The 140,650-nt window shown below is 45.1% G+C and overlaps 6 protein-coding genes and 1 long non-coding RNA gene across 13 annotated transcripts; 6 read left to right on the forward strand and 1 right to left on the reverse strand.

Moving 5' to 3' along the window:
• The first annotated feature begins 9,057 nt into the window (after positions 1-9,057).
• On the forward strand, positions 9,058-59,022 carry SYS1 (SYS1 golgi trafficking protein). 2 transcript variants are annotated; one of them, XM_010384234.2, is made up of 4 exons: positions 9,058-9,339; positions 9,553-9,717; positions 11,325-11,392; positions 12,577-13,170. In XM_010384234.2, exons 2-4 carry the CDS (start codon positions 9,556-9,558, stop codon positions 12,815-12,817), a joined length of 471 nt encoding a protein of 156 aa, XP_010382536.1. In that variant the 5' UTR covers positions 9,058-9,339; positions 9,553-9,555; the 3' UTR covers positions 12,818-13,170. The 2 variants fall into 2 exon arrangements, with proteins under 2 accessions (XP_010382536.1, XP_030771687.1); XM_030915827.1 differs by lacking the exon at positions 12,577-13,170 and adding an exon at positions 58,892-59,022 and having other exon boundaries at positions 9,083-9,339.
• On the reverse strand, positions 19,556-23,427 carry TP53TG5 (TP53 target 5). The gene is made up of 4 exons (XM_030915828.1): positions 23,193-23,427; positions 22,866-22,996; positions 20,690-21,203; positions 19,556-19,660 (listed from the first exon to the last, which is right to left on the reverse strand). The coding sequence occupies exons 1-4, from the start codon at positions 23,265-23,267 to the stop codon at positions 19,556-19,558; spliced, it is 825 nt and encodes a 274-aa protein (XP_030771688.1). The 5' UTR covers positions 23,268-23,427.
• LOC104678845 (dysbindin domain-containing protein 2) lies at positions 56,451-61,072 on the forward strand. Of its 3 annotated transcripts, none has more exons than XM_010384232.2 (4): positions 56,451-56,643; positions 58,892-59,038; positions 59,233-59,370; positions 60,358-61,072. In XM_010384232.2, the coding sequence occupies exons 2-4, from the start codon at positions 58,900-58,902 to the stop codon at positions 60,561-60,563; spliced, it is 483 nt and encodes a 160-aa protein (XP_010382534.1). In that variant the 5' UTR covers positions 56,451-56,643; positions 58,892-58,899; the 3' UTR covers positions 60,564-61,072. The 3 variants fall into 3 exon arrangements, with proteins under 3 accessions (XP_010382534.1, XP_010382532.1, XP_010382533.1); XM_010384230.2 differs by lacking the exon at positions 56,451-56,643 and adding an exon at positions 57,028-57,165; XM_010384231.2 differs by lacking the exon at positions 56,451-56,643 and adding an exon at positions 57,502-58,216.
• Positions 56,713-57,868, forward strand: LOC115892729. Its single transcript, XM_030914445.1, has 3 exons — positions 56,713-57,165; positions 57,386-57,507; positions 57,681-57,868. Exons 1-3 carry the CDS (start codon positions 56,738-56,740, stop codon positions 57,866-57,868), a joined length of 738 nt encoding a protein of 245 aa, XP_030770305.1. The 5' UTR covers positions 56,713-56,737.
• A 5,725-nt stretch (positions 61,073-66,797) lies between the features above and the next one.
• On the forward strand, positions 66,798-76,939 carry PIGT (phosphatidylinositol glycan anchor biosynthesis class T). Of its 4 annotated transcripts, XM_010384229.2 has the most exons (12): positions 66,798-67,067; positions 67,237-67,414; positions 69,577-69,704; positions 70,020-70,120; positions 70,224-70,310; positions 70,861-70,948; positions 71,057-71,154; positions 71,253-71,418; positions 72,110-72,310; positions 74,927-75,092; positions 75,207-75,290; positions 76,272-76,939. In XM_010384229.2, exons 1-12 carry the CDS (start codon positions 66,881-66,883, stop codon positions 76,522-76,524), a joined length of 1,737 nt encoding a protein of 578 aa, XP_010382531.1. In that variant the 5' UTR covers positions 66,798-66,880; the 3' UTR covers positions 76,525-76,939. The 4 variants fall into 4 exon arrangements, with proteins under 4 accessions (XP_010382531.1, XP_030771689.1, XP_030771690.1 ...); XM_030915829.1 differs by lacking the exon at positions 69,577-69,704 and having other exon boundaries at positions 66,806-67,067; positions 67,237-67,374; XM_030915830.1 differs by lacking the exons at positions 69,577-69,704; positions 70,020-70,120 and having other exon boundaries at positions 66,806-67,067; positions 67,237-67,374; positions 70,228-70,310.
• A 1,177-nt stretch (positions 76,940-78,116) lies between these two features.
• On the forward strand, positions 78,117-99,677 carry LOC115892945. The gene is made up of 4 exons (XR_004052901.1): positions 78,117-78,237; positions 80,128-80,353; positions 98,698-98,918; positions 99,340-99,677. It is a non-coding gene; the product is annotated as an uncharacterized LOC115892945 (long non-coding RNA).
• A 26,373-nt stretch (positions 99,678-126,050) lies between these two features.
• On the forward strand, positions 126,051-137,707 carry WFDC2 (WAP four-disulfide core domain 2). Its single transcript, XM_010384227.2, has 4 exons — positions 126,051-126,182; positions 126,714-126,857; positions 136,136-136,288; positions 137,546-137,707. The coding sequence occupies exons 1-3, from the start codon at positions 126,107-126,109 to the stop codon at positions 136,285-136,287; spliced, it is 372 nt and encodes a 123-aa protein (XP_010382529.1). The 5' UTR covers positions 126,051-126,106; the 3' UTR covers position 136,288; positions 137,546-137,707.
• The last annotated feature ends 2,943 nt before the right edge of the window (positions 137,708-140,650 follow it).

The raw sequence follows: 140,650 nt of genomic DNA on the forward strand, positions 1-140,650 counted from the left end.
TGACTGGCTGGTATGCAGCAAGACACTTTTCCTTTCTGTGCCTCAGTTTTCTCATGTGTCCCCCCATGTAATTTGAGGGTTATTATGCTTCTTAACATCATAAGAATGTTAAGACTACAGTACTTAGCACAATATGGAGCATCAAAGTGTTATCTATTTTTATAATCAAGGGGGCCTCCCCATAAGAGTCTTGATTTATTCCCCTCCCCAGCAGCTCCTCACACATGGTAAATAACAGGTAATCACATTACTGTTTTCAGAACAGAAAAGGGATTGGGCCGTAGGGCTCTCTCCTGGAACGGTGCCAACCCTTTCTGGTCTTCCTCACTTTATGTAAATCTCTCTCCAGCTACAGATAATGACAGCCTGGAGTTTCCAGGGGCTATGGAATGTCCAGGCACTGCCTTGCATAACCACAGAAATTGAGAACACTAGGCCCAGAAGGGTCCTCTCAAATCATTCAGTCCAACAGTACCCGCATTGTAAGATAGGCAAACTGAGGCCCACTCGGTGAGTCAGCATCCACCACAGGCATTTTGAAGAATTCTAAAAATAACATCTCCAATTACTCTTTCCACTTGTTTTGCTTTTTGTCATAACATTTCCCTTACCTGCCATCAGGCACTTATTCTTTTACTTGTTTATTTTCTGTTTCCTCTGCTAGGTGTAAGTTTCATGAGGGCAAGAATATTGTCGTGTTCACAAATGCATCCCTTTTGCCTTGTCCAAGGTCTGGCACAGTTTACATTCAGTAAATACTTGTCGCATGGATAACTGGAAGAATGCCATTTGGACATTTTCCCTTAGAGGCTCAGATGTAGCAATTCACTCACTTGGTCATTTATCCAAAAATCATCTGATGAATATCTTGTATGTGAGAAGTTTTTCAATGAATCCTGGTGAACAAGATCTGTCCGTGTTCTTAAGCAGCTCTCTGATTAGTGGACAATAGCTGCCAGCTATGCAGTAGACTGAGGATCTACTATATGCCAAGTTGTGGGCTGGTAACTTATATGCATCTTCTCAGTCTTAGCTCAATTCTTGCAATTGCAAGGAAACATGCCTCACTCAGGACTCCTTAAGAAAAGGCTTAGGAGTTATTAGGAGGACCAGGAGGGCTAAAGGCTAAAACTGAAAGGGAAATACCAAGGACTGAGATGATGCCACAGGCTGCTTGGTCTTTCTTTAAGAGTGTCTCTTCTTTTTCCTAGATGTGTGCTTCTCTCTCTTTTACTGACTTACTGGTTCTTTCTTCTAGTCTAAATTTTGGGAGGGGACCACAAGACTCATTGGCTTGGCCAATGGCCTTCCTTATTCCTTAAGTGAGCACCTATAGCCCAGACCACTTTTTGGATTACTATTCGGCCTAGAGGGTGAACATTTAGCTTCTCAGCTACCCTGAGCAGAGGGTATGTTTAATCAGAAGGGAGTGTTGAGCATCATCTTCACTTGGATGCTGTGAAGTAAGTAGTTTTATCTCTATTTTACAGATGAGAAAACAGGCTGAGCAAGGAGAAATGACAACAAAACTAACTGTAACAAAGCTGCCCTAACCCACCTGTAAACTTATGATTGAAAAATCCAATGCTGTTGCCCCTGAGATTTGTGGGGTATTTGTTATGTAGCAAAAGCTGACTGATACAAGATTCAAATGCAGGTTTCTTTGATTCTGTCTGTGTCACCATGCTGTCTCACTGAGCTTACAGCCCTGATTCCTGTTCCTGATTCCCAAGTGTCCTGTCCTAAATGGAGCAGAGATAAATATTGTATTCATCCATTTTCTGATGTTATAACAGAATCTCGCACTGTTGGTGTTCTGAGTACACTGACATTCCTTGATGCTAGATTTTATATTGTTGATTGACTTGTTTATCATCTCTCTCCTCTATGAGATCAAAATTTTCTCTTTATTCACTATATTCATTTATATCCATACCACCTGGATCAGTTTCTGGCACATAATAAATGCTCAATGAATATTTATCAAGTCGATGACTGAATGAATAAATGATGATAAAAAGGAAGGTGGAAAAAAACAACTTTTCATCTTAAAACAAAGCCCTGAGTCCTTTAAGGTCAGAATAAAGAATCATTTCTAGGAAGGGACAGAAAGTTTAGTACATGATGGGGTCAAGAATCAAGGTAAGAAAACTTGAAGGTGTGAGGCTGGACAAAGTGTCTCATGCCTGTAACCCCAGCCTTCTGGGAGGCCACGGTGTGAGGATCACTTGAGCCCAGAAGTTTGAGACCAGCCTGGGCAACATAGTGAGACCCCTTCTCTACATAAAATAAAATAAAAATAGACAGGCCTGATGGTGTGCACCTGTAATCCCAGCTACTCAGGAGGTTGAGGTGGGAGGATTGCTTCAACCCAGGAGTACGAGGCTGCAGTGAGCTATGATAACGCCAGTGCGCTCCAGCCTGGGTGACAGAGCAAGGAGCTGTCTCTAAAATAACAACAAAGGCCAACACGGTGGCTTACACCTGTAATCCCAACACTTTAGGAGGCTGAGGTGAGCAGATCACCTGAGGTCAGGAGTTTGAGACCAGCCTGACCAACATGGTGAAACCCCTGTCTCTACTAAAATTACAAAATTAGTCGGGCGTGGTGGCACATGCCTGTAAATCCCAGCTAGTCAGGAGGCTGAAGCAGGAGAATCGCTTGAATCCAGGAGGCGGAGGTTGCAGTGAGCCAAGATCATGCCATTGCACGCTAGACTGAGCAACAAGAGTGAAACTCTGTCTTAAAAATAAAATAAAACAATAACAATAAAACAACAATACAACAATGAAAATAATACAAATAAAAATTAAAATATAGCATCACAACTATTTACATTGTATTAGATGTTTAGAGATGACTTAAAGAATGTGGGAGGACTGCATAGACTATACGCAAATACTATACCATTTTATATAAGGGATTTGAGCTTCTCTGGGTTTTCATATCTGCCAGAAGTCCTGGAACCAACTCGCCATGGATGCTGAGGGATGGCTATACTCAGAGGTCCTTCCACCCACTGTCATGCCTGGCATCATCCACCCTGCATAGAGAGATGTTTGCAGAAAACCCCTGATCATTAGACACAGAACACAGAAAACCAGTTTCCTGACTCCCTCTGGTGTGAAGGAAAGAACAGGGAGGTTGGGGTGGAAAGTTAGATTGGAAAGACAGACACTCCAGATGTTTCTTAACTTTTGATTATTCCAGCTGACAAGACATGCCACACCTCAGTGTGTACTGAGTGTGAGTCGCTTCCTTCTCCAAGCCTCAGTTTCCTTATCTGTAACATCGGGACAATGTTTATACCTACATCCCTGGGGCTGTTGTGACAATAAGATGAGGTCAGGTAGATGAAAGCTGTATGTGACTGTAATGTCCAGTTTCCTTTTTTTTTTTTTTTTTTTTTTTTTTGAGACGGAGTCTCGCGCTGTCACCCAGGCTGGAGTGCTGTGGCCGGATCTCAGCTCACTGCAAGCTCCGCCCGGGTTCACGCCATTCTCCTGCCTCAGCCTCCCGAGTAGCTGGGACTACAGGCGCCGCCACCTCGCCCGGCTAGTTTTTTGTAGTTTTTAGTAGAGACGGGGTTTCACTGTGTTAGCCAGGATGGTCTCGATCTCCTGACCTCGCAATCCGCCCGTCTCGGCCTCCCAAAGTGCTAGGATTACAGGCTTGAGCCACCGCGCCCGGTCTTTTTTTTTTTTTTGAGACAGAGTCTTACTCTCTCAACCAGGCTGGAGTGCAGTGGTGCCATCTCAGCTCACTGCAACGTCTGCGTCCCAGGTTCAAGCCATTCTCCTGCCTCAGCCTCCCAAGCAGCTGGGATTACAAGCATGCACCACCACTCCTGGCTAATTTTTGTATTTTTAGTACAGACAGTGTTTCTCCATGTTGGCCAGGCTGGCCGAGAACTCCTGATTACAGGTGGATCCACCCACCTCAGCCTCCCAAAGTGTTGAACAGGCATGAACCACCTCGCCCAGCCTCCAGTGCACTTTTTGTTACACACTGAAAAGGAATAGTGTGTGGAGTCAAACTGACCTGGGTTGGAGTTCAGCTCTACCACTCACTGGCAGCATGGCTTTGGGTAAATGCCCCTTCTCTGAGCCTCAGAATCTGCATGTGTTCAGTGGGGCTATTAATAGTTCTCAACTCACAGGCTTGTTTTAGAAATTAAATAAGGATTAAATTATAAAAGTGCCTGTCGTACAGTAGATGCTCAGCAAACGTTCCTCCCCAAACACAGACACAAACAGCACTTAAAGCAACCTGGGTAACAAAGGGGTTTTCAGTCTGGAGGAGAAAACAGGCAGCTAATGAGCTCTCTCTCCAGTTTCCCTTCTAAGAGAGGAACTCACTGGCCAGAGTCCAGGATGGTCACCGATGCAGAGGACAAGCAGCCAACTCCAAGCCTCCCACGTGGGATTTCCAAAAAACTGTGAGCACAGAGTTGCATAACCTGTCCCTGAGACACGTGTTTCTACTGAAGTGTCTTCATCAAATATTCCCAGAAAGGAAATATGGGAGCAGGGCAGTAGGGCAGCCTAGCCGGGGAGGAAGGGAGAGAGGGAGGGATCTAGAGAACACGAGAGTAGGGGTGACAGGAGGAAGAGAACGTACCACATTTAATGTGATCCTACTATGGGCCAGCCACCAGGCTTGTTTTGTCTGATACATTGTTAGATCCTTGCCATAAATCTGAGATCAGGCATTTCCGTTCCCACATTCCAAAGGAAGAAATAATAACAATCATATTATCATTGCCGATGTTAACATATCACTGACTACACATCAGGTGGTGGACTAGGCACACGTTTGACCCTCAGGACAGCCCATAACATGGGTACTATTCTGAACTCCACTTTATAGAAGAGGAAACCAACTAAGACTCAGAGACATGAAGTAACTTTCCCAAGGTCACCCAGCAGGACATCAAGACGGCTGGAGAGCCAGGATTCGAATCTGAGCAGGGCTCTCAAGCCTATGGACCTATGGGAGAACATTTCCCAAGGGATTTATGGGGGTGGATTCAGAAGGTGACCTTAGCGATTGTCCTTACATGCACGCAGTGGGGCCCCAGTGTGAGAGTGACGGAAGAGACCAAGTGACCAGAGGCACTCCCCTCCCCTCCACCCAGAGGACAATTTGTCCCAGCTTGTGGCTGTTCGTCACTCTGCCTCTGACCTAAAGTTTAACATTTCATTCATAAGTTTGGAACCACAGACTTGGCAGCGTAGGAAGAACCCTTGGAGACCGGCTATTCAAATCCAAACCCCTCATATTACAGATGGAAAAAAACCCTGAAGCCGGAATGTGACTCGCCAAGGTCACAGAGCAGTCTTCTGTTGGATGAAGGAGCTGGTTTAGGGTCAACTACAGACCATCTTGTGCTGTAGTTACCAAATGTGGGTGCACCTCTGGATCACTTGGGGAACTCTTTAAATACGCAGATCTCCACAGTTCTGCTTTGGGAGATTTGGACTTAGGTTTGCAAACAAGGACTGGAAATTTGAATATCCAATATGTTCTTCAGGTGATTCAGATGGCACAGCTCCACGACAGCATCTGCAAGCTGGAGTCCCTCTTCTTTCATTTGATAGTTTGGGATACTGGGACCCACCGGGGACTCGCCCAAGGTAACATAGCAAGCCAGTGGGGCTCTCGTTCAGACTCTGTGGCCTGAAGCAGACTGCTTGTGTTCAAATTTCAAGATGGGCCACTGAAGCTAAGCAAGGGGGTTGCCATGATTTTCCCCAGCTCTTGGTTTCCTTCTTGGATCCAAATTAAGACAGAGGATGGTATGCATTTCTGAAGCTTGGCAAGGCGGGAATCCAAGAACTGAATTCCTGAAGGGAAAAGGAAAGGGTGGGAGGTTAGCTTGCACGCCCAGTGGGGTTTTCCCAGAGGTGAGCTCCGGACTCCAGGGATGACATCAGACATTCCAACCAGCCCTAATGTCGAAAGCTACCTGTGTTTTCTAGTTCAGCAGAATGGGTAGGGAGGGCCTTCCCTATTGGGAGGAGATGGGGTGGAGTGGGCCCAGCTGTGACATGAAGGGGGCAGAGTCCAGGAAGAGCCACGCATTCCAGCACCTGCAAGGAAGACAGCAGCCCTGGCTATTGTACCCTTTTCCTAAGCCTTTCCTCCCATTTCTCCCTAATCCCTCACCCCAGGGTTAACTGAGCAGAGAGATTCACTGCCCCTTTTCCACTTCCTGCTACTCCACCACCTGACTATTTTACTATCTCCCTTCCTTCATTTCCCTCTTCCTCCCTCCCTTCCTCCCTTCTTTCCTCTTCTTTTATTCTAAAATGGCATCTCAGCTGGACACAGCGGCTTATGCTTGTAATTCTAACACTTTGGGAGGCCAAGGTGGGAGGATTGCTTGAGCCCAGGGTTCAGGACCAGCCTGGACAACATAGGGATACCCTGTCTCTACAAAAAAATAAAATAAAATAGACTGAAAAATTTAAAAAGTCAAGTGTGGGCCGGGCGTGGTGATTCATGCCTATAATCCCAGCACTTTGGGAGGCTGAGAGGGGCAAATCACTTGAGGTCAGGAGTCCAGACCAGCCTGGCCAACACGGCGAAATCCCATCTCTACTAAAAATACAAAAATTAGCTGGGCATGATGGCACATGCCTGTAATCCCAGCTACTCAGGAGGCTGAGGCATGAGAATTGCTTGAACCTGGGAGGCAGAGGTTACAGTGAGCCAAGATCATGTCACTGCACCCCAGCCTGAGCGACAGAGCAAGAGTCCATTTCAAAAAAAGCCAGGTGTGGTGGCACATGCCTGTGGTCTCAGCTATTTGGGAGGCTGAGGCTTGGGCCTGAGAGTCTGAGGGCACAGTGAGCCGTGATTGCACCACTGCACACCAGCATGGGTGACAGAGTGAGACCCTGTTTCAAAGAACCAAACTAAACCAAACCAAAACTAAACTAAAAGGCATCTTGATGTTTGGAGTCAGTTGTCCCGAATTTGAATCTCAGCTCTGCTCCCTGTAAGCTCTCTGACCTAGAGAGTCATACCACCTCCCCCATAGCCTAGTTTCCTCCCCTATAAAAAGGGGATAATAGCTATATATTCTGATTGTGAGGATTAAACAAGATCATGTAAACACTTAAGAAACAGATGTTTTCTCAGAAACACTAGATTATGTGCATCATCAGTGAACTAGAGGAATTTGAATACATATTTGTTGAACTGAATTGAGGTGCCTTAAAGAATGGTTGAGCTGGAAAGCACCTAAGAGATCTTTGGGCCTTAGTAACTCCCTAACTGGCATCCAAGTCAACTGTTCAGGGTATTTCCAAATGATAAGGACAATCGCATACTCTCAATAAAGTCTCAGGTTTCTTTACTTTTGTCTGGAATTGTATCAGCTCAAGGTGATAACATGGCTAACACAAGCCGTTCAGAAATTCTGATTGGCAGTTACATGGCTTTTTGATAAGTTTTTTTTTTTTTTTTTTTTTTTTTTTTTTTTTTTTTTTTTTTTTTTTGAGATGGAGTCTCACTCTTTCCCCCAGGCTGGAGTGCAGTGGCCGATCTTGGCTCCCTGCAAGCTCTGCCTCCCAGGTTCACGCCATTCTCCTGCCTCAGCCTCCCGAGTAGCTGGGACTACAGGCACCCACCACCACGCCCGGCTAATTTTCTGTATTTTTAATAAAGATTGGGTTTCACCGTGTTAGCCAGGATGGTCTCAATCTCCTGACCTCGTGATCTGCCCACCTCAGCCTCCCAAAGTGCTGGGATTACAGGCGTGAGACCACGCCGGGCCTAAGTTTTTTTTTAATAAGAAAATAATTACTGGAAGGTAGATTAAATGGTGGAAAACATTAATCATGTCCAACTCCTCATTTCATAAACAGGGAAGCTGAGGTTTAAAGAAGGAAGTGGCTTCCTGGTCACACTGGGTGGCATAGCTGGCCCTAAAACCCAAATTCTTTTCCTGGAACCAGTTACTTCCCTTCTTTCCACTCCAGAGAGGGGGAACCTAGGATCTATGAAGTTGATGGGTTTTCTTCTGCTGGAATAGGAATAAGTGAGTCATTGACTTGCTGTTGCTTTCTCTGTTCTTGACTCATTCAGCAAATATTTACTGACTGTCCACCATTCGGATTTGGAAGATAGATAAAATAGTCATGGCAGCAGAAAGGGTCAGGATTTACTCCTAGGTGCGACTTCAGAACCTGTGCTTTTTCCCATTTGACACCCACATTTTAAAACACCCACTACTCTGCCTTCTAATATAGTTCAACTGTCTGCCTTCTAATATAGTTCAACTGTGTCTCAGGGCAGGGACTGTCTTATATGTACATGTTCTAGCCTTCCTGCCACCCAGTGGGTGCGAAATCAATGTTGTAGTGTTGAGGAAACACTTGAATTTAATTTTATTTATTTATTTTGAGATGGAGTTTTGCTCTTGTTGCCCAGGCTGGAGTGCAATGGCACGATCTCGGTTCACCGCAACCTCTGCCTCCCGGGTTCAAGCAATTCTCCTGCCTCAGCCTCCCAAGTAGCTAGGATTACAGGCATGCGCCACCACGCCTGGCTAATTTTGTATTTTTAGTAGAGACTGGGTTTCTCCATGTTGGTCAGACTGGTTTCGAACTCCCGATCTCAGGTAATCCGCCCACCTCAGCCTCCCAAAGTGCTGGGATTACAGGCGTGAGCCACCGCACCCGGCCAACGCTTGAATTTTAATCCTTACTTTGCTACTGTGTCGCTGAAACGGTATGTTGCTTTCCTTCTTTGGCCATTAGCTTAACTATCCGTATAGCGGTAACAGTGGCAATCTGCTAACTGGAGGAGCTTGCAGGTCCATTTCAAGTTATCAGACTCTAACTAGGAGAAAACACTGAGAATTTAGGCTGAAAATAGCGACACAGTTTATCACCTCGTTAATTCCCAAACATCATTACCGCGTCCTAATCCACCCCACCTCCCTCTCGCCTAGCCGCCTTCCTTTAAAAAAAAATTTCCCTCTAGAGGGCGCGCAAGCTCTGCGGCCTTCGTTCCTCACTTCCGTTTGCCTTCACTCTTCCTTCTGCGCATGTGCTCAGTTCGCTATCCGGCTGCTAGTACCTGGTTCAGGCGGTTCAGGCAAAGGTTGCACCCACTACGCCTGCGCAACCTCAGCCCCGCCCCTCCGCTGCTTTCCCCGGAAACGCTTCTTTCCTACGCAGTTGCTCCCGCCGCTGCGGTCGCTGGAGCTTTGCCTCTCTAGGCCGGCAGCGCCTCTCCTCCATGGTCATGTCTATCAGCGCTGTTTTGGGAGCCCGCGGGTGAGGCCGGGCCACGCTCGAACACTTCGATCGTCGAGTCTGTCACTGGTGAGTAGACCCCAGAGGAACTCGTGTACGGGCGGGGGCCGCGCAGCCGGAATGGGCTGGATTTCCCCTCACTCTGAGAATGGGTCTGTCCGCCCCGCCTTCCCCCTAACTCTTGGAATGGGCTCACCCCTTGGTTCCAGTCCCTCCTCCCGGGCGGGGCGGCGTTGCCATGGCGACGGGCCGCTGGCTGAGGCCCGGCTGGTGTCCCTGCAGGGCATGGCGGGTCAGTTCCGCAGCTACGTGTGGGACCCGCTGCTGATCCTGTCGCAGATCGTCCTCATGCAGACCGTGTATTACGGCTCGCTGGGCCTGTGGCTGGCGCTGGTGGACGGGCTAGTGCGAAGCAGCCCCTCGCTGGACCAGATGTTCGACGCCGAGGTAGGGTCCCCGGGCTGGCGCGGGTGGGGTCTCGGCCTCCCCGAGTAGGCTTTGTGATCCAGCACTACTGTGCTGTAGACCTGGCTGGGTCACCTTCTTGCTTTGTAGCCCTGAGAAAGGGATTTCACCTTTCTGAGCCTCAGTTGCCTCATCCATAAAATGGAATGACAGCAGAGGCTGATTAGTACAAAGGAAAGGGCCTGGATGTTAATACAATAAACACGTCTGTGTTCCAGGCAACTGTGATACATTTCCTTTCTGATACTCTGGGAAAGTGACTTAACTTCTCTTAGCTAGGTTCTCAGGTGCCACACCGGAGAGAGGAGTAGATAAAAGAGCATTCATGCGAGTACAGTGGAAACTGCCTGGACTTTGGGGTCAGGACAGGCCTCCGTTTAAGATCCACTTACTAGCTGTGTGACCTGGGGCAAATGTCACCTCTGTGAACTTGTTTTCCTGTCTTCAAAACCATGAGACTAGTTGCAAAGAGGTCGTGGACTGCAATATAAAGAGCATGTGCGTTGGATTCAGAAAAGCAAGTGTTCAATCTAGGCCTAACCGTATAATACTAGCTGTGGGACCTTGGGCAAGTTGCTTCCCCTTTCTGAGCCTTTTCTGAAAAGTGGGCAGAATACTCCTGTCATGTCACCCTCAACAAAATGTTACAAGGCACAGAGGGGTTTAGGAATAAGAAAGTACTTCGTAAAGTGTAAAGGAAGCCTGTAAATTGTTACATCTAAGGGGCAGCTGTGGCCTGTGGTGGTGAGCACAGTTCTTAAAGGCAGGAGACCTGGGATGGAGTCCTTGCTCCTGCTGCTTGTTCTCTGTGTAGCCTGTGGGCAAGTTATTGTCCAAAAAGTATAAGAATCAAAAGAAGAAGAATGGCTTTGTGAGGTTTTTTTAGGGATAATACAAGATTATGTATGTCAAAGACCTTTCTTTGTCACCTGAAAGTGTGGTGCAGATGTTTGGCATTTGATAGTATTATGTTAGATAGTGGAGGCTGCACACCCACCATGTGCCTAGTTGTAGTCTCGTAGGAGCTTCTATCCTGGGAAGAGCCGTGGGAATGCTGGGCTTCGTTGAAGAGCCATCTGATGCACACCACCTGGGTTCTAGACTAGGGATCAGCAAACCTTTCCTTTAAGGGTGAAGTAGTAAGGATTTTAGGTCACAATTACTCAGCTCTGCTATTGTAGCACAGAAGCTGCTATAGACAAATACATAAGTGAATAGGTGTGGCTGTGTTTCAATAAAACTTTATGTACAGGAGCAGATGCCTGTCCTATGGAGCCATAGTCAGCTGAACGCTGTTCTAGACTTTACTCTTGGTGTTTATTACTTTGGGCAACTTAACTTGTCTGAGCTTTTACGTCCTCCTTTGTAAAATGAAAATAATCCCTTTCCACCTGCTGTGAGAAACAAATGAAATCCCATAATGGATGTCTGTGAAAGCACCTAGTTGGAAATAGGCTGCCGTACAAATGAAGGGAGGTATTATCTTCTGTGCTCCGGGAAGAATGCTTGTTCCTTAGGAGGCTTGCTGAGATCCTGGGGCTCTGCCATGTCACTTCTCCAGCATATTTCCATTTGTGATTCCCCCTCAGATCCTGGGCTTTTCCACCCCTCCAGGCCGGCTCTCCATGATGTCCTTCATCCTCAACGCCCTCACCTGGTGAGTATCACCAGTTTGGCTATCCAGCTTTTGGGCTCTTAGCTCTGGGACTAACTTCCTAAGTTCGAACATGAGACAGGCTGGCACTTGTTTCTGGGGAGTGGTGGAGTAAGGTGGGTGACAGAGGCCAGTTCTGGGACTGGCTGTATCATGGGCCTCCTTCCATTGTTATTTTGACTTACCTGGAAAGCTATTATGTCACTATGTTTGTGCTGCCTGCAAGACAACTTCCATCTCAGATAACTTCCCTGATGTGGAGTGAGCTGAGGAAAGGATTCGACCGAGAGGCAGGAGAACTGAGTTCTGTTCTTGGTTTGTGTGCCATTGGCCAAGTTACCTGCCATGGGCCTCAGGCTCCTCTTTTGTCCATGAGGGGTTGGACTCGGTGATGTCTAAGGTCACACAAAATCATTGCCTATCTCTTAAGAGGCAGTTTAGCATAGTGATCAAGGTCTCAGGCTCTGGAGGCAGACTTATTTGGCTTTGAACCTCAACTTTAAGTCTAGTGACTTTGGACAAGTTAATCAACCATAGTTGCCTCATCAGTAAAATGGGGCTAATAATATTACCTACCTCATAGTTGTAAGGATTAAATAAGTTAATTCACAAGAAGGACTTAGAACAATGCCTTGCACGCTATTATTATTCTTGTCCTTACACTGGAGGTTGAAAACTGGTGGGCTGACTTTGACCTAAATTTGTCTTCTAGATAGGTTCTATTTGGCTTACATAGATGTCAGCCCACACATGGTGTTTAAAACATTTTTTTCACTTAGTTGAAAATCAGGCTATTTTATATAAAAATCCAGATTTCTGGCTTCTCTTGAATAATGGAATGACTGATTGATTCCAGGCCAACCTTCTAGCATGGTAAGATTTGCCTAGATGCAAGTAACTACTGCCCCCACTTTAGCTAGAACATATGTGCTTCAGGGTGTCATAATCCCCACCAATTCTAGTATCCCCTAGTGACAGTTGCCATCAATCATCAAGCTCATACTCAGTCAACTTTACTCTTGACATTACCCGCCAGGTTCTTCCAGGCACCTAATATCAGAACCCTTGCTTCACACTGACCTTGCCACTTCTGACCACTATGCTGCCATCCTAATTGTCCCTACCCTCCCAAATAACCTAAGACCAGGACAACCCAGTGACAACTCACTGCTGTCCTCTCCCCACAGTGCCCTGGGCTTGCTGTACTTCATCCGGCGAGGAAAGCAGTGTCTGGATTTCACTGTCACTGTCCATTTCTTTCACCTCCTGGGCTGCTGGTTCTACAGCTCCCGTTTCCCCTCGGCGCTGACCTGGTGGCTGGTCCAAGCCGTGTGCATTGCACTCATGGCTGTCATCGGGGAGTACCTGTGCATGCGGACGGAGCTCAAGGAGATACCCCTCAACTCAGCCCCTAAATCCAATGTCTAGAATCGGGCCCTTTGGACATCCTGCTGACACTTGGGCCCCTTAACACCTTGGGCTGCCCAGACCCTACAGATGAGGTCCAGCCCAGATCTGAGAGGAACCCTGGAAATGTGAAGTGTCTGTTGGTGTGGGAGAGACAGTGAGGGCCTGTCAAAGAAGGCAGGTAGCAGTCAGCATGACAGCTGCAAGAATGGCCTCTGTCTGCTGAAGCCTTGGTATCTGAGAGGTCAGGAAGGGGACCTCTTTGAGAGTAATAACAGAATTGGAACCATGCCACTTTTGAGCCACAATACCTGTCACCAGCCTGTTGTTTTAAGAGAGAAAAAACATCAAGGATATCTGATTGGAGCAAACCACTTCTTTAGTCATCTGTCTTACCTCCCTGGGACAGCTGTTACCTTTGCATTGTTGCCAAATCACAGCAGTTATGTTGGAGAAACGCTTGGTTTCCAGATCCAGAGCCACAGAAAGAAATATAGGCGTAAAGTATTAGGCTGCTGTCAGGGAGAGGATGGCAGATGGATGCATCAAGCACAAGGAAAATGCACAACCTGTGCCCTGTTATACGCACGTTTGTGTGCACCCAAGAACCTATGACTTTCTTCCAGTTCCTTCTGCCAGGTCCCCATCCTGCTGCCAGCTCTGAACATAGCAGGCCATAGGACCCAGAGAAGAATCCCAGCGTTGCTCAAAGTCTAACCATCATAAAGACACTGCCTGTCTTCTAGGAATGACCAGGCACCCAACTCCCACTGGACTCCAGTTCTTTTTCCTGCCTTATTTAGAATTCTGTGGCGGGAAGGGTATGATGGGTTCCCAGAGACAAGAAGCCCAACCTTCTGGCCTGGGCTGTGCCGATAGCGCTGAGGGAGATAGGAATTTGCTGCTAAGATTTTTCTTTGGGGTTTCCTCTGTGAGGGGCTTGCAGCTGTCCTTCCTGTGTATATAAATACAGTATTTTCCACGGTTCTGCCTGTACTTACTTTGTAATGCCACGGTTGAGATTGAGAGAGATCAGCGCAGCCAGGCAAGGGAACTCTAAAGAATTATTAGGCCACCTTCTCCCTTTCCTGGACCCCAGAGTCATTCCTCCATTTGGTTAAAATACTCAGTGCAGGGAACTCTTACATCCTATCTCCTTCCCTTGCAATGTCCCCTGCTATGCCTCAGGTGAACCACGTGATTCTTGAGTTTCCTTTCCTACTTGCTAGTGATTTCTGAACGTGTTCAGTGGAGTGGCACACAGTCTAGACCCACTTCTGCATTGAAACCTTCACTGTTCCTCTTTGGTTTCTTGTGAGCTTTCCCAAGAGAGCTGTCAGTTTTCAGCTGTCAGTATTATGGTAACACAAATGAATTTTGCTATCTCCCTGAGAAGCCCGTCCGACCTCCTGGCTGTCAGCCCTACAGAGTAGGGAGTTGATACTGACAGGATGAAGGTTTAGGAGTAAATGTGCCTGGGAAGAGACTGGGAGGGTTCTAGGGTGAGGCACCTCAGTAACTCATGGTGCCTTGGCCAAGTTGGAAGGAAGCAGTTTGTTAATGGGGCACGGTAATCCTGGCTGCAGGGTCTAGGAGGTAAGACCAGCTGGGATGACCTTCCCTGGGTTGATCAGTTTCCCTCTAAGCAACACAAACTGTACAGGCATGTGACTGACTTTGAAAGAACACCCATCATGTGGCTGCTGTCACCCTTGACCAGCTGTGGTGGTGGTTACTCCATCTATGGTTGGAGCACCTCTTTGGGATTCACTTCAAGGTCTTGTGCCTATTTTTCTGCATATCTTCTGTGATGACAAATCTCTGTCCCCTGCGTGTTAATTTGATTTTTAGAAATGGCCAAAAGTCACGTGATCCAAACTTTTTTTCAGTTCTATGGAGACTGAGCTGCATGATAGTTGGGGATCAAAAATATGTGACCTTAATGAGATTTTTATGACTTCTAAAATAACAATAAAAGCAGTTTTTAGAGTTGAGTTCCAGAGAGGGCAGGGCAATAGCAGTGACATGTTTGTCATTTTAATAATAAATAACATCTATTGAGTATTTAAGAGGTGTCCAGCAGCGTGGGGTGAGTGCTTTATGTCTCTTTTCAACATCTTCACAAGAACCCTCTGAAGTAAGAAGTAATGTCATCTGTTTCTTACAGATGAGAGAACTGTAAGGAACTTACTCAAGGTGACTTTTTAGGAGCTGGCAGAGCCAGGATTTGGGCTTTGATAGTGATATTAATAAGCTCATTTTGAAGAGGTCAGTAGTTAGGGATGTATAAGTTCTGACTGGTTAAACAGTCTGGTTAAATAGTCTATCACCTTATCACATCATGTTATCCTGTCATATTTTTTTAAAATACCAAGGATGAATAGTACCTTATAAACATTAGTAGCTTTCTAAGAAAAGCTGATATGCAGTACATTAAATATAGCCAGACATTTCCTTTTTTTTTTTTTTTTTTTTTTTTTGAGGCCAGGGTCTCACTCTGTCACCCAGGCTAGAGTGCAGTGGTGTGATCTTGGCTCACTGTAGCCTCAACCTCCCAGGCTCAATGATCTTCCTGCCTCAGCACCCCCAGTAGCTGGGACTACAGGCACATGCCACCATGCCTGGCTAATTTTTGTATTTTTGTATTTATTTATTTTTTTTTTTAGAGACAGGGCTTTGTCACTTTGCCCAGGCTGGTCTCGAACTCCTGGGCTCAAGAGATCCACCTGCCTTGTCCTCCCAAAGTGCTGGGATTTTACAGGTGTGAGCCACCAAGCCCAGCTGGCCTTTTTTTTTTTTTTTTTTTTGAGGCAGAGTTTCACTCCACCTTCATTACCCAGGCTGGAGTGCAGTGGCCTGATCTCAGCTCACTGCAACCTCTGCCTCCCAGGTTCAAGCGATTCTCGTACTTCAGCCTCCCAAGTAGCTGGAATTACAGGTGTGCACCACCATGCTTGGCTAATTTTTTTATTTTTCGTAGAGACAGGGTTTCATCGTGTTGGCCAGGCTGGTCTCAAACTCTTGGCCTCTCAAGTGATCACCCACCTCAGCCTCCCAAAGTGCTGGGATTACAGGCCTGAGCCACTGTGCCCAGCATTGGCCAGAGATTTTCAAGTGATCTTAGGAATGTGGGAAATCTATTTCCAAAGGATAAAGGATGGTACCTAGATAAGATAGTACTAGCCCACTACTGAGTTGGCATATCTCTTAACTCTCCAGGTGTCTGAAGTTGCCCTCCCTTTTTCCCACCCACCACGTGAACTCGGGCCATTCAGAGAGAAAACTGGAAACTCCTACATAGCTGATGCTCAGAATAGTTTATAACCCTTAAAGGAGAACAGGAAAGGAAAAAGGGATGTCTGGCTCAGAGGGTACTTCTAACCCCTCGCTCTAGGCAGCCCTGTCCATATCAGTGCCAAATGAGAGCCAGGATGGCAGCCAGCAGACATCGGGGGTACAATCTGAAGCTCCAGGACTCCCAACATCCTGGAGGGTACACAGTTCAAACAGGCTCCCCTGGACAGGAATCCCCTTGGACTCCTTCCTCAGTGACTCCCAGGTCAGAGTAGCTTCCTTCTGCCAGCCCCAGAAGGCAGTCAGTGCATAGGTGTGGAACACCTTGTACTGGCAGCCCGGGGACCACGGAATCTCAGAAGCAGGGCCCTGGGGACCTAGGGCAGGAGGAATAGGGATGGAATCAATGTACAAGAGAACTCTTCTGTGCAGAGATTAAAAACCACCGTCTTAAGGTTTTCTGTTGGAAAGTAGTAAAGGGTGGTAGAAATAGCATTGAGGCAGGAGGGAGTAGAGGGAGCTGAGGGTTTTAATCCCTGCCCTGCCACTACCTGGGCAAGTCACAGTCATAGGGGCCCAATTCTGAAAGGCTTTAGAGAGCTGCAGTGGAGTACAAAGTCCTGGAGTCCCATTACTACCTGTGAGATCTTGGGTAAACTATGTTATCTCCCTTACCTAGATTTCCTCATATGTAAAATGAGCGTAATAATGGTACTTATTTCCCTGGGTTTTGTTTTGCCTTTTTTCTGGTAGGTCAACACTTAATTCTATAAAATGGAAAAAGTGTTCCCTCCCTGGTTTTATCGTGAAGATGCAATGAGATGTCATGTGTAAAGCGTTTAGCCCAGCACCCGACATGTAGGAAGTGATCCATAATTCTAGGCAATTATTAGGCTACCACCTCCCTCTCCATTTTACAGAAGAGGAAACATTTTTCTTCTGAGCCTGTGTTTTCAAATGTTGGGGGATAGGCTTGCCAGTCCTCTAGGTACCACTACCAAGTATTGAGCTCCTATGTGGCATGTACTGCAAAGTGATTTATGTGTATTCTTACTCAGTCCAATAAGGTAAGCACCACTATTTCCCCCATTTTGCAGACAAACTGAGGATTGGGAGTAAACAACTTTTTTCCCATTACAAAGTTGATAAGAAGCTAGCCCTGTCTGCCTCATCCTCTTTTCACATTCCAGTTATGTTTATGTGTGATCCAGACAATTGTGAGACAGACAGACTTAGGGATCTAGATGCCGTATGCCGTATTAGCAAAAGGTTGTGAATGTAAACATACATTTGGCTTGTTAACAAGTAGATAGCTCCCTAAAGGTGGGTAGTTAGGTAGCTGCTCATAAGTGAGAAATGGAGCCAGGACTGACTGGCCACAGGGCTTTATGATGATGACCCTGGTGTGGCGTGGGAAAAGGCCAAACATTTGTTCAGTGCCCCACAAACTGGCTTCTCCTGCATCAAGCTTGATTTGCTTAAAAACCCCTGAAAAAGACATTAGTATCACTATTTTATAAACATGAAATAGGCTCAGAGAGGTCAGGTGACTTCTAAAAAGTCACTCAATATAAAATCAGATTCACACACTTCAATTTTTTCCCAGTTAACTGTTAAGCAGCCATTTCTGGGGTGGCTTCCTCCCCAAATCAGTGTTACTGGGCCCAGAGGAGGAGCTTTAGGTTGAAATGGTTAAACAAAGGGAGGTTGGTCGTGGGGAGACCCCGGTTGTGGAATTGTGGGAGGCAGGTGGCCAGAGGCCTAAGTGCCTGGGCAGGTGGGATGAGGTGGAAGGAGCCTACTGCTGGGATTCCTTCACTCCCAGGCCTGTCCCTTGCTGCCCTGGCCATGCTGGGTCCCCGCCTTCACACACAGCCCTCCCCTATACTCGGTGGCGTTCCCAGTGGGCAACTGGGGCCCAGCTCCAGCTCTCTGGAGCAAAGTGAAGTTGCCAGTCTCACTCAGGCCCACCCCAATCCAGCCTCCACTTGGGGCTCCCTGGGCAGGCCCCCCTGAAGGCTAGTGCAAGGGGGCTCCCCAGAAAGGGTCGGGTTTTTTAGCTGGGAGGGCGCTGTCTTGACTGTCCGCTGACAGCGCGCTCAGGACAGAAGTTCATGCAAAGGTTGATGGAATGGAAGAGTGAGTAGAGATTATTTTCGAAAGTTGATGGAATTGAAAATACCCAGCAAGGGAACCGCCATGGAGACTGTCCAGGAAATGGGCTGGAGTGCAAGCTGGGTGGGAAGACCGCTGGAAGTGGAGGTTACTGGGGTGGAGGTGGCGCGGGAAGTGGCAGGGTGGTGGGGGCGGAGGTAGGCACCGTAGGGGAGCTCCAGGAAGATTGCGCTGAGAGGTGAGCTCTGGAGCGCGCAGCAGCCACTATGTGTGCTAAGCAGTGCCCGTGCCGTGGCTCCGCCCAGGCTGGTCCGCGCGGCTGCTGATGCCCAGTCTTGGTGCCCAGTAATAGTGGGGAGGAGTGTGAGTGGGCGGGGTGGGGGGCGAAGTCCATCCAATCGTTCTCCCTCTCTCCCAAACTGGAGATCTATCTTCATCGCTGCCCTGACCCCCACCCCCAGAGAGCTGTGTGCCCCTCAATGGCTCCACTGCTCTCCCGAGGGCGCCCACTCCAGGCAGCCTGCCTCTGGGGAATATGGAGGCCTTTGTCCGGAGAAAACTCGGGCTCCCTTGGCTTTCCTCTCCGCAACGTCTAAGTTAGGGCCCTGTGACTCCTACCGACAGAGGGTGACCCCGGCCAGATGGGGTCGACCAGGGCTTGGGGTTGAGGTCTTTGGATTGAGGGTGAACCTGCCATGTCATGCTGGAGCAGTAGAGATGCAGTACCAGCTCCTCCGCCTGATGCGGTGCCTTCTATGATCTGTGACCAAGGCAGGACACATTTGGAAGCCCAGCTGACATCCACTTTTTGACACCAGCCGCAATGCAATCAGTTTTTGACAATCAGTTTTTGACAATCAGGTCGCAATGCACGCACATGACCCACAGGGTGCTGGGGCTATTCCGTCTGCCTCGTGACTTCTGAGCAGGCTCTCATTTCACCTTTTCCCTTTCTTGGGAAAAAGGAATGGGGAGCAACCAGGAGCCCTTGCTCCTGCCACTTTCTAGCTGAATGAGCCTGGACAAGTTACTTTTCTGCCTCCGTGCCGCGGTTTCCTCTTGTGGGCTCACGGGGCGATTGTGAGGCACCTTGCATCCAGGAAGCACACGAGCGCCCTGACTTCATAGAGCGCACCACTCAGGAGACCAGCTCGTGGAGGTGGGGGAGGGATGCAGCTCGCTGGCTTATTTGGTTCTAGACTGACCTTCGGGGCCTGGGGCTGGAGGTGGGGGAAGCCTGAAGTCGTGACACAGGCTCCCTCTGCCGAAGGCCTCTTTCCTTCATCCTTCCCAGCCCCAGACAAACAGGCAGAGTAAGCAGTATTCATCTTAGATGCCATATGGAAGATTTTATTTCCAGACTCGTGAATTTCGCCACCCATCCCTCCCCTTAAGCTGACTGCGCGATCTCCACCCTCTGCTCGCACCTCTGGCTCCCGTCCAGGTCACATCAACCTGCCAGCAGAAACCTCGGTGTTAGATGCTAAGACTGTCCCCAGGGGGCGCTGGTCGTTTGGGGAGCGGGCGCAGGGACAAGGGTGTTGTGGTGTCTGTGGTAGGTTGGAAATGGCTTTGCTAAAAAGGAAAAGCCTCCCTTTAAGCTGGACCCGGTGGGCACTCACCCCCTTCCTTTCATGGGACTTTAATCTCCCAGGAAAGGGCTAGAGTATTGTCTTCTTTTTTTGCTAAGGAACTTTCTGTTCAGAGTAAATCTCTTTTTTTCCTTTCTTTTTTTTTTAAGACAGGGTCTTGCTCTCTTGCCCAGACTGGAGTGCAGTGACAAAGTCACAGCTCACTGCAGCCTCGACCTCCTGGGCTCAAGCGATCCTCCAACCTCAGCCTCCTGAGTAGCTGACACTACAAGTGCAAGCCACCACATCTGGCTAATTTTTAAATTTTTTTGTAGAGACAGTGTCTCATTATCTTGCCCAGGCTGCTCTTGAACTCCTGGCCTCAAGCAGTCTTCCTGCCCTGACCTCCCAAGGTGTTGGGATTACAGGCATGAGCCACCATGCCTAGTCTGTTCAGAGTAAATCTTATTTGAGGCATGAATAAATCAAACATAAATGGAGAGTTGAATTGATCTAAGAGGGAATGGGATGCAGCAAACCCTACTTGACCATCTTCCCCTCCCACATTTGGAAATCCTTAAACCCACTTATGTAGGTCTCTGACTGTGAGATTCAGAGCCACAGCAGTTTCCACCTCTGCTAAGGCCTTCAGGCAATGAAGGCTCACTTCAGTGCCCCTCCTTCCCCAGGTCTCCTAGCTGTATCCTGAGAGACCTCAACCTAGTCATTACCCTGCTGTATGACGTTGGTCTAAGGCTTCCCCATCTCTGGACATGAAGGCGGAGCCTCCCAGCACTGCCATCCACACACCACTCAAGACTCCAGATCCTGAGCCCTGACTCTGGGCCCCAGATCTGGGCCTGGCTTGGGGCTTGCATCTCACCTAGCCTGGCAGTGTTGTTATCACACCCACCCTGTATGGATGCCACATAGGCATTTCAAGGGATGCGGAGCAGAAGCGGGTGCAGCGGCGCTTGACCCAACGCAGGGTGGAGGATCTGCACATCACCCGGGGTGCCGGGAGGTGGATTCGTGTGGGCAGCCCCTCAAACCAGATCCACTGGTCGGCTACATTAAGCTGCTTCATGTGCCCCATGGAAGTTCTATTGTGGTAGGGCTTAATGAAGATGACTCGGGGGCCTTCAGTGAGTAGTTGCCTCCCCTGGGCTCCAAGGTTCAAGCCATGATCCCTTGATGTCTTTGGAACCTCAGGCTCTACGTGCTTTTCTTTCCATGGCATTGCTGCCAATGACGTTTTTGCCGTGTTACTCATCCTTGACTGCATCTGGGGCTTCCACTCCTGGTACTCTTTTTTCTTAGGGTCCCCTGTGGACTCTAATTTCTTGGACTTGAGTTCCTTCTTGGAGCACCCGATCTCCTGGAACTCTTCATTATTTTGTTTTGCTTTATTGCAGGGACTGTTTTCCCTGGCAGGGAGAGGAAAGGCAGTCAGCAGAGTAGGACCAAGGCCCTGGTTGCCTAGCCTTGCCCCGAGACAGTTGATATGTAGTCAGCTCAGGGGAGCCTGTTAATAAAGCTAGAGGGGCATGCAAAGAAACTTCTCTGTTGCCCAGAGGCCTTGTGCTGGTGTGAGGGGGTGTGATGAGCACTGGCAGAAGGGATGTGAGAGATTGGGAAGGTGAGAGCCATGACTAGTAGTTAAGGCCCCTAGGAATGGATATTGTCTATATCATCTGCCACTAGATTAGAATTCTGTCTCTCTGAACTTCAGGTGGGAGGGTGAACGGTCCAGTAGTTTTTCTAAATTGTGCTCCAAGAAACCTTAGGGTTCTGAGGAGGTGTCTCAGTGTCACCTCCCCTGACCCACTGGAGGCAGGATACCTCCTCCCAGCCCATAACAACACAATTGGGGCTTGGGAATAGATAGATATTTGAACAGAGGTTTCACTGCTTTAATAAAGTTGGAAAACTGTTCAAGACCAGCATGGGCAACATGGTGAGACTCTGTCTCCATACAAAAAAAAAAAAATTAAGTTGGAAAATGATGGGGCTAGATGATCCTGATCCTTCTAGCTCTGTGTTTCCTAATTGCCTGCAACTAGAGGCCAAATCAGAAAGAGGAGCCCAGAAAGATGGCCTTGAGAGAAATATTAAATGCTGAGACTTTCCCAAAGGGTGTCTGTAACAGACTAGGCCCCCTGCAAACCCCCAGTGGCAACACCATCCTAGCCAAGGGTGTGGAGAGAGATGAGCCCTTGGGCTGCAGATAATGGCAATACTGTGATGGTAATAATGGCTCCCGCTGATTGAGTCCCCGCTCTATGCCAGACTTGGGATCCTTACTACTTCTGTAAAGTAGAAGGCAGTGAAGCAGAGTAGCTTACAGAGCACAGGTGTTGTTGGGTTCAAACAAACGGGCTCAGATTCTGCTTCTGCCTCTTACCCCCTGTGTGATTTGGGCAAGATATTTAACCTCTCAGAGCCTTAGCTTCCTTATCTGTAAAACTAGGATAATTCTGTCTACCTAACAGGATTGTTGTGAAGAATAAACTAAATGGGAAAATTCTTAAGTGCTTAGCACTGTAGATGGCACTTAGCAGGCACCAGTCAATGTTAGCTTTCTTAGTACTCTCATGTGGCTTACGAGGAAACAGTTTGAACTTGTCTTGGAGGCATGGTAAAATAAAAAATAAAAATAAAAATATATTAATAAAGAAACTGAGCCTCAGCAAGGTTAATCCTCAGATTTGAGGGGTCAGTCTGCAGGTGATGGACTGGGTTATATTGAATTGCAAGGGGAGGAGGAGGAGGAGTGACCTGTCTCAGTGCCCCAGGGTGGAGTGAGCACCACAACTGGATGACTACAACCATTGTTACGGCCACAGCTCTGATATCAGACAGTAATGGCTTCAAATCCTAGCTCTGCCACTTATCAGCTGAGTTAACTGAGTAAGACAAATCACTTCACCTCTTGAGCCTCAGCTCTCCAAGAGTAAAATAGAGTTAATAAATACCTCTCTCACAGAGGCTTTGTGAAAATTAGACTTGTTCTCTAAATTCCTTAGCACAATGCCTGTTCCCAGTAAGACGGCATTTGGGTCCATTACGGGGGCCAAGCCCCAGCTTACCCAGAGGAGATTCGGAGAATCTTTGGAACACTGAGCAGTGAATGCCAACACCTTTTGGCCAGCTTATGCAGTTCTTGGATCCGGCGGTTCGAGCTCTTGAGTAGCTTCAAGAGCGACAAGTTTTTTAACACCTGCCGGGGTCAAGAAACCAGATAAATAGAAGCTTCAGCTTTCCTGGACAGCCTCCCTCTCCCCTGCCTGCCTCTAGCTCCGCTCAGCCAAGGACTGGCCTGCTGGCTCCCCTGGGCCACTCAGCCTAGCAACCAGGGGCAGCACTGCATAAGTATATGAGCTTCCCCAAGCTGGGACCAAAACAGGGCATCTCACCGTTCTCAGACGGTTCCGCTCAATTACTTTGCTCACAGGCTGCTCTGTCTCGTCCTGCGGTTTCTCATCTTGCATCTGAGGGACAGAGGATAAGAGAGAGACATAAACCCAGAGGAATCAGCCAGGCATGGTGCCTCATGTCTGTAATCCCAGTACTTTGGGAGGCCGAGGTGGGTGGCTCATTTGAGGTCAGGAGTTTGAGATGCCTGGCCAACATGGTGAAACCCTGACTTTACTGAAAAAAAAATACAAAAATTAGCCAGGTGTGGTAGCACGTGCCTGTAGTCCCAGCTACTCAAGAGGGTAAGACAGGAGAATCACTTGAACCCAGGAGGTGAAGGCTGCAGTCAACTGAGATCTCGCCACTGCACTCCAGCCTGGGCGACAGAGTAAGACACTGGAGGAATCCTCCTGTACTCCTCCATGTGCCTCTCCATTTGGCCGAGCATGGTTTGACCAATCCTAGGCTGGGAGTTTTGTCATCTTGGTCCGGGGACAGAACTGGGAGACCATTTTAACTTTCCTGACCTCCCTTCACCCTTCACCTTTCCCTTTTCTCCCATGCTGGAAAGTCTTGTCCTTGTCATGTTGATTCTTTGTTAAGGTCCCCTCTAGGGACTCACCCCCAGGGTCTAGTCCCAAGTCTGACCTTGGAAACCCTGCTATTCTTGGGCCTCTTCTTTGCTGATGGACTCATGCTGGGGCTGTGAGACCTCAGAGACGAATGGAGCAACACCAGTGCCAGGCACCCACTCTGCTCCTCTCAGTTCAGCCAGCACTCAGGCTGGGCATCAGATGGTGGTGCTGGCTCTGTACCACCTGCAGCTGTGACATCACTGAAATGTGACAGTAGCAGGGCTGGGTCTCCAAGGCGTGTATGTGGCAGAGGTGAGGGGTAGAGGGTGAGAAAGAAATACAGACAATAGGTGACAGACAGCTGTGTACATTGTCACTACCTCCCTGTGAGGTAAGAGGATTATCCCCTCTTTAAATGAGGAAGCCAAGGTTCAAAGAGGTTGAATAATGTACTCAAGGCCACACTAGATCTAACCCAGGTAGATTATAGTCAGCTGGAAACCTAACAAGGTCTGATAGTCAACCCATGAAACCAGGGATTCCCAAACCATGCTCATCCCTTCAGTCATGTCGCCTGCTACATGCTAGGTGCTTTTTCTTTTTTCTTTTTCTTTTTCTTTTCTTTTTTTTTTTTTGAGACAGAGTCTTGCTCTGTCGCCAGGCTGGAGTGCAGTGGTGAGATCTCTGCTCACTGCAACCTCCGCCTTCTGGGTTCAAGTGATTCTCCTGCCTCAGCCTCCTGAGTAGCTGGGACTACAGGCACTGCCACCAAGCCCAGCTAATTTTTGTATTTTTAGTAGAGATGGGATTTCACCATGTTAGCCAGGATGGTTTGCATCTCTTGACGTCGTGATCCGTCCACCTCCGCCTCCCACAATGCTGGGATTACAGGCATGAGCCACCACGCTTGGCCTCGCCAGGTGCTTTTTCTAAGTGCTAGAATAACAGAAAAATTCTTGCCCTCAAGCTTTCATTCTAGTGGAGGGGAAACTGTGTATGTGCTTGTAAATGTTTAATAATTGGCTCTCTGAAGCAAAATGTATATGTGTTTGTATTATAAATTTTACTGATAAAAACCAACAAATAATAAAGTCCTATAATACTCTTTATTGTAACTTCTATTAGTGAGTTGCTTCTTACAGTCTGCTTTTCTTAGATTTTGCCTAACTCTACTATTTGTAGCCAACCTATGGTTGTAGTGCATAAACAAGTATAATACCAACATTAATGTTGGTATTATACACTAAATAGTAAGAAGAAGGTGAAAAAGTGAAACAACAGAGATATTGAAATTTAACTCATTTATCAATTACTTCATTGACCTATTTGCTGAATTGGACCATAGTTTTTGAATACTGGAAGTATTTTTTCAGATTCTTTTTGTTATTTACAATTGAACAGCTATGGACAGGACACTTGCTTACATTTTCTCTTTTTTGTTGTTTTTGGGGGGTCTTTTTTCAGATCTATATAAGATTTATATATATTTCTACTGTACAGATATACAGATATAAAGAATTCTAAGAACATAGATAATAGTAAAAGGTAGTAAAAAATAGAGTGACAAGTTTAAGCATGTTTCACCTTTGTTTTTAATGTCACGTATTTAATTGGAAGTTGCTATAAATTACATTTTTTTTTTTTTTTTTTTTTAGTAGAGATGGGGTTTCACCATGTTAGCCAGGATGGTCTTGATCTCCTGACCTTGTGATCCGCCCGTCTCGGCCTCCCAAAGTGCTGGGATTACAGGCTTGAGCCACCGCGCCCGGCCATAAATTACATTTTAATGATGGCCATGCCTAACATCCAGCCTGCAAAATTCCTAGAAATGTAACAGTAGACTTTTGTGAGCCCTTATGAGTCAGCTTCAGTACGCCAATGCTACGTCAGATGGAAATAAGTGCCTGGAGAACAGCAAACAGGGTAAGGGGAATAGGGAGGGCAGAGGTAGAGGGTTTGGTATATTTAAAAGGTGGTCTAGGAAAGATTCATCAACAGGATGAGATTTGAGCAGACACCTGAGAGGGAGAGGGAAGAGGAGAATGAATGGTGGTAGGAGAAGATGAGGCAGAGAGGGAGTTGTGGTGGGTTAGGCAGATCACAACAGGCTTTAAAGGGCGCTGGTTGCCCTGAATCCCTGGTGCCCAGCTGGCTGCATCAGAATAGTATGAAGAGCTTGTGAAAAACATTTTTGTGGGCACCACCCCATTCAGTAGGCCAATCAGATAACCAATCAAATGTGGGACCCACTCCACACCCTTCCACTTCTAGTGGGGAGAGATGTACATGCACAGGGGGTGCTTAGCTCTGAATGGAGGGGTGAGGGGCCAACCCTAGGCTGTGGGACAGCTTCTCACATATAAATATCCTTTCTTATTAGAGTGAAGGTTAGGTAGTGGGTTAAACTGTTGCTGTGGCCTAGGGAAGAAAGCAATGTGATGATTTGGCAAGGAAGACACAGAGGGTACACCCTCTCTCTCTCCCGTCTACCCCCATACTCCTTGGCTGCTCTGCCTGCTCGGACATTCCCTTCCCTGCACACAATTTCAGCTCTGATCAACTGGACTTCACTGAACAATGCTGCTCTGAGGCCCTGGTGCCTGGCGGGCTGTATCAGAATCACCTATACTCGCTACTCATCTCCTGAGCTTCGAGGGCTGGGGAATCACTGTGTGCTAGGCACTGAGGGACAGCAACATTATAGGCAGAGCATGCCTCTGAGTTCACAGACCAAGGGGATAGGTATCCCTAGAATCTAGACTCCTCAAGGGCAGGTATTTGTGTCTGTTTTATTCATTGATTAGCCACCAGATCCTAGAACAGTGCCTGGCGGAAAGTGGCTGCCCAAAAAGTATTTTTTGAAAAATCAAATAAATAGCATTGTCTATGATACGGCTAATACTGAGGGTTGTGAGAGCACAGAGGTGGAGCCTCCCAACCCAGCCTGAGGACGTCAGGGACTCTTCCTAGAGAAGGTGAGGAGGAATGAAGGATGAGTAGATGTTGGCCAAGCATAGGGGTATGGGGCAGGTCGGGGGAGGTGGGCAGAGCTTTTTCAAAAGAGGGAATTTAAAGAATGTGAGTGTGGAATGGAATTATGTCGTATGTTGGATGTTGCTGGAATAGAAAGTAGGGGCCAAGAGTGGCGGGTGCAAAAACTGGAGAAGTGGGTAAAGAGACCTACCCAATGACACACAGCTGGTAAGCCTTGGGGACTAAATCCAGGGCTGTTGAGTGAAAACCTCCACTCTTTTTTTAAAAAAAAATATGGTGTAATAAGATATGGATAACATGAAATTTACCTTCTAACCATTTTTGTTTTTGTTTTCGAGACATAGTTTCACTCTGTCGCCCAGGCTGGAGTGCAGTGGTGCAATCTTGGCTCACCACACCCTTCACCTCCTGAGTTCAAGTGATTCTCGTGCCTCAGCCTCCCCAGTAGCTGGGACTACAGGCCCACATCACCATACCCAGCTAATTTTTGTATTATTAGTAGAGACTGGGTTTCACCATGTTGGCCAGGCTGGTTTCGAACTCCTGACCTCAAGTGATCTACCTACCTCAGCCTCCCAAAGTGCTGGGATTACAGGCATGAGCCATCGCACTCAGCCCTAACCATTTAAAAAAGTAGTTAAGTGACATTAAGTACCTTCTCTTTGTACAACCATCATGCATATCCATCTTTAAACTTTTTTATTCTATGGAATTGGATCTCTGTATCCATTAAATAATAACTGCCCATTTTACCTCCCCCAGCCCGTGGTAACCACCGTTCTACTTCCTGTCCCTATGAATTTGACTACTCTAGGAACCTCATATAAGTAGAATAATACAATATTTGTCTTTTTTTGTGACTACGTTATTTCACTTAACATGTCTTCCATGTTGTAGCATGTGTCAGAATTTCCTTCTCTTGGCCAGGCACAGTGGCTCAAGCCTGTAATCCTAGCACTTTGGGGAGGCCAAGACAGGTGGATCACCTGAGGTCAGGAGTTCGAGACCAGCCTGGCCAACATGGTGAAGCCCTGTCTCTACTAAAAGTACCAAAAATAGCTAGGTGTAGTGGTGGGCACCTATAATCCCAGCTACTTGGGAGGCTGAGGCAGGAGAATCACTTGAACTTGGCAGGTGGAGGTTGCAGTGAGCCGAGATTGTGTCACTGCACTCCAGCCTGGGCAAAAAATGAAACTCCGTCTCAAAAAAAACAAAAACAAAAAAATTCCTTCTCTTTTTTCTTTCTTTTTTTTTTTTTTTTTTTTTTTTTTTGAGATGGAGTCTCGCTCTGTCGCCCAGACTGGAGTGCAGTGGTACGATCTCGGCTCACTGCAACCTCCGCCTCCCGGGTTCATGCCATTCTCCTGCCTCAGCCTCCCGAGTAGCTGGGACTACAGGCACCCCCCACCATGCCTGGCTACTTTTTTGTATTTTTAGTAGAGATGGGGTTTCACCGTGTTAGCCAGTATGGTCTCGATCTCCTGACCTTGTGATCTGCCCGCCCCAGCCTCCTAAAGTGCTGGGATTACAGACGTGAGCCACTGTGCCCAACCAATTCCTTCTCTTTTTAAGGCTGAATAATATTCCATTGTAAGTATAGGCCACATTTTCTTTCTCTGTTCATTCATTGGTGGACATTTGAGTTTCTTCTGCCTGTTAGCTATTGTGAATAATGCTACTGTGAACAAGGATATACAAACATCTCTTCAAGGCCTTGCTTTCAGCTTTTGTGTAATACCTAGAAGTGGAACTGTGGAAGTGCTGAATCATACGGTAATTCTCTTTTTAATGTTTTGAGGAACCACCATATTGGTTTTCGCAGTGGCTATACCATTTTACATCTCCACCAACCATGTACAAGGATTCCAGTTTCTCTATATCGTTGCCAACACTTGGTATTTTCTGTTTCTTTGATAGTAGCCATCTTAATGGGTGGGAGGGGGAGGTTCCACTCTTTTGTTTCCTCTCATACTTTGTTCTTTAATTTCTTTAGTTAGGTTTACTGGGGTATATTTTATATATAGTAAAATTTACCTTTTTTAGTATACAGTTCTTTAAGTTTTGATAAATGCGTTGTAGCGTAGAATACCACAGTCAATATATAGAATGGCTTCATAACCCCCCTAAGTTCCCTCAAGCCACCTCTTTGTAGTTAACTCCTCTTCCGACTCCCAGCTTTGGCAACAAACTGATGTGTGTTTTCAGTCTCCATAGCTTTGCCTTTTCCAAAACACCATATAGGTGGAATCATATGGTATGCAGCCCTTTGAATCTGGATTTCTTTCACTTAAGATTTGCACATGTTGGGTGTGTCAATAATTTGGAGTTTTTTTCGTTGTTAAATAGTATTTCATTCTATAAATATGCTACAGTTTGTATATGTAATCATTAAAGGACATCTGGGCTAGTTTCTGGTTTTCAGTGATTATGAATAAAGTTACTAAATACATTTGTGTACAGGTTTTTGTGGGAATACAAGTTTTTATTTGACTTGGATACATACTTAGGAGTGCAATTACTGGATCATATGGTAATTATATGTTTAACTTTAGAAGATATTGCCAGAATTTTCCAAAGTGGCTTTACCATTTTATATTTCCACCAGCAATATATTCGAGGTCTAGTTGACTCACATTCTTGGCAGTATTTGGTACTGCTGGATTTTTATTTGTTTGTTTTGTTTTTAGCCACTCTAGTAGGTATGTCATCATATCTTATAGTAGTGTTAGTTTGCATTTCCCCAATGACTAATAATGTTGAACATATTTTCATGTATTTATTTGCCATCTGTCTTTTTTGATGAAGTTTTTGTTCAAGTCTTTTGCCCATTTTTAAGTTACTTATTTTAAATATAACTGTGTTGAGAGTTCTTCACTAATTCTGGATCTCTTTATCAGATATATGACTTGCCAGTATTTTCCACTAGCCTGTGGTTTATCTTTTCATTTTCTTAACTATCTATTTAAGAACAGATTCTTAATTTTGATGAAGTCCAAATCACTTTTTTAAATGGGCTGTGCTTTTGGTGTCATATCTAAGAAATATTTGCCTAACCTGAAGTCACAGAGGCTTACGCCTATATTTTCTTCTATGCATTTTATAGTTTTAGTTTTTAAAATTTAGATATTTGACCTATATTTTGTTTAACTTTTGCGTATAGTCTAAGGTATGGATTAAGGTTCTTCTTTTGCTTATAGACATCCAATTATTTCAACAGGATTTTGTTTTGTTTTGTTTTTGCTCTGAGACAGTCTCTCTCTGTTGCCCAGGCTAGAGTGCAGTGTTACACTCTTAGCTCACTGCAACTTCTGCCTCCCGGGTTCAAGTGATTCTCCTGCCTCGGCCTCCCAAGTAGCTCGTATTACAGATGCGTGCCGACACAGCTGGCTAGTTTTTATATTTTTAGTAGAGATAGAGTTTCACCATGTTACCAAGCTGGTCTCGAACTCCTGACCTCAAGTGATCCACCTGCCTCAGTCTTCCATGGTGTGAGCCACCATGCCCAGCCCCAACATGATTTTTTGAAAAGACTACCTCTCTCCTTTGAATTTTAAAATCAACGTACTGATTTCTACATAAAATCCTACTAGGATTTTGATTCCCTTTGGATTCATCGTTCTGAGTCATTCCTTCCTTTTTCTGTGCATTTGCCATTGAGTTGTTTTCTCAATTTGCTTCCTGCCAGTAGAATTTTGGGATGCAAAGGCCTCTTTTCACTTTTTAAGATTTTTAAAAAATTTGAAATGATTATTGATTGTTGCAAAAATAGAAAGGTCCTGTGTACCTTTCACCCAGTTTCCTCCAGAGGTAACACCAGACAAAACTAGTACAATATCAAAAGCAGAAAATGGGCAGTAGTACAATATACAAACCACGTGGAGATTGAACCAGTTTTACATGCACTAATTTGTGTGTTTCATCACCAAAAAGAGCTCTCTTGTGCCATCTATACCTCTCCCCTCCATCCAGTACATAATCCCTGGAAACCACTAATTTGTTTTTTGGATTTTGTTTGTTTCTTTGTTTTTTGAGACAGAGTCTCTCTCTGTTGCCCAGGCTGGAGTGCAGCAGCATGATCTCGGCTCACTGCAACCTCCACCTCCTGGGTTCAAGTGATTGTCCTGCCTCAGCCCCCCGAGTAGCGGGGACCACAGGCATGTGCCACCATGCCTGGCTAATCTCTTGTATTTATAGTAGTGACAGGGTTTCACCATGTTAGCCAGGATGGTCTCGATCTCCCAACCTCAGGTAATCCACCCGCTTTGGCCTTCCAAAGTGCTGGGATTACAGGCGTGAGCCACCGTGCCCAGCCTGAAACCACTAATTTGTTATCCACTCTATAATTGTTGTCATTTCAATAATAGTATATGAATAAAAGCAAGTGAAGGTATTAAAAATGTTATATGAGTGGAATCATACAGTATGTGACCTTTTGAAGTTGGCTTTTTTCACTCAGCATAATGCTCTTGAGATCCAAGTTATCGCATGTATCAATAGTACTTTAAAAATCACAGAAAGTTTAAAAAAAGATACATAGAGGTTTTGTGGACCCTTCGATCATTTTCCTCCAATGGGTGGGAAAATCTTACATACCTTTGGCATAATATCAGAACCATGTATAAATTCATGTAGCCACCATCACAATCAAGTATAGAACTGTTCTGTTATCCCAAGGCTTCCTCATGCTATTCATAGACACAGTCACCCCTCCTTCCTCTCAACCCAATCACTAAAAATTCCACTTCATCGCTATAATGTTGTCATTTTGAAAATGTTATATATATGGAATTATAGTATGTAACCTTTCAAGATTGGCTTTTGTACTGGCTTTTCCATATAATGCCCTTTATATCCACTCAAGTTGTATTAGTAGTTTGTCCCTTTTTTGCTGAGTGCAATTACATATAACACAGTTTGGCCATTCACCCATTGAAGAATGTTTGTTTCCAATTTAGGGCTAGTATGCAGGTTTTTGTCTCCACACATAATTTTCATTTCTCTGGAATAAACTTCAAGGCATATGACTGCTGCCAGACAATTTTCCAGAACATCAGCAATGTTCATACATTGATACAGCTTCTCTGCATTTTGACTTACTTTTAGAATGGTCACTATTTTATTTTAGCTGTTTTAATAGGTGTGTAATGATATCTTACCATAGTTTTAATTTGCATTTCCCTGATGGCTATTGATGTTTAATACATTTTAGGCTGGGCGCGGTGGTTCATGCCTATAATCCCAGCACTTTGGGAGGCTGAGGCGGGTGGATCACTTGAGGTCAGGAGTTCGAGACCAGCCTGGTCAACATGGTGAAACCCTGTCTCTACTAAAAATACAAAAATTAGCTGGGTGTGTGGCAGGTCCCTGTAATCCCAGCTACTTGGGAAGCTGAAGGAGGAGAATCGCTTGAACCCAGGAGGTGGAGGTTGCAGGGAGCCAAGATCGCACCACTGCACTCCAGCCTGGATGACAGAGCAAGACTCAAAACAAAAAAAAAAAAAACAAAAACAAACAATTTTAATGTGCTTATCTACCATCTCTATATCCTCTTTGGTGAAATATCTGTTCACCTCTTTTGCCCATTTTCTAATTAGACTGGTTGTTTGTTCTGGAAAAAGAGTCTTGCTCTGTTGCCCAGGTTAGAGTGCAGTGGCATGATCATAGCTCACTGAAGCCTTGAAATCCTGGACCCAAGTGATCCTACCAAGTAGCTAGGACTACCAGCGCTCACCACCATGCCCAGCTAATTTTTTTTTCTTTTGAGACAGGGTCTTGCTGTGTTGCCCAGAATGGTTTTGAATTCTCTTGGCCCAAGCCATCTTCCCACCTCGGCCTCCAAAGCACTGAAATTACAGGTGTGAGCCACTGTGCCCAGCCTGTTTGTTTGTATTTTTACTTTTGAGTTTTGAAAGTTCTTTATATATTCTGGATATGAGTCCTGTGTAAGATTTGTGATTTGCAAATATTTTCTTTCTAAATTTGTATGTCTTTTATTTCCTTTTCTTCTCTTATTGTACGAAGACTTCCAGCACTACATTGAATAAAAGTGGTGGGAGCAAACGTTCTTGCCTTATTTTTTATCTTGAGGGGAAAGCATTCAATCTTTCCCCATAAAGTATGATGTTAGACATACTTTTTTGTAGGTGCCTTTATCAAGTTTAGAGTTATCTTCCATTCCTAGTTTGTTGAGAGGTTTTATCCTGAATGGATATTGAATTTTCTCTAATGATTTTTCTTTATCAATTGATATGATCATGTGGTTTTTGTCCCCTTGGTTCATTAGTATGGTAGATTATGTTAATTTAATTTGAATATTGGACCAGACTAGCACCCCTGAATAACCCCACTTCATTTTGGTGTATAATTTGTTTTATATATCAGTGAATTCAATTGAATATGGGTCAATGTTTTATGGTATCTGCACTGCCTTTGAAGTGGTATAGTGTTATTTGAAAGTGGACTTAATTTAGTTATAAATGTGTATTACAGACTTTAGGGGAACCACTTAAAAAGTTTTTAAAAGTATAATTATAGGCTAAGAGAAAAGAGAAAATGGAATCATATAAAAAGCTCAATTGAAACCAGAAAGGTGGGGAAAAAAGGGAAGAAAGAAAAAGAGACAAAGAACAAGCACAACAAATTTTAAAAAATGATAAACATGATAAATATAAAACCAGTTGTATCAATAATCACTTAAAATGTGAATGGCCTACATATACCAATTAAAAGACTGAGCTTGTCAAAGTGTGTAAAAAAATACAAGACCCAAATATATGTTGCCTTTAAAAAACCACACTTTTTTTTTTTTTTTTTTTATTATACTTTAAGTTCTAGGGTACATGTGCATAACGTGCAGGTTTGTTACATATGTATACTAATGCCATGTTGGTGTCCTGCACCCATCAACTCGTCAGCACCCATCAATTCATCATTTATATCATGTATAACTCCCCAAGGCAATCCCTCCCTCCTCCCCCCTCCCCATGATAGGCCCCAGTGTGTGATGTTCCCCTTCCCGAGTCCAAGTGATCTCATTGTTCAGTTCCCACCTATGAGTGAGAACATGCGGTGTTTGGTTTTCTCTTCTTGTGATAGTTTGCTAAGAATGATGGTTTCCAGCTGCATCCATGTCCCTACAAAGGACGCAAACTCATCCTTTTTTATGGCTGCATAGTATTCCATGGTGTATATGTGCCACATTTTCTTAATCCAGTCTGTCACAGATGGACCTTTGGGTTGATTCCAAGTCTTTGCTATTGTGAATAGTGCCGCAATAAACATACGTGTTCATGTGTCTTTGTAGTAGAATAATTTATAATCATTTGGGTATATACCCAGTAGTGGGATGGCTGGGTCATATGGTACATCTAGTTAGAGATCCTTGAGGAATTGCCATAGAGACAGATAATCTAGAAATAAAGGGATGGAAAACAGTATATCATGCTAACACTAATCATAAGAAAGCTGGAGTAGCTGTGTTAATTTCAGGCAAAGCAGACTTCAGAACAAGGTACTCTATCAGGGATAAAGAGAGGCATTAAATAATAATAAAGGGTCCATTCTCCAAGGAAACATACAACCTATAATGTGTATGTCACTAACAATGGAGTACCAAAATATATGATGCAAAAACTGGTAGAACTCCAAGGAGAAATAGACAAATCCCATTATAGTTGAAAACTTCAACAACCCTCTTTCAATAATTGATAAATCAAGTAGGCAGAAAAATCAGTAAGTATATATTTGATCTGAATACCACCATCAATCAACTTGATCTACTGGCATTTATAGAGCACTCCGTCCAACAATAATAGAATACACATTCATATCTAGCTTACATGAAACATTCAAGAGATAGTACATTCTGGGCCACAAAATACAGTTGAACAAATGTAAAATAATAGAATCATACAAAATATGTTCTCAAACCATAGTGGAATTAAACTAGAAACCAATAACAGAGAGCTGGAAAATCCCCAAGGGATTTATAGAATAAACAACACACTAGTAGGTAACACGTGGATCAAAGAAAAGTCTCAAGAGAAATTTTAAAATATTTTTAACTAAATTAAAATGAAAAATATAGTTTACCAAATTTGTGGGATGCAGCAAAAGCCATACTTACAGGAAAATTTATAGCATTAAATGCATATATTAGAGAAGAAAGAGCTAAAATCAATCTAAGCTTCAGAAAGAAGAAACTAGAGAAAGAGCAATTTAAGCTTAAAGTAAGTAGAAGGAAAGAATAAAAATCAAAGCAGAAATCAATGAAATTGAAAACCGGAAGATGATAGAGAAAATCAGTGAAACCAAAAGCTGGCTCTTTGAATTATGAATAAAATTAACAGATCTCTAGCTAGGTTAACCATTTTTAAAAAAAATATAAAGAAGATACAAATTACCAGTATTAGAAATTTGTTTGTTTGTTTGTTTGTTTGTTTGTTTTTGAGATGGAGTCTCACTCTGTTGCCCAGGCTGGAGTGCAGTGGCGTGATCTTGGATCACTGCAACCTCCGCCTTCTGGGTTCAAGTGATTCTCCTGCCTTAGCCTCTGGAGTAGCTGGGATTACAGGCGCATGCTACCACACCTGGGTAATTTTGTACTTTTAGTAGAGACAGGGTTTCACCATTTTGGCCATGCTGGTCTCGAACACCTGACCTCAGGTGGTCTACCGGCCTTGGCCTCCTAAAGTTAGATTACAGGTGTGAGCCACTGAGTCCAGCCCACATGTATTATTTAGAAATGTGGTGGGATTTTTGGATTAATAGAAGTGTATTTAAGCAGGAATACATATAGTCATCATTACTAGACTTAATATGAGATGTTAAATGTTTGACCCACTTTTTCTTCCTGGATAAGCTTTTCTTTCCTATCCCTACCAGTTTTGAAAACACCACCAGAAAAAGACGGATCCGATTCCACATAGAGCTACTGGACGAGTATTTGATAATGGGTCTGAAATTGGGATAGACATTTGCTGATCTTACACAAGTCCAACAAATTAAGCCAAGATCTTTGATGAGCCCTTGATGAATCATCATTGGTTAGGGTCACTGTGCTGAATAAGTACCCCTGTTTAAACGCAGATTTATGGCCAACTGCTCAGGTTGCAGTTTGTGGAGATATGTCATATTCAGCCGGATTGAGGGTCGTGGGCAGAGGGGCCAAGTGTGATGGAGTATACTTTGGGGGAGTCATCTTGGTGACCCAGTGCACAACTGCACCTCTTGACTCACGTATTATTCAGAAATGCAGTGTTTAATTTCCATATGTTTGGAGACTTACCTATTATCTTTTTGTTATTGATTTCTAGTTTAATTTCATTGTGATCTGAGAACATAAGCTGTGCGATTTTGATTTTTTAAAATTCCTTGAGGCTGGGTACAGGGGTTCATGCCTGTAATCCCATGTCTCTTGGATGCCATGGCAAGAGGATCGCTTGAGGATAGGAGTTGAAGGCTGCAGTGAGCCATGATCAGCACCACTGTACTCCAGCCTGGGCAACAGAGCAAGACCCTGTCTCTTTAAAAACATTTTTTTAGTTGACTTTTATTTTGTGACTTAAGATACGGTCTTGGTGAGTGTTCCATAGGCATTTCAAAAGAATGTGAATCTTGTTATTGTTGTGTGAAGTATTCTCTAAATGTTAATTAGATTCTTTTGGTTGATGGTTTTTTTAAAGTTCTTATACATCCTTGTTGCTTTCCTGTCTAGTGTTTGTTTTCTTTTTTTGACAGAGTCTCGCTCTGTTGCCCAGGCTGGAGTGCAGTGGCACAATCTCGGCTCACTGCAGCCTCCCCCTCCTGGGTTCAAGCAATTCTTCTGCCTCAGCCTCCTGAGTAGCTGGAATTACAGGCACCCACCACCACACCCGGCTAATTTTTATATTTAGTAGAAATGGGATTTCACCATATTGGCCAGGCTGGTCTTGAACTCCTGACCTCAGGTGATCCACCCGCCTTGGCCTCCCGAAATGTTGGGATTACAGGCGTGAGCCACCACGCCCAGTCTCCTGTGTAGTATTTCTATCAAGTGTTGAGAGAGATGTGTTGAAGTCTCCAACTTTAATAGTGGATGTCTATTTTTTTTTTTTTCAGTTCTATCAATTTTTGTTTCATAGATTTTGAAGATCTGTTGCTTGGTACATACACATGTATGATTGCTATGTCTTCTTTGTGATTTGGCCCTGTTATTATTATTATACAATGTCTTTTTTTGGCCCTGGTGATTTTCTTGGCTCAGCAGTCTATTTTATCTGATATTGAAATTGCCAACTCTGCTTTCTTTTAATTAATCTTTCTATGGTGTGTCTTTTTTTCATCCTTTTATGTTCAATCTACCTATGTCATATTTGAAGTGAGTTTCTTATAGAGAGCTTACTTTGGGTCATTTTTTTCACTCCATTTTGCCAGTCTCAGAGTTATAAATTACATGTATAGACCATTTGCAGTTAATGTAATTATTTGTTAGGATTTAAGCCTGCCATTTGATTGTTTTCTTTTTGTTCCCTCTGCTCTTCACTCTTCTATTTCTCTACTCTTCCTATGGGTTAAACAGTTTTTAGAATTTCATTTTTATTTACCTATGGTGAGGTTTTTTTTTTAAGTGTATCTCTTTGTGTAGGTTTTTTAGTGGCTGCCTTCCATATTACGTCATACATAACATAATCTATGACCATCTACTGGTGTCGACACTTTTGCCACTTTGATTGAGGGATAGAAGCCTGACCTCTATTTAGTCCCTTTACCCTTCTCCTTTCATAATGTAATTGTCTTAAATCTCTTCATTACATAAATTGAATCCTCATCAGACAATGTTATAATTTCTGTTTTAGCCCTCACACATAACTTAGAAAATGCAAGTGAAGAAGGATAGCCCATCATATTTATCCATATTTTTATTATTTCCATTGTTCTTTCTTCACTCCTGAAATTTCAGGTTTTCTTCTTTCATCATTTCCTTAATGTTTGGAGAACTTCCTTTAGCCATTCTTTTACGGTACAGCAGGTCCTGAAATAATGTTATTTTGTTTAATGTCATTTCTTATTTTTTATTTTTTTTGAGACGGAGTCTTGCTCTGTTGCCCAGGCTGGAGTGCAGTGGCCGGATCTCAGCTCACTGCAAGCTCCGCCTGCCGGGTTCCTGCCATTCTCCTGCCTCAGCCTCCCGAATAGTTGGGACTACAGGCGCCGCCACCTCGCCCGGCTAGTTTTTTGTATTTTTTAGTAGAGACGGGGTTTCACCATGTTAGCCAGGATGGTCTCGATCTCCTGACCTCGTGATCCGCCCGTCTCGGCCTCCCAAAGTGCTGGCATTACAGGCTTGAGCCACCGCGCCCGGCCTGTTTAATGTCATTTCTTTATAATGTTGACAAGAAAAACAAACAAACAAACAAACAAAACAACAACCAACTGATTCCCAGCCATGGCCACTGTCTGTGTAGAGTTTGTACATTCTCCCCATGTCTGTGTGGGTTTTCTCTGGGTACTCCAATTTCCTCCCACATCCCAGAGATGTGCACATTAGGTTAATTGGTATATCTCAATTATCTAAATTATCCAAGTATGAGTAAGGGGTGTGTGTGTGTGTGCGCATGCGCTCTGTGATGGAATGGCATCCTGTCCAGAGTGCCTTGCACCCTGAGCTGCCAGAATAAGCTTCAGCCACCCAGGACCCTGAAATGGAATAAGCAGGTTGTAAATGAAGAATAAGTGAATACAAATTATTGTAAAATAAAAATTTGTGAAGTGTATAATAATAATACAAATGCATAACAGTAAATAATTTGATATAAGAGCACTCAGCCAGCCTGCCACATTTATTATTGTTTTTGAACTACATGGTGGTAGAAGATACTCATTACAATTTTTGCTCTGCAAAGATTTATTCCATGGTTAAACCCACCACCATGATGACTGCTGTCACTCACTGATTATACTAATCCAGCATGACCTCACTTTAATTACATCACCAACAGGTGAGTAAATAATTACCTTTCTTGTTTTATTAATCTTTCTTAAGTGTATGTATAGCTCACATGTATTTTAACATTTAATACTAGATGTGTCTGGGCATTTATTTAGAAACATGGTGTTGTTTTTGTGACCAGAAATATACTGTACGGACTTACTTTGTTAATATAAATTAGTGTATGATAAACTTGATTTCATTATACATCATTTTGCTTAAAGTTGCAGTTTCCAATAAACTACTGACGATATTAAGGACTTACTATAGTTTTTCAGTTAACAAATTATGTTAGTTTTTCCTTCACTTGAGAATGTCTTGATTTTTATACCTGAAGGATTTTTTCACTTGGCTTAGCATTCTGGGTTGACAGTTTTTTCTTTTAGTACTTAAACATGTTGTGCCACTTCTTTCTGGCTTTCATGGTTTCTGATGAGAAATCTGCTGCAGTTTAAATTGTTGCTCTTTTATTGGTAAGATTCATTTCTCTGCAACTGCTTTCAAGACTTTAGTTTTCAGAAATTTGTTTATGGTGTGTCTTGTAATGGATTTCTTTGATTTATCATGCTTACGGTTTAGTCAGTTTCTTGAATCTGTGTGTGCATGTCTTTCATCAAATTTGGGAAATTTTCATCCTTATTTCTTTGAACACTTTTTTAACTCCACCTTCTTTTTTTCTCTTCACCTAGGACTCCTATGACACAAATGTTAAATCTTTTGTTATAATCTTCCAGGTTCCTGAAGCTTTGTTCTCTCTCTCTCCCTCCCTCCCTCCCTCCCTCCCTTCCTTCCTTCCTTCCTTCCTTCCTTTTTAATCTAATTTCTCTCTTTTTCAGATTGGGTAATGTCTACTATTTTATCTTCAAATTCACTGATTCTTTCCTATGTTGTCTTGTATTAGTCTTCTCAGGCTGCATGTAACAAAACCACAGACTGGATGTCTTAAATAATAGACATTTATTTATCCTAGTTCTGGAGGCTGGAAGGCCAAGATCAAAGTGACAGCAAGATAGATTCATTCTGAATCCTCTTCTCGTGGCTTGTAAGCATCTACCATTTCATTGTGTGTTCACATGACATCTTTGTGTGCACACACAGAGTGTGCTGGTGTCTCTCGTATAAAGATATTCATCCTAGTGGATCAGAGTCCTGCCCTTATGACCTCACTTAACCTTATTGCTTTCATAGAGTCCCCATCTCCAAATACAGCCACACTGGATTAAGACTTCGACATATGAATGAGGTGAGGGAGGACACCAATATTCTGTCCATTACATATTTCTATTCTTCTGTTGAACCCATCCGGTGAGTTTTAAATAATTTTTGGCTACTATATTAGTTTCCTAGGGCTTCTGTATTAAAGGACCACAAACTTTGTGCCTTAAAACAACAGAAATTTTTTCTCTAACAATATGGGTAGCCAAAAGTCCAAAATGAAGATATTGGCAGGGTTGGTTGCTTCTGGAAGCTCAGAGGGAGAATCTGTTCCATGCTTCTCTCCTTGCTTCTGATGGTTGGCAGCAGTCTTCACTTGGCTTGTAGACACATCATTCTAATGTCTACCCCAGCCCCACGTGTTCTCCTCTGTGTGTCTCTCTGTGTCTTCATATAGCGTTTTTATAAGGAGAGCAGTCATTGATTTAGCGATTATACTAATCCAGTATGACTTCGCTTTAATTACATCTGGAAAGACCCTATTTCCAAATAAAGTCACATTCTGAGGTTATTTCTAGGAATCTTTTTTCCCAAGATTTTCTTTTTTGTCTTTAATTATTTAAGAATATGTGTAAGTGCTGGCTTGTTGAAGCATTTTTGTAGTCCCTCTTTTAAAATCCTTGTCAGCTAATTCCAATAAACTGTGTTAGGATCTGTTGATTATGTTTTCTTGTTCAAGTTGAGATTTTCCTGGTTCTTGGCATGGTGAGTTATTTTCACTTATAACCTGGTCATTTTGGATATTATGTTACGAGACTCTGGATCTTATTTACATCTTCTGTTTAACAGGCCTCTGCTGAAACTGGTAGTCCAGCCTTGTTACATGGCCTCCATTGACACCTCCCTGTAAGGGAGGGTGGCTCCATTATTGCTAGGAAGAGGTGGAAATCTAGGCTCCACAGTTGTCCTCCTTTACGTTGTGGGGAAAGGAATGAGCCTTGTTACTACTGGATGGGGATGGCAGCGCAGCTTCTCCACGTGGCCTCCAAGAATATCATGGAGATGATGGGGCGAGGCACTCAGTTACTGCTGGGCAGTGATGAAAACCCAGGCTTCCCACTCAGCCTCTTCTGACATCACCTAGAGGTGAGTGGGAGGAATGTTTTGTTATCACCAAAGATTAAAGTCTAGCTTTTCTCTCTACCTGTGCTAATGGAGTTTGGGAGAGAGTTCCCTGTCTCCCACCCCCAAGATTGTGCTGGAGGCATTCAATATCAAAAGGCTTTTGCAGTCCAGGCATGGTGGCTCATGCCTGTAATCCAAGCACTTTGGGAGACCAAGGCAGGTAGATCACTTTAGGTCACGAGTTTGAGACCAGCTTGGCCAAAAAGGTGAAACCCCATCTCTACTAAAAATACAAAAAATTAACCGGATGTGGTGGCACACGCCTGTAGTCCCAGCTACTCGGGAGGCTGAGGCAGGAGGATCACTTGAGCCTAAGAGGCGGAGGTTGCCATGAGCTGAGATTATGCCACTGCACTCCAACCTGCGTGACAGAGTGAGACTCCATCTCAAAAAAAAAAAAAAAAAAAAAGGAGGGTTTATCTTGCTAGGGCGCCCCTTCCCCAGTCCTTTGACAAGAGAGAAAGCAATCTTTTCATGGGGACATTTCTGTCTGTACCTGTGGCATTTCCAGGTTGTAGGCTTTGGAAAAGAAAAAACCCAGGGACTCACTGCTGTATCATTCCTCCAGTATGGAGATTTCAGGCTGTTCTGCCTTCTTATGCTTGTTTTATATGTAATTCCCAGCATTTTAAATGTATATAGTAGCAGGGATAGAAAGGAATACATCTCCTCTATCTTGTCCAAAACTAGAAATCCTCTTTTTTAAAATTTTTGTTATTATTATTTTTTGAGACAGAGTCTTGTTCTGTCACCCAGGCTGGAGTGCAGTGGCGCAATCTCCCCTCAGTGCAACCTCCAGCCCCCAGATTTAAGAGATTCTCGTGGCTCAGCCTCCCAAGTAGCTGGGATTACAGGTGTGCACCACCACACCCAGTTAATTTTTGTATTTTTAGTAGAGGCCAGGTTTCACCATGTTGGCCAGGCTGGTCTTGAACTCCTGACCTCCGGTGATCTGCCCATGTTGGCCTCCCAAAGTGCTGGGATTATAGACATGAGCCACTGCGCCTGGCCAAAATCCTCTTTTTATTTGTACTCTTTTTATCCCTGCAAATTCAAGATGGTGATGTTGCTGGATATATAATCCTTTTTAAAATTTGTGGGTCACTTTGATCTTATTCAATATTACTCTTGTTAGACAAAAGACATGCCCACAGATTTCTTTGCAATAAGCCCTTCTCTAGGCTCCTGCTGAGATGGCTAAGAGACAACAATCAGCCATAAGATTTCCAGAATCGCTATTGTTTTGATTTGGAGGATCTGTGAGGCATATCCATAATTTGTTTAGACTCTTTAAATATGACTGAATAAGAGGCCGGTGCGGTGGCTCACGCCTGTAATCCCAGCACTTTGGGAGGCCGAGGCGGGTGGATTGCCTGAGGTCAGGAGTTCAAGATCAGCCCGGCCAACATGGTGAAACCCCGTCTCTACTAAAAATACAAAAATTAGCCGGGCATGGTGGCAGGCACCTGTAATTCCAGCTTCTTGGGAAGCTGAGGCAGGAGAATCACTTGAACCTGGCAGGCAGAGGTTGCAGTTAGCCAAGATTGTGCCACTGCACTCCAGCCTGGGGGACAAGAGTGGGACTTCGTCTCTAAATAAATAAATAAATAAGATTGAATAGTATTCTGAGGCACTGCCTTAAGTCTTTCTGAGATGTTAACAAAATATTTTACATTAATATTCTTCTTGTTTGTTTGTTTTTGCGTCAGGGTCTCACTCTGTCGCCCAGGCTGGAGTGCAGTGGTGTGATCTTGGCTTACTGCAACCTCCACCTCCTGGTTGCAAGTGATTCTCCTGCCTCCACAGTAGCTGGGATTATAGGCATGTGCCACCACGCCCAGCTGATTTTTTGTATTTTTAGTAGAGATGGGCTTTTACCGTGTTGGCCAGGCTGTACATTAATATTTGCAGTTTCATATTTGGACCAGGCTTTCCTGGCAGTGCCCTGTACTTGAGTTTTGCTAGGAAGCCATTTTTAAATTTTACTATCATCTGCTATTTGGAGAGGATAAGCATTTTCTAAATCATGAAGTCTTAGCTCTTTCGTGTTTAACATTCTTGCCTTTTAAAAAGTTCAAGATTTTTCAACTTGAGCCCTATTGATATTTCAGCTAGGATAATTATTTGATGTGTGTGTATTTGATGGGGGGATTGAGGCGGTTTGAGGGGGCTGCCTTATACATTGTAGGATGTTTAACAGCATCCTTGGCCTCTGCCAACTAGATGGCAGTAACAACCTCTCCAGCTTTGACATCTAAAAATGCCTCCAGACATTGCCAAATATCCCCTGGGAGGCAGTATCACTCTCACTGGAGAGCTCTTGCTTTAGTTTATCCCTTTGCTCCTCCCTTTCACTATAGGCAGCAAGAAGAAAGCAGGTGGTGCCTTAAACATTTTGCTTGGAAATTGCTTTACTTAGATCATCCACTTCATTAGTCACATTTTCTGTTTTCCACTTTATTGCAGGCAACGGGGTTGCTAATTTTTGTGTCACAGTATAGTTTCCAATAGTATTTACTTCACTTGGCTGGGCTCAGTGGCTTATGCCTGTAATCCCAGCGCTTTGGGAGGCCAAGGCGGGTGGATCACCTGAGGTCAGGAGTTCAAGACCAGCTTGAACAACATGGTGAAATCCTGCCTCTACTAAAAAAAGCCGGGTGTGGTGGCATGCACCTGTAATCCCAGCTACTTGGGAGGCTGAGGCAGGAGAATCACATGAACCTGGGAGGCAGAGGTTGCAGTGAGCTGAGATCAACAAGAGCAACACTCTGTCAAAAAAAAACAAAACAAAACAAAACAAAAATCAAACAAAAAGAAAACCAGAAAAACAGTATTTACTTCACTTTCCTGCATACCCTCACTGCACCTTATCTAAGGGCTGAGGCTTCTTTAACAGCTTCTTCAGGCACTTTAGGTTTTTACTACACTCTTCTCAAAGTCCAATTGTAATGCCACTCCTGCATATTAGAGTACTGTTACAACAGTACTTTACCTAGTACCAAAATCTTTCTTTTCCCCTTTAAACATTTTTTTCTTTATATGTTCCAATGAACAGAATTTTAATACGTTACCTATTGCTGCATAATAAACTATCCCAGAATTTAACAGCTTAAAACAAGAAGTATTTACTATCTCAAAGTGCTTAAGCATCAGGAATCCAAGAGTGGTTTAACTGAGTAGTTCTGCCTAAGTTTCCCATGAGATTTCAGTCAAACTGCTGGCCAGGGCTGTAATTATCCCAAGATTTTACTAGGACAATTTTATCAATTTCCATACTCAATCATGTGGTTGCTGGCAGGCCTCAGCCTTCACGGGCTCTTGGCCGGAAGCTTCCTTTCCTTGACATGTGGGCCTCTCTATAGGGCTGTTGACAAAATGGCAGCTTGCTTCTTCCAGAGTGAGTGACCCAAAAAATAGAGTACACACTCAAGACAGAAACTGCAGCCTTTTTTTTTTTTTTGAATTTTAGAAGTGACATAGCATCATTTCTGGCATATCCTGTCGGTCACATAGAGAAACTAATGGTGGCAGGAGGCAGACAGGTTCCTAGGTGGGAAGAGTTGAGTCCCTGGTGAAATCCCACCTTCAAGCCAGGGATGGCTTGAAACCTGACGGGCAGCCCGCCAGTTCTGGGTGGAGTCCACTACCTGGAATGAGAACTTCCTTGGTGCCTTTCAGCCAATCAGACGGTGCTTTTTCCTGACCCAGCCAGACTCACGGACTCGTTGGGACTACCTGCCTGCAGGTAGGAGCTACCCACTTCGGGTCTCCTCTCCTCTGAGAGCTGTTTGGTCACCCAATAAAGGTGTTCTCTGCCTTACTCACCTTCCAATTGTCTGCGTAACCTCATTCTTCATGGATGCTAGACAAGAACTCAGGACCCGCCAAATGCGGGAGTGAAAGGAGCTGTAACACTTTCCTGGCCGGCTCACCGAGCTGCAGGTGGGAGCTAAAGGGGCGGTAACACGTTCTTGGGTAGCTCGCTGAGGTGCAGGCAGTTGACACGCTCCTGAACTGCTGGAGTGGAGAGTGGAGACCCTTCTGGAGGCCCAGACCTCGGGATTCTCTGAGCCAGAGCAGTAACACACTAGTTCTCCTGCCCTCTGCCAGCGCCGGGCTGCCACCCAATGCAACAGGAAGCAGTGGCGCAGCCAGGCCAGCCCAGGAGCCGCAGGCCGGAGCAGGGCGGTGGGAGTGAAAGAGCAGTAACACAAATGGGCTGAAACACCACCCCCTGAAATACAGCGCCCCCAACTCGCAGTGCTGCTGCGGTTGATGAGAAATAGAGAAGAGCTACGGCCCTTCTGGGGGCCCAGATCTCGGGGCTCCCCGAGGCAGGACTTACATGCTGTAACACCCTCTTTGGGGTTCTGCAGTTCCTGGTGTCTCAGAGCTTTCGGGTGCCACTGCGTTCCCCTGGTCCAGACGCTGGTGCCTACAGCAGAAGTCGCTTGGGGTAGGTCTGGTCCAGCCACAGCCTTGCATGGAGCTGGTGCCTGTGCCAGTGCCGGGAGCTGCCCACCTTGCCGCAGCAGCTTGTGTGCCTGGCTCTGTGCAGTGACTGGACCTCACACTTGCTTGGTCACACAGCCCCCACCACACCATGCCTGGCTCACCCTTGGCAGGCGTGGGATCCAGGCTGGTAGCACTAGCCAAGTGCAACCTGCCGGGTGAGTGGGCAGAACGAGCCCAGCAGGTGCAAGCAAAACTCCAGCAGAGGCACCACCAGCCACAGAGGTTTTGCGCTGACAAAGTGACATCCAAAGGATCCCGTGACATAACCTTGGTACAGTGTGGGAGAGGACTGCCCAGATATAAATACATGATAAGGAACATTGGGAGGTGTTTTGGTGGCTGACTGTGGCATTTCAATTTTATTCCATACAATATGTTTTTTCTTTTTTTCTTTTTCCTTTTTTTTTTAGACAGAGTCTCTCTCTGTTGCCCAGGCTGGAGTACAATGGCATGATCTCGGCTCACCGCAATTTCTGCCTCCCAAGTTCAAGTGATTCTCCTGCCTCAGCCTCCCAAGTAGCTGGATTACAGATGCATGCCATCATGTCCGGCTGATCTTAGTATTTTTAGTAGAGACAGGGTTTCACCATGTTAGCCAGGCTGGTCTCGAACTTCTGACCTCAAGTGATCCATCCATCTCGGCCTCCCAGAGTGTTGGGATTTCAGGCGTGAGCCACTGCACCTGGCCATTTATTCTTCTTTCTTCTTTCTTCTTCTTTCTTCTTTCTTCTTCCTTCTTCCTTCTTCCTCCTTCCTCCTTCCTCCTTCCTTCTCCTCCTCCTCCTCCTCCTCTTCCTCCTCCTCCTCCTCTTCTTCTTCTTCTTCTTTCCTCCTTTTCCTCCTCCTCCTTCTTCCTTCCTCTTCCTTCCTCTTCCTCCTCCTTTCTTCCTCTTTCTTCTTTCTTCTTCTTCTTCTTCGACTGAGTCTTGCTCTGTCACCCAAGCTGGAGTGCAACGGCATGATCTCGGCTCACTGCAACCTCCACCTTCTGGGTTCAAGTGATTGTCGTGCCTCAGCCTTCCAAGTAGCTAGGATTACAGGCACCCACCACCACGCCTAGCTAATTTTTGTCTTTTTGGTAGAAACAGGTTTTCACCATGTTGGCCAGGCTGGTCTCAAACTCCTGACCTCAAGTGATCCGCCCACCTTGGCCTCCCAAAGTGCTGAGATTACAGGCATGAGCCACCACACCCGGCCTATTTTATTATTTTTTTGAGATGGGGTCTCACTCTGTTACCTGGGCTACAGTGCAGTGGTGTGATCTCGGTTCACTGCAACCTTGACCTCCCAGGCTCAAGCGATTTTCTTGCCTCAGCTTCATGAGTAGCTGGGACTACAGGCATGCACCACCACGCCTGGCTAATTTTTGTATATTTTGTAGAGATGAAGTTTCTGCTACCATTGCCCAGGCTGGTCTCAAACCTGTGGGCTCAAGTGATCCTCCCAGTGAGTCTCCCAAAATGCTGGGACTACAGGCATTAGCTGCTGTGCCTGGTTCAACGTGTTTGTTTGTTTGTTTGTTTTTTGAGACAGGGTCTCGCTCGGTTGTCCAGGCTGGAGTGCAGTGGTGGCATCTCAGCTCACTGCAACCTCTACTTCCCAGGCTCAAGTTATCCTCCTGCCTCAGGCCTCCAGATAGCTGGGAATACAGGCATAAGCCATCATGCCCAGCTAATTTTTGTATTTTTTTGTAGAGACAAGGTTTTGTTGCCCAGGCTTGTCTCAAATTCAAGGTCAAGCGATCCACCCACCTCAGCCTCTCAAAATGCTAGGATTACAGGCTTGAGCCACTACACCCAGCCATGTATTTTCTAATATCCCTTGGACTTCATCTTTGACTCATATTTTATTTCAAAGTATTGGGATTGTTTTTCAGTTATCTTTGTTATTATTTCTATTTAATTCTGTTATGGTCATACAACGTAATTTAAATTCTTCTGAATTTGTTGAGGGTTGTTTTTATGGCCCAGAATATGATGAATCTCTCATTGAATGTTGTATGTGCAGTGGAAAAGATTGTTTATTCTGCTGTTGGTGGGTAAAGTGTCATGAAAATATAATTAGGAGAAATTAATGATAGTGTTAAGGTTTTCTATATCCTTGCTTTTTTTTTTTGGTCTACTTATTTTATTGATTATTGAAAGAGAAGAGTTGAATTCTCTAGGTGCAATATAGATTTTTCTGTTTCTTATTTCAGGTCTACTGGTTTTTCCTTCATATATTTTTGAAGCTTTGTTGTTAGTATATACACACTTATGACTGTTAAGTCTTCTTGGTGAATTGAACCTTTTATCATTAAATAATACCCCTTTTTATCTCTGGTAATAGTCCTTCTTAAACCTACTTTGTCTGATATTAATATTGTCACTCCAACTTGCTTTGATTCATGTTTGTATGGTGTATCTTATTCCATTCATTTGTTTTAGGGTTCCAATTCCTCTATACATATATTTTTTACTTTTAACCCATATATTTCTTTATATTTAAAGTGGGTCTTGTGGACAACATATTATTGCCTCTTACTTTGTTTCCAATCTGGTGATTTGTCTTTTAATCGGTTGTCTTTTTACTGATATACTGGATTAAAATCTATCATCTTGTTATTTGTTTTCTGTTCTTGCATCTGTGCTTTTTTTCTTCCTTGATTTGGATTATGTTTTGAAAAGGAAAACTCCCAATCTCATGGGTGCTGCAAGTAGACAAGATTTATTGCATCTGATTGAAATAGTTTATTATCCATAGCACAACAAACAATGTGAACATCAGCATAGTGGTGTTGGTTCCCCTGGTCCTACATTCAACAGGTGATGCAGTCAGCCCAGATGCATGGTATTCACACAGTGGGTTTGCATTGTAGCTGAGGGACCTAGGCCCAGCACTATTTTATTTTATTTTATTTTATTTTATTTTATTTTATTATTTTATTTTATTTTATTTTAATTGTATTTTATTTTAGAGGCAGGGTCTCACTGTGTTGCTCAGGCTGGTCTCGAATTCCTGGGCTCAAGTGATCCTCCTGCCTCAGCCTCTCAAAGTGCTGGGATTACAAGCGTGAGCCACCACGCCTAGCCCCAGGACATTTTTATAGCAAGCAGTAAGCAAGCCTGCCTTGGTCTGAGAAACGATCTCACCTCTTAAAACTCCAGCTGCACTAACAGTCCTGAACAAGGACCCAGGTGATAAAGAGGTCAGGGCCTTGTGATCTTGACATACTCAGCAAGAAATGTTGGACACAAATGGCCCAGGGAAGAAGCCTCCCAACATTAGAAAAAATTATTATATGTACTTGTTTTATGTTCTACAGTCATTTTAAAAAATACATTTTATTGAATATGTTTAAGATATACAACATGATGTTATGGGACACATAGAGATAGTAAAGTGGTTACTATAGTGAAGTAAATGAACATATCCATCATCTCACATAGTTACCTGTTCCAGCATTTTTATGATTCCATTTTCTCTCTATTATTGGCTTGTGACTTACATCTCTCTAAAAATTTTTTTTTTTTTAGTGGTTGCTGTTGAATTTACTATATCTTTAATTAATCAGTCTATCTTCAAATAAAGTCATACCACTTCTTATATATCATAAGGACCCTTTAACAGCATATTTCCCATTCCTCCATCTCCTCATTTTAACTGTTGTTATTGTCATACATTTCACTTTTATATATGCTATAAGGCCACAATGCATTGCTTTAGTAAAGCAGTTACCTTTTAAAGTGAGTAAAAATGAGAAACAGTCTCTCTTATATTTACCTCTATTCTCTCCATTTCCAGAGATCATCATTTCTTTATGTAGATCCAGGTTTCTCTCAGGTATCATATTTCTTCTGCTTACAGAACTTCCACTGCCATTTCTTATACTGCTGGTCCACTGGTAATGAATTTTCTCTGTTTTTGTTTTTGTTTTTTTTAATTTGAAAAAGTATTTCCTTCATGTTTGAAAGATGTTTTTGCTACATATAGAATTCTGGATTGGCAGTTTTTTGTCTTTCAGCATTTTAAAGATATGACTCTATTATCTTCTGGTCATACAATTTCTGATGAGAAGTATTCTGTGTTTCTTATCTTTGTTCCTCTGTAAGGAGTGTGTCTTTTTCCTTTAGATGCCTTCAATATTTTCTCTTTATCTTTGGTTTTCAGCAGTTTGAATATGATACCTTAGGTTGTGTTTGCATGTGCTTCTTTGTTGTGTTTGTATATTGGCATTTAATCTTTTCTGGATTCTGTGAGTTTCTTGGTTCTGTGGTTTGATATCTTTCATTATTTTTGGAAAATTATTAGCTATTATATCTACAAATAAATATTATATCTACATATATTTTTTTCTCGGTTTCTTCTCCTTCTGGGATGTGAATCACTTATATGTTAGCACTTGGATATTTGTTCTGGCTGGTTTTTGTTTGTTTGTTTCACTCTTTTCTCTTTCTGCTTCAGTTTGAGTAGTCTCTATTGACCTATCTTCAAGTTCACTGCTTATTTCCTCAGGTATGTCGAGTTTACTGATTGATATGGTTTGGTTATGTCCCCACCCAAATCTCATCTTGAATTGTAGTTCCTATAATCCCCACGTGTCATGGGAGAGACCAGGTGGAGATAATTGAATCATGAGACTGGTTCCCCCATCCTATTCTCATGATAGTGAGTTAGTTCTTACAGAACTGGTGGTTTTGTAAGGGGCTTCCCCCTTCCCTGGGCACTTCTCCTTGCTGTCGCCACATGAAGAAGGATGTGTTTGCTTCCCCTTCCACCATGATTGTAAGTTTCCTGAGGCCTCCCCAGACCTGTGGGACAGTGAGTCAGTTAAACCTCTTTTCTTTGTAAACTACCGAGTCTCAGGTATGTCTTTATAGCAGTGTGAGAACAGACTAATACAGTAAATTGGTATGGCTAGAATGAGGTGCTGCGTAAAAATACCTGAAAATGCGGAAGCAGCTTTGGAACTGGGTAACAGATAGAGGTTGGAACAGTGTGGAGGGCTCAGAAGAAATGTGGGAAAATGTAGAACTTCCTAAAGTCTTAGAGGGCTCAGAAGACAGGAGGATGTGATCAAGCTTGGAACTTCCTAGAGACTGTTGAATGGCTTTGACCAAAATGCTAATAGTGATATAGACAATGAAATCTAGGATGAGATGGTCTCAGATGGAAGTGAGGAACTAGTTGGGAACTGGAGTAAAGTTCACTCTTGCTATGCAAAGAGACTGGTGGCATTTTGTCCCTGCCCTAGAGATCTGTGGAACTTTGAACTTGAGAGAGATGATTTAGGGTATCTAGCAGAAGACATTTCTAAGCAGCAAAGCATTCAAGAGGAAGCAGAGAATAAACGTTTGGAAAATTTGCAGCCCAGTGATGCGATAGAAAAGGAAAACCCATTTTTTCTGAGGAGAAATTCAAGCCCCTTACAGAAATTTGCCTAAGTAATAATGAGCCAAATGTTAATCACCAAGACAATGGGGGAAAATGTCTCCAGGGCATACCAGAGACCTACACAGCAGCCCCTCCCATCATAGGCCCAGAGGCCTAGGAGGGAAAAATGGTTTCCTGGGCCAGGTCCAGCACTCCCTTGCTGTGTGCTGCCTCGGGACTTGGTGCCCTGCATCCCAGGCACTCCAGCCACAGCAAAACGGGGCCAGGGTACCGCTCAGGCTGTTGCTTCAGAGGGTACAAGCCCCAAGCCTTGGCAGCTTCCATGTAGTATTGGGCCAGCAAGTATGCAGAATGCAAGAATTGAGGTTTGGGAACCTCCGCCTAGATTTCAGAAGTTGTATGGAAATGCGTGGATGTCCAGGTAGAAGTCTGCTGCAGGGGCGGAGCCCTCATGGAGAACCTCTGCTAGGGCAGTGTGGAAGGGAAATGTGGGGTCAAATCTCACACACAGAGTCCCCACTGGGGCATTGCCTAGTGGAGCTGTGAGAAGAGGGCCACTGTCCTCCAGACCCCAGAATGGTAGATCCACCGACAGCCTGCACCATGTGTCTGGAAAAGTTGCAGACACTCAATGCCAGCCATGAAAGCAGCAGGGAGGGGGCCTCTACCCTGTGAAGCCACAGGGATGGAGCTGCCCAAGGCTGTGGGATCCCACCTCTTGCATCAGTGTGACCTGGATATGAGACCTGTAGTCAAAGGAGATTATTTTGGAGCGTTCAGGTTTAATGACTACCCTATTGGATTTCAGACTTGCATGGGGCCTATAGCTCCTTTGTTTGGGCCAATTTACCCCATCCAATTTCTCCCATTTAGAATGAGGGTATTTACCCTATGCCTATAACCCCCAAAAGGAAGTAATTAACTTGCTTTTGATTTTACAGGCTCTTAGGTGGAAGGGACTTGCCTTGTCTCAGAAGAGACTTTGGACTTGGACTTTTGGGTTAATACTGAAATGAGTTAAGACTTTGAAGGACTGTTGGAAGCACATAATTGTGTTTTGAATTGTGAGGACATGAGATTTGGGAGGGGCTGGGGCAAAATTAAATGGTTTGACTGTGTCCCCACCCAAATCTGATTTTGAATTGTGGTTCCCATAATCCCCACATGTCGTGGGAGGGACCTGGTGAAGACAGTTGTATCATGGGGGTGGTTTCCCCCATCCTGTTTTTGTGATAGTGAGTTACTTCTCATGAGATCTGATGGTTTTATAAGGGGCTTTCCCCTTTGCTGGGCACTTCTCCTTGCTGCCGCCATGTGAAGAAGGATGTGTTTGCTTCCCCTTCTGTCATGATTGTAAATTTCCTGAGGCCTCCCCAGCCCTGTGGAACTGAGTTAATTAAACCTCTCTCCTTTATAAATTACCCAGTCTCAGGTGTGTCTTTGTAGTAGCATGAGAAAGGACTAGTATACTGATACGCCTGTCAACAACTTTCTTCAAATATGTTATATATATATGTGTGTTTTTTCTTATTTCTAGCATTTCTCTATGTCTCTTTTTTGTAGTCTTCATATTTCTGCAAAAATTCCCCTTTCGTTCTTTCATATTGTCTAAGTTTTCCACAAGAGCCTTTCATATTCACATATTACTTATAGTTGGCTTAAGTTCTGTGTCAGATAACTACAGCATCTGCATCTTGCACCTGGTCATGCTCTCTCTCTCTCTCTTTCTCTATCTCTTTCTCTCTTTAATATAGAAACAGGACCTCACTATATTGCCCAGACTGGTCTTCAGACTCCTGGCCTCAAGCAGTCCATCCGCCTTGGCATCCCAAAAATGCTGGATTATAGGTATGAGCCACCACACCTGGCCTACTTTGTCCTTGACAGTAGGTTTTTTTTGGTATTTTAAAATTTATGTGTGTGTGTGTGTGTTGTAATGTTTTGTTTTTTGTTTTTTGTTTTTTTTTTTTTTTGAGGTAAGAGTTTCACTTTTGTCAGCTAGACTGGAGTGCAATGACATGATCTCGGCTCACTGCCAAGCAAAACGTCCTTCTTTACATGGCGACAGCAAGGAGAAGTGCCCAGCAGAGGGGGAAGCCCCTTATAAAACCATCAGATCTCATGAGAAGTAACCCACTGTCACAGACAAACTGCAACCTCTGCTTCCCAGGTTCAAGAGATTCTCCTGCCTCAGCCTCCCGAATAGCTGAGATTACAGGCACCTGCCACCACACCCAGCTGATTTTTTGTATTTTCAGTAGAGATGAGGTTTCACCATGTTAGCCAGGCTGGTCTCAAACTCCTGACCTCAGGTGATCCATCTGCCTTGGCCTCCCAAAGTATTGAGACTACAGGCATAAGCCACTGCGCCCGGCCTGTGTTGTAATTTTTTATTGAGTTTTGGATGCAGTGTTTAGAATAGTAAGGACTGAGTTCATTATTATTTATGCCTGGAAATTGTCATATCTATTCTTCTCTTAGGCCATTAGTGTGGGGGATTCAGTCATTTTGTTCAGGAGTTGAATTAGGTTTGAGTTTTTTGTTTCTATGATTACTTCAGTGTCTGTATCTCCTACAAATTCTGTATAGTCATGCTAGCTACACTGGGTCTTTAGTAATTCCATAAACATTTTGACCTGGCATGTTGTCTTACACCCATAATCCCAACACTTTGAGAGGCTGGGATAGGAGGATCACTTGAGGCCAGGAGTTTGAGACCAGCCTGGACAACATAGCAAGACCCCATCACTACCAAATAATAACAATAACAATAATAATAATAATAATAATAAAATTAGCCATGTGTGGTGATGTGCATTTGTAGTCCTAGATACTTGGGAGGCTGAACTGGGAGCATACCTTGAGCTCAGGAGTTTAAGGTTACAGTGAGTCATGACTGCACTACTGTGCTTCAGCCTCTGGACAGTGTCAGACTTTGTCTCTGAAAAATAAAAACATAAACATTAGCTGAACTATTCTTACCTACTTGCAAGGAGAGCTTGTCTTTCTCTTGCTACACAACTGAGCGAGTGCCTGCATCCCATCTCTTCTTGGAGGCTCCTGTCCTTCTTTGGAATGCAGGTTAATTGGTTGCTCTGCAACCTTAGGTCTCTGATAAGTTTGACAAAAGCTGTGGTTTTGTAAATTACCCAACAATTTTTAAAAACTGTTATTAGTTTGATAATGATGCTCTTCCCTGCTTTCTGCATCCTATGTGGAAGCTGGAGTCTCAAGCCATCTACCTTTTCACAGTGCTATTCAACCTTTTGGCCACCTACTCCTAGTCTGCTGCTTGGGTCTTTCTTTTGGGTGACACCCTTCCAGCTTAGCCCCCTGAAATATTTTCAGGTTAGATGTTTCCCCCTCTCTATTCCTTCTTTATGGCAAATATCTGGCAAAGAGAAGGAACAGAGGTTCCTGATCTTTCTTCATCTTGGGCTCAAAATAATCCATGGATTCATGTTCTCAAGGATACATCTTGGCCGGGCGCAGTGGCTCATGCCTATAATCCCAGCATTTGGGAGGCTGAGGCGGGCAGATCACTAGAGGCCAGGAGTTCAAGACCAGCCTGGCAACAGGGCAAAAACCCGTCTCTACTAAAAATACAAAAGTTAGCCAGGCATGGTGGTTTGCACCTGTATTTCCAGCTACTCAGGAGGCTGAGGTGGGAGACTTACTTAAACCCAGAAGGCAGAGGTTGCAGTGAGCCAAGATCGTGCCACTCCACTCCAACCTGGGTGACTGAGCAAAACTCTTTAAAAAAAAAAAAGAAGATACATCTGTGAAAATGGGGACATGACTTTGGGAGTGAGCTAAGTTCTCATCCACTGTACTCCTGACTTGGCCCCCATTTTCTGTGCTAGAAAATTAGATGAAGTATCTACTCTAACCATTAATGAGAAATAAGAATCAAACCAACCCACTGAAATATTTCTTAGAAGATTAACACTACAACAGGATAAAAGGGGATCAGACTGGGAGTAGTGGTTACAAGCACAGTCTCTGGAGGCAGTCTACCTGGGCTTAAATTCCAGGTCCATCACTTACTAGCTGTAGGGCCTGGGATAAGTTCCTTCACCTCTCTGTATCTCAATTTCTGTATCTGTAAAGTGGAAACAACAAGAGGATGAAAAGGGTTAATTTTTGTAAAGCACTTATAATAGTGACTGGCACATAATAAGCTCTGTGGAAGTGTTAACAATTAGGGCTTACTTCCTATAATTTCAGAAATTTGTGGAAGAGAGCAATTCCCTCCCTTTCTCAGAGCCCATTACAATCAAAACAGCTGATGATTACAGAGCATTTCCAAAGTGCCCAAGTCCTGTAACTAAGCATTTTATAGAAATTATCTCATAAGAGGGAGGGATTAATTATTCCTATCTAATAGGTAAAAGATCAAGGATCAGATAAGTGTTTACCCAGCTGACTAGAGGCATCAATAGTTTTACAACCCAAGAGGGTCTGACTACATTGCCTGTGCTCTTAACCATTGCATTTGTTGCTTCCCACAAACTAGTTTCCATGCTTGTAAACTAGTGGGAAAGTTGCATGCTGTATTTATCTCACAGGGTTGTTTTGAGATCCCAATAATGTTAAGAGGCAGTGCTTTAGATATTTGTACAGAGTGCTGGTCCCCTGACAGGGAAACCTGAATGTGTCAATGATTTGTTCACACTTCCCTCCCTCTGCACATGCCCTTCTTCCTCTTTTCTGCTTGTTGAACTCATGTCTTCAAGACTCAGCTCAGATATCAGCGTCCAGATTTTATTCTAACAATGGAGGAATTTAGGCAACACCGTGTGGCGGGGGAGTGGGGGGACACACCAGACTTGTGTTCTGAAATGACAGCTGAATTGCAATGCAGGGAATGGAGTGTAGCCGGGCCAGAATGAGTACAAGAAAACCAGATAGAAGGCTACTGCATTAGGAGCCCAGGCGGGAGGTGGTGGGGCAAACGGAAGGAATGGTGGACTGGAAAGATATTTAGGAAAGAGAATCGACAGGAAATGGAGGTGTATTTTAATATGGGCAGCGAGGGAGAGGGAGGTGGCAAGGATGGCTCCTAGTTCCTGGCTTGCTCGCGGATGTTTGTCGAATGAATGATCCAGTGACCCCAAGGCAGAAGTATCTCAGAGAGATCCCCCCACTCCCCTCCCCGCACCCATCACCACGTTGCTTTCGGAGCTCTGACCGTATGGGGGTGGATGGAAGAGAGGAGGAAGGGAATGGCCAGGGAGTCTTGGTCCAGGAGCTGCTAGACTGGACACTTCTAGCACTGGTCCGAGCCAGGAGACGCTGCGAAAAGAGGGCAAACGTTTCTACTCTCGCAGTTACTGCCTGGCCCCTCCACCCCCGCCTGGCCAGCAGTGCAGCCGCCCCTCTTAGCACCATGGAGGTGCTGGCTCCTTGCCGGCGTCTGGGGGCGCGGCACAGCGGCCCACCCCTCCAGCCCTGACCCGCCCGGCCGGCCCGGCGCCCACCCCGCCCAGTGTGCTGGTAGGTTGGGCGGCGGCTCTGTCTAGTCCCAGAGCCAGGAATCAGGGGCAGCCGGGCGAGTCCCAGGGCAGGGGTCCTCCGCCGCCTTGCACCTGCCCTGCTGGGCGGCACCGGGTCAGTGCCCTGACACCTCCTGCGGGTCCCCACGCTCTCTTTCCCATCGTGCGTCCTCTGGAGAAGTGCGCGCGTGTAAGTGTGGCAAGTGTGGCCAAGGGTGCCGGAGGCAGGATTAGGGCGCGTAGTCGTTGCGTGGGCGCTGCCCAGAAGGCGCAGAGCATGAAGTATGCGTGGGCATAGCCGGCGCGGGTGCCCGCCGCGGGTCTGCGCGGGGCGGGGGCACAGCAAGTGCATCCGATCGAGCGGAGACCAGCGCACCGGCGTCGGCGGCGAGGGTGGTGCAGAGAAGCCCGGCTGGGCGGAGGGCGGAAGGATGCGTGTGGGTAACTTTTTGACTGCCTTGGAAGTACCAGTAGTCGCGCTCGCAGGGGCTGCCTCCGGCCGCGGGGCGAGCTGCGAGCGAGTGCGCCCGCTGCCGCCCCTCCCCCACTTCCGCCTCCCGCCTCTTCCTCGTTCCCGGCTCCCAGGGCCCGTCGGTCCCCCGGGAGCCCTGGAGGCGCAGCCCCACCCCGGCCGGCGCGGCTCGCTCCCACGCCCCCGCCGCAGCCTCGCTGGAGCGGACGGACTGAGTCAGCGGGGGCGCCAGCGCTGCAGGTAGGGGCTCCAGCGGCGGTGGGCACAGGTGCCGCGGGGGACCGCGGAGGGGACCGGAGCACGAGGGGAACGGCCTGGGGGGGCGCCCTCCCCCCGTCCTCCGCCGACGCCGCGTGTCCCTTTTTAGGGAATTTTTTCCCTCTTGCTGGCTCCAGTGCGGGTGGGGCTGTGACCGAGAGGGAGTTCTCCATTTCGCTGGCTCCTGCCCTGCCCCTGGCAGCCTCTTGCCCCCAAATCTCTTCACCCCCTCTCCAGTACGTATAGGTCGCGTAAACAACTCCCTTTCTCCACCTCTGGGCTCCGCGACCCCCCGGGGGCAGCTCCTTCAGTCTCGTGAGATCGGTGGGGTTGGGGGGAGGGGAAAAAAGAGGGGGTGTCCCGGAGCCCCTTGGCCCGCGTCAGCTCCCCCACCTCGGCCTCTCCCTCCCCCTCCCCGCCGCTGGAGCACTGGCTCCAGGGGCCCTGGGTATTTTTAGCGTTGTGACCTGGGCGGCAGCTCTAAGAGCCTTTCCCAGGAATCGGCGTCAGCGCCTCGCTCCTCCGCCGCCAGCCCGCGGCCGCACGGTCTCCCCACACTTCCATGGCCCTGCCTTGCCCACTCGGGGTTGGGTCCCTCTTCACCTCTGCGGCGCCCGTGGAGCTGGCCAGGGTCTGGGATACGCTGGGTGCAGATGAGGTGGGGAAGGCAGCCTGCAGAGGATGACGTCTGATCCTCAAGCTAGAAACTTCCCCTGCCTCTGGTGATGGGCTCAGAGCAGAACGCCGGGAAGGAGATGAGCGAATGGGAGTGAATGCACCGTCCTGGGCTGGCCCATTGCCCCAGTGCTCTGGCCGGCTCTCGGCTTCTCAGCCCTAGGGGTCAGGAGGACTGCTCTGAACTGGACCCAGAACCCGCCTTTCCAATTGCTCCTCACTGACTAATGGGGAGATAAGTCAGTGAGATGTGTCCGAGGAGGCGGACGGATAAAGAGCTGTTGGAGTTCAAAGAAAAGATGGTCGTCTCCTAAATATATTGCTCACCTTCACAAGCAGGGTCTTATATTTGAGGCAGGTAGGTCGATTATGCCATTTTCAGATGGGGAGACTAAGACCAGAAAGGTGATTTCCTTAGGGGCAGAGCCTAGTCTGGAAGTCAGGTCTGTGTCTTCAGAGCAAGGGTTTGGGGTGGATGGCACACGCGTGTGTACGTGTGTTTGTGTGTGGAAAGGGAGGGGCGTGAGAAGGGTTGCTTCAGCCTTTGTCTGGGTTTTGATGGATGGGAAGGGGTGAGCTGCAGCACTGGAGGAAGGGAACCCTCCATCCTAAAATCTCTGCCTCTATCCTATCCTGTCCCTGGCCTTCTGAGGCAAGCAGGGCCTATTAAGGGGAAAAAGTACCTCCTGGATTTGTGCTGAACCAATTCCTCCAACCCCTCTCAGGAGGACATGATACGGAGACTTGGGCATTGGCTGTGTTCCCTGAATACAGAGTATCTCTCTTGCAGTGCCTGGAACTGGCATCCCCTTTGTGGAGCTAGGGGCAAGCCCCGCCTCTGCATGAGACTTGGTTTGTGGGACACACTTGGTTTCAGGGAAGGGGAAAGAGGTCGCCAAGGGCAGAGGTGTCCAGGCTGGAGCCAGGGGCCCCACTGCTGGGACGCTGGTGCAGTGGGGCTCCCCAAGCCCAGGTCCCTCTTGTCTTGTCTTTCGACTTTGCAGCTGTACTTGTTTTGCTCCTCTACCCCCAGGAGCTGACATGGACCCAAATCCTCGGGCCGCCCTGGAGCGCCAGCAGCTCCGCCTTCGGGAGCGGCAGAAATTCTTCGAGGACATTTTACAGCCAGAGACAGAGTTTGTCTTTCCTCTGTCCCACCTGCATCTCGAGTCACAGAGACGTAAGTCCCAAGTCCTGAGAAGAGGGACTGGGCTAGGGTAGGGAGGATGTCCTGTGGGTCCTGAATCTTGTGAGACTCTCTCCCCTCTGGTTTTCTTGGACCTCTATGCTTCTAACTTGGGACCTGACATATAACTATCACTGTCCTGGTGTGCAGCTTGGGTCCTCCTGACTTGCCCACTTCTTGATCCACAGCCCCCATAGGTAGTATCTCATCCATGGAAGTGAATGTGGACACACTGGAGCAAGTAGAACTTATTGACCTTGGGGATCCGGATGGAGCAGATGTGTTCTTGCCTTGCGAAGATCCTCCACCAACCCCTCAGTCGTCTGGTATGCCCCTCTGCTTTGGGGACTTCAGTGCTAGTCAGCCAGAGCCGAATGTCAGGCTCTGAAACGAGGCTGCAAGGCTGGGCTGGGGAAGTATACAAGTAAGGGCTGGAAGTGGCTGTTTCCACCAGTGAGACAGCTGCCTGTTCTGATTTTAGGGAAGTTGACCCTGAGGGGGAACTGGGTTACACATCTCCAATCCAAAATTCTGGGAACTGTCTATCTCTTCTTTAATTTTACATTTGTTAAATTAATATAATTAGTCACTATGATTAAAATAATGTAAAAATGTAATTTTTACATTTGGCAACTTAAGTACTTTTAGTCATTATAATGATATTAATATTTATTGAGTACTTAAGTAGGTTCCAATACTGTACTAAAATACTTTACATATATTATCTCAGTCCTTACAATGTCCTGTCAGGGTAGGTGATATAATCCCTATTTTATAAGCAGGAAATTAGGCTCAGAGAAGTCACATTGTAGCCAGAAGGTAGATAAACTGGAATTCATGTCTGTCTTACTCCAAAGCCCATATGCTTAACTTGTAAGACAGATATTCTTTAATTAAAACTGCTACTATTTATTGATGGCTTACTATGCCAGACATTTTATAAGCATTCTTAGATTTTATTCCCAAAACCCTTTGGGGATGTAGGTCTCCCTTTTATTTTGCAGAAGAGGAGCAGAGTCCTTGAAAGGGAAAGTGACTTGCTCAAAGCCACTCAGCAGCAATAAGTGATATAGGTGGAACTTGGACTCTTACCATTGACTGACCTGACTCTAGAACCCAGACATGGTGTAATGAAGTGGAAGGAGCTGGCAGTCAGGAGATGGTGATCTTAATCCTGGCTCTTTGCTGGACTGGCAAAGTCACTTTGGAAAAGTCTCTTCCCCGCTGTGGGCTTTAGTTACTCCTGGCCAGATAATCTTTAAGAGTTCTCTGAAGGCCTGTTTGTGGCCTGACCAGCTTTTCTCTCTGGGCAGGGGTGGACAACCATTTGGAGGAGCTGAGCCTGCCGGTGCCTACATCAGACAGGACCACATCTAGGACCTCCTCCTCCTCCTCCGACTCCTCCACCAACCTGCACAGCCCAAATCCAAGTGATGATGGAGCAGACACGCCCTTGGCACAGTCGGATGAAGAGGAGGAAAGGGGGGATGGAGGGGCAGAGCCTGGAGCCTGCAGCTAGCAGTGGGCCCCCTGCCTACAGACTGACCATGCTGGCTATTCTCCACATGAGACCGTAGGCCCAGCCGGAGCCTTTCAGGAGAAGACCAGACTCTTTACTTGCAGTAGGCACCAGAGGTGGGAAGGATGGTGAGATTGTGTACCTTTCTAAGAATTAACCCTCTCCTGCTTTACTGCTAATATTTTCCTGCTGCAACCCTCCCACCAGTTTTTGGCTTACTCCTGAGATAAGAGTAAGCCTCCCACCAGTTTTGGCTTACTCCTGAGATAAGATTTGCAAATGAAAATGAGAGAAGATGAGGTTGGACAAGATGCCACTGCTTTTCTTACCACTCTTCCCTCCCCCAAACCATTCTGTAGTCTTCTAATAGAGTATCTCAAACAAGTGTCTCTAGATGGATGTGAACTCCTTAATTCATCAAATGAGGTGGTACTCAAGCCATGCTGCCTCCTTACATCCTTTTTGGAACAGAGCACGATATAAATAATAAACTAATAATAATATGCCAACCATTCCACTTCATTTTTCACATTGCAAAGATATCAAACCCACTATATGTCTTTAGCTCTCTAACCGATCCCATATTCCTATCACTCATTCATTCTATTTATTCCAGAAATATTTATTGAACACCCACGCTAGGCATCTGGAATACAGTTTTGACCAAGACAGGCTGTACTGTATACCTACCTTCATAGAGTTTACTGTTTATGGAGGAGAAAATCAAGTAAATACTATAATTCACAGTGTAATAAATAGCATGAGGAGGAACTACTCTGGTACCAGAAAATAGGGGCATCTTCACCTAGTTTGTATGGTCACTGAAGAGCTGTTTTTAGCTGAAGGACGATTGGGAGTTAGCCAGACACGGCCCATAAGCCAGGCAGAATGAGCAACTTGTGAAGACGTTAAATGGAGACAGCATATCCTTGAGGAGCTAAAAAACATTGCGTTTGGCTGAATTGTTGGATTTGAGGAAATGAAGGGAGAGGTAAGACTGACAAAGGTCAGGTTGTAAAATCCGTTGAAGCCTGGATCAGGTTTCAGTTTGACAGCTAGTAAAAGATCATGACTTAAGATATAAAGTTATTTCCTCATATAGAAGTAAGAAGTACAGGGCTACATGAAAGCTCCATCGTTACTCAGCACTGGGCTTCTTTTTTGCTGTTTTGCACATGGCTTGCATTCTTAGCAATACCTCACGTCTAAGGTGGCTGTCAAAGCCCCAGCCATTAAGACTTTGAGACTGGCAGAAAGCAGGAGAGGAAATGGGGGATGGGCAAAGAGGACACAGCCAGTCTATTCCCATTTAGGAATAAATTTTTGGAAGTTCTTTTTCTTCCCCAAGATGGAGTCTCGCTCTGTCACCCAGGCTGGGGTGCAATGGCACGATCTCGGCACACTGCAACCTCTGCCTCCCAGGTTCAAGGAATTCTCATGTCTCAGCCTCCTGAATAGCTGGGACTACAGGCACACAACACCATGCCAGGCTAATTTTTGTATTTTTTAGTAGAGACGGGATTTTACCATATTGGTCAAGCTAGTCTCGAACTCCTGACCTCAGGTGATCCACCTACCTTGGCTTCCCAAAGTGCTGGAATTACAGGCGTGAGCCACTGCACCTGGCCAACTATCCTATAGTCTTCCAGTAGAGTCTCTCAAATTAGTGTCTCTAGATAGACGTGAACTCCTTGGCATGTCAAGTGAGGGGGTACTCCAGCCATTCTGGCTCCTTACATCCTTTTTGGAACAGAGGGCTAGTCACCCAGATGGGGAGTTTCGGAAAGGACCAGGTTTGAGAAGAAGGCCATAAATTTGGTTTGGGACATGTTGAGTTTGAGATGTATTTGAGACATCCAAAAGGATATGTTGAGTAGGCCCTTGCAGCCATGCGTGTGGAATTTAGATAAGAGGATTGAGCTGGAAAATGAAAATGATCAGTTCTCAGTGTATAGGTGGTAAGTGAAGCCATGGGTGTGAATGACGGAGAGAATGCGCAGGGAGAGAATGCTGAATGAAAGGAGAGGTTATAGGACCCAGTCTTAAGGAACACCAAATCATTTCTCACATTAAAAAAAAAAAGAGTCCACCTCCCTTCATACATTGAACGTCACACATGGGATCAGTGACCTTCAGCCAAAATCCTAAAGCTTTTTGTGCCACCCAAGCCTGAGTGACAAGGCTGCAGTCTTCCTATTGTCCCATCCTGCTCTCACTCCTGCAGGAGGCCAGTGTAAGTATCTGTTCCTAAGTGTTTTTCCTAACACTAGTGAGAAACTTGTGGGAACTCCAGGGAAGTAGGAGTGTCCACCAGCCATTCCCTGTCTCCAGGAAGCTTGTGGAGTGAATACCTTCTGTGCAAAAGCCTCTAGGTCCAAGATAAGATCATCCTACTGAGCTGGGCCAGGGCCCAGTCCTCTATTAACTTTTGGGGTTTTTCTGGGTTGCTTACGACCTTGCTGCACACAGAAGACATAATCTCTGTCCTCTTGTGGCTTCTCTCCTTCCTTCCTTTAGAGTAGCAAGGTTCTACCTCCTGTCTGACTGTGGCTGAGCCATCTCTTGGGCTGCGGCCCATGATCCCAATAGCTTTGCTGTGCAGGGCTTCTCAACTCCCAGGATCACCCCCCTTCCTTCCATGGCAAATGATGAGAAGCTAGACTGGCTTGGTTGCCATCAACATGTCAATAAATCTTTTAGTAGCCCATGCACATAATGCGAAGATTGTGGGGAGCCTGCCTTGGGAGAGAGATTTACAGCCCTCTAGAGAAGTAGAATTGTTTGTGAGCCTATGGGGAGCCTTCAGTTTGGCTGCTATGAGCCCCAGCCCCGCCTGGAAAAGTCTAGTGTCAGCTGAGACCCCAGGACTACTTCCTAGTTGGGACAATAACCTTTTCTCCTGCCAAACCACAGGGGCTTGGCTGGCCTTCAGAACCATCATCTCCAGCTGACTGTTTTTTGTTTCTTTGGTTTTTTAGAAAAACTTATGGGGGTTTCAAACGTACAACAAATATGGAAAGAAAAATATCCCGTGTTCTCATCATACAGCTTTAAAAGTAATCAAAATAATACCAAGATTGTATCATCTATCCGCCACATATTTTTAGGGGAAAGACATTTATGATAACTCTTGAAAGAAAAAAGTAGATTATAAAACACCATATTCAATATGGTCACATCTTTAAAAAATGATAATCTTCAGATTCACCATTTGATTATAGTGTTGCGTTAAAGTTAAACCATGGATTATGCCAGCCCAGAGCCTAGCTGTCTGGTTTTTGAGGCCACACAGTGCCTTTGGAGATGGGAGGATGATCTGGAGCCAACTCTAAGTCAAGGAGCCCAGCTTTCAGTCTCCAAGCCACAGCGTGGCTTCTGATATTTGCATGGACTTGTCATAGGGTGGACATCCTGACACACTTCAGAAAGGAGGAGCTCAGAAAAAGTTTCCCTAGAAGGCTCACATTGTAACAACCCCAGGAGTGCACAGAACTTGACACTGAACAGCATGGCAGATTAGAGAAAATACAGAACTGTGCTATGATGTCATCTTGTTTGTTCATTCATTCACACATTACTGAGCACCTACTATGTGATAGTCGCCTTGCTTAGGCAACAGAAATACTAAGGTGACCATGAGCTCTTCCAGGAGCAGACATAACCACAGATAATGGAAACAATGTGATGAGGGATGTAGCAGAAATACACAAAGCCTGTAGACCACTAGAGGAGGAGAAGGTGAGTCTTCACTAGAGGTAGCTGGGTCCTGAATGATGGAGACAGGCAATTTCAAAAGGAAAACACGGAAGTACAAAATAGTCATAATGATGGCAGCTACCTTTAAAAAATTATTATTTTGAGGTTTGACAGTGTAGACTATAGTCCTAGCTCCATCACTCATTGTGATCTTTATTATCTTAGTTTCTGTACTTCTTACCTACTTCTTAATAATAACTCAAGCAACCCTATCACCTAGGCACTATTATCTACATTTACATATTAGTGCCTAGGTGATAGGGTTGAGTGTTACTATTAAGCACTTGCTACATTCCATATCCTACATGTACATAATTTCTCATCTTAACAACCTTGAAAGTAGGTTTCTTCATTATACAAATGAAGAAAAGTGATACTTGGGTTGATCATGCTTACATGGATTAAAGGCTGGCATAGAGATTTGGACTCCTGTCTTTCTGACATCTAAGTCCATGGCCTTCCTAATATTTCATGTATAATGGGACAAGAACACTGAATGTAGGTAGAATGAAGACATAATGAGATAAAGACATCTTTCTGACATCTCCTTTTTGGAAATGTCTGGTTGGTTGGGGCATATCTTGACAGACCTGCCTGACACCAAATTTGGCTCTTTCTAGAAGTGTGGCCATGAGTTTTACCAAGACACTGTTCATGAAATCCTTCATGAATGTGTTTCCTACAGGGCAGATGGAAAAACTAAAGCATGAATTTAACTTTGGAACTCCTAAAACTCAATAAAAACACATGCCCGTAAACAAAGGGGTGAGGGCACAGAAGACTTTTAACAGACCTTTCACAAAAATTAAAATTAAAATTAAATTGAAAATAAATGGCCAATAAGCACATGAACAGATGCTTAACATTTTTAGTTACCAGGGAAATGCAAATGAAAACCACAATGAGCAGCCACTACATACATACCCAAGTGGTCAAAACTAAAAAGTACAAAAAGTTAGAAACTTCAAATGCCGACCAGGATGTAGAGCAATGGGAACCCATAGTTTATGGAAACATAAAATGGTAACATTTTGGAGAAAGGTCTGACAGTTTCTTATAAAATTAAACATACACCTGCTCTTTGACCCAGCAATTCCACTCTTAAATACCTGCCCAAAGGATATGAGAAATATATGTCTACAAAGGAACTTGCCTTGTTCATAATAACCAAAAACTTTAAAGCTGCCCATCAACAGTTGAATGGATAAATTCATAATACTACATAGTAATAAAAAGAATTGTGGGCCGGGCGCAGTGGCTCAAGCCTGTAATCCCAGCACTTTGGGAGGCCGAGACGGGCGGATCACGAGGTCAGGAGATCGAGACCATCCTGGCTAACACGGTGAAACCCCGTCTCTACTAAAAATACAAAAAACTAGCCGGGTGCAGTGCCGGGTGCCTGTAGTCCCAGCTACTCGGGAGGCTGAGGCAGGAGAATGGCGGGAACCCAGGAGGCAGAGCTTGCAGTGAGCTGAGATCTGGCCACTGCCCTCCAGCCTGGGCAACAGAGCAAGACTCTGTCTCAAAAAAAAAAAAAAAAAAAAAAAGAATTGTGGATACATGCAAGAACATGGATGATTCTCAAAAACATTCTTCCCATGAGAAAAAAAAAAAAAAAAAAGCCTTACACAGTATACATACTATATGATTTCCTTTATATTTAGTTCTGGAACAGATTGTGGGAAAAAATCAGAATAGTAGTTGCCTCTGGAAGGTGGTAGAGGAGCAGTGATTGACTAGGAAAGGGTATTGGCCAATTTTCTGGGCTTTTAAGGATGTTTGGTATCATGACAGGAGTTCAGGTTACATAGGTGTGTGCATTTGTCAAAACTCAGTCAATGTGTACTTTGGATTTGTGCATTTCACTGTATGTGAATTTTACATCAAAAGAAAAACGCAATCAAATACTGAACTCTAGTTAATTATATGCATGCTGAACTACTTAAAGGAAAGTTTACTAATGTCTGCACAAGATGGGATGATGGATGTATAGACAAATATGTGGTAAAGTACAAGTATAGTAAAATGTAAATAGTAGAATCTAGGTGGTGGAAAACAGGTGCTCATTCTTTCAATTTTGTTTGAACATTTTTGTAATAAAAGAACCACTTATTTGGGGGGTTTGCAGCAAATGGAGACACTAGAAGCTAAGAGGGGCAGGAAGTTCCTCTTACTTTGGGAAATGCAAATTAAAACCACAATGGTTTTCCCAAAAGTAATTGACCTTTTTCAGTCAATGTTTCCTCAACTATCAGATGGGTAAAATGGCAGGGGGGGAGCTCCCTATTATTAAGCATTTCCTGGTGGGTGGAAACGTCTTGAACTGGGTGCGGCCTCAAGCTGGTTACTCGCGCTGCCTACTCCCTCTCGTGTCCTCGCAATACCCCACTTACACCCACCAGCTCGGAGGCAATCTTCGCGACCTGCGCAGGCGGCCGCTATGATAACCGCATCCCGGTTTCCGGGACGGCACCGGAAGTCACTTCTCATACGCCTTTCCTATTGGATACCGGCTTTTCATGGGGCCGAGCGCCGCTGGGTAGGCGGAAGTAGCCGCAGGCATGGCGGCGGCTATGCCGCTTGCTCTGCTCGTCCTGCTGCTCCTGGGGCCCAGAGGCTGGTGCCTTGCAGAACCCCCACGCGACAGCCTGCGGGAGGAACTTGTCATCACCCCACTGCCTTCCGGGGACGTAGCCGCCACATTCCAGTTCCGCACGCGCTGGGATTCGGAGCTTCAGCGGGAAGGAGGTGAGGGCGCGAGATCTGACCAGATAAAGACTTCCGTGGTGCCTGCTGGCTGGCCATAGGATGGAGGCAGACTTTGGGGGCGGGGCCTAATTCCTGGGTGGCGTTCTGGATCCTGGATGTAGACCCCGACGAGGTAGAGATCGTCACTTACCTGCTCCCTTTTCCACAGTGTCTCATTACAGGCTCTTTCCCAAAGCCCTGGGGCAGCTGATCTCCAAGTATTCTCTACGGGAGCTGCACCTATCATTCACACAAGGCTTTTGGAGGACCCGATACTGGGGACCACCCTTCCTGCAGGCCCCATCAGGTGCAGAGCTCTGGGTCTGGTTCCAAGACACTGTCACTGAGTGAGTGCACACCTTGGGCCCCATTGCAGGCCATGGAGGGAATGTGGCTGGGAAGGTGTTGTCATCCTGCCACTGCTCTTGGGGACAGCATTTCCAGTAGGCAGCGATTCCATGGGGGTAGAGCTGGCACTGGAAGTAAGAAATGTTACCACAGATGAATAAACTTCCCAATCCTAAAACTTTCAGAACTGAGATAGCACATGCATATCCCTGGAGAGGCAAATAGCAAACAGTTCATGCTTATTTGGAGGTAAGGCAGTAGAAAACTGGCAACTGGATAACTTTTTAAAAGGCATTCATTAATATTTTTTTAAATGATAATAAATATCACAAAGGCCAACCATAACATATCTGTGGGTTACAACTGGCCAACAGGATGCTACATCACAGTGTTAGAGAAACTGCTTTTGTTTGGGAGGGGGCAGGTCTAGTTACTGTGCCTGTACTACAAACCACTATTTCCCAGTGGCTGCTGTGGCTATCCTGTTTAGAATAGAACTTTTCTGTGCAGTGGTTGCAAACATGTCTACATGGGCCACATAGGTAAGAAATGAATAAAGGTATTTTAAAAATTGACAAACACAGGAATGAGAAATATATCTCATTCTCCTCTTAATCCCACTGTAAGAAATCAATAGTGCAAGTATGATATAACAAGTTTTAGGGCAATAAAAGGGAGCAGCAGGAATTGTGGCAGACTAGAGAGTTTGTGCAACATTCTAGGGAAGACAGCTCTGCCACTCAGCTTCTATGGATTGTTGCCATGTGGGAATAGAGGCCTAATGTGTTCAGACTCAAATGTTTCAATAAAAATGTTTTGTAGAAACAAGGTCTCACTCTATTGCCCAGACTGGTCTCAAACTCCTGGGTTCAAGTGATCCTCCTGCCTTAGCCTCCCAAAGTGTTGGGATTACAGGCAAGAACCACCACACCTGGCCTCATTTTTCAAGAGATGCCAGAAATCTGGAATTTAATGTGAAAATTAGCAAATTCAAATATCAGCAAGTAATTTAAAAAATTTTAAAGTGCTGTGTGGGTCAATGTTGTCCTTACCAAATGAAGCACGTTTATGGTTTGGGTAGAGTTTTCAGGCTTCAAGTTTGCCATTTTTATTTGACACTTAAGGACTGGAGCAGTTGAAAACCTCTGTACATAGAATTATCAAAAACCCCCAGACAACACTAAGGAATAAGGAATAAGCAGTGACTCCCTAGCTTGCCAAGACTTTCTCTCTTGCCTCAACTCTGGCTCCCCTACCCTTTCCTGTCTACTCTGCTGTCACTGTCTCCCCTCAGCCCATAATTGCCTGAAATGTGGAACTAATGCTTAGAATTATTTCTAGTGCTTATTAAGTTTTATGGCTTTCTATAACTGAGAGCAAATCTCTTTTGATATTTCTCCAAGAAAAGAACATCTAATTTAATTTGACGTTTTTATGAAATCCTAGAACAGTTGTTTTTCCCATGTTCAGTGAGCTTTTTTGGATATAAGACTTCTCACCATGATAGTAGAACCAGGACTTACCTTTATTCCCAGAGTATACACAGGGCAGTGTGCATTGTTTTGCCCAGCCAAGCACATTCAAGGAAGATCCGTGAGGTCATTTCAGCTCTGATATATGAGGCGCTTTCCATGGTGTCAGGGGAAGCACGTAGATAACCCAGACTGGTCCTTGTCCTCAAGTTGCTTACAGCCTAGTTAGGGAGAAAAGGTGTTCAGGACACGATGCTGCTGCCACCTAGCCATCTCCCAGGAGGGACCTAGTAGGAGACTTGGATGGTCAAAATCATGACTGCACAGAGGAGGCTGTGCTTAAGGAAGGCAGGAAAGGCTTCCTGGAGAGGGGGTAAGAACTGGAGCCAGATCGTGAAGGTAGGCAGAAAGAAGTGAGCAAAGGCTTGCAAGCAAGGAAGAATCACCTGAGCAGAGACCCATGGGGACGCAGAGATGTCCAGAGGAGAGTGAGGAAGAAGGGGCTGAGTAGGATGAGACCCAGCAAGTGGACTGGGTGGGGGCAGCAGTATTCCAGCTCCATCAACTGGCCCGTCTAATAGTTAAGAATACAGCCTTCTCCTACCATAGGTTTTGCAGTCAGTTGTGGGCTCTGAAAGAGGGAGCAGAGATAGCCCCAGGACAGTGAGTGGATTTGTGTCTCTATCCAGTGTGGATAAATCTTGGAAGGAGCTCAGTAATGTCCTCTCAGGGATCTTCTGCGCCTCTCTCAACTTCATCGACTCCACCAACACGGTCACTCCCACTGCCTCCTTCAAACCCCTGGGTCTGGCCAATGGTGAGATAACCCCTACAGCCCTTTCCTTCTTCTTCTTACCTCCTGCCCAAACCTTTGCCTCCTTTTCCCTCAGTTTCCTGCTTCCTCAGCCTGGGCTAGATCCTAAGTCCCCTGTGTGTGCAGGCCCCCAATACTGTGCCATCTCTGCATGCTTTCTCCCAAGGAGAGAAGGGAGTCCCACTCCCAGCTGGGACTGTCCAGACTGTGGTGCTAGAGGTGGTGTGGGGAGCAGGAGGGTCATTCCCATCTCTGGAGTGTGGATCCTGAGGGGTCAGAGCCCAAGGCCCACCCCAGACAGACCTCTGTCTCCCTCAGACACTGACCACTACTTTCTGCGCTATGCTGTGCTGCCACGGGAGGTGGTCTGCACTGAAAACCTCACCCCCTGGAAGAAGCTCTTGCCCTGTAGTTCCAAGGTGAGGCCGCGCAGCCTGGCAGCCGGGGGCATGTATAGAGAACCTGCGCCCCATGTCAAGTGCTCCATACAGGGTTTCTCTTATCTCTTTCTGTCTCCTCCAGGCAGGCCTCTCTGTGCTGCTGAAGGCGGATCGCTTGTTCCACACCAGCTACCACTCCCAGGCAGTGCATATCCGCCCTGTTTGCAGAGTAAGTCACGGGGAGTAGAGGAAGCTGCCATCCAGGGGCTCAGAGAAGGTACATGTAAAGCATGTGGCCAGTGTCTGGCTTGGGCTGAGTGAGTACTGAGTGGTACATGTGATGATGGTTATTCAGGGCATTGGCCAAGCACCAAGAAAACAGTGGTTGCCTAGCAAGGACTGAATAAATATTTGTCATGGAAAATAGTGGTTCAGAACAATAGCTACGCGGGTGCAATTGCTAGCTCAGTCACTTGCCAGCTGGCGTAACCTTGGGTGAATCATTTCATTCCCCTGAGCCTGGTTTCCCACCCTGTCACATGACATTGATAGTAGAGTCCACTTGTAGGGTTGTTGTGATAGTTTATCAAACTGATGCACATAAAGCTGTCAGCACAGGGTCTGGCGCCGGGTCAAGTGCTCAGGAGTGGGTAGTAGCAAATCGATGGATGTGACGATACATAGATGAGGGATTGAGTTTGAGTAGGAGTCTTTTTTGGGGCTATGTGGTTGGGTGAGAGTGATACCCCCTCACTGCTGCCATCTGGCCCTTGTGATAGAATGCACGCTGTACTAGCATCTCCTGGGAGCTGAGGCAGACCCTGTCAGTTGTATTTGACGCCTTCATCACGGGGCAGGGGAAGAAAGGTAAGTTACCTTGGCAACTCATCTCTACCCACCCATGCCAGCCCTGCCTTATCTATGTGGACTAGGCCTAGGCCTGGCCCCTGCTCAGCCCTGCTCTCTGTTTCTCAGACTGGTCCCTCTTCCGGATGTTCTCCCGAACCCTCACGGAGCCCTGCCCCCTGGCTTCAGAGAGCCGAGTCTATGTGGACATCACCAACTACAACCAGGTAACAAGGTCTCCAACCACACACACAAACACATCCCTGGTCCCCAAGACCAGCCTGCCCGCTCTGCTTGCTTCTTAGCCCTGCCTTTGTGTCCCCAGGACAACGAGACATTAGAGGTGAACCCACCCCCGACCACTACATATCAGGACATCATCCTAGGCACTCGGAAGACCTATGCCATCTATGACTTGCTTGACACCGCCATGATCAACAACTCTCGAAACCTCAACATCCAGCTCAAGTGGAAGAGACCCCCAGAGAATGGTGAGTGGGTGGATGGTTGGACTGCCGGGTTGCAACGGCTACAGAGAAAAGACTCACAATCCCATGTCTTTGCTGTAAGATGATAGGGTTGTATTTAGACCAGATCTCCAGAGTCATATGCTACTGACTCTAGCGCTTCCAAGCTCTATGATTTTGGGTAGGTTCCTAAACTCCCCAAGCTTCAGCATCCACATCTGAAAAATAAAGAGTATACTCAGTGAATTGGATGAGATGATGTGAAAAATGGAGTTAGTTCATGCATTTGCTTGATCAACCAAATACTTTTGAATTCATACTAAGTGCCAGGCATAGAGTGTTGAATAGGACAGAGGACACTGCACTCAAGAAATACAATGTCTACTAGTTGAGGGCAGGTGTCAGTTAATTACAGTTGTAGTTCAGTTCCCTTACCAAGGGAAAGAGCAGAATATCCTGAGAGGACCTGGTTTGGGTTCGAAGGGGGCACGGTGTTCGTCACATAAGCACTTTGATACTAGCAACCTATTGTCATCATTGCTTGTTGGCTGGGGAAGACAGGGATGATTCCAGAACCCAGATTGCCCAGTTTCAGTGGCAGGACTGTTCCCCCATCTACTCATTGGCTTGGGACTCTGAACATGGCCTGGGCAGTTGGGGTGGGGAGTGACTCTTACCTTTGGCAGCTGTTGACTGTTGATATTTCTTTACACAGAGGCCCCCGCAGTGCCCTTCCTGCATGCCCAGCGGTACGTGAGCGGCTATGGGCTGCAGAAGGGGGAGCTGAGCACACTGCTGTACAACACCCACCCATACCGGGCCTTCCCAGTGCTGCTGCTGGACACCGTACCCTGGTATCTGCGGCTGTATGTGCACACCCTCACCATCACCTCCAAGGGCAAGGAGAACAAACCAAGTGAGGACCTGAGTCCTGAACCAGGCCCCCAGCCCACCCTTTCGTGCCCTCTCCAGGTCCCCCAAACTCTCATTTCCCTTGGTAGTTCCTGAAGTACCTCTGAAAAGCGACACAGGCATAAAGAGTAAGGAATAGTTTCAGAACTGAAACGGGAACCTCACTGTGCCAGGTTCAGAAGTAATTTATAAAACGGAAATCATTAAAACACATAATACTGGTGATTCTTAATAGGACTGTACAAGGACAGTAGCTTCCTTTTTCACTTACTTTTGCCTCCTTTCTGGAGCGTTGGGTTTTGTGATGATTCATAGACTCTTTAAGGTAGGGAAAGGGCTTGGCAATGTGGGGCTTTTGAAGCTAGGAAGATAGCAGAGCTGGAGTAGATGGTGTTTTGCTTCCTTGGGAGGGGTAAAGAGGTACAGTTAATTAAAATTTTAAAAAAATTTTTATTTTTATTAAAATTTATTTTTTTATTATTTTTCTAAAGAGAAGATAATATTAGTGCTTCCTATTAGGTGCCAGGTATAGTACTAAAACACTTGCTTTTCTTTTGTGTAGGGGGAGACTAGTAGTAAACTAAAAGACCTCTGAGGAAGAGGTTGTATCATATCCCAAACAGCCAAACTTAAAAACCTTTCAATACTTTCATTGATTCCTATGTTTTCAAATCTATGGTGAATAGTTTCACTTATTTTCAGCACCCATTATTTGTACCACCTTCAACATCTGTATTTCAGATATCCTAGCTGTGTATGCTGTAGGTTTTTCTGTTATTACTATTTTAAAACTTCTCCTTTGGAAAATTTCAACCCGAACCCAAACAGAATAGTGTAATAATCCCCTGTACCCACCCTGCACTTTTTTTTTTTTTTTTTTTTTAGGAGACAGGCTGTCGTTCTGTCACCCAGGCTGGAGTGTAGTGGCATGATCATGGCTCATTGCAGTCTCAGAATCCTGGGCTCAAGCAGTCCTCCTACCTCAGCTTCCCCAGGGCTATAGGCATGAACCACCATGCCTTTAATTTTTTCATAGAGACAGGGTCTTGTTATGTTACACAGGCTGGCCTCAAACTCCTGGCCTCAGGCGATTCTCCTGCCTTGGCCTCCTAAAGTGCTAGGATTATAGGTGTAAGCCACTGCCTGCTGGTGTATCTTAAAGCAAATCTTAGACATTGCATCAATTAACCTTTAAATACTTCAAGGATTTTTTAAAATGTAACCATGTCATTACCACTTCTGTTTTCCCCTGTGGTCTTAAAAATGTGTTTTTATATTTGTTTAAATTGAGATAAACAAGGTTCTCACATTGCATTTGCTTTATCCTAAGTTCTTCTCTTGGGTGGGCACAGTGGTGCACACCTGTAATCTCAGCACTTTGGGAGGCCGACATGGAAGGACCACCTGAGTCCAGGAGTTCAAAACCAGCCTGGACAACATCGTGAGACACCCGACTTCTACAATTTTTTTTTTTTTTTTTTTGAGACGGAGCCTCATTCTGTCACCCAGGCTGGAGTGCAGTGGTGCGATCCCGGCTCACTGCAACCTCTACCTTCTGGATTCAAGCGATTCTCCTGCCTCAGCTTCCCGAGTAGCTCGGACTACAGGCACGTGCCACCACGCCTGACTAATTTTTTATATTTTTAGTGGAGACGGGGTTTCACTGTGTTAGCCAGGATGGTCTCAATCTCCTGACCTCATGATCTGCCCACCTTGGCCTCCCAAAGTGCTGGGATAAAAAAAAATTGTTTTTAATTAGCTGGGGGTGGTGTCGCATGCCTGTAGTCCCAGCTACTCAAGAGGCTGAGGTGGGAAGATCACTTGAACCCAGGAGATCAAGGCTATAGTGAGCCATGATCATACTACTGCACTTCAGCATGGGCGACAGTGTGAAACCTGTGAGACCCTGTCACCAACAAAAAAAAATTTATTTTTCTTTAAAATTAATAGACTCTTCTTAGAGCAGTTTTAGGTTTACAGAAAAACTGAGCACAAAGCGCAGAGTTCCCATGTACTCCCTGTCTCCACACCCAGAATTTCCCTTATTATAAGCACCTTGCTTTTGGTGTGGTACTCTTCAGTCTCTTATCATCTGTAGCAGTGCCCATGCTTTTTTTTTTTTTTTAATGCCAATTATTTGTTGAAGGAACTGGGTCATTTGTTGTATAGAATGTTCCACATTCTGGATTTGTCCTTGTGCTGGTGTTTAACACAGTCCTCCATCTCCTATATTTCTTGTGTATTGGTGGTTAGATTTAGAAACCTGATTAGATTCATGTCCCACATTTTTGGCAAGAAAAATTCCCAGGTGGCTCTGTGAACTTCTTGCACCACATCAGGCACTTGGTGTCTGGTGCCCCAGTTTTAGTGATGTGAAGATTGATTAGCAGTCTGCAGCACTCCTAACAACCTCTCTTGACCGCATCCTGGGATCACTGCCCTGGAAACATCCTCTCCCTTTTCTTAGCCCCTGCTTTCTTCCCTAGCCTGTCTGGCTTCTACGCTCCCAAGCCCACCTTCTAGGCACCCAGATTGAGGCTCCATGGCAAGCAGCAGGGACAGGAGAAGCAGGTAGCCTGACCCCAGGAAAGAGGTGTGGGTGACCGTTGCATGTCTCCAGGTTACATCCACTACCAGCCTGCCCAGGACCGGCTGCAACCCCACCTCCTGGAGATGCTGATTCAGCTGCCGGCCAACTCAGTCACCAAGGTTTCCATCCAGTTTGAGCGGGCGCTGCTGAAGTGGACCGAATACACCCCAGATCCTAACCATGGCTTCTATGTCAGGTGGGCTCCACCCCCACAGGCCAACTCTCATCCCACTGACCTACCCTCTCTGCTGCTTACCCCTTGGTAGGGGAGCCAGGTGGGAACACGGGCCATCTCTCTGCTTCTCTGTAGCCCATCTGTCCTCAGCGCCCTTGTGCCCAGCGTGGTAGCAGCCAAGCCAGTGGACTGGGAAGAGAGTCCCCTCTTCAACAGCCTGTAAGTGTGATCACACTCACTGATAACACATCCTCAGCTGCCTGCTGGGCCTTAACACAGGTGACCAGGCTCCTGCAGGGGAGTTCAGGGTAGATGTTATATCTTCCAAAGAGATGTGTAGATTTAATTCAGTCTTAATAAAAATCCTGGCAGTCTGTGAAATTTGTGAAGACTTTATAAAATGATTTTAAAGTGCTTCTAGAAGAATATTTTTACTTATAGCCTGCATTTACTCCTTAATGCTCTTAAATATTTAATCAAGCACTTATCAAAGTGCCAAGTGCTTCTGAGAGCACTGGGTGTACAAGATTAAACAAAACAGACTTGGCCCTGGCCTCCCTTTGCTTACAGTCTAGAGGGAGAATTCTGGTCTAGAAAGTAATGGTGTCAGAGGTGGGGTAGGAATTGATTTACTGGGTTATCTAGGAAGGCTTCATTGAGGAGGTGGCATTTAGGCTGAAATTAGGCTAAGAGGCAACCAAGCAAAGGCAGGGCCCCTTTCCTTCACTTCAACACCAGGCTTCTCTTTCTCCCCTCCCCTTCCCTCCCCTCCCCTCCTCCCTCTCTCCCTCCCCCCTTCCTTCCTTCCTTCCTTCCTTCCTTCCTTCCTTCCTTCCTTCCTTCCTTCTTTTTTATTTTTTATTTTACTTTAAGTTCTGGGATACATGTGCAGAACATGCAGGTTTATTACATAGGTATATATGTGCCATGGTGGTTTGCCGCACCCATCAACCCGTCATCTAGGTTTTAAGCCCCGCATGCATTAGGTATTTGTCCTAATGCTCTCCTTCCTCTTGCCCCCCACCCACTGCTCTCCTTTTATCAGGTTTATAAATTGAGCTATGCCTTCTGTTGAAAGGTTTTGAGCCTAAGAGAACATTGGAAACACTGTGTTGCATTGCCCAGTACTGCCGGAATGAGGATGGGATGAGGTGGGGAGGAGCAGCCAGTCCTATCTCACCACTCTTCCCCTGACCCCAGGTTCCCGGTCTCCGATGGCTCTAACTACTTTGTGCGGCTCTACACGGAGCCGCTGCTGGTGAACCTGCCGACACCAGACTTCAGCATGCCCTACAACGTGATCTGCCTCACGTGTACTGTGGTGGCTGTGTGCTATGGCTCCTTCTACAATCTCCTGACCCGAACCTTCCACATCGAGGAGCCCCGCACAGGTGGCCTGGCCAAGCGGCTGGCCAACCTCATCCGGCGTGCCCGAGGTGTCCCCCCACTCTGATTGTTGCCCTTTCCAGCAGTTGCAGCTGCTGTTTCTCTGGGGAGGGGAGCCCATGGGCTCTTTCTGCCATTTGCTCTCCTTGGAGTTGGCTTTTGAACCAAAGTTCCCTGGACCAGGTCAGGGCCTACAGCTGTGCTGTCCAGTACAGGAGCCACAAGCCAAATGTGGCATTTGAATTTGAATTAACTTAAATTAGAAATTCATTTCCCCACCTGTAGTGGCCAGCTCTATATTGAGGTGCTCAATAAGCAAAAGTGGGCAGTGGCTGCTGTATTGGACAGCACAGAAAAGGACCTCACTGCAGAAAGGTTGGTTGGCAGCGCTGGCTAAGGTGATGGGGTGTGCTGCAGGGTGTGTGTCAATGTGTGGTGGATGGAGTTTACTGTTTGTGGAATAAAAACGGCTGTTTCTTTGATTCTTTGCCTCTTGTCCTTGAGTCCTGGGAAGAGCTAGGGACTGGGGGATTGTTTGCTGGGTGCCTGAACAGTACCTCCTGCCCTATGCCCGCAACCCTCTCCACAAAACAGAAAACAGAACAAAACGAAACCCTACCTCCTCCCACCTGGCTGGAAATTTCTTCTGATCTGCTCCGCCGTCCTCCCCATCCCCATCTGATTGTGATTCCCAGAACTCCCTGAGTTGTTTGGGAGTGTTTCTGAAAGCATAGTCCATGACCATGGAAATGAATCATCCTACTTCTTGGGGGCCTTGAGAGCCAGTCCCCATCAGCAAGGGTAGAGTGGAGGGACGGGAGAGCTCTGGGTGGTGGGTCTCTAACTGTAGTGTGCATCGGAGTCATTGGGGGCACTTGTGAAAATAATGTAGGTTCCCAGGGTCCAGATCCTACTAATTCAGTTGGTCTGGGTGTGGCCCAGCCTTTGACTCTTTAGCAGGCTCCTCAGGAGCTCGTGCTGTGCGCCGTCCTCAGACCACCCCAGGCTTTGAAGCCAGGCTCATTGGATTGAAGCCCGCCCCGCCCACCTCCTTTGCTGGTTACGTAACCCTGGATTCCTGTAAAACAAGCCTTTAGGCGGGTGCCTCCCACTGCCCTCATCTTCTGTCTTTTCCTCTGGCACACTTGGCATCAACTGTGTGTTATGTGCAGTTCCCCCCACCTCCCACCCCACTCAGTTCTCCCATCATAGTGGTTTGGCCTAGAACGCCCTATTCCACCAACCATGCACACCTCTCAACTGCCTGGTTCCCTCTTACAAAACCAGATGAGGCTGGCCGGGCGCGGTGGCTCACGCCTGTAATCCCAGCACTTTGGGAAGCCAAGGCGGGCGGATCACGAGGTTAAGAAATCAAGACCATCCTGGCCAACATGGTGAAATCCCATCTCTACTAAAAATACAAAAGAAATTTAGCTGGCCTGGTGGCGCGTGTCTGTAGTCCCAGCTACTTGGGAGGCTGAGGCAGGAGAATCACTTGAACCTGGGAGGCAGAGGTTGCAGTGAACCAGGATTGCGCCACTGCACTCCATCACACACACACACACACACACACACACCAGATAAGAGAAGTTGCTCCCTCCAGGAAGTTTCCCTTGACGTGCCAGGCTGCTGTCCTTGCCCTACGCCTGCTACTTTCAGATTGCCTTGGACTTACACATGTTCCTTGTCCTGGCTGCTGTCCCTTCACTTTCACCAGATGGTGTGCTTCCTGGAGGCACAGGTTCTGTCTTTCATTAAGACTTGACCCATCTCAGGACATGTGAGTTCTCAATCAGCAAACGCTAAATGTATTAACTGGGTATGGGCTATTCTGGTTTGGGATCTGGGATCCAAGATAGGGATGGGCATGGGGGACTCTAGAAGCTCCACATGTGTAAGTGCAGCAGTCTTAACACAGTGGTAGTGGTGTCTGTGTAGCCAGCATAGATGGGCTGTGTAGGCTCCTTGAAGGGTTTTAGGAGCCCTTAGCACATGTGGGTGGTGTGTGTGCATATGTAGGAAGGAAAGGTAGTGAGCTAGTCTAGACCATGGGCAAAGGCAATTTGTTCAAGGTGCTTTTACTTGAGTTTACTTCCAAAGCAGTAAAGAAGCAGACTGTAAATGAGACAGGAATGCAGGTGGGTAGATACACAAAGCTAAGTGGTCTGTGTAGTGTGCCTAGCGTGGAATGCAGCATGCATAGCCAAGTCAGAAGAGCACAGAGTTGTGGCCTGGTTCTCTTTTATACCCGCAGCCCTGTCAGTACCTAGAAACGACCTCCACTACCATGCCACATGTAACCTATGCTCTGGCAACACCCACATATTTCTAGATCAGACCTCCTCCCTGGATCTTGGATTCATTTACCTAACTGTCTACTTGCTTTCTCCATTTGGATGTCTAAAGACATCTCAAATTGAGTATCTCCAAAACCGAGCTTCTGATGTGCTCCACCCCACCCCAAACGTGCCCATCCATAGTTGCCTCATCTCTGTTAAAGGTAACTTGTATCTTTCCAGGCACCCAGGCCAAATACCTTTGAGTCATCCTTGGTTCTCTCTCACATCCTTTTGCACCCTACTTTCAGAATAAATCCAGAATCCCACCCCTTTCTACCACCTCCACTATTATCAGTGAGGTTTTCCCTGGCCATACCCTATTTCAAATTGCTAACCTAGAATGTTAGATTCACCTGGGGAACTGAAAAAATCCTGATGCCCAGGCTTTACCCAAACCAGTTACATCAGAATTTAAGGTGGGACTCACAGAGTCTTCAAGTGACACCAATGTGTAGCCAAGCTTAAGAACTTGGTCTTATTTTTAAAGTAGTATGAAAACTTACTTTCTCTCCTAAGCATTCTAACAATGGATACTTTTTGGAATAAGACTATGTAAAACAGGGAACTCACTTTTAACTTTATAACAATTTATGTATTGTTTGTCTTTTAAAAACAAAAGTATATGTTGGGTTTATAATAAAACTTTGGGTCGGGCATGGTGGCTCACGCCACGCCCAGCACTTTGGGAAGCCAAGGTGGGTGGATCATTTGAGGTCAGGAGTTCGAGACCAGCCTGGCCAACATGGTGAAACCCTGCGTCTACTAAAAATACAAAAATTGGCCGGGTGTGGTGGCGGGTGCCTATAGTCCCAGCTACTCGGGAGGCTGAGGCAGGAGAATTGCTTGAATCAAGGAGGTGGAGGTTGCAGTGAGCCGAGATCAGGCCACTGCACTCCAGCCTGGGTGACAGAGCGAGACTCCATCTCTTAATAATAATAACAACAACAACAATAATAATATAATTTGGTGAAGATTTAATTAAATCAAATTGGCATCTGGGAGGTCTGGCCCCAGGTCTTCCCCCAGACTGAATGGTGACCACAGGTGGGCCTTTTCAATATCTGGGCCTTGGATTCCCCCTGAGGTGAAAGTGACCGGGTAGCTTGTTGGAGTCAGCCCTGTCCCATAGGCTATGGGTCTCAGGGTCCTCTTTCCCAATAACACCTCAGCTCACTTGGGGTATTTTCTGAGCTGGTCATGCCCACCAGGCAGATGGCAAGGCAGGGCGCAGAAGCTGCTGAGCTCCATGGTGCCAAGGGCTGAGAGTTCTAAGCCAGGGCTGGGAGGCTGGAACTTATACCTGCAGGAAAAAAGAGTCCCTATTTCCACAGGCCAAAGGAAGTATCTTGTTTTTGATTTCTTGGAAGAGGAAGCACACTGGGCAAGGGGTATGAGCCAGGATGAAGTGGACTCCTTGTCTGGAGGTGGTGCTACATACCTTGGAGGGGCTCATGGGAGCTACTGAGAATGTCCCCTAAGTCAGTATTCCTGCCTCATCTGAAATGCCAGTCTTCAGCCTCATCTACTGCACACTTGAGTCCATGAGATTTTAGAGTGGTAAGTGACCTTTGGGGTCTCAGTTTTCCTATCTGTAAAGGGAGTGGGCTGGACAATGAACAGCTGTTCTCCATTCTTTTGTTATTGGTTCCCATCCAGAGCCTCCCAGCTAGTTGTCTCAACATCCCAGGGGAGAAAGCATAGCTCTTTGTCCATTGGTTTATTTATTCAATTTAGGAATAATGAGTTTATTGTTTTATATGAATAACCATACTTATTTTAAAAGATCAAACTAAACTAAATAGTACAAACAAGTGAAATCTCTCCCCAAAGTCTACTATGGTGCTGTGCAACAGAAATATAATACAAGCCACAAATCGAATTTTAAATTTCCCAGTAGCTATTCTAAAAAGTAAAAATAGGGGCCAGGCAAAGTGGTTCATGCCTGTAATCCCAGCACTTTGAGAGGCTGAGGTGGGCAGATCATTTGAGCCCAGGGATTTGAGACCAGCCTGGGCAACATGGCAAAACCCTGTCTCTACTGAAAATGAAAAATTAGCTGGGTGTGCTGGTATGTGCCTGTAGTTCTAGCTACTTGGGAGGCTGAGGTAGGAGGAACATCTGAGCTCGGGAAGTTGAGGCTAATAGTGAGCTGAGACTGTGCCACTGCACTGCAGCCTGAGTGACAGGGAAGGAGACCCTGTCTCACAAAAAGAAAAAAAGAAAAGAAAAGAAAAAAGAAAAAAAACAGGTAAAATTAATTTAATTACAGTTTATTTAACTGAGTGCAGTATATCTAAAATATCATTTCAATATATCATTAATATGAAATAAAAACTAATGCAATATTTTACTTTTCTTTGTATTAAGTCTTTGAAATCTGGTGTGTACTTTAACATTTATAGCATATAACAATTAATATTACCCATACCTCATGTGCTCAATAGTTGCATATGGTCAGTGGCTACCATATTGGATATTAATGCTCTATCATATAAAGCAACTCTATCAGTAACTTCAGGATAACCTCATCAGCATTTTGTTAGATTAACAAAAATAATTCTACAAAAATGAAGAGTTTATGGATATTGTTTTCCCTGAATTTTTGCATATGTTCCTTATACTTGAAGGACAATTTTATGGGGTAAAAAAAATCCTAGATAATATTTTCTTTTCTCCGGGACAATTATGGACTTAGCTTCACTGAATTCTGCCAGTGAATGTTGTTATAGTGCAGCCTGAATGTTTTTCTCTCTTAAAGGTGATATTTTTCCCTACATGAATATCTAAAAATATCATTGCTTATCCTCAAGTTTCAGTAACTTAACAATATTTTGATATCATTCTGCATCATTTTGGAAAAGGAGTGCTTTTTCAGGCTGCATGTTTTTTAAAAGGGAAATTTTCCTGTATTATATCTTTGAATAAGTTTTCTGTTTCAATTGTGGACTTTTCTATTGAAGAGACATTAATTATGTCAGATTATCTTCACTTGTAAGTAGTTGTTAGAACCATGGGCACTGGAGTCAGATAATTTGAATTCCAGCTTTGTCATTCAATATCAGCATGACTTTGCACAAGGCATTTAATATCTATGTACTACAGTTTCTATTTGGAGATAATAGTGGAAACTACCTGTGTTTGGAGTCCCCAACACCACACTCAGGTTTAATTCTCTAAAAGGACTCATAGGACCTAAGTTTATACTTGTTACACTTAAGTTTACAGCAAAAATAAATAAATAAATAAATAAAATAAAAATAAAATTGTTGTTATATGTAAGTTTACAGCAAAAAGATACGGAAGAAAATTAACAAAGAGAAAATATGCATAGGATGAAGTCTGGAGGAAACCAGGCACAAACTTGTGAGTGTCTCCTCCCTAGATAGTAGCAGAGGATGTGTTTAGTCCCTCCAGCAATGATGCATGACAACACATGCAAAGTGTTGTCAACCAGGCAAGCTTACCCAGGCCTGGGCATCTCAGCTTTTTGCTGAGGATCATTCATAGGCATACACTGCCTGTATGACCTACCTCAGTTAACAAAACTCCAGACCCCCAGAGAAAAAGGGGGCATTCACCATAAATCATTGCTAGTGTACACTATGTGGACTAACTGGTACAGTATGGCCCAAGGCTTCAGGCATGCAAAAAACTTTCACTTTCATCATCCAGAAGAGTCTATGAGCTCAGTTCCCAGGAGGAGGCCAAAGATCATTCCTGAAAACAGACCTTTCTAGGAATGTGTAGGGTTATAACAACCCAGGCCTGCTGAGTTAACCCTTACCCCAATACTACCTTATAGGATAGTGTTCATTAATATAGTCAACATATATCTATATTTAGAATACTTAATGTCAATAATTAATATCTGACACATGATAAACTAATATTTTAAAAAATAATTTGACCTTTTTTTTTCCTCTTTCTAGGCTATTGAGATTTATTTATTTATTTAAGATGGAGTCTCTCTCTGGTGCCCAGGCTGGAGTGCAGTGTTGCAATCTTGGCTCACTGCAACCTCTGCCTCCTGGGTTCAAGTGATTTTCCCACCTCAGCCTCCGTAGTAGCTGGGATAACAGGTGCACTCCACTGTGCCTGGCTAATTTTTGTATTTTTAGTAGAGATGGGGTTTCACCATGTTGGCCAGGCTGGTCTCAAACTCCTGACCTCAGGTGATCCACCCACCTTGGCCAACCAAAGTGCTGGGATTACAGGCGTGAGCCACCAAGCCTGGCCCAGGCTATTGGTATTTACTATCCCCAACTTTAATTCTATGCTAGTAAATTGATTTGTAGCTCTGACTTGTTTCTTCCTTGATATTTTCAATTTATTTGCAATTTTTTTAGTGGTGTTACCTAGATCTTCAATTTATTTCCTTAATACTCATTTTAAGGGTCTTTTATGTTTTTATTTTAAAATATTTATTTATTTATTTATTTTCAGAAATGAAATCTTGTTACGTTGCCCAGGGTGGTTTTGAACACCTAGCCTCAAGCAATCCTCCCACCTTGGCCTCCCAAACTGGGATTACAGGTGTGAACCACTGAACCACTGAGCCCAGCCTAATGTCTTATTTTATTAAAGTTTTTGTTTTTTAAGCTGAAAGCCCTCCTGGAAATTTTTCCTCTTCTCAGATTTTCTTCCGAATTGAGTTCTTTGTGTCTATTTCCTTTCTCCAATGTCCTTTCCTTTTTAATTTTCTTCTTTTTTTCCTTTCTCCCCTCCGTCCCTGCTTTATTTTCTTTCTTCCTTATAACTGCATGTAGTATGGTGCATAGCTACTCCGTCATTTCCCTTCATCTTCCTCATGCCCAGTTTGGGCAACTCTGCCCTGTCCTTTTGCTTGTTCTAATTGGTGTCAATATATTCTCTTTGGTTTCCTTCTCACCATATCTGAGCTCTATTGTTATTGTTACTCCCATCCCCTATCCCCAAATTGCAGTCTGAAGTTTGCTTCTATACACTTCTGTGGAGCCTAAAGTCATGGAGTTGAGGGAAGAAAGGAATGCTATTGGAGATGTCCCTTGACTATGATGGGCAGTCTGGGCTCTGCTCTCTGGAGATTTTCTTAAATTCCTGGAACCACAGTTGGCTTCCTCTAGTGACGGGCTATTCCATTTATGAGAAAGTTTCCCTGGAGCTTTGGATCAGTCAATCAATTAGACATTTGAGCCTTGGGGAATGGCAAGCCTTGGTGGACTTTTTATCTCTGCTGAGATCCTAAGAGCTTGGGTAGTAACAAGGCACTTGAATTTTCTGGGGATTCATCTTGACTTTTGCATGCAGTTTTCTAACACTTCTCTCCAAAACTCATATTAAAATTTAATCCCTAATGTGGCAGTACTGAGAGGTGGGGTCTTTAAGAGGTGGTTGGGTCATGAATGGATTAATCCATTCACGGATAAATGGATTAATGGATTGTCACAGGAGTGGGACTGGTGACTTTGTAAGAGGAAGACAGACAATTTAGCATGCTCAGCCCCCTCACTGTGTGATGTCCTGAACTGCCTCAGGACTCTGCAGAGGGTCCCCACCAGCAAGAAGGCTTTCACCAGGTTCATCCCCTTGACCTTGGACTTCCCAGCCTACAGAACTGTGAGAAATAAAATTGGTTTTTAATAAATTACCCAGTTTCAGGTATTCTGTTAAGATACAGAACAAGAAGCCTACTCAGTTGTAAACAAGAGCCATTTCTTATGGAAAAGCAAGTATGAATCACAGTGGAGCCAAGAACCCAGGCAATAGCACTGAACCTCTGGCAACAGGTACACAATTCAATTTCAGAATTGCCAGGGCTCAGTGATTGCTCTGAACTTCCCCTTTTAAAACAGTAGCGAACGTAGTGATTTCCTGTGCCAATCTCGCCATTGCAGGTTGGGAGCATGTGAGGCAGAAAGCATGTCTCTTTAATTCACAGGTTTTCAGATGGAGAGAAACTCTACCTGTGGAACAGACCCCAAGACGCCTCTTTGCAGCTGGACTTGATGTAGATAAGCTCCAGAAACTGGAGCTGAGTTTGATGTCAAAATAGGATGAGGTGTTTGTTTGTTGGTTGTTTGAGACAAACTCACTCTGTCACTCAGGCTGGAGTGCAGTGGCATGATCACGGCTCACTGCAGTTTTGACCTTCCAGGCTCAAGCTATCCTCCCACCTCAGCCTCTTGAGTAGCTGGGACTACTACAGGTGTGTGGCACCATGATTGGCTAATTTTTTATTTTTTGTAAAGATAGGGTCTTGCTATGTTGCCCAGGCTGGTCTCGAACTCCTGGACGCAAGTGATCCTCCCACCTCAGCCTCCCAAAGTGCTGGGATTACAGGCATAAACCACTGCACAAGGCCACAATTTTTTTTTTTTTTTTTTTTTTTTTTTTTTTTAGTGGGAAGTAGGGCAGCAGGGGTAGGTCGGGGGATCTTGGAGGAAGTTATTATATTTTACATATAGGAAAAATGTTAACTACTCTGTCTCAGTTTAAAAACATGTCTGCAATTTTTTTGGCACTTGTCCCATTGTGAATTGGGGTCAATCCCCTCTCTGAATCGGGGCTGACCTTGCTGACTCCATCATGATCAGTAGAATGTAGTGGAAGAGATGCTGTGTGATTTCTGAGGCTAGGTCAAAAAAGGCTATGCTTCCATCTTGCACTCTTGGGATGCTGGCTCTGGGGGATGCTGATGTCCATGTGAAAAGTCTGACTACCCAGAGGCCACTGCTGAAAAGAACATGCAGTGGACACTGGTCAACAGTCCCAGCTGAGTTTAGCCTTTTAGTTTAGCCTTTCTGCCAAGGCCCTAGACATGTGATTGAAGCCATCCTGGGTCCTCCAGTCCAGCCCAATCCAGCCCAGCCCAGCTGGGTACCACAAAATGAACTCAGACGTGGCCACAAGAAGCAAAAGAATTCTCCAACTAAGCCCTGCCTGAATTCCAGACCTAGAGAATCCACGTGCATCAGAAAGTAGTTGTTGTTTTATGCCACTAAGTATGGATCCTGTTAGGCAGCTAAATGGAACAACTGGTGAGAATTTTCAGGACTTTTGTATTATTTCCTCTTTCTCCTGCACCTCTTCTGGGACAGAGCAGTTGGGGATAGGCCCCGTGATGGAACACATCAGGATATTCTATATTTTTCTGTTGCTACTGCTTTTTGAAGTTTATGGAATGAGGTTCTACTGTTTCCCATGGTGGTTTACTGCTGCTGATTTTATTTTTAATTTTTTGCCTGTTTTTTTTTTTCTCCTCTCCAATTCAATAGAAATCGGAGAATGAACATTCTGTCGTATAACTATCCTGCCATCTTCACTTTACTCAGTGATATTGTTTGGATTTGTGTTGCCACCCAAATCTCATGTCAAATTGTAATCCCCAATATCGGAGGTGGGGCCTGGTGGGAGCTGGTTGGATCACGGGAGCAGATTTCCCCCTTGCTGTTCTCCTGATAGTGAGATCTTATGATATTTGATTGTTTAAAAGTGTATGGCACCTCCCACCTCTCTCTCTTTCTCCCACTCCTGCCATGTAAGACATGTCTGCTTCCCCTTTGCCTTCCACCATGATTGCAAGTTTCTTGAGGCCTCCCCAGCTACGCTACCTGTACCGCTGGCAGAACCGTGAGCCAATTAAACCTCTTCTTTATAAATTACCCAGTCTCTGGTAGGTTTGTTTTGTTTTGTTTTGTTATTTTTTTTATTTTTATTTTTTGAGATGGAGTTTCGGCCTTGTTGCTCAGGCTGAAGTGCAGTGGCGCGATCTCAGCTCACTGCAACCTCTGCCTCCCAGGTTCAAGCGATTCTCCTGCCTCAGCCTCCAGAGTAGCTGGGACTACAGGCATGTGCCACCATGCCCAGCTAATTTTGTATTTTTAGTAGATACAGGGTTTCTCCACGTTGGTCAGGCTGGTCTTGAACCCCTGACCTCAGGTAATCCGCTCTCCTCAGCCTCCCAAACTGCTGGGATTACAGGCGTGAGCCACCGTGCCTGGCGTCGGGTAGTTCTTTATAGCAGAATTCTTTATACCATGCAAGTTCTTTATACCATGGAGAATGGACTAATACACCCAGAAGTCTATGTTTTAAATGAAAACTTAATTTTAAATAGTACAAAAATATTTTTAAAGTTTATTTTCTTACTCATAAAAATCACATAAGAGATTAAATACGTCATATTAAAGAAAGGAAAAGAACGCCCGTGTTCTTACAACACTAATACCTGCTAGCATTTTGTTTCTCTTTTCCCTACATATCATTGTTTTTTTTCCTGTTGATTGAATGCCCTCCCCTCCCAAAATTTTTTTTGTCTTATTAGTTAAGCCAAACCACAAATAAGTATCATTTACGTGAGACACTGTGCTAGGTGCTGCTGGTACAACTGAGAATATATCAGATACAGTCCCAGCCCTTTTTGATTTAGAGTCTAGCTGGTGAGGTCATTTACCAAATAATGAAGCATAATCATCCCATAAATACAAATTATGGTGTTATAAAGATAAAAAGAGGGTACTCAGAGAGAACTAAGGGGGTACAATTTATTTTCTTATTTTAAAAATTCTTTCAGATTCAGAGAGTATGTGTGCAAGTTTGTTACACGGGTATATTGCATGATGCCAAGGTTTGGGCTTCTAATGATACCGTTGCCCAAGCAGTGAACGTAGTACCGGACAGGTAGTTTTTCAACCTTTGCTCCCCTCCCTCCCCCCTTTTGGAATCCTTAGTGTTTGTTGTTCACATCTTTGTGTCATTGTGAGGGTGCAATTTAGATACAGCCTCAGGGACAGCTTCTGTGAGAAAGTGACCTCTAGGCTGAGCAGAAGGAGCTGGCAGGAATGTGGAGGGAAGACATTCCAGGTGGCAGGGAACAGCTCCAATGTGGGGAGGAGCTCCCAGTGATGGAAGAGGCAGCCTTGTGGCCAGAACTGGTCAGCAGAGAGAGGGCCTGAAAGAGGACCTGTGTGGCCATGGTAAGCCCATTGATGATGAAGCCAGGGGCACCAGGTGGACCTGGGTAAAGGAGTACAAATTTCTTTCTTTTTTTTTTTTTTTTTTTTTTTTTTTTGAGACGGAGTCTCACTCTGTCGCCCGGGCTGGAGTGCAGTGGCCGGATCTCAGCTTACTGCAAGCTCCGCCTCCCGGGTTTACGCCATTCTCCTGCCTCAGCCTCCCGAGTAGCTGGGACTACAGGCGCTGGCCACCTCGCCCGGCTAGTTTTTTTGTATTTTTTAGTAGAGACGGGGTCACCGTGTTAGCCAGGATGGTCTCGATCCTCTGACCTCGTGATCTGCCCGTCTCGGCCTCCCAAAGTGCTGGGATTACAGGCTTGAGCCACCGCGCCCGGCCAGGAGTACAAATTTCACATTCAGAAGAATCAGAATCGACTGAACGCTTTTAGGCTGGTGGAGACACGATTAGCTTCCCTTCCTTCCCCCATACAATATTTACTTTTCACTGAGGTGTAATATAATGTATACAGAAAAGAGTGCATAAATGTATAACCCAATGTAGGACACTACCAGCACCCCCTCCACTCATTACTCTACAGTAACCACTATCTTGACTTCCAACTATTTGCCTGTTATACTTTTTATGTAAACGCAGTCATGCAGCAGGTGCTGTTTTCTATCTGGATTTTTAATTCAACGTTATGTTTACGATGTTCATCCGTTCATTACATGTAGTTGTAGATCATATTTCCTTTTTTAAAAGATCGCACTGGCTGTAGCATGGAGAATGAGCAATTTCAAAATTAAGGAAAATATTAAACAACTAAAAATGGAAATAAAATTCAAGTCAATTTCAAAAAGAAACACAAGGACAGATTTTGCCAGGCACCTGGTACATTTTGTTCGTTACTATATCTCCAGAATTTTCCTACCTCTTTCTCCACATAAAGAGAATATTTAAAAGTTTTCTTAAAAACCCTGATATATAACATTGGCAATGTTCTCTACAGTTTGCAAAGTGTTTTCTTAATGATTTTCTACTTTGATCCTGCAAAATCTTATGAATGGCAGTACCATTTCCCTTTTACAGAAGAAACTGGCTCAAGAAGGTGAGACATGATGCTTTGTAGCTGAGGAATTTCCTCAGATGTCACCATCCCCGTCCCTGAGAATTGGAATTTCAGGCGGGGGCGAGCTGCTGGCTCTGCGGGCAAACTCGCCCTATCCCACGCCGCCAAAGGGTCCACGCTTTCCAGCTGCGTAACACGGCCTGGCCCCGAGCTCTCTGGGCCGGGGGCAGATGCTTTCGATTTGCAGCTCCCAGGACAGTGGTGCCCTGGGACGCCCCGTGGATTTTCACGGCTTCCCGGGTCTAGGATCAGGACAGCTCCGCCTAAGGGAGCGACCCAATCTGAGAGTTCGCCGCCCCCGCGTGGTCAGGCATGGGAATGGCAGCTTCTGAAACTGTGTGTCCTGTGTTTCTGGGGCTCACCAGGTGCATCAGTCTCGTGGGACCCTGAAACTGTGGTGGTCTTGCCTCTGCCACAAGATAATGTGGGCTTGGGTCTCAAGATAATGTAGGCGTGGTGTCCCATCTTTGGCATGAGTCCTACCCTTTCCAAGTGCAGTGGTGGCTGATTCAGTGGTGGCTGATTCAGTGGTGAGTCCCAGGGATGTGATAGGCAAAGGAGGTTCGGTCTCTGCTCTCTGAAATTAGTTCTGGGCTCAGGAGAGAGGTGCAGGTGGGGCCTGGGGCTTTTCATGCCTGATTTCCCGCTACCCCTCTGGCTTCCTCCTATTCCTACATCCAAGTTAACTCTGAGACCTGTGGTTCCCAAGAAGACAGTCGATGTGGGGGAATGGCAAAACCAAGTACCAATTATAACTACAAGGAATAATATAAAGCAATTATTCCATGTTGTAGATTGGTATCATCAGCTTCTTGAGAAGCCTTTTGTGTAATTTATTGCAAAAATCACTACTTTAAGGACAAAAATCCTTAATTTTATATGCTACAAAATTTAAGAGCTCGTTTGGGTTGATGCAGGCCCCACAGTTCTCTATAGAGCGATCACTGATGAGTGTATGTGAGCCAAATGCACAGGAGCTTATTCTTGAGAGTTCTCAGGAATTCTCTGGAATTATGAGAAGCATATCAACCGCTTCATCTGGGGGGGGCTCCACTTGGCATTTTACAGGGAGAGTTGGGCAGTTCTCTTCTCAAGGCAAACAGATCTTACAGTGGCATTTATCCAGATAAATATGAGAGCCGTGTGGGACTGGCTGTATGATGACGGGGATATCCTCCCACTGAATATGCCTATTACCCAGGTCATGGTAAATTTGGGGATTTAGGGGGCCCCTTTTACATGGGTGCCCCTCCCACAGAATCATACAACTGTTTGAGAAGGCTTCTCTCATGGGTCTTACAGATACCACTCCCTGCTGGGAACCAGAAAAGGTAAAATGGTCTGGGGGTGGGAAAAAAATAGTTCCTAGGACCAGAACATAAAATGTACAGGTTAATAGAATTATTAAATTTAAGATGTTTAAACAGGCTTTATGTAAGGTATTTGTAATCCCTTTACCTAAATATCTTATGAAAATGGGTATTGTACAAAAATTAGTCATAGCATGTTTAAGTAAAGTTCCAGCAAAGCAACTAAAAAGGGGCCTATATAGCCAATCACTCCCTGCTGCATTTTATGCAATAATCAGGTCAAGTATATAAGACTAAAACTCACTTTGCACACAAATCGGTCTTACTATAATTTCTCTTTAATAGATAAAAAGGGGCTAGAGAAAGAGAAATTGTTTCAAAGGAAAAGTGTAACACTTGATACTAGATTTCAGCCCTAAATTTTTTTTTTGAGTGCAGACTGAATCATGTATTATTTCTTGGCTGCAATAATCCTCTAGAGAGTACCAGATTATAATTTTTCTTCGTATCTTTAGTTGGTGCCCTATTGGATGGAATAGGTTCCCTTTCCTGTTCTAATCCACAAATACTTTTTTTTTTTCTTAGACAGAATTTTGCTCTTGTCACCCAGGCTAGAGTGCAATGGCATGATCTTGGCTCACTGCAAACTCCACCTCCTAGGTTCAAGCGATTCTCCTGCCTCAGTCTCACAAGTAGCTGGGATTACAGGCACCTGCACCATGCCTGGCTAAGTTTTTGTATTTTTAATAGAGACAGGATTTCACCATATTGGCCAGGCTGGTCTTGAACTCCTGACCTTAAGTGATCTACCCACCTCGGCCTCCCAAAGTGCTGGGATTACAGACGTGAGCCTCTGCGCCTGGCTGGTGTAAGTCTTTTGACTCTTGGTCCCTTATCCATAGGGAATCCCATTAAGAACAGGATGGACTGGGGGCAGGCAGCCATGGCATCCCGGCAACACTATGGGACATAACGAAGATTTGCTGGCCATTGATGTTGCCTCTGGCAATTCTTGGCCAGAAGCGGGAGAATGTAAACCAAAAATAAAATTCTAAGCTCCCCTCATCCCTCACCCGCCACCACAACCATCTAAATGAGCTTCCTCCTCGGCCAGAGCACTCCTAAAATTTAACCTGAAAGACTGATTCAGGCCATGACAGGAAGTGGGGGTCGGGCATGCCTCATTAGACTCTCCGGCATTAACATCAACACAGACCTTAAGCCCAATAAGAAGCATGTATAATCTATTCTCTCTGAAGCCTGCTACCTGGAAACCCCATCCCCCCACTCCAGTTGTCCCACCTTTCTAGACCAAACCAATGTATTTCTTAAATGTATTTGATTAAAGTCCCCTGTCTTGCTGAATCCCAACCACGTTGGGCACACATTCTCCGGATCTCTTGAGGGCTGTGTCCCGGGCTGTGGTTACTCATATTTGGCTCAGAATAAATCTCTTCAAATATTTACAGAGTTTAACTCTTTCCATGGACATGGGGGAGCACCTGTTGGAGACACAGCATCTCATCCCCCAGACCTGCTGAATCAGAATCTGCGTTTCAAGAAGATGCCAGGCAGTTCGCAGACATATGCACATTTATGTTGACGAAAAGAGTCCAACTCTGTAAAATATTTGAAGAGATCTATTCTGAGCCAAATATGAGTCACCAATGGCCTGTGACACAGCCCCAAGAGGTCCTGAGAACATGTGCCCAAGGTGGTCAGGCTATATAGCTTGGTTTTATACATTTTAGGGAGACATAAGACATCAGTCAGTACAAGTAAGATGTACATTGCTTTGGCCCAGGAAAGTGGGATAACTGGAAGCATGGGGTGGGGGTGCTTCCAGGTCATAGGTGGATTCAAATATTTTCTGATTGGTAATTGGTTGGGAGTTTATTTAAAGACCTGGAATCCACAGAAGGCATAGATGGGAGTGTCTGGATTAAGATAAGGGGTCATAGAGACCAAGGTTCCTATTATGTAGATGAAGCCTCGAGGTAGCAGGCTTCAGAGACAATAGATGGTAAATGTTTCTTATCAGACTTAAAGAAGTGCCAGACTCTTAGTTAATTCTCACCTGAATCAGGCAAACAACCTGGAAAGGGAAGGGTATTCTCTACAGAATGTAGATTTTCCCCACAAGAGACAGTTTTGCAGGGCTATTTCAAAAATACGTCAAATAAATATATTTTAGGGTAAAATACTTTGATTTCTTTCAGGTCCTGCTCTCTGACATGTGGTACTATGCCAGAGTGAGGGTGAAATTTGGTATCCTATTGCTAGTCTGTTTTGTTAGTCTTAAGATCTCTGTTTTAATGTTACTGCTGGTCAGTCGTGCCTGAATTCCAAAGGGAGGTGAGTGCAATGCGGCATGTCCAATCCCCCATTCCCATCATGGCCTGAACTAGTTTTTCAGGTTCTTTGGAATCCCCTTGGCTGGGATGGGGGCTGCATTCCATCGACTGGGGGATTTCGAATTTTATTTTTGGTTTACAACAGTAAGCAAAATGCTTTCCTGAGTCCTGAGAGTCATTCTAGTGAGTTATGCAACTTGAGGGGGGATTGTGGAGCACTGAAATTTATATAGTCAATCAGTCAGAAGTGTGTGACTCCTGGAATTTGCAACTTGTATCTGAAGTGAGAGCAGGTCTTGTGGGACTGAGCCCTTAGTCTGTGAGGTCTGTGCTGTAAACCAAAAATAAAATTCTAAGCCCCCTTCCCATCTGAATGGACCCCTCCTCTTGGCCAAAGGCATATCAAAGTTAACCTATAAAACTAGTTTAGGCCATGATGGAAAGGGGGAGTTGGACATTAACACTAACATGGAACTTCAGCTTATAAGAAGCGTTTACAACCTATTCTCTTCGAAGCCTGCTACCTGGAGTCTTAATCTGTGTGATGAAACCTTGGTCTCCACAACCCTTTACCTAACCCAGACATTCCTTTCTATTGATTCCAGATCTTTAGATAATAACCAATTGCCAATCAAAAAATCTTTGAATCCACCTGCGATCTGGAAGCCCCTCCCATCTTTCTGAGCCAAACCATTATACATCTTATATGTATTGATTGATGTCTTATGTCCCCCTAAAATGTATAAAATCAAGTTGTAGGCCGACCGCCTTGGGCACACGTCATCAGGACCTCCCCTGAGACTGTGCCACAGGCACATTCTTAACCTTGGCAAAATAAACTCCAAAATTGAGACTTGTTTCAGATACGTTTGGTTTACAGTGCTAACTCAGGAATTAGTGTCAGAAGTGAATTAATTTGTGGACACCTAGTTGGTGTTGGAGAATTTGTTGGTGTTGGAAAAGATACTGTTACTGGAAAGAGGTCCCAATCCAAACCCCAAAAGAGGGTTCCTGGACCTCATGCAAGAAATAATTCAGGGTGAGTCCATAGAGTAAAGTGAAAACAAATTTATTAAGAAAGTAAAGGAATAAAAGAGTGGCTACTCTATAGGCAGAACAGCCCTGAGGGCTGCTGGTTGGCTATTTTTATCATTATTTCTTGATTATTTGCTAAACAAGAGGTGGATTATTCGTGAGTATTCCGGGAAAGGGGTAAGCAGTTCCTGGAATTGAGGGTTCCTCCCCTTCTTAGATCATATAGGGTAACTTCTTGACATGATGTTGGCATTTGTAAAGTGTCATGGTGCTGGTGGGAGTGTCTTTTAGCATGCTAATGCGTTATAATTAGCATATCATGAGCAGTGAGGATGACTAGAGGTCACTTTTGTTGCCATCTTGGTTTTGGTGGGTTTTGGCCGGATTCTTTACTGCAACCTATTTTACCAGCAAGGTCTTTGTGGCCTATACCTTGTGCCGACCTCCTGTCTCATTCTGTGACTTAGAATGCCCAACCTTCTGGGAAAGCAGCCCAGCAGGTCTCAGGCTTATTTGACCCAGCTCCTATTCAAAATGGAGTCACTCTGATTCAAACGCCTCTGACAGTACCCTGTATTCGGTATTAGGAAAAAGCTCTCCCGACTCACTCATCCCTGTTCTTTGGTGGCTAAGGTGAGGCCCAGGAACAGGGGAGAAATGAGTTTGGGTAGTTCCTCCCCAAGACCCTTACCAGTTATCTGTATTTTAAGAATTCTCTGGCCAGGTGCAGTGGCTCACAGCTGTAATCCCAGCAATTTGGGAGGCCAAAGTGGGTGGATCAACTGAGGTCAGGAGTTCGAGAACACCCTGGCCAACATGGTGAAACCCCATCTCTACTAATAATACAAAAATTTAGCCAGGTGTAGTGGTGCATGTCTATAATCCCAGCTACTTGGGAGACTGAGGCAGGAGAATTGCTTGAACCCAGGAGGCAGAGGTTGCAGTGAGCCAAGATTGTGCCATTGCACTCCAGCCTGGGCGACATAAGTGAAACTCCATCTCCAAAAAAAAAGAAAGAAAGAATTCCCAGTAGAAGCCAGATTCTTCAATGATTGAGTTGTGGCTTAATGGTAGCTTGTCCTGGCTCCACCACTTACTAGCCGTGTGATTTGAGTAAGTTACTCATTCTTAGTTTCCTCATCTGTGCAGTAGGGATGCCTGCCACACAGATTCTTTGCTCATTTTTTACTAAAATGTCTTATTCTCAAAGACTTTGTCTACCTACCTGCTTCCTCCAAGGCAAAAAAATCCAATATGAAATCATGATTTTATTTCCCCATTCTAAAAATTAATCAGAAGGATCTGGAACAGCTGAGCTGCCTGAGGCACCTGTAGGCAGAGAGCAAGAAATGTGTTCTGTATTCTGAGAGTTTGCTGGAGGTTTGCTCGAGGGCCAAGGCGTGCTTCTCCCAGGCTGTTGGGATATTAGTAATAACTCCAGGCCCTTACTCTCCTATGTCTCGACTACTATCCTCTCGAGATCTTTGAGTGTCTTCAGGCTGGTGAATCTCACAGCATAAGACTGCTGCATGTTAGAGCTAGATTCCTAATAAGGAGGTGCCCCATGGTCAAATACACATTTTTCTAAGGAGCTTAATTATCCTCATTCTATTCAATGACTACAGCATGCCCCCACTACCAGTGAGCATCAGGAGATTAATTCATTTGACAAATATTTGCCAAATACCTACAAGGCATCACTCTCCATGAGCCTCACTTCCTGTGGCTTTGCTGAGTTTATAAGGTCTCTCTGGCTTTGTGGTTCTGGGGTTGAACCACATGTGAGGTGAGAGTTGGGCATGGTGGTACCATCCTGGGCAACAGAGCAAGACTCCATCTCTTAAAAGACATCTAGGGTGAGGGAGGAGTAGGGGAACTGAGGTCCTCTGCTGAGTCCTTGGGCTACTTTCTAAATTACACATTCTGATTGCTCTCTGCTCCTGCAATGCCCACAGCCTTCTTCCCTCCTTCCATCTTCATGGGCTGAGGCCACTCCAGGGAAATCCTTCCAGAAGGAAGGTGAAGAAAGTGATGGGGGTTGGAGGGAGAGGTCCTGGGAACCAGCAATACCTGCAACTGGAAGGAGTTGTAATCGCCCAGTGGGTTCACCTTGCCCACTGCCTAGACAGAGCTGATTTATCAAGACAGGGGAATTGCAATGGAGAAAGAGTAAGTCACGCAGAGCCAGCTGTGTGGGAGACCAGAGTTTTATTATTACTCAAATCAGTCTCCCCAAGCATCCAGGGATTGGAACTTTTAAAGATAATTTGGCGGTTAGGGGCTTGGGAAGTGGAGAGTGCTGATTGGTCAGGTTGAGATGGAATCACAGGGGAATTGAAGTGAGGTTTTCTTGCTGTCTTCTGTTTCTGGGTGCGATGGCAGAACTGGTTGAGGCAGATTACCGGTCTGGGTGGTGTCGGCTGATCCATTAAGTGCAGGTTCTGCAAAATATATCAAGCACTGACCTTAGGTTTTACAACAGTGATGTTATCACCAGGAGCAATTTGGGGAGGTTCAAACTCTTGCAGTCAGAGGCTGCATGACTCCTAAACTGTAATTTCTAATTTTGTAGCTAATTAAGGCAGACTGGTCCCCAGGTAAAAAGGAGGTATTTTTTGGAAAGGGCTAGTATCAATTTTGTTGCAGTCAAACCACAAACTAAATTCCTTCCTAAGGTGAGTTCTGCCTATGCCCAGGAATGAACAAGGACAGCTTAAAGGGTAGAAGCAAGACAGAGTTGGTTAGGCCTGAGCTCTTTCAGTGTCATAATTTCCTCAGTTATAATTTTCACAAAGGCAGTTTCACAATCATGCCGTAAGTCCTCCCCACTCCCCAGGTACCTGGCTTGTGCCGATCCCTTAGTCCACTTTTCTATCCTCTTCTCTTCCAGTCCCAATCCAACTGTGCTACAAAGCTCATATCCAGGGCCAACCCCTGAGAAACTTCTCTCGATCCCCTAATTGGAAAAAATAATTCCCTCTTCTGACCTCCCATGTTGAAACCACTTATAGCATGTTAGAACTCGATTCCTAATAAGGAGGTGCACCATGATCAAATACACTTTTTTCCACGGAACCTAATTATCCTCATCCTATTCAATGACTGCAGCATCATCCCCAGCACCAATGAGCCTGAGCAGATTAATTCATCTGACAAATATTTGCCAAGTACCTACAAGGCATCATTCTCCATGAACACATTGCTGTAAAGAAAACACAGCAAAGGACCCTGCCCTCTGGGGGAGGCAGGCAATAGAAAAATAGGGAGATAATGTGTGGGTCATGACAAGCATTTTGAAGACAAAGTAGTGGAAGGGGATAGGGAGTAATGGGGGTAAAGGAGGTGCTGCTCTTTTATGTAGACCGGTCAAAGAGCAGAACCTATAGAAAGTAAGTGAGCATCGTGACCAGCTGGGAGAAGGGCAATGTAGGAAGAAGACGTCATTAGTGCAAAGCCCCCAGGAAGACTGTGCCTGATGTGTTTGCACTGCAGTGTGGCTGGGGCTGAGTGGGTGGGGCGGGGGAGTGGAAGATCATGCAGTCAGAGAGGCTATGGGGACAAGACTTATAGGACTGTATAAAAACTTAGGCTTTGTAAGAGAGATGGGAAATGACAGGAACATCATGATCTGATTCAAATTGTCACAGGATCCCTCTGGCTGCAGTGTGGAGAGTGGCCTTAGGGGACCAAGGGTGGAGACAGAGACATGAAGTCTGTGGCTGAGTGAGTAGGCTACTGCACCATTCCAGGCAAACACTGAAGGCCTGTGTATATGTGTTGTTCCCTTGGTCTGTCTCAGGTCTCTTGAATGGTAAGAATGCTTTGCTCTGTTGAAGATGATTCTGTTCTTTATATAAGTAATTAAATGTCTTTCCTTTGCTGTTTCCTGATACCTAAATGCAGTAATATATGCTCATGATAGAAAACTTAGAAAATAAAAAAAGCATTAAAAAAGTAAAGATTTCCAACTCATACAACTCAAAGAAAACAGATAAATCTTTCTACTTTAGAGCTCTAAATGTACAGGAACTCATTGACTGGATCATCAAAAGGTGAAGAGGGAAGAGCAGCAACCCCAGGTAGAGCTACGCAGTAGGCGAGGCTGCCCTCAGGAACCACAGCCTTCCCTTTCCTAATGATTTCTACTCTGTGGCACCCACTCTTCCCTCCTCAGGGCTCTGGTGTTACCCTCCTTCTGGGTCTCCATCAAATCTGCTCTCAGCAAAAGATCCAGCTCATTCATCCACCCCCAAGGGACAGGGCTTCACCTCAGGACAAGGGTGAGATTAATGAGGTCTTGGACACAGAATTTAAGAAGTCAAAAAACTCAGTCATCAAGATAAATCACATTCTAATGCAATGGTTTAAAAAATTAAAATTAATTTTAAAAGTCCATGAACAAAATTTAAACATTTAAAATAAAGACAGGGTCCAACCTTGTACCTGCACAGTCCTGCCTTGCTCTCTGCACTCTAACCCAACCCTGCTCAGCCCAAGAGCTTTAGATCTAAATATGAGTCATTCCAGGGACTTCAAGGTCAAGTTAAAGTGTTAATCATCTACCAGAATGTGATTTCTAGCTTCAAAAAGAAAACACCTTCCACATCAATGCAAATCTTCTCATTTCACCAGGTTTTTTTTCCCCCTCTGTTTACCTGATGGTTTACTAAAGAGGTGAAGAAGTCTGTGGCTGAATGAAGACATTGAATAATTGCAGAGACTTAAATTCCAATCTTAAATATTCATCAAGATATTTTACCTTTTTTTTTTTTTTTTTTTGAGATGAAGTCTCAATCGGTTGCTCAGGCTGTAGTACAGTAGTATGATCTCGGCTCACTGCAAACTCCGCCTCCCAGGTTCAAGCAATTCTCCTGCCTCAGCCTCCTGAGTAGCTGGGACTACAGACACATGCCACCACACCCGGTTAGATTTGTATTTTTAGTAGAGACGGGATTTCTCCATGTTGGTCAGGCTGGTCTTGAACTCCTGACCTCAGGTGATCCACCCACCTCGGCCTCCCAAAGTGCTGGGATTACAGGTGTGAGCCACCGCACTTGGCCATGCTGGTTGTTTCTGCTGCTTGCTGTGTAGACCTCTGTGATGACCATCCTCTTAGTTGACCCTCCTGCGTCTAGGTAGCCCCTCCACCTACCTTCTACCTGGAGCCTTCCTTCCCAGGTCCTTCTTCAACACCGGCTCCAGGATCTGCAAGACCTTTGGGTATGGCCTCTGCAGAAGGAAGGAGAACCACTTCCTGGAGAAGCAGGAGTGAGCCAGGATCTGCTGTGGGAGAGAGCTGGGACCCCAGGGCATGGGGCAAGGCGAGGAGCAGGTCTGGAGGGAGGATCTGAGGCAAAGAGGTAGAGTTCACAGGCCCTACACCCCTTGCACCTGCACAGTGTCCCTCCTCTGATGCTGAGGCTCTCGCTGCCTTCCGAGGAGGAAGTGGCGATGTGTCCTGTGAAACCACAAACTTAACACATTTTCCAAAAGCCCACTTGGCAGGAGGTCACTGCTAGAAGCACCTCTGAAATAATCTGAGCCATCTTACCTGTTCCCCTTTTTCAGATGGGAACACTGAGGCAGCCACCCTGCAGAGTGAGTCTGCAGTGCTCCCGAGCCACCACCACCCAGGCAAGGCAAACTCACTGCCTTCTTGTCTGTCGCCTTGACTGCAGGGAGGACCAGGGATGCTCATTTCTGGGAGGGTCTAGGATCTGCCAGCTGCACAGTGTCCAAGTCAAGGGCTTCAGCAATGAACAAATTCCTTTCTCTTTGCAGAGAGCCTGTCACCCGTGCTGCCTTGAGATGCTGATGTCTGAGGATGCCCCAGACAGGGCCTGTGGCTATCTTCTGAAATAGTGCAGCACCTTCTCTGCTTCCTCCTCAACCCTCTCCTTCAGAGCAGAACTCTGCCTCCTTCCTGTCCCGTTGGGTTGTTTCAGCCCTGTATTTGATAAACTGAGCACCACAAGAACACAAACCACATTCCTTTGTTCTTTCATCACGTTATCCCCAGCACTTAGCACAGTGCCTGGCACAAAGGAGGCAGTCTGTAAATATTTGTGTAAAGAATGAATAAATGAGGGCATGAGCACATCTCCTTTGCCCAGGACGGATGACAGGCTGAGGGTTTGAATCCAGGACTCTCTGACCCCAGCCCTCATTTTCACTGCATCCTCACCTTCATCCTCTACCCTCCACCCCCTCACTGGGTTCTTTGGGGATGGCAGGGGTGGAGTTTCTGGCGTCCAGTTCTGAGCATCAGCGCTGCCAAGCGGTGGTGGCAGGGGGGATTCCATGAAAGAATCCCCCTCGCTCCCTGCGCTGTTGGACATTTTTCCTTGTCTGTGTAGGTTCAGGCTTTGTCTCTCTGGCCTTATACAATATTTAAATACATTCATTTTCCAATTAAATGAACTGGATTGGATCCTGTTGTTTGCAACTAAGAATCTTAATATTGGGTGATACTTCCCAATATTTTGCGGAACAGCATCATCACCACTTTTCCTGCCATCAGACTGGGCTCTACCAGTTGTGAGAAAAAAACCCATTACAACACCTACCTCTTTTTTTTTGTTTTCTTTTTTTTTTTTTTTTTTTTTTTTTTTTTTTTTTGAGACGGAGTCTTGCTCTGCCACCCAGGCTGGAGTGCAGTGGCCGGATCTCAGCTCACTGCAAGCTCCGCCTCCCGGGTTCACGCCATTCTCCTGTCTCAGCCTCCCGAGTAGCTGGGACTACAGGCGCCCGCCTCGTCGCCCGGCTAGTTTTTTGTATTTTTTAGTAGAGACGGGGTTTCACCGTATTAGCCAGGATGGTCTCGATCTCCTGACCTCGTGATCCGCCCGTCTCGGCCTCCCAAAGTGCTGGGATTACAGGCTTGAGCCACCGCGCCCGGCTGTTTTCTTTGAGATGGAGTCTCGCTCTGTTGCCCAGGCTGGAGTGCAGTGGCACGATCTCGGCTCACTGCAAGCTCCGCCTCCCGGGTTCACGCCATTCTCCTGCCTCAGCCTCCCGAGTAGCTGGGACTACAGGCGCCCACCACCACGCCCAGCTAATTTTTTTGTATTTTTAGTAGAGATGGGGTTTCACCGTGTTAGCCAGGATGGTCTCGATCTCCTGACCTCGCGATCTGCCCGCCTCAGCCTCCCAAAGAACACCTACCTCTTAACACAAAAACCTGAGTGATGTTTCAACATTAAAGCTTTTTTTTTTTTTTTAACTTTTGGGCCAGGTCAGATTTACGGGTAGGTTGTTTTCCTGGACCCTCTGGAGGAGAAGGGAAGGAGCATGAGCATCAATTGTCTGCTTATCCAAGAAATCCCCTTCCCTGAAGTTGTGTGTGTGTGTGCGTATCTCTGTGTGTGTGTATGTGTGTGTGTTGTGGGGTGGTGGTGGCAGTCTGTTATTTCAGTTACAGCAATAACAACTACCCATTTAGTGGACACCAGCCATGTAGCAGGCTCCATGCTTAGCCTTTTACATTCATTATTTCATTTAATTCCCAAGAATCCTGTGAAGGAAGGTGCCTTATTGTCCCTAGTTTACAGAGGGGGATATGGAGGCACAGTGATGTCATGTAACTGACATATTGTTTTCCTGGAGCAACTAGAAAAAAGGACTAGAGACTGACTGGTTTAGACAACTGGAATTTACTCTCTTAAATTCTGGAGGCCAGAAGTGTGAGAACAGGGTGTCCACAGGGCTGCATTCCCTCTGAAGAAGCTGGGGAAGGATCTGTTCCAGGCCTCTTTCCTGGCTTCTGGAAGCTCCTTGACTTGTGGTCACATAAATCCAGTCTTCACATAGCGTTCTCCTGTCTGTCCCCTTTTTAAAGACACCAGTCGTATTGGATTAGGGCCCATGCTGATGACCTCATCTTAACTTGATTACCTCTGTAAAGAACCCATCTCCAAATAAGGTCACATTCGGAGGGACCTGGGGGTTACCACTCCGGTAGCTTTATTGGGAGGACACAGTTCAACCCATAACAGCAGATAAATGGCAGAACCCAGGCATATGCAACAGACCCAAAGGCTTCATCCTTTGGGAGGAAGATTGTGTAAATTAAGAGCCCAGACTTTCCAGCCAGGCTACAAGAGTCCAAATTCTGGGTTTGTCTTAATTTGGAAATTTGGGGATCTAAGAAGCAGCTTATTAGGCAAAGTGGGCATGGGGGTGAGAAAGGGTGAGGCATCAAGCCCCTCATCACTGTTTGTGACTGAGCTTAATCCCATCGGGAATGCTGGGGGCAGGGCCAGACAATTCCTCACAGCAGCTATTGCCCCCTTTCCCTAGGAGAGGAAGTGTTTACACACCAGTGGAGCTATTCGGGCACCAGTCTCCGTATGGACTGAGGGTTTCCGGCTGATCTGGGCCTGGGCCCTCCTTGTGTGGCTTCCAAGGCAGCCCTCAGGCAAAGAGATGCAGACACTAGCATTTGGAAATCAGCTGGCGGCACCGAAGGTGTCAGGTCCGGGGTAAGGGTAGGGCACATATCTTCTGCCACACTCTGTATGTGGCTTTGAACAAGTGATTTAACTTGTATGTGTACTCTGTACCTGTCTTCTCCCTGTGTGGGGTTGTTGTGAAACTAAGTGAATTAACACATGCTGAGCCCTTGGACCATGTAATGACTGCAACTTAAACATTAACTGTGATTATTATTGACTAAATGATACTGCCCCCTACTGGAAAATGAGTGACCTGGACATCACTTAGAAACACTTGTGCTGGACGGCATTTGGGAGGGAATCTGATCCAACTTCTTAATTTCACAGATGAGGAATTCAGACCTAAGAAAGGGAAGTATCTTGCCCAATGTCACCCAGCTAACATATATGATCATTATAATAGACAACCCAGGCAGCCTCATTCACTTGTTCATTCATTCACTCTCATGTGTGTATATAACTATATACATATATAAAACAGACATGTATATAACAATATGTATATATGTATTTTACATATTTATACATATTTATATCAATATATATTTACATATACACATGTTGTATATGCACATGTGTATATATAATTATATAAATATGTATATAACATATAATTATACATACATATACATGTATATAATTATATACATATATGTGCATATATACACACATATATGTATCACTAGTGTTTGTAAGTGATATTGGGTCACTCATTTTCCAGTAGGGAACAGTATAATTATATACATATATGTGCACACATATACATGATATATATGTTTTTAGAGACTGGGTCTTGCTCTGTCACCCAGGCTGGAATGCAGTGGTGTAACCTTGAACTCCCGGCCTCAAGTGATCCTCCTGTCTCAGCTTCCCCAGTAGCTGGAACTACAGGTGTGTGCCACCATGCTCAGTTAATTTTTTAACTTTTTTGTAGAAACAGGGTCTCTTCATGCTGCTCAGGCTGGTTTGGAACTCCTGGCCTCAAGCAATCCTCTGGCCTTGGCCTCCCAAAGCGCTGGGATTATAGGCGTGAGCCACCACGTCAGGGCTCACTCCCAATATTAAGCACCTGTTTTGTGATAGGCACCTGGAAAACAGTAATTACCAAAACGGTAGCCTCCAAATTTGTTTGATCCCTCACACCACCCATATCAGCAAAAGGTTTTTGCTTTGCTTTGTTTTGTTTTGTTTTGGAGACAGGGTCTCACTCTGTCACCCAGGCTGGAATGCAGTGGCATGATCTCAGCTCACTGCAAACTCCATCTCCCAGGTTCAAGCAATTCTCCTGCCCAGTCTCCCGAGTAGCTGGGATTACAGGTATCCACCTGGCTGATTTTTGTATTTTTAGTAGAGATGGGGTTTCACCCTGTTGGCAAGGCTGGTCTCGAACTCGTAACATCAAGTAATCTACTCGCCTTGGCCTCCCAAAGTTCTGGGATTACAGACGTAAGCCACCATGCCCGGCCCAGTTGAAGGTTTTTGAGTGTGCACTTCCCATATTTATAAGTATATGCATATTGTTGTACTAATATGTACACTATAGGTATTCAATAATATAAATTTTAATAAAGCATAGGCTAGAAATGAATAAACTGACGTTTCTAAATATTTTCTTTCTGTGTACCACAGTGCACCTCACTTAGGAGTTGGCTGGACGAGAACAGGGGAGGCAGAGGAATAGTTTCAGCAGCACAAAGGCAGAGGGAGCCCAGGTGGAGGCCCTTAATCTCACCTGAAGAGGTCAAGGCTGGCGTCGCAGAGGAGGCAGTGCTCATCTTGGATTTTGAAGGATGAACTGAATTTTATCAGGTAGAAAGAAAGAGGAAAACATAAGCTTTTGATCATGGCAAAGATGTGGACATTAGAAAAAGGATTCTAATTTCCTTTACCTCCCACCTCTCCAAAAGGAGTATTTGTATTGGTTTCCAAGTAGCTGTTCTGCATCATAGGATACCCCACCTTATTCCTCAAAGTTCACCCAACCCTGAATATAGGTGAACCTGGAGTGCCCTTGGTGGGTAGAAGGGGAAGAGGAGTTACCTAGGAGAGATGGGGGAACCACCTCATTTGCGTGAGAACTGTGCCCTTCTCCCCTGTGGCCTGAGTTTCCTTCTACCCTCTGCTCCAAGCAGCTCATCAGGAGAGAACCCACTACCTTTCTTACCTCTAAGAAACAGAGCCATGGTGGGGAGTGACACAGGTGTGTGCATATTGGGATGAGAGGGGGATTTGGTGCTGGAAGAAGAAAAGTTGGGAAAGGCTTCTGAATAATGAAAACCCAGAATTTCATAGAAGTCAGCTCATTAATCAGGCTTAGCTTTCATACTTTCTCCAATGGGAAGCTCACCTCTTCTTGGCAGCAGGTTCCAGCTGATAGCACTCATTATTAGAAGAGCACTCTTGTTTCCCATTAAACCAGTATATGGGCCAGGCATGGTGGTTCATGCCTATAATCCTAGCACTGAGGTGGATGGATTTCTGGAATCCAGGAGTTCAAGAGCAGCCTGGGCAACATGTTGAAACCCTATCTCTACAAAAAATACAAAAATCAGCTGGGCCTGGTGGCAAGCACCTGTAGCCCCAGCTACTCAGAGGCTGAGGTAGGAGGATCACCTGATTCCAGGAGGTGACGATTGCAGTGAGCCGTGATTGTGCCACTGTACTCAAACCTGAGCGACAGAGTAAAACCCTGTCTCAAAAAAAGAAAAAAAGATAAATATGCGTCCCCTTTGCCCCTGGCCCTGCATTTCCACATGGGTCCTGACTACTCCCAAGAAGCCCACTAACCAGGTCAGCTGTCTTTGTACTAAGACAGTTCTGCAGAGATTGAGAAATGGTAATCAAAGTGCTTCCACCTCCCACAAAGTGTATTTTAGGTTCTTGTGCAACATTTTGCTAAGTCCTCTCCACAAGCTTTCAGACTCTTAGGATTCATAGTTAAGGGAATCTCTCTTTTTAAAGCTCCCTAAGATTTCTGCAGAGGCTGCCAGATGGTAGCCCCCCTTGTGAGGTGCCCCTCACTGGGGATGGGGAGAGAGGCAACTGTAGGAAGAGGAGGTGCTCAGTAGGGTAAGAGCTCCTGAGTCACCCCCTGCCTTGCCTCCCCCAGTTAAGCAAGAGCGGTGGCAATGGTAATTCAGAAATAGAAAAGAGGATGGCTGAGAGGAGGGGGTAGGAGGTAGGTGGTGGGCAAGGGTCCAAGGCTCATGAAGGTATTTCTGAGGACGCACCACTCTTCAAGTTCATTATTAGACCTCCCAGCTGCAAGGCATCATGGGAACAATCTGTTTGGAATCCAGTGGGTTCCCAACCAGAGAGAGGTTCTCTCCAGCTCCTCTAGGTGGAGCCCCTTTGACAACGCATTCACACACCTGCCTCCAAGAAGATGGGGGCTGGAGCGACCTTTGGAGAGCATAGTCTAACTGCCTCGCTGCAGATGAGAAAACTGAGGCACAGAGTGCTGGAAGAGCAGGGATTGTTAAACAAGTGAGGACGTAGACTCGGCATTAGATAGAGCTAGTTCTCACTCACTGCCTTGCGGTCTTGCATACATTTCTCAACTTCTCTGAACTTCAGTTTTCTTATTGATAAAATATGGATGATGACAATACCTGTCAATATCTCCAGCCAGAGACCACTAGGAATACCCCTCTTCCAAGCTGAACTAGAAGTCGAACAACGTGCGTTTATTACTCACTACGGCGAAGGAGAATGCAGACCTGGGTGATCACACAATGACATCTCATTAAGAGGACGTTAGAAAGGACTTCTAGGACTCAGGCTTGTGTTAGTTGATTTGGGGGACGGTTGAAAGAAGCAGGCTTTGCTCTGCATCGGATGCTGTCAGGAAGTGCAGCAGTTCTATGACTGGGTATCTTAATAAATCTTAGCAGTAAGAAGGGATGACTGGATGGAGGTTAGAGCTGTAAGAAGAGCAGCAGTTGGTAAAGAAGCAGCCAATGTTCATATTAGCCAGGGGAGAGGGCTGCTTGGTTATTTTTGTGGCTTGCTCATATTTTGTCTGTGTTCAAACATGATTATAGTTTAGGCAGTTTTGGTTTTGATCTGTCATGGGCAAAGCATGGCCTTATCTGACACTGATGTTTTGCAAAGTTGTTCATGTTCAGCAGGAGAACATCAAGGCCCAGCTGAATGTCAGGACAGCTCCTGGAAGTCAGGTCTGCTCTTTTCTTTCCTTCCTCCCTCTTTTCTACCTTCCTTCCCTTCTTTCTCTTTCCCTCCCTCCCGCCCTCCCTCCCTCCTTTCTTTCCTTCCTTCCTTCCTTCCTTCCTTCCTTCCTTCCTTCCTTCCTTCCTTCCTTCCTTCCTTCCTTCCTTCCTTCCTTCCTTCCTTCTTTCTTCTTTCTTTCTTTCTTTCTTTCTTTCTTTCTTTCTTTCTTTCTTTCTTTCTTTCTTTCTTTCTTTCTTTCTTTTCTTTCGACAGGGTCTTGCTCTGTCACCCAGGCTGGAGTGCAATGGTGTGATCTTGACTCACTGCCACCTCCACCTCCTGGATTCAAGCGATTCTCATGCCTCACTCTCCCAAGTAGCTAGGATTACAGGTGCATGCCACCATGCCTGGCTAATTTTTGTATTTTTAGTAGAGACGGAGTTTTACCATGTTGGCCAGGCTCATCTCGACCTCCTGACCTCAGGTTCAGGTGATCTGCCTGCTTTGGGCTCCCAAAGTGCTGGGATTACAGGCATGAGTCAGCCTCTGCTTTTTTCTCATGTTGAGCTCATATAATCATAGTGATAATTAAATGCTATGATATTTGTGAAATTCGTTGTACAAGTACATGGCAGAATAACTTCTCGATAAATAGTGCTTAGATGATAAAAGTAATAGTAGTAGGCCGGGCGCGGTGGCTCAAGCCTGTAATCCCAGCACTTTGGGAGGCCGAGACGGGCGGATCACGAGGTCAGGAGATCGAGACCATCCTGGCTAACGCGGTGAAACTCCGTCTCTACTAAAAAATACAAAAAAAAAAAAACCTAGCTGGGTGAGGTGGCGGGCGCCTGTAGTCCCAGCTACTTGGGAGGCTGAGGCAGGAGAATGGCATAAACCCGGGAGGCGGAGTTTGTAGTGAGCTGAGATCCGGCCACTGCACTCCAGCCTGGGCGACAGAGCGAGACTCCATCTCAAAAAAAAAAAAAAAAAAAAAGTAATAGTAGTAATATTCATTAGTAATAATAATGAATAAGTTTATAACAGTGTAATGGAAAAGAGCTTGGTACTAATTAGAGGGGTTAGGCTTTAGTAGCTATTACTATGTGACTATTTAGTAGATATTACTGTGTGACCATAAGCAAGTCACTTCACTTTTCTGAGCCAGTTTCCTTCTCTGTAAAATAGGGAAAAAAGCTTGATGTGGTGACTCATGCCTGTAATCCCAGTACTTTGGGAGGCCGAGGCAGGTGGATCCCTTGAGGCCAGGAGTTCCAGACCAGCGTGACCAACATAGCCAAACCCCATCTCTGTGGGATATCTAGGCACAGTTGTTGAGTAGACACTGATTTATCCATGCACTGTTCAGCACACGTTTCTCAGAAAGGGTATTTGGTGATTGAAAGTGCAGACCAGACTACATGGATTCAAATCTGACTTTGCCAATTTACCAGTTGTGTGAGCAAGTCATTTCACTTCTCTGACATTATTGATGCATCTGTAAAATGGGGTTGGTAATAACAGCTCCTACCTCTTCGGTTGTTACTGAGGGAGGGGAGGTTAATACGTGCATAGATTTTGGAATAGTGCCTGCACTCAGGAAGGACTCAATAGCCATGCTATGATTGAGTGCCGACTGTATGTGCTGAACACTATTCTAGGTACTGCGTCACAGGAGTGAAGGCAGCACACAAGCTCCCCACCTTCCTGGAGCTGACATTTCAGCTGGAGAGAATAATAATTGAGTGAGATAAGTTTCAGGTGGTGATAACTGCTATGAAGAAAAGAATTCAGGGAGGGAGGAATAGCATTGGGAAAAATACCTAATGTAAATGATGGGTTGATGGGTGCAGTGGGCCAGCAGGGCACATGTATACCTATGTAATGAGCCTGCACGTTGTGCACATGTACCCTAGAACTTAAAGTATAATTAAAAAGAGAAAGAAAATAACTCAGAGTACAGGGTGAAGTTTAGGCAGGATGGCTCTGAGTGGAGTGAAGGAAGGAGCCGTGTAGGCCTCTGGTGGATGCAGAAGAAAGAATGAATGCAAAAGTGCTAAGGAAGGAACAAACTTCCTGCATCGCAGAAAAAGACAGACAGGGGCTTGATCACAGCCATGACAAGGTATTTAGACTGTAATTCCAGGTACAGTGGAAACCACAGAAAGGCTTGGAGCATGAAAGTAATGTGATCTGATTGAATTTTTAAAGGGTCACCAGCTGCCGTGAAGAGAACGTAACACACCAAGAATGCAGAGAGGTCTGGAATGGATAGAGATCTGAGATTTTTCACCCAGATGGAAAATGGTACAGCAGGAGTGGTTGACATTGCCCAGGGAGTGTATGTAGAATCACAATGATAGGAAAAGGGCAGTTCTGCTTTTGCCTTACCACGTGACCCTGGAGAGTATCACCTGTCCCTCAGTTCTCGTTTACAACAGAAGGTGGCACCAGATGTGATAATTCAAGCATCCCTTTTAACACTCATGTAATCATGTAATGCTGCCAACAAACACTGCCACAAGGATCTGTTTTACAGTTATGCTCCTTAGAAGCATTGATGAAGCATTTCACACGAATTCTTCTAGTACTTGCTGTGAATGCAGCCTGCCCCTGCAGGGCCTGTGCTATGCGGCCTGCAGGGCCTGTGCTATGCGGCCTGCAGGGCCTGTGCTATGCGGCCTGCAGGGCCTGTGCTATGCGGCCTGCAGGGCCTGTGCTATGCTGCCTGAACTTGGGATGCCAATTCAGCCTCTGTTTTCTCCTCTGTAAGGTGGAGATGATAAAAATCTGCTCTACTCACTTCTCAGGAGTGCATGAAGTATGACATTAGAGAAACCCCTGGCAAACAGGTTTTCTTTTTTTTTTTTTTTTGAGAGGGCGGCATGGAGAAGGGGTTTCTTTCTTTCTTTCTTTCTTTTTTAAGTTACTTTACATCACAGACTTTTTTTTTTTTTTTTTTTGAGTCAAGAGTCACTGTTTTTTGAGTCACTCCGTCACTCAGGCTGGAGTAGCGTGATCATAGTTCACTGCAGCCTCGACCTCCTGGGCTCAAGCATCCTCCCACCTCAGCCCCCTGAGTAGCTGGAACTATAGGCACATGCCACCATGCCTGGTTAACTTTAAAAAACTCTTTGGAGAGACAAATTATGTTCCCCAGGCTGTTCCCAAACTCCTGGGCTCAAGTGATCCTCCACCTCAGCCCCTTGGCTGATTCTTTTGTAACTTTCTTCCTTGTGTGTAAATTTAAGTGTGTTACCTAAATTGTTACTATTTGATTTTTCAGGTTTAAGACTTACCACTATGGAAAACGAGCACTTGGTTTTCTTTTCCACCTGCCTCCATGCCTTTTACAAACCCTTTCTATGACTCATCCTCCCAGTGAAGTTATACTATAATGTTAATCAGATCAATAGTCGATATTCACGTTTAAAACCAGGTTTCCATTCCTGGACTTTTCCCCATACCTGTTGAGATGACACTACATATGGCTTCCTTCAAAAACTAGAAGCATCTGGGAAATGGAGAATTCCAGCATTGCTTCTCCTTCTTAGGGAGGTGGTGTTATGGATAACAGAGAGTTAATAGCACAAGCTTTGGTGTCAGAAGGACTAGAGTGTAATTCCTGGCTTTGCTGGTCCTGGCTGCAAGACTCAAGCCAGTTGCTCTCTCTGCCAACTTTGGTTTCTTCACCTATAAAGAGGTGTGAGGTTGTGGCTGGGCACGGTGGCTCACATCTGTCATCCCAGAACTTTGGGAGGTCAAGCCAGGCAGATCACCTGAAGTCAGGAGTTCAAGACCAGCCTGAGCAATATGGTGAAACCCCATCTCTACTAAAAAAAATACAAAAATTAGCCAGGCATGGTGGCGTGCGTCTGTAGTCCCAGCTGTTCGGGAGGCTGAGACAGGAGAATTGCTTGAACCTGGGAGGCGGAGGTTGCAGAGAGCCAAGATCGTACCACTGCACCCCAGCCTGGGTGACTCTGGCTCAAAGAAAGAAAGAAAGAAAGAAAGAAAGAAAGAAAGAAAGAAAGAAAGAAAGAAAGAAAGAAAGAAAGAAAGAAAGAAAGAAAGAAAGAAAGAAAGAAAGAAAGAAAGAAAGAAAGAAAGAAAGAAAGAAAGAAAGAAAGAAAGAAAGAAAGAAAGAAAGAAAGAAAGAAAGAAAGAAAGAAAGAAAGAAAAAAAGAGGTGTGAGGTTGCATGGAAGCATCTTATGCACGTGCCTGAAACATAGTAAATGATCGATTAAAATGAGCTCTTATATTCTGCCCCCATCCTGCAAAGAAAATAACTCTTCTTGAGAGATTACTCAGTCGGCACATAATACCGCCTTACTTCTTCTTCCACCACACTCACTACATTTTCCCATGCTATAGAGGAAAACAAGGCATTCAGAGTGGCTCAGCGACCTGCTGAGGCCACACAGCCATAAGAGTAGGGGAGCAGTGGAGTGCACCTGTAATCCCAGCTACTTAGGAAGCTGAGATGGGAAGATCCCTTGAGCCCAGAAGGCAGAGACTGTGAGATTGCGCCACTGCACTCCAGCCTGGGTGACAGAGCAAGATCCTGTCTCACAAAAGAAAAGAAAGAGTAGGGGCAGGATTCCCACTGAGGATCTGCTCATCTGACTTCTGGAACAAAGAAGTGGAGAATAAAAGAAGTGGAGCTCAAGGCCCCTGACGTATGGCCCAGAAAGTCTTTCTTGGACTGGACTGGGGACTGGCGTGTCCTAGCTGGCTGGACCTCACAGGGCACACATGGAGGAGACTCAGCATCTGGAAAGTAGGGTGTCACTTCCTACTCGTCTTACCTTGAGCTAGCTCTCCCGTGAGTTTTGAGCTTCAGTGCACAATACATACACGATCTGAAAAGCCTCAAGCTGCAAATCTGGTTTAAAGAGGTCCTGTGTGAGTTGTGTCTCCAGAAACTTGGCAGAAATGAAGTCTTTCTGGAGGAATCTACCTTTGAGGTCTCAAAGAATTCCCACAGGATAAAGTTCTAAGGCACCTGAGCTCACAGTCAAAAATTACAAAATAAAAGGGAAGCAAGGCCTGGTAAGTGAGAGTCAACTGAAATGACAGAGAATGCAACAAAACCCACACAGCCTCAGATTTCCAAGGACAGAAAAACAAGAATGTCAAATAAGTATGTTACATATATTGTTCAGGTATGAACACATATGTGGCTAAACTGTAACACAAAGCAAAGAACTGACAAGAATAAATTTTAAGTTGTTGGCTCTGAGGGGGAAGGAAAGGGAAATGACATCATAGGAACACAGAAAGATTCATAGATCATATTAATATCCTGACAGCAAGCGCTCATACATCCACCACCCATGTTAATTTCACAAGCGTTTGCTGTATTGTTATTCTTTGTATTTTCAACATGTCTTATAAATATTATTTTGCTGTCTACAGTTTCATAAACACAATAAAAATATAGCTTGGGGCTGGTTCATTCTGATTGCTTGCATGAGTGAGTCCACCTTCTCCCTAACCACCAGACTTTATGTTGGGTAAATATACAGTTGCACAATTTTTTCCTCCTTTTTCTAAGCTGGGTGGAGAATGTCTTCCCCATGTGTTTCCAGTAAATTCAGATGTTGCTTTCGCTGCCCATACTTTCCTCAGGCACAGGGAATAAATTCCCCTGCTGGCTGCCTAGAACACTTGTTTAAAAACCAATCTCTTATCAGAACTGCCTGTTTCCTTGTCTGTCTCCCCTACTGGGTCACTGGGCCTCAATGGCTAGGGCTATGTCTTAGTCATCACTGTGTCCCCAATGCCTGGCCCTCTGTAAGAATCAATATGTATTTGCTACATGAGACCCAAACTCACTGCCAACCCTCCTGAACCATTTAACTAAAATGCATTAGTTTCTTTCTGCAGTTAGAGTCCAGGCCTCAGAATACACTGAGGGGCCAGGAGCAGTGGCTCACATCTGTAATCCCAGCACTTTGGGAGGCTGGGGTGGGAGGATCGCTTGAGCCCAGGAGTTGGAGACCAGCCTGGGCAACATAGTGAGACTCCATTTCTACAAAAAAATTTTTTTAATTAGCTGGGCATGGTGGCGCATGCTTGTAGTCCCAGCTACTTGAGAGGCTAAAGTGGAAGAATCGCTTGAGTCCAGAAGTTCAAGAGCTGTGATTGAACCACTGCACTCCAGCATGGGCAACAGAGCAAGACCCTATCTCTAAACAACAACAAAAAAATACACCCAGGTCTTTATTATTATTATTATTATTATTATTATTACCTCTCCAACAGCAACAGCATTACCTGAGGTATGGCACATTCTGGGAAGAGTCTCTTGAGAACCAACAGAAAAAAAGGCAGATGGGCAGGACAGTTTCTTGTGCTCTTCAACATCCCTCAAATTCAGTCGTCTTCTCCATCGCACGGCCACAGCCTCAGCCCAGGCATCCTCACCAGCTCTCAGCCGCCCTGTAGCAACCTCCTTGCTGTTCCTCCTGACACTGTCTCCGCACCACCAGCCCTAGGAACCCATCCACAGCAAGGTCCTGCATCCTGCACCCCTTCCCTACCCCCATCCCTCTGGCCTCTTCCGTGTTTCCATGGCACTTTTATCAGCCATGCAAACCCATTTACACATCCTTAAAATCCCTTCTGAGTCTTGCCTTATGCTCTTCTCCCAGTTAGTACCCGCTCCCCTTCTCAACTGACAAGAAAAGTCCTTACTCTTCTTCGGGACTCAGCCTGGGCTCAGCAGCTCTGGAAAGCCCTGCATAACTTTCCCTGGCTGAGTACCCCCAATTCTGTTGTAAACTGAAAATAAAGTCCTAAGTCCCCCACTGACTAAACAGAACCCCCACTTGGCCAAGGTGACCCCAGAAAACTTTAAAATCTCAGTTCTCAGCCATGATGGGATGGGAGGTCAGACACAGCACTTTATACAAGAAAGAAGTATCCTTTCCTTTTTCAAATGTATAAATCGTGAGGATTTTTTTCCAGTTAACATTGTACATTCTGTCCCTTTCCCTATGTGAAGTGCAAGAACATCATTATCATTGTTCTTGCAAGGAATTTGTTAGCCCCACATTTACAGGGGGCCTTCCCAGTTCCCTCCATCCAAGGACCCCAGAAGGCATGTCTTTGTGGGCCCTGGACTTAAAGGGAGGCATGCATTCAGGTCAGCCTCAGGTGGTCCATAGGTTTGTGGGAACATGCGAAGGGCACTGGAAGAGACGTATTCATAAGGTTGGTGCAATGGGTAACTTACCCACTTAAGGCAGGAACTCCAGTGGAAAACTATGGGAAAGTTCAGTGGCATGCCAGGTTTTCTGGGAATTCAGCTCATTACATACTATGGCCCATTCTTGCGCACATTTTTAAACCTATAGACAAATTACAGCATGGAAAATTCAGAGCTCAAATGGGCAACCTGTAATTACAGAATTAAATGCAGAGTCTTCTAAAGCTCTCTTTTCCACCTGCTTTGAATCACCTGTTATTTAGCTACTGGTATTGAAATAAAAATCACTGTTTAAGGTACTACTAATTCAGAGCTATTTGGAGATTTTTCTTCTTCTTCTTCTTATTTTTTGTTTGTTTTAGAAACAAGGTTTCACTTTGTCACCCAGGCTGGAATGCCCTGTAGTGATCATGGCTCACTGCAGCTTCAAACTTCTAGGTTCAAGGGATCGTCCCACCTTAGCCTTTTGAGTAGCTGGGACCACAGGTGCATACCACTATGCCTGGATAGTTTTTTTTATTTTTTGTAGAGATGAGGTCTTGCTATGTTGCCCAGGCTGGTCTTGAACTCCTGGGCTCAAGCGATCTTCCCGCCTCAGCCTCCCAAACTGCTGGAATTACAGTCATAAGCCAGTGCACTCAGCCCCAGATTTTGTTTTTCTAATAGAGTTCCGCTAGTTCTATTAATAGCTAAAATGTAAACACTGAAAACTCATTTGAAACTAAAGAGGGGGAAAGCAAGTAAAAGAGGTTTTTAAAAATTAAACTACTATTGAAACTGGTTTACCCACAATTTTGGTCCACAGCCTTCATTGGATTACCTATTGGGGAAAACAAAGTTTAGCCATGTAAATAGGTTCCAATTTGTCAAAAATATAATTTGGATTCAACCATCTTTTGTAAACTGGTAAGTTTGTGCTGCTGTCTCATGGCTAGAGTTCCGAGGTAAAAAAGATAGGGCCTTTGTGCACGTACCCATGTGTTTAACTGAAGGTTCTTACCTGGGTGAACAGGCTATTAAAACAGTTAACAAGGAAATAACTTGAAATGATGACTAGTTTCGTCTAATATCTCAGTTCTCATAGTCATCTAAACTCCTAAAAGTAGAGTAAATGTAAATAGGATAAATGCTTGAAGGTAAACTTTTTGTTTAATTTAAAAATCTGACAATTCTTTAAAATGCTCATTGGACATCTGGGTGATGTCCAATTAAGAAAGGGTTATGATATGGGGAAACATTGCTAAGAATTGTGGAGTCGTTCTCATCTATGAAATCCTGCTGAGTACAAAGCCCTAGTTGATAACTCTTTCCTTCAACTTTAATGACAGCTCCTGTAATTATTTTTTCCCTTGAGTTCTAACCACTGCTGTGGCCGATTGCTAAAACATTTTATTTCAAAGGTCTAGAAAATCAATGATTTTCTCCAGGATAACTTGATTCTGTACTCAGACTCAGTTCAGCATTGCTTGCATCCCAGTTTTTTGCTAAAATTTAAGGTTACTAAGAATAAAAATTCTAGTTAATATGTAATCCTTTTTTTTTTCCAGAGCAGGTGTGGAAGTTTATTTTTAAAGGCTTTAGAACAGTAAAGAAAGGAAAATACACTTGGAAGAGCCCCAAGTGGGCACCAAGGTCAAGTGCCTATAATTTTGTATATAAAAAATGTGCCAAAGATGATGTGCCTTTTTTCCCCCAAGCTGGAGTCTTGCCTTGTCATGCAGGCTGGAGTGCAGTGGCACAATCTCGGCTCACTGCAACCTCCGCCTCCCCGGTTCAAGAGATTCTCCCATCTCAGACTCCTGAGTAGCTGGAATTACAGGTGTCCAGCACCATGCCTGGCTAATTTTTGTATTTTTAGTAAAGATGGGGTTTCACCATGTTGGCCAGGCTGATCTCGAATTCCTTACCTCGTGATCCACCTGCCTCGGCTTCCCAAAGTGCTGGGATTACAGGTGTGAGCCACTGCGCCCAACCAGATGTGTCTTTTTTTAAAAAAGAGGAATTATAAGAAAGACATAAAACATGTTCTTTATTGAAAAAAAAGTCTAATTCAGAGGTTATTTAAAGGTTATTTATAAAACAAGATAGGAACCAGTAAGTAGGAGAGACAGATGTGAAGAAAGTTATGAATATGAAGATGAATTTTTGGTAAAAAAAAAAAAAGTTATAAAGAAAGGAGAATAAATTTGTATGAGAAAGGATCTTGTATGGCACATTTTTGTCCTAAAGTAAAATGACTGGTTAAGAAAGAGGCAGTAGTGGGCAAATCAGAAAGTCCAAGTTGCAAGTGGTCTGTGTAAGTCATGATAATGTTCATGAAAGGGAGTTTATGAAAGGAATTTTGTACATGATTGTGTTGGCTATAATTAAAGGGAAATTATTTATGATAGTCTCTCTAATAATTGAGCTTTTATATTAAAAGTACAATACTACAAAACTAAAAAGTATTGGTTAAAAGAAGATTTTCTTAAAATATTAATTTGCTCTTAATAAAATTAAAAGAGGTTTTGACTTTTATTACCTGGTTCTTTTTGAAAACTTCTCAGATTTATACCTCAGAAGTTCAACTTTTGCTGTGTCTTGCTGCTTTCAACCTTTTCTTCCCTTTCAGCCTGAGTTGATAACTTTTTTCCTCAACTTTTTCATAAGCTCTTGTAACTTTTTTTTTTTTACTCCAGGTCTAAATGCTATTATGGCCTGGTGCTAAAATATTTTATTTTGAAGGCCTAGAAAAGCAATGTTTTTCTCCAGGATAGTTTGATTCTGTAACTCTTGGCTTTTCTTGAGATGTCCGAATTGTTTCATGTAACCAGGAAACTTCTAGTTTTTAGTTTCCTTTATAATATAATGTATGTTCATAACCCTGGCCATGTTCTTCCTGTGTCTGATTAATTCAAATACCCTTTGCATTAGGTTTGACTTCCAGGTTATCTAAATGGGTTTCCCATAAGGAAAAGCAATCACACTGCAGAAGGTTTTTCTTTGCCTTTTGGTGACTGGCCTAAGAAATAAAGATTTTACTTTTTTTTTTTTTTGAGACGGAGACGGAGTCTTGCTCTGTCACCCAGGCTGGAGTATATTGGTGTGATCTTGGCTCATTGCAGCCTCCACCCCCTAAGTTCAAGTGATTCTCCTGCCTCAGCCTTGAGAGCAGCCGGGATTACAAGCTTGCACCACCATGCCTGGCTAATTTTTGTATTTTTAGTAGAGATGAGGTTTCACCACGTTGGCCAGGCTGGTCTTGAACTCCTGAACTCAGGTGATCCACCAGAGAAACTTCCAGAAGCTAAGGGAGGGGCATGGAACAGATTCTTCATCACAGCCCTCAGGAGGCACCCACCCTGCTGACACTCTAATCTTGAACTTCTGACCTCCCAAACTGTGAGAGAATAAATTTCTGTTGTTTAAGCCACCCAGTTGGTAGTATTTTCTTGCAGAAATCCTAGGATAGCTTTGCAACATATTCTCTCTTACTCTATGATGAGCTTATGAGGCAAGAAATATCTTCGGGTTGTAAATAAAAAACTGAGGCCCAGAGAGGTTAAATAACTTGCCCAGGGTCTCAGAACTAGGAAGTGATAGAATTGGGAGTCAATGTCTTCTTGACTCCAAATCTTAGGCTTTTACCAGTTCTTATAGGATGGGGAGTAGGGGCAATTTGACAAATAATGAAACTACTTGCTTGTTTCTTCTTCACTTCTGTTACAGATTGATTTCTGTGGGTTAATCTCAGTAATTTACAGCCTATTCTAATTCTGTATAGTTCCCCCATGGGTCCAACAGGGTTATAAAGAAGCTCACCAACAATCTTTGCCTGCTTCAGTTATGTATTGCTGCATGGCAGAAAACCATCCTAAAGCTGGTGTAAAATAGCAGTCATTTCATTAGACTCATGGATTCTATGGATCAGAATTTTAAACGGACACAAACGTGAGAATGGTTTGTTTCTGTTCCATGACGCCTCAGGCCTCAGCTAGGAAGACTCAAACAGCTGGGGGTGACTCGATGCCTGGGAGCTGGAATCAGCTGGTGCCTTCTTCATTCACATGGCTGGCACCTGGGCTGGGATGACTGAAAGCCTGGGCTCAGCTGGGATTGCTGACCGTAGTGCCTATATGTGGCCTCTCTGTGTGCCTTGGGCTTCTTTACAACAAGGCAGTCTCAGAATAGGCAGGCTTATTCCATGGCAGCTCAGGGCTCCAAGAGCTAGTGTTCCAGTTTAAAGGGTAGAAACTGCACCATCATTTATGATCTAGCCTTGGAAGCCATATAGCATTACATCTACTAGACTCTCTTGATTAAAGCAATCACAGACCTACTCAGATTCAAGGAATGAGATATAAACCCCACTTCTCTATAGGAAGGTGATATGGTTTAGCTTTGTGTCTCTATCCAAATCTCATCTTGAATTGTAATCCCCAGGTGTTAAGGGAGGAACCTGGTGGGAAGTGAGTAAATCATGGGGGTGGTTTCCCCCATGCTGTTCTCATGATAGTGAGTGAGTTCTCATGAGATCTGATGTTTTCATAAGTATTAGGAAGTTCCTCCTTCATTCACTCTTCTCTTTCCTGCTGCCTTGTGAAGAAGGTGTTTGATTCCCCTTCTGCCATGATTGTAAGTTTCCATGATTGTAAGTTTCTGCTATGACTGTAAGTTTCCTCCCCAGCCATGCAGAACCATGAGTCAATTAAACCTCTGTCTCCATAAATTATGTAGTCTCAGGTATTTAAAGCAGTGAGAAGTGACGAATATAGAGGGGTGTAAAACAATTGTTGTCATGTTTAAAAACTGCCACAACACTCTTGGCCTCAGGGTAGGAAAATCTCATGGGTCTCATGCTTCCCTTTGGGATGAATACGGCTTTCATGGCAGCTTTGTGGGTACCCATCCTTTCCATCCTAGGAAGGACCAGAAAAATGGGGTTGTCATCCTGCTGGCAGATGAATTAGTAACCACGGAAATGAGTCCAAGCTCATACTACTCCCTGCATGACATCCAATAAGTTGAGAGACAAGGTATTGCGGTGTAGAAGGCGACTTTATTTCAGAAAGCCAACAAACTGAGAAGATGGTAAGCTAATATCCTAAAGAAACATCCCAAGTTAATAGAATTGTAGGCTCTTTTTATGTTGGGAAGGGGAAGAGAAAGGGGGATGAGCTCAAGAGGTGATCAATGATCACACACATCTGGGTGGCAGTGAGGGTCCAAGGGGGTGTGGTGAAACTTCTTTGTCTTTGGTCAGGTCACAATGCTCCTATAAATCATCTTTAACATAATATTGTTACTTATGTATACACCCTCCTTATCTCCTCAGGGGTTAATTTGGGGAAGGGACTATTAGCAACCTTGCTGTAAGCTATAAACTACATTTCTCCCACAGTTAGCTCAGCCTATGTGTAGAAATGAGCAAAAGCAGTTACCCTAAAATGTATCACCACAGGAGTGGGGTAGGAGTTTGGAGCAAAATGGACCTAGTTTTTGCTAAGCCTCCTTTTTCACTGCTACAACCTCACAGCTTCTCCCTGTGACTTTATCTTAGGGTGGTAAGTCTAATAAATCAGACCTGTCTCCCGATGTGATGGACTGACCAGTACCCAGTAATTCATGATCTTTTGCCTAATAAAAGGAACCACTATCAATCCTTTGCTAAGACAACTGAAAAATTCTCTTACTACTGGTCCAGTTTCCATAGCTGTGCTCTTACAATGCATTCTTCAGAGCCACCAGAGGGATTTTCATTTTTTTTTTTTTATTTTTATTTTATTTATTTATTTTTTTTTTTTGAGACGGAGTCTTGCTCTGTCGCCCAGGCTGGAGTGCAGTGGCCGGATCTCAGCTCACTGCAAGCTCCGCCTCCCGGGTTTATGCCATTCTCCTGCCTCAGCCTCCCAAGTAGCTGGGACTACAGGCGCCCGCCACCTCGCCCGGCTATTTTTTTGTATTTTTAGTAGAGACGGGGTTTCACTGTGTTAGCCAGGATGGTCTCGATCTCCTGACCTCGTGATCTGCCCGTCTCGGCCTCCCAAAGTGCTGGGATTACAGGCTTGAGCCACCGCGCCCGGCCGGGATTTTCAAAAATTATAAATCAGATGATTTCATCCCCCAATCTCCCAGCTTTTACTAGCCTATGACTTCCCATTGCACATAAAAGATATATTGCTTTTCATAGCCTTCAGGGCCCTTCATGATCTTGTTCTTGCCTAGCTCTTTGATTTCATCTCCCTTGATTTTAACTCTGCTCCAGCTATACTGGTTCTCTTACTCTTCTTGGCATTCATTAGGCTTGTTCCCGCCTTAGGATCTTTGGACTTGCTTTAACCTTTTTCTGTAACACTCAGCCCCAGATGATGTTGTAGATAGATGTTACACATCATTCAAGTCTCAGCTCAAATGTCACCTCCTCAGAAAGCCGTTTCCTGTGCTCTCCAACTCCTGACTTATAATTTTATGACCTTGCTTTATTTTCTTTTTTGCATTTATCCATATCTGCAATTATATTTTCTATTTACTAACTTATTTGCTTATTTTCTTTACTCAAGAGTATGGTCCATGAGAGTAAATAGTCTTCTTCATCTGATTGATCACTGTTCTGGTTATTTATTGCATGTGTAAGGCAGCGCCCCAAAACTTAGTGGCGTAAAACAAAAAGTTATTATCTTTCATGGTCTTATGGGTTGACTTGGATTAGCTGGTGGTTCTTCCTTGGGTTGTCTCATGAGACTGCAGTCAGCCGTTGTCTGGGACTGCTATCATCTGAAGGCTTGATTGAGATGGATGTCCAAGATGGCTCCCTCCAAGATTAGCATCCTGAGGCTGGCTGTTGGCTGAAAGCTCAGCTGGGGATATCAATAGGAGCACACATATGGCTTGGGCATCTCACAGCCTACTGGCTGAATTCTAAGAGGGAATGCTCCAAGAGGCAGGAAATGGAAGCTGCCAGGTCAGTTAAGGCTGCCCCCTGCAACTGGCACCATGTTACTTCTGTCATATTCTATTCATCAAAGTAGTCAGAAGACTTGCCCAGATTCAAGTGAGTAGAGAAGTAAGCTCTGCCTCTTGATGGGGGTTGCTAGGTCATATTATAGAAAAGTTGTGGGTTCGGAGATATTGTCATAACCATCTTTAGGAAATACAGTCTGCCACACAGTCTCTCCAACATCCTCGACAGTGTCAAATGTGTTATAGGACACAATAAATATTTGTTGAAGTAGTAAATTACTCCTTGAGGGAGGAGGGAAAAAGCTTTCTGCAGAAGAAAATTTCCAGTACACAGGTTGAAGCCATTTAATCTTTTTTAACCCTAGCCCTCAACGTTGGATAATAAAAAATAGTACATAACTGTTACATCTTGCAGATTCTGCACCAAAACAGACTTTTCCTATGCATTCTGGGGGAAACCTGACTGTCAGAATCTATGTACTGGCCACCAGGCGCTGTTGAGAAAGAAGACTCTGGGGTGAGCTTGATCAAGGAATGTTGGATAAGACAATGAGCCCAGGGAAGGTTTGTGCAGCATGAAGTAAGGAATGTAGCTGGAAATAAAAGTTGGAATCAGTCAGAAAGGTAGGCTAAGGAGTTCAGCCTTTATCCTGAAGGCAGTGAAGAGCCAGTAGAATTTACACTCAAGGAAATAACTCGAAAAGTGCACTGTTCTAGGAAGAGTATTTGGTTTAGGGCTGGACCCGAGCCACTTCAAATAGAGAAGCTTTGCTTTTCATGGGTTTTTGTGCTGAGACCATGTGTATTCTTTTTTTTAATGAGGATTTGGTTTGAACAGTATTGCATGTATGCCACGAGGACCTTAATTGTGAGTTAGAAGAGAATGAGAGCTAAGAGAAGGCCACTGGATTTGGAAATGAGGAACTTGGTGGTTACATTGGTATAGGGAGTAAGATCTCTTTGGTTACTCGCAACAGAAACCAACTCTGGCTATTGTAAACCAAGAAGAAATTTATAAAAATGGTGTGGGGGATGAGTGGGCATCCATTCTCCTTTCCTAATAATATCTTTAAGTTAGCTAGAGTTGAATTCTACTGCTTGCACCCAATAGCACTAATTGATTTAGTTTAGCTCTCAGAACTGAAGGGAAAGCTAAAAGAACACAGCTTGGAAAGAATGGTAAAGTCAGAACTGAGTTCTTCCCAGGATACCTCTGAGTTAGCTCCATACATTTTCAGGTCTTTTATGATTCATTGCTCAAGATTACAGTTCCAGGAACAGTATCTGACTGGCCACTCTGCCTGGGGGTAGGGCGGACACTTTAATTGACAGTCTGCCTGGTCCCACCTGTCTTGGTTTGGAGGAAGAGTTATTTCCTCCAAAGCAAACTCAGGGTGGTTTATCAGAAAAAGGGCAAATGGATGTGAGATGACAAAACAAAACAGTCAGTATATCCAAAGAGAGAGGTTTCCATGGAATGAAAGGAAGTTTGACTGGGTCCAAAAGTCTAGCAGCAGAGGGCGGAGCTTGCAGTGAGCTGAGATCCGGCCACTGCACTCCAGCCTGGGCCGCAGAGCGAGACTCCGTCTCAAAAAAAAAAAGAAAAGAAAAAAAAAAAAAAGACACCTTTTTTGTTCCTGGAAATTTCTTAAATATTCACCGTTAATTTGTTTACAGTCATTTTAGAGTGGGCATGTCTACAGCTACCTGACATCACCTACCACTATAAACTTTTCCTTCTTTCCTTTCTGCTTCTTTTCTTCCTCCTCTTCCCTGATAAATATTTTTTTTACATTCATGAAGTCATGTACAAAACTTTGGATGCATCATCTATGTTAACCTCAGATAGATCTGTGTGAATGTGTATAACATTGAAATAACTGGGACAACACAAGTAATTTGGCAAGAGTCTTCCCTCTGATTTACCGTATGTGTTTCCTCGAGTAAGTCACTTTGCTTAGCTGAATCTCAGTTTCTTAACCTGTAAAATGGGAGTAATAATACTTACTCCAGGCCGGGCGCGGTGGCTCAAGCCTGTAATCCCAGCACTTTGGGAGGCCGAGACGGGCGGATCACGAGGTCAGGAGATCGAGACCATCCTGGCTAACACGGTGAAACCCCGTCTCTACTAAAGAAATACAAAAACTTAGCCGGGCGATGTGGCGGGCGCCTGTAGTCCCAGCTACTTGGGAGGCTGAGGCGAGAGAATGGCGTAAACCCGGGAGGAGGAGCTTGCAGTGAGCTGAGATCCGGCCACTGCACTCCAGCCTGGGAGACAGAGCAAGACCCCGTCTCAAAAAAAAAAAAAAAAAAAAAAAAAAAAATACTTACTCCATAAGACTGTTAAATAAATGTAAACTGCCTTTCACCAAACACTTACTATGTGCCCTCCTGGGGTCAGGTGAGCACTGTGAATGGAAGTAATCGCAGAGAGGGGGGGATGGTGGTGGTAGGGATTATGGGAAACTGGGGGGAATGCTTCCCTCATAGAAAAACAGTAGCTCTATTTAGGTTCTGGTTTATTAAAGTATGGTCCCCAGCCCTGCAGCACTGGCATCACCTGGAAACCTGTTAGAAATACAAATTCTCAGGTCCCACCACAGACCTACTAATCAAAATTCTGGGAACGGGGATCCTGCAATCTGTATTTTAACAAGCCTTCCAAGTGATTCTGATGCATGCTTAGGCCGGGTGCAGTGGCTCACACCTGTAATCCCAGCATTTTGAGAGACCAAGGCGGGTGGATCACCTGAGGTCAGGAGTTCAAGACCAACCTGGCCAATATAGTGAAACCCTGTCCCTACTAAAAATACAAAAATTAGCCGAGTGTAGTGGCACCTGTAATGGCAGCTACCAGGAAGACTGAGGCAGGAGAATCGCTTGAACCTAGGAGCTGGGGTAAGGGAAGGGAAGGGGAGGAGAGGGGAGGGGAGGGGAGGAGAGGGGAGGGGAGGGGAGGAGAGGGGAGGGAAGGGAAGTCTGGGGGACAGAGCAAAACTCAGTCTCAAAAAAACAAAAAACAACCAAATAATGATTCTGATGCATGCTCAATTTTGAGACATGCTGCTCTAGCTGATGGTTGTTATATGTAAGATTGCAAGACTGTGTTGCCAGATCTTTTACTTTTTCCAAGAGAAGCTAGAGGTTTATTTTTATATGAAATTCCCTACTTTTAAATCTTGGCAACTAATTAAAAATTTCAAAACATACTGTGTAGTTAATAATGTATGTGCTGTAGCCAGACTTGCAACCTCTGATTTATGCTTTTTCCTTTAAACCTTATAATAATCTTATAAAACCCTTATAATCCTCCAGGACTGTTAGGATGATATACAGTTTATGCAGGAAGAAGACGCCGGTCAGAAAAGTGAAGTGTTTCTCTAAGTCACATAGCCAGAAAGTGGCCATGGATGCATTGTCCCTGATTGGGCATGGATGCATTTGGTTCTAAAGCCTCTGCCCTTTTAAATGATGTAAAGAGAATATATGTAACTATACCTAGCACAGAACTTGGCACCACAAAAGCTAAACATCTGATGCCATTGACTGATGAAAATTCCTTCCCTATCCTTCTGCCTGGCCCTGCCACCCTCCCTCAGTCTGCATTCCTGTAAGAGAGAGCCAATCAACAGGGTGCTCATAAGGGCCTGGGAGGGGCAAGGCTGGGCAGTTTCCTGGCCCAGGGAGCTGAATAGGGCCAGGAAGAAAGCTGTTGGCAGCAGTGCCTAGGGCTGAATATACAGTAGCCAGTTGGGTCCACGGGCTAAAAATCGGCTGCTCACCCCAGTGTTCTCTTTGTGCCCTAACTGGATTTCACTAGCCTGCTATGGGCTGTGTCCCTGCCTGGCTCCTGCTCTCACTGTTGACTGAGCTCAGAGTAAATAGCCCTGGCCCCTCCCAACAACGGCAGGTCCCCAGTCCCCAAGCTGAGCATGCGAAACCTGGGGAGGTGTTCTCAGCATCCATTTTGGGGACGGTGGCCAGATGTCCTCACATCACCAAACCCTACTCACCTGTCACTGTCATCCCAGCATTCACTGCCCCAACTCGCTCTAGCCTCCAGCAGCAAAGACCTCCTGGGGCCTCTAGAACCTCAAATTGTTGGAGCAGGAAAGATGTTTGAAGGCACTTCTTGTCTAACTCCCTGGGTAACTCTGTTTTGGCACTTAACACCCTGGATTCTAAAACTTCATTTATACTTATCAGTCTCCTTCATCACGGGAGACACTTATTTCCGGAGCACGCACGGCCATTGATCCAGTACCTCTCACGGGTCAGGTCTGGAGTCCCTGTGTCAACCAGTGTGGATCTACTCAATGCTCCCAGTGAGTACATGGTTGTTCCATGGCAGGAACATTGCATTTGTGTTCTCACTAAAGTCCCACATAGGTGTCATTTTCACTGATGATGTGGCAGCTCAGATCCGGGAAAGGATTCATTCCAGAGCCCTCAGGTGGGAAGTGCTGGAGGTGGGAGTCAGACCCCAGACTCTGTCACCCCTTCAAGACCAATGCTGGAGGGCCCCTTTTGACGACTTTCTCTTCACCAAGCGTCTTGACCTGCATATGTCACACAGTTGGCACCCAGTGAATATTGACGATGGAATGGAAAAAACAAGGGCCTGGAGGGAGAGACCTGGGTTCAAAACCTTATTTGTACAGCTTTGCAGGGGACCTTGTGGTGGAGGTGTGGTCCTAAATCCCTGAACACCCAGTTCCTTTGTCATATACAGCTGATAACAGTAACTCTCCGGTCAGAGGTTTGCTGGCATGATTCCTTGAGACAAGGAGCCCGGAGCCTGGCACAGTCAGCCCTGATCAGGGGCTGGTAGGGCAAAGAAAGGGTGGCAGAAACACACACCCAAATGGCTTGAGACTGGTAGGTGCTTCACCTTCCTGGGCCTGTTTCTGGTGAGGAGGGTTTGTTTATCAATAATAAGTGCTATTTCTGTAGCCCCTACTATGTGCTCTGTATCACTACCCTAGCCCTCCATCAAGGGGGATCTGCCCTCTCATCTGGCTAACCCCAAATAGAACCCTTTAACTTGCATGCTCTACTGCCTCCCTGCGGGCCCTGCCCCATCCTCCTCAACCCCCGACTGGGGACACTCTGGAGAAACCTCGGAGTCTTGGAATAGAAACCCAGGAGGCCGGGCGCGGTGGCTCAAGCCTGTAATCCCAGCACTTTGGGAGGCCGAGACGGGCGGATCACGAGGTCAGGAGATCGAACCATCCTGACTAACACGGTGAAACCCAGTCTCTACTAAAAAATACAAAAAAAAAAAAAAAAAACTAGCCAGGCGAGGTGGCGGGCGCCTGTAGTCCCAGCTACTCGGGAGGCTGAGGCAGGAGAATGGCGTGAACCCGGGAGGCGGAGCTTGCAGTGAGCTGAGATCCGGCCACTGCACTCCAGCCTGGGCGACAGAGCAAGACTCCGTCTAAAAAAAAAAAAGAAACCCAGTAGCCCTGAGCCTTGGCCCTCAGGCCCCAGGAGGGAGGTCAGGAGGGAGGAGTGGACAAGGGTCCAGCCGCAGCTGGTCATGTCCTGGAAGCTGCTTTAAGTTCCTGGTTCCCACCGGGGCCAAGAGTGATACCTGATCCTGAGGGATTGTGAAATGACCTCAGGTGGCAGCCCGCCCGCGGTGCCTGCAAAGCCCTCCACCCTGCCCTTCCCCGCTCAGCTCCACCCCTACCCCACCCCCCCTCCCGCGCGCGCGGTTAAATCCCTGCACCTGAGCAGCGGCTCACACCTGCACCCCGCCCCGGCATAGCACCATGCCTGCCTGTCGCCTAGGCTCGCTAGCCGCCGCCCTCCTTGGCCTGCTGCTGTTCGGCTTTACCCTAGTCCCAGGTGAGTGGGGCGGGGAGAGGCCCAGAGCCCAGAGGGGCCGAGCCACGAGCTCCAGGATGGAGCCAGGCGGAGGCGTAGCCTCTGGAGGCTGGGGAAGTGGGAATTACTGGGGCGGAAGTAGCGGGGACCCTTGGAGCCTAGGGTGTGGGGTCCAATGTGCTGGAGGTGGAGAGACCACTGATGGCTGAAATTTGGGAGGGTTCTGTGCTGAACGCAGACACTCCGTGGCTGCAGTGGGCTGGGGGTGGAGGCTGCTCTGCGTCGACCTCGGAAGCTCCTAGACACTCAGCTGTGCGGGGTCCCCTAGGGCTGAGATCCGAGGGCGCCGACGCCGAGGGTTAGGAAGCTCTGGTACTCCCGGGGGCTAGGGACTCCTCCTGGTCTGGAAGTGGGAGTCTCTGGGGGCAGAAAGGGGACTCCTAGGGCCAGAGACTGAGAATTCCTTGGAGTTAAAGTTTGGAGCAGGAGGTGGGCATCCTCTGGGGCTGGCGCTACGCCCCACCCTCCACTGTCACGGGCCTGCCCTTCCAGGCACAGGAGCACAGAAGACGGGCGTGTGCCCCGAGCTCCAGGCTGACCAGAACTGCACGCGGGAGTGTGTCTCGGACAGCGAATGCGCGGACAACCTCAAGTGCTGCAGCGCGGGCTGCGCCACCTTCTGCTCTCTGCCCAATGGTAACCCCACCGCGGCCTAGCGGGGATGGGGCGGGGCCGCGCTGGGCTGGAAGGAGGCGGGAGGGCCTGGGTTCCGGGAACAGGGGCGCCCCCGGACCCGGGGACCCCTGGGAAAGTCAAGACGGATGAAACCAGATCCGCCAGTGCTCTCCCTCGCACGGTCCCGGGGGAGACAAAGGCGTCGTTGAAGCGCAGCCAAGGGGGGTCCCCACCCCTAGCTGGATTCGAGTCTCTGGTGCATGACGGGCTTCCGGGCACGCACAGCCGGGACATTGTTCCCCACGGCCTGTGGACCCGGGGCCGCAGTTTCCTTCTAGTACCGGCCGGAGCCTGCCCTGCGGGAAAGCCGGGAGCCTGGAGCACTCACCTCTCCTCTTGGAGTCCCTCCCTGGGGGCCTCCCCCAGCTCTGGGGGAAAGACTGGGAGGGCCTAGCCTGGCAAGATTTTCCCCAATTCCTCTGTCCAGGCGGAAAGGAACTTTACAGATTTAGGAAAGTGTTCCGCTCATCTTAAAGATGTGGAAGGGAGCATCGGCGAGAAAAAAATGTTCTTGCCCAAGGTCACACGGCCATCCCATGGCTACAGGAGTCATAGTGAGGGTTCAGCTTTTGCCTTTCGGGCCAACTGGCTGAGTGATTCGAAGAAAGCGAGGAATCCTCCCCGGACACTGTATCGCCGTTTGTTGTCTTTCAGTCAATCGCTTCCACTCTAAGGATTGAGTGAGCTCGAGCTGGGGCCTCCTTCAAAGGTGCTTGCTGGAGCTGCAGTGTCTCCACCAGGCTGATCAGAGCAGGGGGTGGCTTAGACAACATGGAATCTCAGCTTCTCCTTCTCCAGAGGGAACTGCTGAGTATTAGAGGCAGGGATAGGACCTGGAGAGAACCAAGGTACAGTAATGATGTTCTTTCCCAGAATACAGCCCCTGTGACTTTTCCTCTTTGTTATTTCCCTGAAGATGTCAGCACAGGCTGGGAAGGTTTGTAATATGGTGACTCCAGACACCGACCAGCAGGGAAGTGGTAAGTGGAGGGGGACTGGCAGCCCACCAAGGGCAGCTTCAAGGTCAGGAGTCCCCTCCTCTGGGCCAGGGAGAGGAGGACCAGAAGGAGAGAGGAAGATTTGGAGAGAAAGCAGGCAGCAGGCAGATGAGAGAGGTGGAGGAGCAAAGGAGGGAGTCTTTGCTGTTTGATGGATGAAGAATTTGTTCCCTTATCTCAGATGGACAGACTGAGGCAGGAAGAGGGACAAGGTCAGATGGCCTCCTGTGCCAGGGAGGAAGCTTGGAGGTTTGAATCCTAGTTCTGCCATTTTCTAGTTGTGTGATCCTGAGCATGTTGTTTTACCTCTCTGAGCCTCTGCTCTAAAATGGGAATAATTCCAAATTCTATAGGATTGTCATGAGGACTAAATGAAATAATGCATGTGAAGTGTCTATTAGTGGGAAGATACTCCATATACAGTGGCTTGTTTTGATCATAAATGGTTCCCCATTTATTCCCAGGACAGCCCAATATTGAAGGCTCCTACTCCTTTCAAGAGAATGAATTTCTTTGTATTAGGAAGTCAAGACTGTCGGCAAATTTTTAAATTTTTTTTTTTTTTTGTATTATACTTTAAGTTCTGGGGTACATGTGCAGAACGTGCAGGTTTGTTACCTAGGTATACATGTGCCATGGTGATTTGCTGCACCCATCAACCCATCATCTACATTAGGTATTTCTCCTAATGCTATCCCTCCCCTAACCCCCAACCTCCCTGACAGGCCCTGGTGTGTGATGTTCCCCTCCCTGTGTCCATGTGTTCTCATTGTTCAACTCCCACTTATGAGAACATGCAGTGTTTGGTTTTCTGTTCTTGTGTTAGTTTGCTGAGAATGATGGTTTCCAGCTTCATCCATGTCTCTGCAAAGAATGTGAACTCATCATTTGTTATGGCTGCATAGTATTCTATGGTGTATACGTGCCACATTTTCTTTATCCAGTCTATCATTGATGGGCATTTGGGTTGGTTCCAAGTCTTTGCTATTGTGAACAGTGTTGCAATAAACATACATGTGCACGTGTCTTTATTGTTGAATGATTTATAATCCTTTGGGTATATAGCCAGTAATGGGATTGCTGGGTCAAATGTTATTTCTTGTCCTAGATCCTTAAGAATCATCACACTCTCTTCCACAATGGTTGAACTAATTTACACTCCCACCAACAGTGTAAAAGTGTTCCTATTTCTCCACATCCTCTCCAGCATCTGTTGTTTCCTGACTTTTTAAGGATCTCCATTCTAACTGGTGTGAGATGGTATCTCATTGTTGTTTAGATTTGCATTTCTCTAATGACCAGTGATGATGAGCTTTTTTTGTTTGTTGGCTGCATAAATGTCTTATTTTGAGAAGTGTCTGTTCATATCCTTCTCCCACGTTTTGATGGGGTTTTTTCTTGTAAATTTGTTTGAGTTTCTTGTAGATTCTGTATATTAACCCTTTGTCAGATGGATAGATTGCAAAAATTTTCTCCCAATCTATAGGCTGCCTGTTCGATCTGATGCTAGTTTTTTTTTTTTTTTTTTTGGCTGTGCAGAAGCTCTTTAGTTTAATTAGATCCCATTTGTCAGTTTTGGCTTTTGTTGCCTTTGCTTTTGGTGTTTTAGTCATGAAGTCTTTGCCCATGCCTATGTCCTGAATGGTATTGCCTAGGTTTTCTTCTAGGGTTTTTATGATTTTAGGTCTTACATTTAAATCTTTAATCCATCTTGAGTTAATTTTTGTATAAGGTGTAAGGAAGGGGTCCGGTTTAAGTTTTCTGCATATGGCTAGCTAGTTTTCCCAACACCATTTATTAAATAGGGAATCTTTTCCCCATTGCTTGTTTTTTGTCAGGTTTGTCAAAGATCTGATGGTTGTAGATGTGTAGTGTTATTTCTGGGGCCTCTGTTCTGTTCCATTGGTCTGTATATCTGTTTTGGTACCAGTATCATGCTCTTTCAGTTACTGCAGCCTCGTAGTATAGTTTGAAGTCAGTTAGCATGATGCCTCCAGCTTTGTTCTTTTTGTTTAGGATTGTCTTGGCTATGTGGGCTTTTATTTGGTTCCATATGAAATTTAAAGTCGTTTTTTCTAATTCTGTGAAGAAAGTCAGTGGTAGCTTGATGGGGATAGCATTTAATCTATAAATTACTTTGGGCAATATAGCCATTTTCATGATATTGATTCTTCTTATCCATGAGTGTGGATTGTTTTTCCATTTGTTTGTATCCTCTCTTATTTCACTGAGCAGTGGTTTGTAGTTCTCCTTGAAGAAGTCCTTCACCTCCCTTGTAAGTTGTATTCCTAGGTATTTTATTCTCTTTGTAGCAATTGCAAATGGGAATTCACTCATGATTTGGCTCTGTTTGTCTATTATTGGTGTATAGGAATGCTTGTGATTTTTGCACATTGATTTTGTATCCTGAGACTTTACTGAAGTTGCTTATCAGCTTAAGGAGATTTTGGGCTGAGATAATAGGATTTTCTAAATATACAATCATTTCATCTGCAAACGGACAATTTGACTTCCTTTTTTCCTAATTGAATACCCTTTATTTCTTTCTCTTGACTGATTGCCCTGGCCAGAATTTCCAATACTATGTTGAATAGGAGTGGTGAGAGAGAGCATCCCTGTCTTGTGTCAGTTTTCAAAGGGAATGCTTCCAGCTTTTGCCCGTTTGGTATGATGCTGGTTGTGGGTTTGTCATAAATAGCTCTTATTATTTTGAGATGCATTCCATCAACACCTAGTTTATTGAGTGTTTTAGCTTGAAGTCTTGCATCTCAGGGATGAAGCCAACTTGATCGTGGTGGATAAGCTTTTTGATATGCTGCTGGATTCGGTTTGCTAGTATTTTATTGGGGATTTTCGCATTGATGTTCATCAGGGATATTGACCTGAATTTTTGTTTTTGTTTTTGTTGTGTCTTTGCCAGGTTTTGTTATCGGGATGATGCTGGCCTCATAAAATGAGTTGGGGAGGAGTCTCACTTTTTCTGTTGTTTGGAATAGTTTCAGAAGGAATGGTACCAGCAACTCCTCTGTGTACCTCTGGTAGAATTCGGCTGTGAATCCATCTGGTCCCGGACTTTTTTTGGTTGGTAGGCTATTAATTACTGCCTCAATTTTGGAACTTGTTATTGGTCGATTTAGGGATTCGACTTCTTCTTGGTTTAGACTTGGGAGAGTGTATGTGTCCAGGAATTTATCCATTTCTTCTAGGTTTTCTAGTTTATTTGTGCAGAGATGTTTATAGTATTCTCTGATGGTAGATTGTATTTCTGTGGGATCAGTGGTGATATCCCCTTTGTCATTTTTTATTGCGTCTCTTTGATTCTTTTCTTTTTTCTTCTTTATTAATCTGGCTAGTAGTCTATTTTGTTGATGTTTTTCAAGAAACCAGCTTGTGGATTCATTGATTTTTTTTTTTTTAAGGGTTTTTCATGTCTCTATCTCCTTCAATTCTGCTCTGATCTTAGTTATTTCTTGTCTTCTGCTAGCTTTTGAATTTGTTTGTTCTTGCTTCTCTAGTTCTTTTAATTGTGATGTCAGGGTGTCGATTTTGGATCTTTCCTGCTTTCCCTTGTGGGCATTTAGTGCTATAAATTTCCTTCTAAGCACTGCTTTAGCTGTGTCTCAGAGATTCTGGTATGTTGTGTCTTTGTTCTCATTGGTTTCAAAGAATTTATTTATTTCTGCCTTAAGTTTGTTATTTACCTAGTAGTCATTCAGGAGCAGGTTGTTCAGTTTCCATGTAGTTGTGCAGTTTTGAGTGAGTTTCTTAATCCTGAGTTCTAATTTGATGGCACTGTGGTCTGAGAGACTGTTTGTTATGATTTCCGTTCTTTTGCATTTGCTAAATAGTGTTTTACTTCCAATTATGTGGTCAGTTGTAGAATAAGTGCGATGTGGTGCTGAGGAGAATGTATATTCTGTTGATTTGGTGTGGAGAGTTCTGTAGATGTCTATTAGGTCCACTTGGTCCAGAGCTGAGTTCAAGTCCTGGATATCTTTGTTAATTTTCTGTCTCATTAATCTGTCTAGTATTGACAGTGGGGGTTAAAGTTTTCCACTATTATTGTGTGGGAGTCTAAGTCTCTTTGCAGGTCTCTAAGAACTTGCTTTATGAATCAGAGTGCTCCTGTATTGGGTGCATATATATTTAGGATAGTTAGCTCTTCTTGTTGCATTGATCCCTTTACCATTGTGTAATGCCCTTCTTTGTCTCCTTTGATCTTTGTTGGTTTAAATTCTGTTTTATCAGAGAATGGGATTGCAACCGCTGCTTTTTTTTTTTTTTTTTTTTTCTGTCCATTTGCTTGGTTAATATTACTGCATCCCTTTATTTTTAGCCTATGTGTCTTTGCACGTGAGATGGTCTCCTGAATACAGCACACTGATGGGTCTTGACTCTTTATCCAATTTGCCAGTCTTTGTCTTTTAATTGGGGCATTTAGCCTGTTTACATTTAAGGTTAATATTGTTATATGTGAATTTGATCCTGTCGTTATGATGCTAACTGGTTATTTTGTCTGTTAGTTGATGCAGTTTCTTCATAGCATCGATGGTCTTTACAATTGGGTATGTTTTTGCACTTGCTGATACCAGTTGTTCCTTTCCATGTTTAGTGCTCCCTTCAGGAGGCCTTGTAAGGCAGGCCTTTTGGTAACAAAATCTCTCAGCATTTGTTTGTCTATATAGGATTTTATTTCTCCTTCACTTATGAAGCTTACTTTGGCTGGATATGAAATTCTGGGTTGAAAATTCTTTCCTTTAAGAATATTGAATATTGGCCTCCACTCTCTTCTGCCTTGTAGGGTTTCTGTAGAGAGATCTGCTGTTAGTCTGATGGGCTTCCCATAGCGCGTAATCCGACCTTTCTCTCTGGGTGCCCTTAACATTTTTTTCTTCATTTCAACCTTGGGGAATCTGATGATTATGTGTCTTGGGGTTGTTCTTCTCAAGGAGTATCATTGTGGTGTTCTCTGTATTTCCTGAATTTGAATGTTGACCTGTCTTGCTAGGTTGGGGAAGTTCTCCTGGATAATATCCTGAACAGTGTTTTCCAACTCGGTTCCATTGTCCCCGTCACTTTCAAGTACACCAATCAAACATAGGTTTGGTCTTTTCACATAGTCCCATATTTCTTGGAGGCTTTGTTCATTCCTTTTCATTATTTTTTCTCTAATCTTGTCTTCATGCTTTATTTCATTAAGTTGATCTTCAATCTCTGATATTCTTCTTCCGCTTGATCAATTCAGCTATTGATACTTGTGTAGGCTTCATGAAGTTCTCGTGCTGTGTTTTTCAGCTCCATCAGGTCATTTATGTTCTTCTCTAAACTGTTTACTGTAGTTAGCAATTCCTCTAACCTTTTTCCAAGGTTCTTAGCTTTCTTGCATTGGGGTTAGAACATGCTCCTTTAGCTTGGAGGAATTTGTTATTACCCACCTTCTGAAGCCTGCTTCTGTCAATTCGTGAAACTCATTCTCCATCCAGTTTTGTTCCCTTACTGGCGAGGAGTTGTGATCCTTTGGAGGAGAAGAGGTGTTCTGTGCTTGGAATTTTCAGCCTTTTTGTGCTGGTTTCTCCCCATCTTCATGGATTTATCTACCTTTGGTCTTTGATGGTGATGACCTTTGGATGGGATTTCTGAGTGGACGTCGTTTTTGTTGATGTTGATGCTATTCCTTTCTGTTTGTTAGTTTTCCTTCTAACAGGCCCCTCAGCTGCAGGTCTGTTGGAGTTTGCTGGAGGTCCACTCCAGACCCTGTTTGCCTGGCTATCACCAGCGGAGGCTGCAGAACAGCAAAGATTGCTGCCTGTTCCTTCCTCTGGAAGCTTTGTCCCAGAGGGGCACCTGCCAGGTGCCAGCTGGAGCTCTCCTGTATGAGGTGTCAGTCAGCCCCTGCTGGAAGGTGTCTCCCAGTCAGGAGACACAGAAGTCAGGGACTCACTTGAGGAGGCAGTCTGACCCTTAGCAGAGCTCGAACACTATGCTGGGAGATCATCTGCTCTCTTCAGAACTGGCAGGCAGGCTGAAGTCATGCCCACAGCTGCCCCTTCCCCCAGGTGCTCTGTCCCAGGGAGATGGGAGTTTTATCTATAAGTCCCTGACTAGGGCTGCTGCCTTTTTTTCAGAGATGCCCTGCCCAGAGAGGAGGAATCTAGAGAGGCAGTCTGGCCACAGCAGCTTTGCCAAGCTGCACTGGGCTCTGCCCAGTTTGAATTTCCTGGTGGCTTTGTTTATTCTGTGAGGGGAAAACCGCCTACTCAAGCCTCAGTAATGGTGGACGCTCCACCCCCAACCAAGCTCGAGAATCCCAGGTTGACTTCAGATTGCTGTGCTGGCAGCGAGAATTTCAAGCCAGTGGATCTTAGCTTGCTGTGCTCTGTCGGGGTGGGATCCACTGAACTAGACTACTTGGCTCTCTGGCTTCAGCCCCCTTTCCGGGGGAGTGAATGGTTCTGTCTCACTGGCATTCCAGGCGCCACTGGAGTATGAAAAAAAAAAAATCCTGCAGCTAGCTCAGTGTCTGCCCAAATGGCCGCCCAGTTTTGTGCTTGAAACCCAGGGCCCTGGTGGTGTAGGCACCCGAGGGAATCTCTTGGTCTGTGGGTTGCGAAGACTGTGGGAAAAGCATAGTATCTGCTCCAGAGTGCACCGTTCCTCATGACACAGTCCCTCACAGCTTCCCTTGGCTAGGGGAGGGAGTTCCCTGACCCCTTGGGCTTCCCAGGTGAGGTGACACCCTACCCTGCCTCTGCTTGCCCTCTATGGGCTGCACCCGCTGTCTAACCAGTCCCAATGAGATGAGCCATGTACCTCATTTGAAAATGCAGAAATCACCTGCTTTCTGCGTTGATCTCACTGGGAGCTGCTGACTAGATATCCGGCCATCTTGAAAGCTGAACCTAAATCTTTTTTTTTTTTTTTTTTTAAGATGGAATCTCGCTCTGTCGCCCAGACTGGAGTGCAGTGGCATGATCTTGGCTCACTACAACCTCCATCCTCCTGGGTGCAAGCGATTCTTCTGCCTCAGCCTTCCAAGTAGCTGGGATTACAGGTGCATGCCACCATGCCCAGCTAATTTTTTTGTATTTTTAGTAGAGGGGGGATCTTGAAGTCCTGATTTCCAATGATCCACCCGCCTCAGCTTCCCAAAGTGTGGGATTACAGGCGTGAGCCACCACACCCGGTGATCTGTCGGCCACTTTCATTGTCCTCTACAGCTAATCACCCAATTCTGTGCCTGTGTTTTACAACAAAAACCTGCACGTTTATAGCAGCTTTATTTATAATTGCCGAAAGTTGGAAGCAACCAAGACGTCCCTCAGTTGACGAATGGATTTGCCTGGGCCTGGCTCCCCTCTATCTAAACAGGAAGTGGAGTGTGATTGTGTGTGTGTGTGTATGTGTGTGTTAGTGGAAGGATGTGTGGTTTCTCTCTGCATGGATGAATGAGTGTATTTGGAGGGTCACAGTGCTGAGAGACTGTAACTGGGATTAGGTTTATGGGTATGAGTGAAGATTATAAGTGTGTAACCCCTCACATGTGTACTGTACTTTATACTTTAAGTGGCAGCATAGTGCTTAACAATGGCAGCAGCGGTTAACACGTAGACTCTGGAGCTAGATTTCTTGGGGTTCAAATTCTGCCTCAATTCTGTGTGACCTTAGGCAAATTACTTAACTTCTCAGTGCCTTAGTTTCCTCACTTGTAACACGAGGAAATATTAACGATCCCTCCCCCTCTTTTAGGATTATTGTGAGAATTAGAAGAGTTAATACATGTTAGGGGCTTAACATAATACCTGGCATGTAGTAAGAGCTAATTAAGTGTTCACTGTTATAATTTCTCATTGTAACTACAGAGTAGTTTGATATTTCAGGGAGAAATAATATGTTTGTTTCCACTGCTTTCACAACCCTGTGTTGTAATTAGCACTGGTTCCGCTGACACCTAAAGACACAGAGGCTCTGGGAGATTTCTGGCTCTAGGCCATAAAGTCCCACAAAGACAGAGTTGGGACTCAAGCTGAGATCCTGTGATTCTACTGGGGAGCAGGAGGAGGGATTTGCAGGTGATCTTTCTGGGCCTCCTGAGAGCAGCTTGGGTGCCCAAGATGGACTCAGACAGGCAGCTCTGCTGTATGTGAAGCCAAGTGAGGGGCAGTGGGGGGAGCATACTGCAGGTACAACTTAACCTCCCTGTATCCCCTCTGCCCACTTACCCTCACTCCTTTTTCTACCCAGATAAGGAGGGTTCCTGCCCCCAGGTGAACAGTAACTTCCCCCAGCTCGGCCTCTGTCGGGACCAGTGCCAGGTGGACAGCCAGTGTCCTGGCCGGATGAAATGCTGCCACAATGGCTGTGGGAAAGTGTCCTGTGTCACTCCCAATTTCTGAGGTAGGTGAATGGGAGAGAGAAAGCACATCGATGGCCAGGTGTTGTGGGAAACAGGAGAAAACGTCATCCAGGCAGAGGTGAAGGGAGGTTAGTTGCAGAGACAGTTGGGAAAGGTGTACTAGAGGAGTGACCCTCAGCCTGTTCTAAAAGAAGAGTGAAAGGTAGGCAGTCTGATGAGCTGCAGTGGGGAGGCTGTCTCAGGTGGAGGGAACAGAATAAGCAAAAGCTTGGCCAGGTATGGTGGCTCATGCCTGTAATCCCAGCACTTTGGGAGGCTGAGGTGGGCGGATCACCTGAGATCGGGAGTTCAAGACCAGCCTGACCAACGTGGATAAACCCCATCTCTACTAAAAATACCCCCCAAAAAAACCAAAAAACCAAAAAAACAAACCAAAAACCTTTATGGGCTTGGTGGTGGGTGCCTGTAATCCCAGCTACTCAGGAGGCTGAGGCAGGAGAATCACTTGAACCTGGGAGACAGAGGTTGTGGTGAGCCGAGATGTCACCATTGCACTCCAGCCTGGGCAACAAGAGCGAAACTCCGTCTCAAATTAAAAAAAAAAAAAAAAAAAAAAAAAAGCAAGAGCTTGGTGGTACCCTTGGGCTGAAATCTTGTGTTTGTCATGTGCTACTTTTAACAATTTCTCAGCAAAGGAATCTGAAGATAACTGATAGAATTCAATAGTGCACAGGTGAGCAACTGAAGCCCAGAGAGGGAGTGTGCTGTTGGTGCCCGAGAGGGAACTATGGTTTCTCTAAACTAAGCTATGGTCTCCCTGAAGCCAGAGCTCTCAGATGCCAACTGCATGGATAGGCTTTGCAGTCAAGAAGACCCAGGTTCAAATGTTAGCTCTGACACTTACCTAGCCTTTCACCTCCCTGAGTCACAGTTATCTTGCTTATAAAATGCAGCTAAATAAGATCTAATGGATCAGATAATCCCATTTAAACCTAAGGAATGAAGGCATGGCAGAACTTCCTAATAGTAGAGGGATTCTTAGGGAAAGAAATGGCCACAGTGGACATCCAGGACCACAGTATACCCAGGTGCCTGCTAGGGATGGTCTGAAGGAGAAGAGTATGTCTAGAATCTGTAGAAAATGCAAGCAGAGCCCCGCCAGAAGGTGAGGCTTTGCTGCATGTGTTTGTGGGATGGGGTGGGGTCAAGGAGCTGTTCTAGGATTTAAGCTGCAGGTACTCTTGCCTAATCTAATGGATATTGTTGTTGATGGTGTTGTTATCATTTTCTTCCTCCAGCTCCAGCCACCACCAGGCTGAGCAGTGGGGAGAGAAACTTTCTGCCTGGCCCTGCATCTGGTTCCAGCCCACCTGCCCTTCCCTTTTTCTGGCCTCTGTATTCCCTCCTGGGCTGACCACAGCTTCTCCCTTTTCCAACCAATAAAGTAACCACTTTCAGCACGTTCTGTCTCTGTCTCCCCTGAGTTGGGCTAAGGTAGGTGGGCAAGTGTTAAGGGTGTGACCAGATCATCCAGGCATGAAGTCCAGAGAAGGATCGTCTGGTAGGTGTTAGCACTCTCCTGGTGGATCCTTGCACCAACCCTGTGAATCTGGTCATTATTCCTCCAGGGGGATGGATGAGAAAACAGCGGCTCAGATGGGTGGTGGGATGCTTCCAAAGCCACTCAGATTCATTGCTGGGAGTGCTGATAATAGCAGCAGCATGTACCAGGTGCCAGACACGGTGCTGGGAGGTTTGCTTATGAGATCCTCTGGCTCCTCAAAACAGTCCCCAGAGTGGTTAACAACATACCCCTGTCATAGACCTGGACTCCATGAGGTTACTTGCCAGTGGCCACACAGAAAGATGGCAAAGCCAGGATCCTCTCTTGTTGATACTTTAAAGTTTTATTTTATATAAGTAATATAGTCATATGCATCAAAACTCAAAAGATTAAAAAAAGATATACAATGAAAAGTGTATTTCACCCTTTACCCCCTGCCTCCACCTTCCACCCCAGCCACCAAGTTGTTTTCTATGGAGACAACAATTGTTCTCAGTTTCTTGTTTCTTTTCAGATGTGTATCCCCAACTCTCAATCCTTTCTCTCTCCCTTCTCTGTTTCTTCCTCTTTTCCTTTCTATTCCCCCTCTATGCCTCACTCTATTCTTTCTCTCTCCTCTATTCCTTCTTCTCCATCCTCTCTCTCCATGCCCCTTCTCTTAATGCCCCTCTGTCTATGTACATTCCTCTCTCTATCCCCTTCTCTCCTCACTCGCTATCTCTATCATCTCTTTCCATCTGCTAGAGTAGGTAGACATGAGCAGGACAAGAGAGGGCTCCCCGTCACACACCCAGGAATGTTGGGTGACTATCAGGTGATGGTCGGGTAGTTGTTAAACTATCTCTCTAACATGATCATTGGGCTGGGCGCAGTGGCTCACGCCTGTAATCCCAGCACTTTGGGAGGCGGAGGCGGGTGGATCACCTGAGATCAGGAGTTTGAGACCAGCCTGGCCAACATGGCCAAACCCCATCTCTACTAAAAATACAAAAATTAGCCAGGCATGGTGGCATGCACCTGTAATCCCAGCTACTCTGGAGGCTGAGGCAAGAGAACTGCCTTAACCCGGGAGGTGGAGTGAGCTCAGATCACACCACTGCACTCCAGCCTGGATGACAGACAGAGACTCCATCTTTTTTCTTTAAAAAAAAAAACTACAAATAAAAGTTTTCTTGGCTCTGAAAAACAAAGATCAGCAACATTTTAAGTAAAAAGTAATAAAAAGGGTTATTTTAGTCTTCTATTAGTTCAGTCTATACAGTTAACACCTGTTCTGCTTGATATTCATGAACATTTCAGCTCTCCATGAGAGTCCTGAAAGTTCTTCCTCGATTCTAATGTCACAGTCTCCAAAGTTATCAGAAACCTGCATTCAACAGCACCTGTCAAATCTTATAGCTGATTATAAGCCACCTTTTGAAGAGAATCAAAACAAGACAATAATTGTCTGTGGGTGACAAAAAGTCTTAGAACAGCCACTACTAAGGCCACAATTGACTAAGAATTTTGGTTACTTCTGTGGCATACAACAATTTTACACAAGTTATAATTATTAATTATATACACTAAGCCATATCAGAATTACAGGACTTTCCAATAATTTTGGAACACATACTAATAACATATTTATACAAATACAGCCCAAAGAAAGCTAAACACCATTTCATATTTGACAATGCTTCCTGTATAATTTTTATACCAAATAAGCCAAATATGTCATTTTTGGACTTTAGGGGACCTAATAGCTATAAGATTAATTAGGTCAGAAAAAGACATAATTTATAATTTGGTTTTGGAAAGTTTGTTACTATCAAAGGTTTAAAACACTTGATATTATAAAAGAATTGTAGGCCATCCTAAGTCATCTAGCCAAAATAACTCAAAAATTTTAAAAAGGCAAAAAACTTCATTCATGGAAAATCTTGTTCAAAAGAGAAAGCCAAATTTCACCTTTGCATTAGTATACTATTAATATCAAACCCAATTCTTAGTAGAACCTTAGACAAATATCTTCATTTTTAATGTTTGACCCTAAGGTAAGATTCTCATAAATCTTATGACCCTTTATAAATTTTTGTTAAAGAGCAGATCAGTGCTCCAAGAAAACCCTTTTGTGCTTTTATTCCAATGTTCAATTTACAAAAAAAACTGAATATTATCACTTTAGCCAATATGTTCACACACAGAATTTCTTTTATAAGATTAATCTTTCACAAACCTATCACAACTTGCTCAAACCTTCAGCTTTATCCTATCTTACTTAAAACCTTTAACCCTCTAAACTAGTGTAGCTGAAAAACTCCCACATCTCCATGCCTTCTTATAATCTTTTACCGAAAACACATTTCATTTTCCTAACACACCTTGCATGTAAAACGTTTATTTAGTAGTCTCAATTACATGTTACACTGTTAACTCTTAGCAACTTTTATTTTTGCTGAAAAACCCGATAAGTGAGTGATTTTTAATTATGTAGCAGGTGTGGAGCCTAAGATACGAGACAAAGATGCAGATAAGGTCTCTTTCCAGCATAGTGAGGGGGCATCCCCAACTCCACATGTCCACAGGCCTTACCTAGAGTCTAATAGCTCAAAGAATAGCTCTTCTTTGACTTTTTAAAAGTGTTAGCAAACCTAATATCTGACCTAATTTAGACTAAATGTCTTTATTTTACCAATAATTTTTTAAACTGTCCTTATCTTCCAAAGCTTACTAAAGTCACGTGAACTAAAAGGCATTAGTTTTTATTTTCCTGACAAAATATTTAAGCACTTATTTTTAAGCCAATTAATCAGAGCTCCTTCATATATAAATGTCACACACACAACACATATAAACA

Source organism: Rhinopithecus roxellana, chromosome 13, assembly GCF_007565055.1.
Source record: "Rhinopithecus roxellana isolate Shanxi Qingling chromosome 13, ASM756505v1, whole genome shotgun sequence".
Classification (NCBI taxonomy): domain Eukaryota; kingdom Metazoa; phylum Chordata; class Mammalia; order Primates; family Cercopithecidae; genus Rhinopithecus; species Rhinopithecus roxellana.

What these genes read in the sequence shown, in the direction of transcription:
- SYS1 (XM_010384234.2), top strand. Translation starts at nt 9,556, where the DNA reads ATGGCGGGTCAGTTCCGCAGCTACGTGTGGGACCCGCTGCTGATCCTG. An exon ending in ACCAGATGTTCGACGCCGAG is followed by an intron (nt 9,718 to 11,324) that starts GTAGGGTCCCCG and finishes ATTCCCCCTCAG; the next exon opens with ATCCTGGGCTTTTCCACCCC. An exon ending in ATCCTCAACGCCCTCACCTG is followed by an intron (nt 11,393 to 12,576) that starts GTGAGTATCACC and finishes CTCTCCCCACAG; the next exon opens with TGCCCTGGGCTTGCTGTACT.
- TP53TG5 (XM_030915828.1), bottom strand. Translation starts at nt 23,267, where the DNA reads ATGCAAGATGAGAAACCGCAGGACGAGACAGAGCAGCCTGTGAGCAAA. An exon ending in AGCGGAACCGTCTGAGAACG is followed by an intron (nt 22,997 to 23,192) that starts GTGAGATGCCCT and finishes TGACCCCGGCAG; the next exon opens with GTGTTAAAAAACTTGTCGCT. An exon ending in ATTCTCCGAATCTCCTCTGG is followed by an intron (nt 21,204 to 22,865) that starts GTAAGCTGGGGC and finishes TCTCCCTGCCAG; the next exon opens with GGAAAACAGTCCCTGCAATA.
- LOC115892729 (XM_030914445.1), top strand. Translation starts at nt 56,738, where the DNA reads ATGCGTGGGCATAGCCGGCGCGGGTGCCCGCCGCGGGTCTGCGCGGGG. An exon ending in CGGGGGCGCCAGCGCTGCAG is followed by an intron (nt 57,166 to 57,385) that starts GTAGGGGCTCCA and finishes TGCCCCTGGCAG; the next exon opens with CCTCTTGCCCCCAAATCTCT. An exon ending in CCTTCAGTCTCGTGAGATCG is followed by an intron (nt 57,508 to 57,680) that starts GTGGGGTTGGGG and finishes AGCCTTTCCCAG; the next exon opens with GAATCGGCGTCAGCGCCTCG.
- LOC104678845 (XM_010384232.2), top strand. Translation starts at nt 58,900, where the DNA reads ATGGACCCAAATCCTCGGGCCGCCCTGGAGCGCCAGCAGCTCCGCCTT. An exon ending in GCATCTCGAGTCACAGAGAC is followed by an intron (nt 59,039 to 59,232) that starts GTAAGTCCCAAG and finishes CTTGATCCACAG; the next exon opens with CCCCCATAGGTAGTATCTCA. An exon ending in ACCAACCCCTCAGTCGTCTG is followed by an intron (nt 59,371 to 60,357) that starts GTATGCCCCTCT and finishes CTCTCTGGGCAG; the next exon opens with GGGTGGACAACCATTTGGAG.
- PIGT (XM_010384229.2), top strand. Translation starts at nt 66,881, where the DNA reads ATGGCGGCGGCTATGCCGCTTGCTCTGCTCGTCCTGCTGCTCCTGGGG. An exon ending in ACCCCTGGGTCTGGCCAATG is followed by an intron (nt 69,705 to 70,019) that starts GTGAGATAACCC and finishes TGTCTCCCTCAG; the next exon opens with ACACTGACCACTACTTTCTG. An exon ending in ACATCACCAACTACAACCAG is followed by an intron (nt 71,155 to 71,252) that starts GTAACAAGGTCT and finishes TTGTGTCCCCAG; the next exon opens with GACAACGAGACATTAGAGGT.
- WFDC2 (XM_010384227.2), top strand. Translation starts at nt 126,107, where the DNA reads ATGCCTGCCTGTCGCCTAGGCTCGCTAGCCGCCGCCCTCCTTGGCCTG. An exon ending in CGGCTTTACCCTAGTCCCAG is followed by an intron (nt 126,183 to 126,713) that starts GTGAGTGGGGCG and finishes CTGCCCTTCCAG; the next exon opens with GCACAGGAGCACAGAAGACG. An exon ending in CTTCTGCTCTCTGCCCAATG is followed by an intron (nt 126,858 to 136,135) that starts GTAACCCCACCG and finishes TTTTCTACCCAG; the next exon opens with ATAAGGAGGGTTCCTGCCCC.